At 41.5% G+C, this 144,179-nt stretch overlaps 1 protein-coding gene across 6 annotated transcripts; it reads left to right on the top strand.

Moving 5' to 3' along the window:
• Positions 1–46,857: 46,857 nt before the first annotated feature.
• Positions 46,858–138,417, top strand: RAI14 (retinoic acid induced 14). 6 transcript variants are annotated; one of them, XM_082074419.1, is made up of 19 exons: positions 46,858–46,977; positions 57,653–57,813; positions 58,724–58,815; positions 103,057–103,187; positions 118,372–118,460; positions 120,198–120,262; positions 123,209–123,266; positions 123,763–123,833; positions 125,258–125,364; positions 127,664–127,842; positions 128,514–128,542; positions 129,487–129,573; positions 130,209–130,295; positions 130,993–131,050; positions 131,407–131,525; positions 132,039–133,565; positions 134,343–134,492; positions 136,057–136,122; positions 136,384–138,417. In XM_082074419.1, exons 3-19 carry the CDS (start codon positions 58,780–58,782, stop codon positions 136,459–136,461), a joined length of 2,937 nt encoding a protein of 978 aa, XP_081930545.1. In that variant the 5' UTR covers positions 46,858–46,977; positions 57,653–57,813; positions 58,724–58,779; the 3' UTR covers positions 136,462–138,417. The 6 variants fall into 6 exon arrangements, with proteins under 6 accessions (XP_081930545.1, XP_081930543.1, XP_081930547.1 ...); XM_082074417.1 differs by having other exon boundaries at positions 130,990–131,050; XM_082074421.1 differs by lacking the exon at positions 129,487–129,573.
• Positions 138,418–144,179: the final 5,762 nt, after the last annotated feature.

Raw genomic sequence — 144,179 nt, 5'->3', positions numbered from 1 at the left:
ACTGCTGTTGGGGGAGCACAGCCACTTCAAAGTACACAGCTTAGCCCTGGCTTTCCACTCCTTCAGATCAAGGAAACACTGGAGTTTCTTTTTCCTTTTTCTTTTTCTTCTTCTTTTTATTTTCTTTTTCTTTATCTTTTTTTCCCTTTTTCTTTTTCTTTTTCTTTTTCTTTTTTCTTTTTCTTTTCTTTTTCTTTTTTCTTTTTCTTTTTTCTTTTTTCTTTTTCTTTTTCTTTTTTCTTTTTCTTTTTTCTTTTTTCTTTTTCTTTTTCTTTTTCTTTTTCTTTTTCTTTTTCTTTTTCTTTTTCTTTTCTTTTTCTTTTTCTTTTTCTTTTTCTTTTTCTTTTTCTTTTTCTTTTTCTTTTTCTTTTTCTTTTTCTTTTTCTTTTTCTTTTTCTTTTTCTTTTTCTTTTTCTTCTTCTTTTTCTTCTTCTTTTTCTTCTTCTTTTTCTTCTTCTTTTTCTTTTTCTTTTTCTTTTTCTTTTTCTTTTTCTTTTTCCTTTTCCTTTTTTCCTTTTTCCTTTCCCTTTTTCCTTTTTCTTTTTTCCTTTTTCCTTTTTCCTTTTCCCTTTTTTCTTTTCCCTTTTTCCATTTCCTTTTCCCTTCCCCTTTCCCTTTTCCTTTCTCTTTTCCTTGTTTCTTTTTTCTTTTTTTTTTCTTTCTAATTTTCTTTTTATTTTCCTTATTACTTTTATTTTTATTTATCTTCTTTTCCTCTGTCTGACGACCAAATCTGGCAATTCCATAGCTAATCATCTGTTTGGAAATATACTGGGGGCAGTGATCATGCTGTCTTGGGAAGGAGGAGGTGGGAGATGGCATGTAGAGCAACATCAGCTACTTGGCAGAGGGCTCCGGGACACTGAGGCGCCTGGTGCAGAGCTCCCACTCAGCAGGGAAGGACGGAGAGCGAGGTTGGCTGCCTGGAGCTGGAAGAAGGCAGGCTTGTCACGCCCCAGGCTTTCAAACAGTCTCTAAGAAAGCTGGGAGGTGGTTTTTTGTGTCCCTGGGAGGCAGTAATTTCTAATGAAGAGCAGTGTGGTTTGACAGCAGGAAGGATGCAACCAGCCACCTGGAGAGCTCACATGGCTGGACAGGGCAAATGGCCAAGCCCTGATGGAGGAGGAGGTTGTGAAAAGTTTTGTGGACCCAAAGGGGCACAAGTGATGCCCTCAGAGGACAGCAGAGGGCCTCTCTGGCCAGGACAAACAGCCCCACAGCTGAAGGAAGGTCACTCCCTTCTGCTGCCAGCGCATCTGGAGCATCCCCAGTCAGTGCAGCCCCTAGAGCAGCGCCGACTGTTTCCCAAACACTAGGACCCCTCTTCGTTCACTGCTGCCCCACTGCAGAAAGGGAATTTTTTGTCCAAGACTGTGGTGGCAATATGAGGAGAACTGCTTACATTTTGCAAACATCTTATATGCACATTCATAGCTGATATAATGCAAATGGTTTCTAATCATAAGTCCTTGCTTATAAACGTGCTTTCTGTCCACAGGTCTCAAATAATGTCATAAGCTATGGCAAGATGGCACTTCAGTCATCATTATTTGATGAGTGGATAAATCGAATAAAGAAAGGAGAATTGATTTACCCACGGGTAAAAACCAACACTATTACCTGGTCCCCAAGTGTCTCTCACTTCCAATCCTGAGACTAGCATTTCTTATTTTCTTTAGAACAAAGCTTGAAGGAAACACGAGAAAAATCTCAAACAGAATCTGTAGTGATTTTTATACATTAAATGGCATTACACCAGCAGTGACATAAATTTAGAAGTATAATGTACCAGAGAAAAATAACTGCTGAGAACAGCATGATAGCTGGATTTCATGCTGGTTGCTATAATCTTCTTGTATAATGTGGCATATATATTTCAGAATACAAACACTCCAACTTGCTTAGGTTTTGAATTAGTAATATAATCCACATGACAAAGACTAGGAAACAAATGTTTGAGAGATATAGATTCCTGTGTATCTGCATGTCTATCCTGAGGAAAGGCAGAAGGAAGAGGTAAATACAATGCAGAAATAAAGGAGACATGGAAAGTGGAATAAAGAGAACACAAAACTAACCTTTCCCAAAAGCCCTTATTTCATCAAATAGAAAAAAATCTGGGGCAAAATTTCCAATACCACTGTGTTTCTCTTGGAAGTATAATGTAAAAATATATTTCTGACATGACTGAAGTGAATTTACAAAGCTCTAGACAAATATATTAAGCATACGCTACAGAATCTCTGCTAGGAACCACTGGCAGTGAAACAAGTAGTTCAACACCTCAGCAAAAGATCCTGGTGGATGTGACAAAATTTAGTTTTTACCCAAGGGACGAACAGATGATCAGGGAGGTAATTTTGATCCTGTACATAGCCTTGATGGATTCAGCTTTGGGACTGGGCAAACTGTTCTGCTGGCAATGTTTTTTAAAATTTAAAAAAATTTGAAGAAGGTAAGACTAATTAAATCATCCTTCACCTCTTTATCAAAATGTAAACTGAGAAAGAATTTTAATATAGTGATTAAATAAATTAATGGGCAGAAACCCTAACCAAAAGAGAAACACATTGCTAGAACTTGTGACTAGAACCTAGACCTCGGTGTTTTCAAATCAGACGTTGGAAAAGCTGTGTAAGCAGTGCATTGCTCAGTCCTTGACACACTTGGCAGCCATCCTGCTGGAAGTTATGTTTGTTTATGCCTGATGGAGGAGAAACAGGTTGGTGTTGAATGGGCAAAGAAGCATGGCAGATCCAATTGAAAGTTATGCTTGGTCTGTCCAGTACAAGCCAGCAACAAGGCAGCTATTCTAGGTGAGGTGTGTAGGCTCCTTCTGTAGCCAGCAGAGACAGTAAATCAGTAGAATGAATCACACTATCTCAGATACCAGTCCCAAGAGGAGGCAAGCTGCCTCTTGGGAATGTCTGTCACTGTTGTTTGGACTGGGAGATGAGACAGCTTTTTCTAGACAATTTTCAGCCAAAGTTCTGAGAGGTGAGTCCCAGCTCTGCCTGATTGTCCCTTTCAATCTGACGTGACCAGGCAGGAGCGGCTGCAGGCACCTGCTGTACTTCCTCTGCCTTCACTCGGCTCCCAGACACCCATTGCTTTAACCCAAGGTCTAGGCTATCAGAGTGGTTGTTTCTGGCCATACTGATATAGACATTGCTCAGTAAGAACAGAGCTCTTTCTGCAAACCCTGCCTTTTTCTACTATTCAGCTATTCTCAGCTCCTTGTGTCCTCCCACACTGTCACTTCTGCTTGGTGGGACCTCTTGCTGCCTTTCCCTTACAGTGGTCCAAGCCCTCCACAGCCAACTCTTCTTTCTCATGTCCTCTAACACATTCAGTGTAGACCTCAATGGAGGCACTGCCTCTCAGTTTCTTCACAGACTGGGTGCTGCAGTGTTGGTGCAGGCTGCCATCACAGGGCTCCATGCCCCCGGTGACAACAGGGGCAGCCCCACGGGGTCCCGGCAGAAGGTGAGAGGACCCAGCGATTCCAGCGTATTCCACCATGTCATGTTTCCAGCAATAATCTCAAGCAGAAAAAAAAGGCACAGAAAATGGGCCATAAGGATCGTCTTCTGGGCAGTGCCACAAGACGGTGCTCTGTCTCCCTCTAGTGATGCCTGTGAGCGGAGAGGTGGGTGGCACAGCTGTGGTGTGATCGTGGCTGCGTTCGAGTTCAGGCCATGCCATACAGTCGAGCTCTGGGAGGGCTGCTCACCCCGCTGAGGACTTCTTGCCCCTCCACAGCTTCCCTCAGCAGCTTCTTACCCCTGGGTCCTCTCCTAAAGGGAAGGCCTCAGCCATTGAAGCCATGGGGTGGACAAGCAGATCCAATTGAATGTACAGGTCAGGATGAAGTGTAGCAGTTGCATCCTCAGGCCGTGTCACAGACATACCACACAAGGGGATACACCGTGACACACGAACCCAGTTCCTGTGTCCATGCCCAGACAGGCTGCTACCTCGCCCAGCACATGGTGGGAAGCTCAAATCCATACCTGACGGGTGGCTCCTGTCTGTCTGCAGGACAGATCTCTGGTTCAGGCTAAGTACATCATTCACTACTGTGGAAAGCCACCACAGTGAACAGCTGCAGTCCCTCAGGCAGTCCAATCTAGCAGAGGTCATGTTAGACCTCATGCCATCCTGCTGCTGCCAGACAGGAGTGGTCATTTATCTCTGGAGACAACCATTAATGTGGGCAGGTTGCAAAGCAAAAGAGCAGGGCCTTGCAAACTGGTCTTCTTGTGCCCCAGGGGAGTGTATCTGACCTTGATGTAGGCATTGGACCTGCTTCCTGCACTGCTTTGAAAACACCCAGGATCACCTATGTGAGCAAGAGACCTCCTGAACCTGCATGATGTGGCAATGTCTTTGGCCATGCGATGACAGGACGCCTTGCTCATATATCCTGGTGCAAGGGGTGGGTGTGAGTCTTCCTGGGCTCCTCTGAAGAGGCCGCACTGTGCTCTGGGACTCAGCTGGTTTCTGGCCACGGGGCTGGGCAATGCGATTGCAGCGAGAGCTCCGGCTGCAAACACTGGTGGGACAGAGCAGGGAGGAACAGAGAGTACAGAGGAGATGGGACAGGATCTAGCATACAGCAAATGCTGGAAAGGACACGGCAACAGCCATTTCCAGAAGGATGCTTCGAGGAGACACCGACCTCGCCTAAGCTTGCACTAAGAGCGGATCCCGCTAGATGGCAGTCACAGGTCTAGGACAGCCAAGATCACTGCAGAGCTCCCTCGGTTTAGCTTTCTGGGAAAGTGGGCAAAACATACTCTAGTGCCTATACTGTGCGCACACTGGTACTTGGTGCTCCTAGTATTTGCTATGAGCTACTTGGTGATAATTGTCCAATAAATACGAAGCTGCATCACTCTGTGACGCACGATGCTGTAATTGGAAGTGCTGTGCTTTTTATTTTTGAATGGTCTGCATCGTGGACGCTTCATGAGGGTGCTGTTGTATGCATCAGCTTGAGCTGAACAAACAGGACACTGTGGCTGAAAGGAAGGAGAAGGCTCCTTCTCTGCCACATCCCTCCTGCTCCAAATACTGTGGCCATCCTCCTTCTGCCAGAACTGACTTGCCCTGAGCCCGGGCCACCCCTCATAGCATTCAGCCAAGTTGGGGGTCAGGGTGGCCCCACAAAAGGCCCAACAGGCTCCAGAATAAACATAGGGGGAGGGCAAGTCATGTCTGGGAGCAGAAAGTGAGAGAGGGGGGCAGGGCTGTTCTTACTCTACTTGCTGGGAAAGGTTAGATGTTACCTGTAGCTTCACCTTTAAACACTTCTTCCTTACAAATCTGCCTTTTTTTTGAGAGAGAGAGAGAGTTTCAGCTGGTTACATTCATAGAATCATTTTAAATTATCATTTTGAGAGGGACAATAAGGTGGCGGTTGCCTAGTTAAACACCCTGCTCCAAGCAGGTGAGATCACCTTGCTCAGGCACTTTTCCGGCCCTGTGTTGAAGATGTTCAAGTATGGAGATTCCCTACATCTTTAGACCCTTCTTCAAGATTTGTCCATCCACACAATGAAAAAGTTTTCCTTTTGTCTAATGCTCCAGTTTGTGTCTGTTGTCTCTTGTCCTACCACTGTACACCTTTGAGGTGAGTAACCTGACTTGATCATACCCTCTCATTAGATAACTCCCTTCTCCTTCCAGAGAAGTATTACACCTACAGAATTTAGCTATCAAATATGACTGCATTTTTGTATTTTTCTAATGGAAGGCACTTTGCAAAGCATTGGACAGTTACACACATACATAAACCCAACCAATACATGGGTCCTGAAGCAAAATTTTTTAAGCTATTTCACAGAAATCAGTGCCCGTGTTTCCCCCATGTAATTCACTATACCCACTCAAGGGAGTACGGTCTGCAACACCCACATTTGCATTGTGTGTCTGATCACCAGAGACACACAAAAGCTTTAATGACATCAGCTGGGGTGACGGGTCTGACTCACTAATGGCCATTGACACGTCTGGGAGAGCTGACCTGACCAGCTGCCCCCTCTCTCTCTCACACTCTCTTCTGGAGGCTCCCACTCCAGCTGTAGGCATAGCTAAATGTCTCCTTTTACACTCCTGAACTGCCATAAACTATAAGCTGGCATGCTAAGGTAAACCAGCACCAATTTTGGTTCTCTTTCATGCGCCAAGGCTGTAATGTGTACTTTGTGAACTGCTTCTCCCATTCATTATCTGGAACTTGACGGACATGGAAAGCTTCATTTCCAAACTCAGGGAGCTATGATAATCAGAAAGCTGAATTGTACAGTCTGTATTGTGCTCACGGATGGTTTGAGCTACAAGGAAAATGAGAGGTTATCTCTGTTCTCACAGGCGATGAATCAACAAAAAGACATCATTAAAAGAACTAAAGCTGAGGGAGGAGAGCAACACAAATTCAAAGTCACATGAACTCACTGGCCATGTTCAAGCTAAACCACCTGGGAGGTGGGAAATTCTTCATTATTTTAAATTAACCTTGACAGCATAGTATTATTCAAAAAAGAGAGCACAAGAAGAAGAGCATAATCCTAAAAGTCACTGTTGTTGCCAAACATCACATTTAGTGACTGAAATATTCAAGTGTCTATATACATGTAGAGCAGATCTGCAGAAATGTCAGTCTAACTTTTAAACTCTTTATTCCTGATTAATGCAAAACTACCATTGAAATGTAAAGGTTTGACTGACTTAACATGTAGCTAAATATTTCTACAGCCAGTTTGCAGAATAAATATTCTCCAAATCAGGAAATGGACAGAAAAGTCTCCCTTGACTCCAGTGTTTTTCTGTAATTCATACGATGACATCACGATTCCAGGCACTAACTCTTGTACTTGCTATCACATGCTGGATGAATGCTACACCATCCCACCACCCCTTCCCAATCCCTTTGATCCAGGCAGACACCCCAGCTGCAGCAGCTGCTGACATATGTCTGGAGGAAGAAAATTCTGTTCTGTGGAAGATTTAAAGATTTTCCTGGTTGATTCATTTGAAGCTGGAACAAATTTACTTCATGAAGAGAAACCTTGTCTCAAGCCTGTGAAGATTGCATTGTGACAAAACCGGACTGCTAGTATTTTGTATTGTATTATATGATACATAGTTTTAAAATGTTTGAATATTCCAAAACACTGAAGTGAAAGAAGTTTAGTATACAAACTCAAAATATATGCTGAAACATATTCTTCCATCTTGTGAGTTGAAACCTCAGCAAATTTAATTCCATATCTCAGAACATCTAAAATTCCTCAGATCGGCACGTGCTAGCAGCCTTTTCCACTGCTGCTTGTTTCACCACTTCCACTGCCAGTACCTACACAGGTTTCAGAGCTGCTTTGCACCAATACTGGAGTTACAGTGTTTTTATACATGGGGCCAGACTTTTGGGGGGTTGTTTTGAGCACAGCTGTGCAAATCTGCTTGAAAAGGCAATCTAGCACAGGTCTGCTTGGGACGTGGGCCAGCTCTGCCTGGCATGCAGTGAAACACAGATGGAGGTTTTTCTCAGCTCTAATAATCACAGCCAGACCTGGCGCTGCTTAATTTAACAGTAAGGCTCAGAGGCCAAGATTTTCTGTTAGCAGAATCACATGGGAATTGTAAAAGGCTCAGAATGTCTGAAAATCAGACAGCTTATTCAGATGGCTGAACAGCAGACTTGGGGATACAACTTTGGGCAGACAGTTTCAAAAGTCTTGGCTGTGTTGACCGTAGGAAGGAAGGTGATGAGCACTGCTCATTTATATTGTGTAGAGATACAGATATTCAAATAACTGGGTCAAATTTCTAGGTTAAAAAATCTTATCTCTAATCTAGGGCATACTATATTGTTCCCCTTTCATTTGAGTATTCATAACTTTATTAAGCAAAAGTCAGTCTGTACTAGTGAGTGGAAAAGAGATCAGGTTTACCCTCATAATGGTCTTTTCTTTAGAAATGGGGAAAACATTTTCACTGCTATATTTTTGCCTAGAAGAGCTCGAAAGGATATCATGGAAATGTGCTGGCATGGGAGAACAGGTGTTGAGACAGACCAGGACAGAGTCTTAGCGGAGAAACAGGGAAGCGGCTGCTGACATAAGCAGCAGGAGTGCCCTACTTCAGCCACCGGAAAAGTTTGTCACCTGTCCAGGTCTCCCACCATCCTTCCCCAGGATCCATTTGAACTGTGCTAGCAGCCCACTTCTAGCCGCCACTGTTTCCCAGTCCCCCAGATATGCAACCTTGTGGCCACAAATCTGATCACCCATGAAGTTGTTTGTTAGACACTCAGTCCTGTGACCCAGACTGCATGTGACAGATGCACATCTAGCTGTCCAAGGGGACACACAACAGTCTCTGGTCATAGACAAGCTAGTCCTTCTCTGGAACACACCTGACGAGATGCAGCAGGAAAGAACATAGCACATGTTCCTCAAACACCTCCCACAAAGGCTGTGTGGCCCCTTGTAGCTCAGAGGCTGGCTGCTCTGTCTTCTGAATCCCACACTTTCATTTGATCCTCATTTGATTCAGCGAGGAAGTATTGGTGTCCAGGGAGCAACAAGCACAGAAAAGCTCATGTTCAATTATTGTCCCTTAAAAAAAAGTTGGCCACATCCTTGGCCTAGCAAAAAACTGTCCCTGGTTTGTGCTACCCACTGACCCTGCTATTGTCCTCCAAAGAGTGATATGTGAGCTCATGGTTAAATAGCAGCGAAAGGCTGTGTGAGCCTCTGCCCCTGGCCCTTGAAGTTGGTACAGCCAGATGTGTCTTCCATGCACCGTCCATGTGCACAAAGCCGTCTCCTGCTCTAAGCTGAGCAGCAAATTGGCGAGGGGCTGCTTGTGGAGGCCCTCCATACCCTTTGCCATGGTGTGAACAGTTAATCTTGGGTCACCATGAGCTGCTTTTACTCTACATTTCTTCTCTTTCCCTGCCAGGCACATTTTCCCTTGAGTGATATCTAGGCCTCCAGCTCAACAACACTCACCTGACACTTCACCAGATGGCAAATACCTGTTCAAGCACTAAAACAACAGTGTCCCTGCAGAGTTTTCATTTACCTGTTAGCAAATAGATTGAAATTACCAGTTACACCGCTACACAAAAGCCAAGGAGCTTTAACTCTTCGCCCACGGCTAGCGAAGGCTGACAGTAAGCTTGCCTCTTGCTTCTCAGCACTCTCTGCCCTCTGCCATATGAAATCACTCCAGTCTTTTGGGCTTGATAAGCGGTATTTCCAATTAATTACAGCACAATTATGAGCCCAGCAGGAACCTGCAGGCAGAAGGCAGCTACCGTGGGGATGGGGAAGGAAAGTGGTGTCAGGTCACTAGAGGCAGCAGGTCCAGGTCAGTGGAAAGACCTGACAGAGAACATGGGGTTTTGCTCTCTCCAAGTCACCCTCACATCCAAGTGTAGGTCCAAAGGCCTCTGACCCCTGTGCCAAGAATGGGTGCCTGGGGTTGTCTTCAACTTACACATCTAAGAGATTTTCCTTGATAAGAGAAATGCCATTACCACAAGGCATCCCAGCTGCCCTGTTAGAAGTGGACATTTCTCAAGCCCACAGCAAGACCCAGAGCTGCCCAAGGCACCAACATTATTTTCAGCAGAACAGTGTAATTTAATTTTCTCTGGAGGGAAAAGATAGCTTTTCACTGGCACAGAAGTTGAACCTTGAAACCCAGAAGCAGGAATTCAGGTGTTGCTAAACAGAAACTTATCAAACTGTGAATACCACCACCATCTATCATGATGAAGGGAGACAGTTATATTGCAGGAATCACCTCACAGGTGATACAGTTCAGCTGAGAAGCTTGAGTACAGAAAAGTACAGAGGTATAAAGAAACCCAGTTACACCTTTTCCCAGAAATTCAAATGCAATGTCTGAAATAAATAAATTTAGTGTATGAATTGAAGAGAAATTAAATAAATATAAATTATTTAAAACTCCCAAACAATTAAAAAACAAATAGACCTTCCCCCCTCCAAAATGCACGTAGTGAAAACACGTATTTTTCAATGGTAAAAGTTTATATTAAAAAATTCAATTAGCTTTATGAAATTATTTTGTTTAAAATAATACTAAGAACTAATACTAAGAACTGAAAACTGGCTAGGACAGCAGCACCACCCCCAGTAGACACATTCCCTATGGGGAGCAAAACAGTCTGTGGACTCTGGGTGATTCAGCTTTCTCAGCACAATCTAATTGATACTCTTGCACGTGAACCTTGCCAACAGCACTGCTCAGTGGTAAGGACATGACATAAACACTGGCTTCTCAGAGGAAGGAGTGACCTCTGACCATATAGGACCAGCTACCACAGACCCACTACTCCACGCACACCTGGTGCTTCAGGCACTGAACACTGGACGTGTCCATAGGGATGTGGTATTCAGTCCAGCTAAAAAAATATCAGTCCAGACAGGAGCACCTAAATGTCACTGTGATTTCCACTATCCAAATTAGTCTGCTACATAAGGTTTTCAAAGCTGTGGAAAGGGAAGGCCCCCTTGGTAATATGCTATTCATCCTATATGATGTATTCACAGTGTATTCACTTTCTTTTGGAGGAGGAATATGTTTGCTGGGAGCTCTGGCAGGCTACAATCCCGCCATGTCCCAGCAGTGCCATACTGACGCAAAAATGTTAATACACTACATTGACATGGAGTAAATAAGATGCAGAAAGTAATAATTCACCTCAAATTTGCACTAGTAAAGCTTTACCTGCAGAACCTGAGTCTATTTTAGGGAAGCATACTGGACCAGCTGGATCGATGAAAGGAGGTTGTAGCATGGAGGGTGTTGGTCTCTTCTCCCAAGGAGCAAGTGATAGGACAAGAGGAAATGGCCTCAGGTTGTGCCAGTGGATGTTTAGATTGGATATTAGGAAAAATTTCTTCCTGGGAAGTGTCGTCAGGCATTGGAACAGGCTGCCTAGGGAAGTGGTGGAGTCACCGTCCCTGGAGGTGTTTAAAAGGTGTTTAGACAAGGTTCTCAGGGACATGGTTTAATACTAGAGTTAGGTCATGGTTGGACTTGATGATCCTGAGGGTCTCTTCCAACTGAAATGATTCTATGATTCTATGATTCTCTATGATGGACCAAGGCCAAATGTATGAGGTTTAGCAAGGCAAAGTGCCAGGTCCTGCACTTGGGTCACAACAACCCCAGGCAGCACTACAGGCTCGGGGAAGAGTGGCTGGAAAGCTGCCTGGTGGAAAAGGATCTGTGGGTGTTGATTGACAGCAGCTGAACATGAGCCAGCAGTGTGCCCCGGTGGCCAAAAAGGCCAACAGCATCCTGGCTTGTGTCAGGAATAGTGTGGCCAGCAGGACAAGGGATTGTGCCACTGTACTCAGCACTGGCGAAGCCCCACCTCGAATCCTGTGTTTGGTTTTGGGCCCCTCACTACAGGAAAGAGATTGCGGTGCTGGAGAGAGTTCAGAGAAGGGCAATGAAGCTGGTGAGGGGTCTGGAGCACAAGTCTTATGAGGAGCAGCTGAGGGAACTGGGGCTGTTCAGCCTGGAGAAAAGGAGGCTGAGGGGAGACCTTATCGCTGTCTACAACTACCTGAAAGGAGGCTGTGGCATGGAGGGTGTTGGTCTCTTCTCCCAGGTAGCAAGTGATAGAATGAGAAGAAATGGCCTCAAGTTGTGCCAGGGGAGATTTAGATTGGATATTAGGAAATAATTCTTCCTGGAAAGGGCTGTCAGGCATTGGAACAGGCTGCCCAGGGAAGTGGTGGAGTCACCATCCCTGAAGGTGTTTAAAAGATGTGGAGATGAGGCTCTCGGGGACATGATTTAGTGCTAGAGTTAGGTTAATGGTTGGACCTGATGATCTGGAGGGTCTCTTCCAATTGAACTGATGCTGTGATTCTGTGAAATGTTCTTCATAACAGATGCATGCAAAGAAGAATAAAAATGACAATAAGAATGATCAGTTGTCTAGAAACCGTTATCTTTCCAGAAAAACTGAAGTAACGGTGGAGGTTGCCTTGGGAAGCTGAGAGGGTTTCTAAGAATAGGTTAGAGAATGTCTGTCGGAAATGGTTAAATTACACTTGATCTTATCTGGTAACAGGGGAAGGGACTAACTGGCCCTTCAACATCCCTTCCAGAGCTATTTTTATGTTTCCATGACAACTCTTTTGCAGATACACTTTTTCATTGTATCAAGGCACCAGGGTACTCTAAGGTGACTCATGGAAGCAAGGTTGGGGGGTTGACACTTAACACTCCCATGTGAATAGCTAATAACAGTTTTTCCCTAGATTGATACTTATATTAATTATTTGAGGACACTTTCATATAAATCTGTAATGAAACTATTTTCACCATATTTGCATCCTCCTATTTAAATTCAGCCAATGACGGGATGACAGCAGCAAGATCACATCCATTTTTGGTAGGACATAGAGGGAAGAATAACATTTCCTGTAGTCACTGCTAAAGGAAGTTCTTTAAAGCTGGAATTCACCCAGATACCCCAGACCTCACATCATTGCTCTTTTAAAATCAATATTAGAACAAACTGCTGGGGAGAATTTGAATTTACATCACCTGTCTGAGATGGGTCTGTGCAGCTGCAGTCCAGAGAAGGGATCTGAATGTGGGGCAGATATAGTGCAGAACCAGTAGAGAAGATGCTGCCAGTTTGGGCATACTGGAAAGGATGCCAAAGAAGAAATTGCAAACTGTGAGACCACAAATCAGACAGGACTGATAAAGAGATACGCAATAAGAAAATATTCTTGGCCAGGGAATGAGGTCTTATAAGAGGTTTCCACAACAGTACTACCACAGAAGATGAAAACAGCTACCAACTGACAGTGAACTGGTGGTACAAGAGCAGAAGGTAAAGTCAGCTATAACTAGTGAGAGGGGGCAAATTTACTTCACCTTTTAGAGACAAGCTTAAATTTTCCTCCCTAACTGGTATTCTACACCTCCTTATGTAACTGTAGGAAAATGTTGGTTGAACAGATTTGGGCTGCTACCCTGAGTGATCCCTTAACCAGCCTGGCGGGTGGCTTGGCAAGTGCCTGGGATTCAAAAACCCATATGGAAAATTCTGAAACAGAAGCTCTCGCCACGTAGCACATTGGCATCCTGCAGAAAAGCCCTTGGCCTGGGTCCAGGTACTTCTGACTAACAAAACAAATCCCTAGGACAAGCTGGCGTGGATGCTTTTTAATAGTAATTTACACACTGCTTACACAATTTTAGTCAGTGATAGAAATACAAGTGTAATAAGACCATTCAAGCACCTACACGGCAATTACAGAGTGATGTTACAAGCTTGTTAAAAAAGCAACCATTTGCCTCTCCCTCCAGACTGTTTTTCATTTTTTTTTCCTTTTGCTGCACACCCGACCTCAGTTTCACACAACGTTCCCACAGGGCCAATCCAGGCCACATGCCCACAGAGGGGATCTGCTCGTCCACCAACATAGATCCAATGCCACTTTGAAGACCTTCTTGCCCTGAGTCACAGCAAGCCATAGGGAAAGCTGGGCCACCTGGGCTAGGCTGGGTATCTCACCCCATGGCTGCTCTTACTGAACGAGGAGGCAACAGGAACATGAGGAGCTGGGTTAGATTTGCATCTCACTTGGACTAATACTTAAGTTGGGAATATTTTTGTGTGCAGATGCGGCGAGTGAGGTCGAAGTAAGCTCTTATACTCAAAAGGGAATACAGAGCAGAGGCAACTCTAGGTCAAAGTCATAGGAAAGGCATTGTGATGATTAATTGCATTTATAGTTACTCTATACATTATATCATACATTATGTTCTTCCTGCTCCTGCATTCAGCCAGCAGTCCATGACTAAGTTGCTGAGGAAATGGCCTTTAGTTCCGCCACCTGTCCCCTGTGTGGCTTGTGGGTGACTTCTCCATTGCTGTGGGAACAGGCAGGACAAGGGCTGGGACAGCTAAATTGCTGCACTCCATGAGGCTGTTTAACTGCTGAAAACTCTGCCATTCAAGAAGACACAGAAGGTGAGAATGCAATAGGTTAAAAGGAACCGCTGGGTCCTTCACAGCAGTGTGTAGGAAAGAGATGAAAATTCATCACTTCTATTTTTATTATCATGCAATCCTTTCACCACACATGACAACATCCAGGCAGCAGAAAGGGTTTTTCAGCTATGCTCACTAATAGCAAGAGTGGGTGATTCTAGCTGTAACCCTAGCTACTTCGGATTAGGTATCTCTGGTCTAAGAGATTTGTTTTGATTCCTTCTGTAGTTAACAGATAGAGAAAGGCAGCTGCAAAGGGGTGATTCACCCCACTCTAAAATAGATGGAATGAGTCATCCCCAGACAGGCTTATCTCCTTCCACTGATTATAGAGAGAGACCAGACAAATAGCTTAGGTGAGATGCCATGGGTTTTAGATGGCTAAAATTAAATGAGTGGTATCCCACCCTGTGATCACAAACATCTTTAGGTTTTCTGACCCAATGATTCTGCTAAGAGATTGAAGATTTTTCATCTTTCACTTGCAATAAAATTATATCAAGTGTTCTTGTGTATTTGGAAAAGTGTAGTTCAAACAGAGGTCTCATCTCTCAGCACAATTAGAAGTTCCAAAGGAGGATAAATAGGGCCCCAGGCAGCTGGACTCCGAAGTAAACCCAGATTAAGTTGTGTGTGCTCCATAGTAATTTAGCAGAATGGGTAATATTTATTGTAAGAACAATGCATTTTGTGCTCCCCCAGCACCACTTGCCATCATAGTTAAACAGACACACCATTAGACACTGAATGTCTGCAGACACTGAATGAGGACCCTCACTGAAATGCTGGAAAATGAGAAGATACCTAAAAGCAGGCATGCCTTCCTCTGCAGGCATTTAGTATAGAATCTGCAGCCTAGCCCTCCCCGCCCTGTAAACAGTGCATATGTCAAGAAATCTCTGATCTCCTGACAGTGAAAAGGAGCAAGGTTTGCCACAGGGGTGTAGAAACGTAGCCATGTACCTTCTTAAAGCTTCAACATGTTTTACAGAATAATAAATAATAGCCTGTTGCATAGTTGAGGGTAAAGCTGCTAAAAACAAGTGAAGTCATCTTTACTGGATAAGGTATGGAGCAGGACAGTTATGAGGGCAAAATGTCATGGCCCAGAAAAGACAGAGGCGGTGGGATGGAGGGAGAGAGCAGAGCTCCTGGGCCAAGGCAGAGAGCAGAACAACGCCTTTGCACTGCCAAGCACCTTCCCTGCAGCATCAGTATTTGCTTTGGTTGCGTTTTCCATGTGACATATGCCAAGGTGGCAATGCTGAGGAAGAGTAAAGCCTACAAACTGTGGCAGTTCCTCTGGAGCCTGTGATGGAAATTGAAACATCCCAACGTAAGCAAGAGTCCTGTGGTTAGTGCTGCTAGGAACACAATGTGGGTATAGACTTAGACCCCGAAAAACAAGGGTGAACTGCTGCTTGGGAGTGTCTGCAGCACAAACCAAAGCAAAGCTATTTCAGCACAGCTGTACTGAAACTGAGGAGATCATATAGCTAAAATCTCTAACAGCTGCCAGGGCTTGACCATTTTTGGAACAGCTGTGGTGATTTAAGTTGTTACCTCGTGTGATGAGGGAGGTCTCCATCACTTCTGAGAAAAGGAAGAGTTAAATAACAACATCCCACAGTTCTAGAGCTCCCTGACTTGGGAGGCTTAGACCACCTGGTAGGTAGCTACACGAGGGAGCAATCTACTGACCAGCTGCAGGAGTAAGGAGTTAAAATCTTTGCTTCCTCTTTCTTTAGACAAATAAATTATTTTGTGGTTGCCTTGAAGGAAAAGCAGGCTGTGGTATGTGGACCTCTGGGAGATATTTAAGCCACCCTTTGTGTTGGGGGAATAGACCAGTATGGTGAGGCTACTGCGGGCTACCTCCTGCCCCATGCTTCTTGCTTGCGTTCAGTGGTGTCTGTTCAGCTGCCTGCTCCCGTCACAGCTCTGGTGGGATGGAACGTCCCCCAGCAGCCCACATCTGAGTGAGATGGGCTTGTCCATGCCAGGTTATTCTGTGTTAAACTTCACATCCCTGGAGTGTGTGGCTTGCCGAGAAAATAGGTCACTGAAAAACCTCACGGGACAGGAATACAGGACCCATGAGAAAAACAGCAGAATAATGAAATGAGTGAGTTAATAGCTCTCAGAGCTCCTTTTCCAGCAGTGCTGGGTGTGCCTTCCTATCTATATTTTACAGTGTTTTTCTCACACCGCAAGGGCATGGGCAGTGGCACAGACTTTGCTGCTCGGCATGGAGGCACTGAGCAGCCCGGCAGAGTTGTACCCCATGGAGCTGCTCACAGGAGACTGCACTTTCAGTCGAGAAGTCACAGTCTGAACGGTCTCCCCTTATGTCTCCTACTGGGACTCCTGAAGCAAAGCAACAGAAAAACACTCTGTGCTAACACTTCCATGCAGAGAGTTGTTTTGGAAACTGTTGTCTCTGCCAAGTGTAAAAAAGGCATTTTACCTAAAGGAAATGACTTCTGCCAGACAATGAGCTATCAGATCCCTTCTAGATGGAATTTGTACTTTGAAGCAACACTGTGCCCTGAGGAACTGTGTTAGAGAGCAGGAGGCACTGACCTTGGAGGAAGTGGAAAGGTTTGCGTGGCTCCTGCATGGCTGCTGCAGAGCAGAGCTGAGAGTCCTTTTGGTGGACACATAAAATTATTGTAAACAATGGCAATACAACTATAGGTATGAAAAGAAGTAGGAAAGAAGGCACTGAAGGCCCCCATGCTCTTGGAGTTGATTTGGTTTCTCCTAAGATGAAATAGGGGTAGTTAAATAAGTTATGGGCATGGGCGGGAGTCCCAGATGAAGGAACAATGTATAACAGGGCAGTAATTGCAATTCCAAATGCAATGAAACCCAGGAATATCAAAGTGATGCTGATACCAGCTTTATGCACCATGCTGTGGAATTATATGGCCTGACACAGCCATTTTCTGCATCGTCTCATTGCACTGCTGCTGCCTCAGAGCTGCAGTCATGCCTGGCCACCATGGTCCCTGTTCTGGCAAGAGCTAGAGTGGAGCAGGGCTGTCTGCATGTTGTGGAGTTTCAGAGTGGGTTTATGCCTTGTTTTCGAGAGGGATGCAGGAAAAAAAAGCCATCTTAATGCTAAGCTGCACAGCGAAGTGATAGTCCTGGTGATATGCCTTCACTTCCTAGGTAAATCAAATCACAAGGGGAGTAGAAGACTCGTGACTGTCTGAGAGACACAGTTGCACAGCCAGCCCTGACCCTCACTGCCTCTTGTCCAAGACTGGTGGTATCAAGCTACAAAGTGAATCACAGTGCTGGTTTCCTCTGTTTTTATGAAAGATGCAAGTGGTATTGCCCATGGCTGTTACATGACCAGCTTTCTCTTTAAAATGTTCTTCCAAGAACAACATTCCTTCTCTATTATCTTCTCTCTTTTCTCTCCTCTCCCCTTCTCCCTAATCCCTTCTCTGCAGACTGGTCATTTGTCACTGTTTTCTCAGACTAAATTCCCCATCAAAACCTCCTCCACCAGAGGTGGAGAAAAGGGGCGTCACAATGCCTTGCACCGACCAGCTGTGGCTACCCTCTCCAAAACTTTCCGTAGTCCCTCCTGTCTCGAGATACATATCTTGGGGTATTAGGTGGGCAGTACAGTGACTTGTAAATACCATGAAATCTTAGTGTGGGTGCTTGAGGAGCAGTGAAGGATCTTGTTCTGCTCTTTTTGATCTTTTGCTTACTAAGGTTTGCCACATACTGATCAACCTGTAGCTGTTTATCAAAACAACCACCTCACAACCTCCCTTTGGTTTTAGTTGTATGGGACTGAAATTACCATCAGGATGCTGTGAATAAGCTCATGTAATTTTTATGGGATGGCAGGTATGTAGTCTACTAATTTTGACAAACTTCATTACACGCATTTAAGTCAAGCACTTTACTACAGGTTTTTGTATAGATGTTTTCACACAGCTGAAGGCAGGGGGACTGGGGGATTCTCATCCGCCTGAGCCTCAGAGAACGGCAGTTTTTCCAGGAGAAGTGAGCAGGGAGAGTAGGGAAACCAGACTGTACACAGTCTAGTCTTGCTGTGGTTTTGGTCTCTTAGGATTAATTAATTTCATTGAGAGCAGCCAGAGCAGCTCTAATGTACACTGAAGCTGCAAGCAGTATAGGGACAGAGTGAGGAACAAGGAGTTGCCACTGCTCCTTGGTAGTCACAAGCCTGAAACCAATTGCCATTGGTCATGGCTAATGTCTAGAGACTGCTTTCACTCATCTCCATCTGAACAGCCACTACCAGCCACTAAAATGTCCTCGGGCAGGGCATGGAGGAAAAAAGCCAACATCTCTTACTTAAACCGGTTCTGTGCTTGCATATGCTCAGAAGAGTCACCCCAACCATCCTGCACAAACCATAGAATAAAGTTTTAGACCCTCAGTACTGGATCCTGTTTCCTGAGAAGTCAGTGACTAATCCCCCAGGAATGGCTGTGGTGGGAGATTGCTGCTGCACCAGTCCTGCTGCCTCCCAGATCGCCCCGAGGGTGGGCTGAACAAGGCTCAGCGAGGAGCTCCACAACAAGCACGCTTCTTTGTGTTGCCCAGTAACTGTGCAAATGTCATTCTTTCTCAGACTGACCCTTCCCATCCACCCTCGCCAGTCTGAGCACCTCACCTCTGGCTGAACTGGTTAAGTATAATTGAGATGCTGGATGAAGAGTGGTCAGAGGGAAAACAGGGAAAAAGATGGGTCAGCTCTCCTGGCAATGAAATTTGTAATTTTCTTTCGAGGAGAATCCTAACTTTCTCTGTCTTGGGAAAGAAGTGGCCATTAGGAGCTGCACGCTTTCTGTGGTAGTGAGAGCTGAGACCCTGAACTGACCTGCTTTAATATATGAGAAGCAAGAGCAGAAAAGTGGGGAGACAAAATTTGCTTAACGTCATCTTTGATACCCTTCATATCTGAGCATCTGAATTCATCTAAAACTGGGGATCTAAAGCTCACTTTTCACCTCTTGTGGGAGAGTCATGCTAAAAGACTCACCCTCTTTAGCCTTCCTTCTGAGTCAGTGTTGGAAATCAGAGCCTGAGTGCTGGAAAGCCCCTTGTGCTCCAGCAGCAAGAGCAAAGGCTGGAAAGCATCTCCAGTCCTGGAAATCCCCCACTAGCTCCAGCAGCCCCAAACTGGGGAGGTGAGGCAGAAATGACCAGTGTTGCATCCCTGGAAAGTCCAACCAGGCTGCAGAGCTGGGCATGGGCTGCAGAGAATATCACAGACAGAGGGGCAGAGCAGCGTGTGCTGCAAAACAATGGGACCAGGACCTGCATGGTGGTGAAGAACAGTAGGAGAAAGTCGTGTAGAGGAGTCTGGGCTTTTCCAGCATGGAGTAATCCTGGAAAATGAGGATGACTGAGGGGAGTTTTCTTCCTCCCCCAGCTACCCATGAGGACAGGAGTTACGAGGGGTCAGCTAAGACTGGGGGGGTGACCAGCATCTAGTTCCTCTGTCTGTTCACTTTGTTTAAATACGTATATTACTGTCTGGAAGAAACGTCTTCTGCATTCCAGATGGGAATAATGAAATCCATTCAGGGCAGGAGGAATGGGTACGGTGGGTAAGGCAACACAGATGGCCCAAGCCAAGGCCTTGGCTGTGCACAGGCAACAGCCCAGCAGTTCCACACCATGGCCATACAGGAATCGGATTCCTTCAGCCTCATCCCCCTTCCTCCCACTGCCCCTTCCCTTCCCCTTCATCCTGCTCCCAAGGGAACCAAAGTGCACTTGGGAAGATGCAACGCATCCGCCTGGGGCATGCTCAGAAAATTCAAAATCCCTTTCTCATTAGGGTTTTTCACATCAAATTGGTTTGATAAACGTTTTGACCTCTGCATACCACTGATAAACTCTGAAGGCTGCTCCCCTCCTCCCTCTACCCTTACTGTAAATATCTTGCAGATGCTCTGCTCATTTTTCTTCTATTATAGCCAGCTGGCAACTTTGTTGGCACGCCAAAGAATTCCACTCCTCGTAGCAAGGCAACCTTTTAGTCTTTAACGCTGGATGTTTTCTCACCAATATGCCAATCAGCTGCTATTTTTAAGATTTCTATTTAATTTTACCATCAGACCGGTGGACAGGAAGTATAATCTAGAATAAGCATATTCAGAAAATGCTGTCCATCAGAATGAGAATATTAAACAGATGCAGCTGTGAAACATTATGGAAAGGGCCAAGTGAATTTCACAGAAGGTTAGTGCCTTCATACAAAATATTTGAACCAGTATGTAGCATTTTATATGGATAGAATTTTCTATTAAATTTTTTAGGTGGGACTAAAAGTTTGCCTGGAAGGATGTCATTCAGTATTGAATTTTCATTCGTTGGGTATATCCCAGACATTTCCAGCTTTGTTTCTATATAATAGTATTACTTTCATCCCTGTAAAATGCTAAACGTTTTTCCATAGAAGAAGTAGCAAAGCAGCTAGCAGGATCTGCTAGGTAGCACTGACGCAGGCATCAGCATGCACAAACTCTGTTAAGTCCATGCGGCTGACATCCAAGGAATGCACACAAAATCACGGGAAAAATGTGCTGGACACAGTTGATTTGGAGCCCCTGTGGTGCTGTGCGCTGTGCGAAGAAGAGAGCTGCAGAGAGAGGAATTCCGTTCTGTCCATGTTGGCAGTGAGAAGGACAAAGTGCAGTGGAGGGTGGTTTGAAGCTCGTTCAGTATAACCCATCTTTAACGGAGCTTGTTAGTTTGGACCCTGGGCCATGCAAACTAGTCACAAAACTTCCAGGCAGCCCCAAGTGCAGGCAAGGGAAGGCTATTCCACTCACCACACACCACACAGGCAGAAGCCCAGAGCAATCGCCTTGTCCTGCAGAAGGCAAGTTAAGCCTGCGGTTTTTGAGCGCTCCCAGCACTCGTTCCTCTCTGGTTGCCACCCCCATGTTATTCCCACACAGCAGCCAAGGCATGTTGAAGCAGAGTGCAATGTGCAATGTCTTTTTCTCCTTCTCCATGTATGCTTTTAGTATAGAGGAGTGTGTTGACCCGCACCAACATGTAATATCACATGTGGCACCAGAAACTCTCATTTTAGCATGAGTAACAGGGAGGCGTGAAGATGACACAACCAGGAGCGTGGGTAGGAACTGGTTAGGCAGGTGTATCTGTTGGGAAAAGCATCTGCAAAGTTTGGCTCAGAAATTGAGAGGCTGATTTGCTGCTAAGTGGGGGAAAGACAGAAGGGTTAATAATGTAAAGATCAACCCAACACGGTGGAGAGGACAAAGACAGGAACCCACAGAACAAGAGTGGAAAATCGGAAAATCAAGGAGGTCTAAGGAGTGTCAGGAGAGGATGGAGCAGTGAAATCAAGGGAGAAGAGCACTTTGAGGAGTGTGTCTGGTGAGTGAAGTGGAAGGAGCAGAAGCCAGATTGATGACATGTCAGACAGTTTTGGAAGAGAAAAATTTGAGAAGTTATGGATCCTGCTTCTGAGGCAGAAGTGATTGATTTGTCCATCATCATTACTTTTATCCAGCCTACCAAAAGAAAGGTTGTTTGCTGTCACAGCATGATTCAAGCATTTTCAAGGACTAGGTCTGCGAGACACAGTTAAATACATTGACTGTTTGTGCCTAACTCACTTGAATGGATACAGTGGTAAAAAAAGCCAACACTACCTCAAAATCTTCATGGATGCTCCAGTAAAAACTGCTTGCCCCCCTGCTCCCTGCACACACAAGATTTCCACCTTCTCCTTTCCCCTCCAAATCCTCTCTTTTCCTTTGACTTGCAGTTTGGATAAAGAGGAAATCACAGACAACCAAGAGACCAAGAGACAGAGAAAATCTGACTGACCAGCTGGTTCATGACTCATGGCAAGTGAGAAGGTTAAACAAAAGGATTCACAGGCCACGTGTGCAAAGTCAGACTGAAACACAGCTGAGTTACTTGCTTCCCCTAGCTCAGCACCACCTCTGAACCACAGCCCAATTAATCAGCTCCTGACAATCGAAGAACTATCTCTGAACTCTCCTGGGATTAATCTGAGCCCAGCTGCAGTGTCAGCATACACCACACTGCCTGTCCCCACTAGCATCAGCCCTAACCCTTTGCAGTCCCTTTGCAGACCCAGTGCTAACTGGGTATTGAACTCAACCAGTTTGAACCTGAGTCCTTTGCAGTGACCTCCTCACCTGTGACACAGGTGAGTCCTGAAGCTCACAGCAACTGGGACAGAGGCTGCTGAGTCAATGCGCACAGTGGCCTGACCTGCCCTGTGGGTGTGAGATCTCCAGTAACAAAACAAAACCATTAAACAAAACGGAAGTGTTTTACAGTGAATACATAGCCGAGCGTGAACATGGCAGCACCGAGAAGGACTTTTCTCATGTTATGTTATGCTGCCTGGAGAAGGAGAAGTCAGAGAAAAATGTACAGCAGTGGCCTTTCTAACCAGGAAGGACAGGCAGGACTGTAGTCAGGATCCCTAGGTTCCACTTAAATTTGAGAAGAAACTTCTTCTCAGTAAGGGTAACAGAGCACTGGAACAGGCTGCCCAGGGGGGTTGTGGAGTCTCCTACTCTGGAGACATTCAAAACCTGCCTGGACACATTCCTGTGTAACCTCATCTAGGTGTTCCTGCTCCAGCAGGGGGATTGGACTAGATGATCTCTTGAGGTCCCTTCCAATCCTGTGATTCTGTGATTCTGTGACTTGAATATCACTGTACTGATTCAGCCATAGAGCTTTTTCCACAGGTACAGAAGAACCAGTATAGCTAAGAGCTTTCTGTCACTGTGGTGACAGAAAGGAAACCTGAGTCTCATCAGATCATCTGGTTGCTGAGGGAGAGGACATCAGGCATGCATGCCCCAGCACCTGCAGTACAGAGCAGACCAGAGAAATTACAGGTAAGGGACAGACCAGTGAAGCAGTGAAGTAGATTTTCTGTTTCATTTTCTAATCATAACCTTGTTTCCAGCCTTGTAATTCAAATCCAGTTCCTGGTTCTTCCTGAGTAAACTGTTACTCTGGCTTTATCCTTACATTCCTCTGCAGTTGGAGGTGGTCCAAGTGGGACTCTCGGATTTGGTGGCTTTTTTTTTTTTTTCTTTGAGATAACTAATGCAAGTAAAGCTCTGTGTACCATCTCTGTCTTGGGTGTTTGCACTGTGACATCTGTTTAGCTTCATAAAATACAAGGACCCTTCCTTGACTCCTTCAAGTTGAGTGAGATGGGAAGTAGACGTCACAGCAAACAAGTTACAGAAAACTGTGACTGTATATATGCAGACATAGTCAGAGGCCTCATACATTGGGAACTGGTCCTTCTCAGCCACAGGCACACAACCAGGTAGTCTTCAAAGTGGCTAGGTCATAGACATGTAACTGCAATATGTGCAAAAGTTGTTTTGTTATTACATGGCTGTGTGAAATTGCACCTCTAGTTACTGAAAACTTGACTACTAAATGTGAGGTTCATTTTGACATAGATCCACAATATCTGTATTAAAAAGCCAACAACTTCACAACCTGTACGCATATGTAAATCAGGCTCTCAGACCATATATTTGAGTCTTTAATATAGGTTTTACTACAGACAACTTTAAACTGTTGGTCTCAACAGAGTTATTTCATTCCCAAAGGAAGGAGCTTTGTGTGGAGCAAAAGTGAGATGAAGTGCTTTGGTGAATAAGGGTTTGCATCTCTCTTCACTTCCTCTGTCTCTTACCCTACCCAGTCCTTAGAAGGAAAAGGTGGCTTTAACCTGTAATGGCCAGCAAGGATCCTCATAAAGACACTGAGATAGTTGTGGACTACTGATGCGGCTACCATCCACATGTACCTATTTCCCCCCGGGAAGGCAAAGTGCAATAGAAGTCCTCTGAAAGTTACTCTGATCTCACTTAGACAACATTCTTCAGAAAGAAATGTCTATCTCTTTTATATCCCTGCAACTTATGAAGGGAAAAAGAAAGCATAATGCAAACATATATTAAAATGACCTGGATATGGGCCTCACCAGAAAAATCTAAAATGCTTCTGTGGTCACAAGAACAATTTTCACTCCATGTTTCTGGACTTCGTAACACACCACCAAAACACTCGACATTGGGAAAGTAAGATCGCTTAATGGAAATATTATAGACTTGTAATTTGCTTAGGCAGCAGTTTCTGTAAAAAGATATCTTACTATTCTAAGGAAATGAAAAACGTATGTTTTGTGTTCATATAAAAAGCACAGCCATTAACAGAGAAAGGCCAGTGAACAGCAAGACTGTTACAGCTCAAGTCTTGGTGCTGTGCTATTTTAAGGACAGCTGGAAACAAGTATAGACTGTACTGCTGAAAGACTGTAACAGACTGTTATGGACAAGATGTTTAGCTTGAAATATAATGGACAGCATAATCAACATCAAGTAAACACTAACACTGGTTGAACTTTAGATGGATATCACTTAGATATCACAGAAATATCACAGAAATATCACAGAATGTTAGGGACTGGAAGGGACCTTGAAAGTTCATCTAGTCCAATTCCCCTGCCAGAGCAGCAACACCTAGATGAGGTTACACAGGAAAGCATCCAGGCTGGTTTTAAATGTCTCCAGAGAAGGAGACTCCACAACCTCCCTGGGCAGCCTGTTCCAGTGCTCCATCACCCCCACCGTGAAGAAGTTTCTTCTCTAATTTAAATGGAACCTCCTGTGATCCAATATATACCCGTTGCCCCTCGTCTTATCACTGGTTGTCATGGAGAAGAGCCTGGCTCCATCCTTGTGACACTCACCCTTTACATATTTATAAACATTAATAAGGTCACCCCTCAGTCTCCTCCAAGCTAAAGAGACCCAGTTCCCTCAGCCTTTCCTCATAAGGGAGATGCTCCACTCCCTTAATCATCTTAGTGGCTCTGTGCTGGACTCTCTCCAGCAGTTCCCTGTCCTTCTTGAACTGAGGGGCCCAGAACTGGACACAATATTCCAGATGTGGTCTCACCAGAGCAGAGTAGAGGGGGAGGAGAACCTCTATTGACCTACTAACCACCCCCCTTCTAATACACCCCAGGATACCATTGGCCCTCTTGGCCACAAGGGCACAGTGCTGGCTCATGGTCATCCTGCTGTCCACCAGGACCCCCAGGTCCCTTTCCCCTACGCTGCTCTGTAATAGGTCATTCCCCAACTTATACTGGAACCTGGGGTTGTTCCTACCCAGATGCAATACTCTACACTTGCCCTTGTTATATTTCATTAATTTTTTCCCTGCCCAACTCTCCAGCCTGTCCACGCCTCTCTGGATGGCAGCACAGCCTTCTGGCGTGTCAGCCACTCCTTCAGCTTGGTGTCATCAGCAAACTTGCTGACAGTGCACTCTATTCCCGCATCTAAGTCATTGATGAATATATTGAATAATACTGGCCCCAGTTCTGACCCTTGAGGCACTCCACTAGATACAGGCCTCCAACTAGACTCTGCCCCATTGACCACAACTCTCTGGCTTCTTTCCTTCAGCCAGTTCACAGTCCACCTCACTAGGCTATAATCCAGTCCATACTTCCTCAGTTTAGCAGCGAAGATGCTGGGGGAGACTGTGTCAAATGCTTTACTGAAATCAAGATAGACCACATCCACTGTTTTGCCATCATCTAGCCACCTGATTATGCCTATGAAGTTGGTCGAGCACGACATCCCCTTGATGAAGCCATGTTGACTGCCCCTAATGACCCTCTTATCCTTGATATGCCTTGAGATGGCACCAAGGATAAGTTGTTACATCACCTTTCCAAGTATGGGGGTGAGGCTGAGCAATCTATAGTTACCTAGTTCCTCCTTCCTGCCCTTTTTGAAGACTGGAGTGACTTTTGCTTTCCTCCAGTCCTCAGGCACCTCTTCCATTTCCCAAGACTTGGCAAAGATGATGGTGAGTGGTCTGGCAATGACCTCAGCCAGGTCCCTCAGCACCCGCTGGTTCAGTCCATCAGGACCTATGGATTTATGGGTGTCCAGATTGCTTAATTTCTCCCTAAGCCAGTCCTCATCAACCGAGGCAAACTCCTCCATTGTCCTGACTTCCTCTGGGGCCTCAGGGGTACAGGGCTCCTCAGGACAGCCTCTGGCAGAGTAGACAGAGACAAAGAAGGCATTCAGTAACACTGCCTTCTCTGAATCTTCTGTCACCAGAGCACACACCTCATTCATCAGTGGGCCTACATTGCCTCTGGTATTAGTTTTATCTGCCATGTATTTGAAGAAGCTCTTTCTGTTGTCACTGACCCCTCTCTCCAGGTTTGATTCTAAGGAGGCCTTAGCTTTCCTAGTTGCCTCCCTACATCCTCTGACAACAGCCTTATATTCTTCCCAAGTGGCCAGCCCCTCCTTCCATGATCTGTAAACTCTCCTCTTCCACTTGAGTTTGCCCAGCAGTTCCCTGTTTAACCACGCAGGTCTTCTAGCTCCCTTCCTTGACTTCCTACGCATCGGGATGCTCTGATCTTGAGCTTGGAAGAAGCAATCTCTGAATGTTAACCAACTATCTTGGGCCTCCTTACCTTCAAGCACCCTTGCCCATGGGATTTCCCCTAGCAGTTGCTTGAAAAGGCCACAGTTGGCCCTATTGAAGTCCAGGGTTGTGATCCTGCTTGGTATTCTGTTCCTGCCACATGAGATCCAGAACTCCACCATCTCATGGTCGCTGCAGCCAAGGCAGCCCTCAACCTTTACTGCTTGAACCAGACCCTTCTTGTTGGTGAGGATGAAATCCAGCAGCAAGCTTGAGTTCTGTTGCCATTTACACAAAGGTAACCTCCTTGTCATCAGAGTTATAATTCACAAGGTGTAAACTGGAACAAAATTTCTCTTAACACTTAATTGTTGTGATACCTTTAGACCAGGAATCTCTGCAGAAGGACATTACTTTCTCCTTACCTAGTTTGCCAGATGCTGTTGTGAGTTAAAGGAATATTCTACCTAAAATGGTAGATGGTTTGGTTTTTTTCCAGGACACCCTGCGGATTGCAAGCCAAAGGCTCAGGATATATACACTTGTGGTGCCAAGATGTGGGGACAGATACATGCTTATGAGATTTACTTTGTACATATTGAAGTGTAAAACCTCAATGGATATCTCTGAGTGAATGAGAGAGATTCTATTGCTAGCAAAATTGTAAAGCAGAATCATGAAGTTATACACACTGAATTAGATTTCCAAATACTTTGAAGTGTGCCAGATGAGTTGATACATACAGAATTGCCAGTTGTTTGTTATTAAATCTACTAGTTATCTGTGAAACAATGAATTCCAAGTAGGTCCAGGCCATCATTAAACAGTTGTATGGAGGAAAAAGAATTTAAACAGTGATAAGTTATTTGAGGTACAAATCTGGATGTTCAAAATGTTTCCGGGACCCACATTTAAACAATGAAGATCCTTAATTTCATTTTGAATCCAACACCCCAAAATGGAGTCACCCAGTCACTATTTTGTAATGATAAACTTGGTTTCAGATCTTTGCAAGGTCAGGCTATGTTGTTTAGACCCAAAACTGAATCCCTTTGCAGTTTCAGCATGTCCAGATCAAGGGTTTAGGTCTAGTCTTTTTTGTAGAAAGTGGCCCAGGTGAAACTCTTTGAAAATAATTGAAACATGCCCGAGGTCAGAGGGTTGGTGAGGATCCAGGTTTTTGATTCTGGCTACTCTCTAATTTAAACCCTCTGTTTGATGAATTTGCTCTGAATAACATAGGCTGAAGACTAAATGGGCCTGTGGTCATGCCTGGAAAGCAAAAGGAGGCTTTTTTGTTGTTTTGTTTTGTTTTGTTTTGTTTTTTTTTTAAATTATATTCATGATATAGGAATTTAGACTGACTTATGATTTTTAAGTACTGCGGTGTCAAGAAAATGGGACAAGCCAAGAATTGTGCTGTATCTCTAATAAAGGATGTTTGACAACTGAAAATCAGCTTAAGCAGGGATTATCTAACTGTAATGTTCTCAGTTAATAGTGAGTACATCTATATTAGATGGCTAACGTTTTTAAACAGCAATTCACTTGCACACCCACACAGCCCTATGCAGTGTTTTGGCACACTATCTGGCATGTCTGCAGTCCTGCTATGACAGCACTGATGACGAGCTTCTTGATTCGCAAACATATGGTGCCTGACTGAAGCAATGCAGGATGAGCTGACCTGCCGTGTGATCTTTTCAGGGTGGTTTCTGTGATGTCTGGACCCTGTAGAATGTTAAAGTTTCCTGTTTCACCGGTGTACCATGACTTGCATTTTGGGCAGAGAAATGTGTAAACATGATTAGGTGGCTGGCAGCTAAAATTCCCTTTGAAAATGCAGTCAAGCTCTGTGGCTTTCCTTTCTGTTTTATTTGGGATGGATTAATCTGATATTGCTCAAGACTAACTTGCCTATTGCCTTAAGAATTTGGGAATTTTCCAGCATACCGTTTATGGATGCGTGTGCCTGTCTGTCCAGAGTAAAGGTGAAGCAAAAATTGTACAACTTTCAAAAGTCGAGTACTCCTGATTGTAAGAAATCAGAAGATGCAGTGTGATCTAGCTTCTTTCTGATTCTTCTCCCAGGTACCCAGATATGCAGCTTTTAAATATCCACTAGCAGCTGAGTCCAGGCTTTCACAACTCAAAAAATGTGTCTTGCCCAGCTGAGGCCAATGGGCTGAAAACAGTCTCTATCAACACTGCTGTTGGCTGTGGCAAGGCTAAACTGAATCCATGCAAGGCAAATACATTATTGATCACTTTCTGGGAAGGTGTGACAAGATGTGGAGCTAAAGGGCTGTAGGAAAAGGAAAAAGGGACTGACAAAGGGCAAGGTCTGTAGATGAATGCCAGCAATTCCCTCCTGTAATTAGACAGACATACAAATACCTGATTTTGCTAGAAACTACAGACAGGGAACTCCCTTTTCACCTAGCTCCCCCATGGTGAGGTAGGAAGTGCAGTCTCTTGGTGTCACTGCCTTTTACGTTTGTGACAACATGAGGATACTACAACTTGTAAGGACTCCAAAAGCAGCTCCCCACAGCAGGTCTTGGAAACCACATCAGGATTTACTGTGCTGTCTGTGATGGGGGAGGAGTGTCACAGTCAGGCTGATTTCAGTGTGTCAGGAATTTCTGTCTGTGGAGCCTGTGACTGCACTGAATGGACAAAGAAGTTTTTCTAAATTGCTTTTCCAGAACATCAAGGAAGGACTTACAAAAACTAATATGTACAATTAGGATATACTAATGTATCTTCAGTCTCTTGCAAAGCATTCATGCATGAGCTGTAGAAGCCAGACTAACTGCCTTACAGCTGGTACCAGGGATGGGCACCAGCATCCATGAAACTCAGAAGAATGACCTTCCCTTATTTTTTTCTGCTTTTGTTGCATAATACTTTCCCTTTTAATGGCACCATTTTCAGTAGAAATGCCATGTTTACTGTTTTATTTAATCTTTTAAAGCCATTTTCTTTGTTTGTCAATTCTGCACACATACTATGTCTTCATCCTCTTTGTCTTAATGCCAACTATGTGTAATAGATAGCACCAGCTTGCTGGTTAATTTGGGAATTTCTAGAGTTACTGGCTATGGTCATGGTTACTTGCTCAATCAAATATTGAATACCAAGAAACACTTATTGTTAAAAAAGCACTAAATTTGTTTACCTCATTAAGTATACATTGCAAGAGTATGTTTAAGGAAAACAAACAAACAAACCAGCCCCAGTAACAACAACAAAACCAAGGCAGAAACTAGTTGCTGTAGAAAATCTGTGCTGAGCGAGGCTGCATCAGCTGCAGATTTCCAGCCAAAAGATGGACATGTCCCTTACAGTCTAACTTCTGGCAAGACCTCATGCACTCACTTTACATGCACACTGGATATAAGGATCAGCGAGTAAAACCAGCAATGGCCTTTAACCACACCTTGAAAATAGCTCCCTCTGGGCTCCTGCAGCATGGGGTATTTGCATTAGTAAACTAAACACGACCGAAGCACAGACCTGAACACTGGACTGAAATCTTTTGTTTTGCTTCAGTGTTTGGATGACTTCAGCCTGTGTTAATGAAGGTTGATGGCAGACCATGCTCACCCACCAGCTCCCAACAGGCAGCTTGGCCATGAGCTGTGTGGGGCACAGCTCTCTGACACACATGCCATAACTATAGGGTGTTCTGTAAAGTCACAGACTAACCTTTTTTCTGTAATTGTATTATTGTGTTAAGAAGAATACCTTTAGCAAGAGGAATAAGAGAAATCCAAGGACGAGAAGGAGAAAATTGAACAATACTTAAGAAAAATATACAAAAAAGAGACAAAGAGCCACAAAAGAAAGCCATGAAATGTGATTAGAGAGGAAAAAAAAAAAAAAAAAAAAAAAAAAGGAAAAATTTTGAAAGGGCCCATTTGGAAAGCAGAACAAAACCAACAACAATGAAGTAATAAACATTGAATCTGTGTTCAGTGCACACTTATGAACTGAGATGTCATTTAAATTTAAAAGAATATTATTTGTTCTTTCAAACCCAGGACACAATCTCCCACACCCACTTTATAATATATTCTCAATTTTAGCTGGATACAGTCATACTCCCAAAGAGGCTGCAATAAATTTCTGTTCATGTATGCACATCAAGGAAAAATATTTGCTGTAAATTTTCTGATTTTGTTGACCTGCGTAAATGTTGAGGTTGTTAAAAAATATTAACACAAACTACACATTTTCAACCTTCTCCCCTGCCCCCTTCTTTTGCCCCAGAAGTTCAGGTTGATTATGCTGTGTTCATAAACCAAACATACCCACAGCCCGAAACTACACACACGTCTCAATTTTGAGGGCAGAATTACACATCTTTCCTATTTTTCTTCGGCAGTTAGGCCAGCATAAAGAGTCCCCATTGCACGCTCCACCCCAGGATGTGAGCTCACAGCTCCCCCAGCTGAGCTGATACCATTGCTTGGAGGCCACACCATACACCTTTTTTGCAATATTTATGAAAATAATCTATGCAAAACTCTTCCTGGTTTTCGAAGACAGAATGCTTTGTCAGTCCAGTATGACCTTTGTGTTTTTATAACTGATCCAGATCAGGGTTATCATTAGCTTAAAGGTTTCCAAACATGCTCTCCCAACGCCTCCTCCTCCGAGGCCACTAGCAGTCTGCAGAAACTTCTAACAGCCACAAAGGGATATTTTATTTGAGGCTGTTCAGGAGGATTTTCTTCTGCAGCCCCTGGTTAATATTGTACCCATTCTGCTTATCTACCCAGGATGAAAACTTTAGGAAATCCCAGTCTAGACCTAAGTTCCTAAGGAACTTCTTTTTGTTGAGAGAAAAAGAAACCTCGTGTGAGTGGTGTCTTTATAGGAGTAAGAGAGGTTTCCCAGGGTTATCTGTTGTTACTCACGCATTTTTATTATTGCTTTTAAAAAGATCTATAGAGCATTCAGCCCATAATTGCATCAATATTCCTATCTCCCAGCCAGTTTCTTCTCGGAGGCAAAGGAGGCTGGGGTAGAAGGACTGAGGCAGATCTCAGCCCAATGAAAAGGACCAGGAGCTGTATCTCACAGAACTAAGTTAATCAGAGCACCTGAATAACAATTATTTTTATCAGTGACCTGGGTATGAACATGAATTTTTCGTTAAAAGTCTGCCTTGGAAACATCAGGGTTTATAAATACAAAATAAATCTATCATGCTCAGACTGATGGTCCCTCACAGAAGTTTTCCAAAAAACTTATTCATTATTTTCCACATGAATCCTCATCACAGGTAACAAGCAAACCAAGCAAAGAACATTACTGTATCTTTATTCTCCTACCATTGCAAAATTCTATATCTCTTGGAGGATTATGCAAACAAACGAGCAAACAAAAAAAAGATCTACAGAAAAAATATGTAAAGATGGATGGATTTTTATGGTTGTAAGTGACCACTGTGAGCATTCAAGCTCATCACAGGTGTAGCCTGTATCACAAAATTTCACACAGTTAATCTTTTACTCAGCTCAGTAACTTGAAACGACTAAAGCTCATCCCCTGGAAAAGGCATCCATCCACTCTTATTTCCATCCTGAATTTGTGCTGCATTTCAGGGGCCAGAAATCACTTTCCTCTAATGCCCGATTGCATCAGTCTGAGATATTAATGGAATTTACAGCTACTCAGAGGTCCCCTTTAATTGGCAGAGCAATGTAAAAAAGGTTTAAAATGAATGCAACCAAGTTCCAAATGCATAAATAACTAAAATTGCAAGTATACATGAGGTCAGCTGTAGCTACATGATGAGCTGGTGGCAAAGCCCAGTGGAAAACTGTATTGTGTTCAGTCCTGGAAATCATGCCCACTTTGGGCTGAGAGATACTGGGAATTTATCATCAGCCTTAAGGTTCATTTGAACTTCAGGACATGCTCAAGCTTTCTTTTTTCTGGTTATCTGCTCTACAGTACAATGATTCTCATTGTAGAGGTACTCAGGCATAGTACATGTAGACATATTAATTAAAACATCATATTTTAAAAGATCAGTCCATGATCAGCAGCCTTAGAAAAAATGAATCTCATCACTAATGCTGCCCTCTCTGATACAGTGCCTGGAAAGAAAGGATGGATGGAGGGAGAGAACGCAGGAGGAGAAAGACAGAGTGGTAAAACAAGAGTGGGAGAAACAGGCAAACAGAGGGGAAAAAAAACACACAGGGAAAAGAAAACAAAGGTCATGGAAGAGGTTAAAGGGATGAAGGGGAGGTGTAAAGGGAAAAATCCAGACAAAGAGAGTGCAAATGGCCTGGAAACTGAAAGACTAAGTGTGGGGGAGGGCAAAGGGAGAGAAGGAAATAGAGGAACCTATTTCATCAATTATTTTCATTACTTATGGAAACATTATAAAAAAACTGATGAATGCTGGGTCCTCTCAAAAATTTGCACATGTAGCATGGGAAGGTTTTGAATGTAGGGCATTTCTTAATATGTATGGCTATGAAACACAAATCGTCCTCTGATCAGTGAAGGGAACTGTCAGCATAAATGATGTTTAATGGGTGGTCTTGACACTAGTAAGGATTTCCAGCACACTTGATTTATAGACCCAAGGAAATAGTCTATGAAAGAATCTTACATCCTCAGTTTCCAGTTTAATAGACACTGCCCCAATATTCAATAGAAGTGTTTCATGTTCTTCATAGACTCTTTTTTAATGGATTTAATCTCATCTCAGAGCAATAAAATCTTAAGATAAGTTCCTATAGATAAAAATTTAAATTAAACAGAAATTGATCTTACTGATTAGTTGATCCGTAGAGTCTCAACCTGCCACTACCTGGAGATTTGATGAGAAGCACTCACACTCTTCTACAAATCTTCAGATCACTTCTGAGCAGGGAAGGGAAAAGCTTACATTGATACATTTTCACGAAATAAAATATTGAAGAATATGACTATGTGTTGGAATGCTTTCAACTAGACATAATACACATACAGCTACAGGGCCTAGCTATTTTTCTGACATATATGCATTTTGTCCCTTTCTTATATCTCTGATCTGTTTTATTTTAATAGAACTATTTGCGTGAGAAGCAGCTATCTGTGTAAGTAAATGTTTCCAGGATTGGCCCTAACTGCTTTTAGTATGGTTATCAACACTGGCCATCTGTGTTTTTTCATTTTCATTCTGTAAATGAATCCTTGCCCTTTGAGAATTTCAAGGACCAGATAAAGCTCTTCTGCAGCTCCAGACTGAATACTCCAACAATTACTAGTTGATGGGATATGCAGTAAAAAGTATTCTTTTTGACAGTACAATTTATAAGCATAGTTTCCTTTTGCTAACAAGTATTATAACATTTCTGTGCAAAGATATGGCTGGCTTTAGCTGTGTGCTTAACCAGTTTTGAGCTGGTCCTTTGTGATGCAATGTAACACAACGAGCAAGTACATAATCAGATAAGTAGCTCCGTGTTAATAGTACATCCTGATTTTGGATTAATAGGGTTTCTATTTAGTTTTATTTTGGTTTAGAGATTTTAAATTCCAAGCATGTATTTTGTAGTTAGCAAGTAAGGAGAATTAAAAACATGCAACCAATGAAAATAAGCAGTCCAATCTGCCATCTATACTGGTATGGCTGGAATGCTGGTAAAGGATGCAGTCAAGATCTTATGATTCAGTGCTTACTCAGCTTTTGTTAACTCTCCCATAATTAGTTTTAATAATGAGATAATACCTAAGGATCCAATTTCTATACTGGCTTAATGTTACTGGCAGCTGTAACCACGTAAATCGAAGCAGATCTGGCTCCAGGACCAGATACCTACTTGATATTAACTGAAGGAAATAACAGAGCATATGGATAGGTTCTTACCTACACGAAGGCAAGTAAAATAGTGAAAATATAATTGGATCACTTGAAAGGAACTTCACATGCAAAAAACAAACAACATATATTTTCTTTATAAATGTAAATGAGAAGACAATCCATTGTATTTAGATTAAATTGGCAATTTTTCACAAAGTTCTCAACTAATAAACATCCTCATAAAAAAAATAAGTTGTTGTTAATTCCCACATACAACATGAAGCCTCCAAAGCAGAACTCTGTGCTAGCGTTCTTACCCTGAGTCTGAGCACTAAATGGCATGAACTGAAAGGAAGAGACTGTTCTCTAACCACCCAGTAGAGGAAAAAATGTGTGTGTGCCAGGGGGAAGTTTAAAGACTGATAAGTTGCATCATTTTTCTTTCTGATTTCGGGGTTTTAATTACAACATAGTTAAGGATTTTTTAAAACAAATTATCCTGTTACCTCAATTACACCTTTTATAAGGAATATCACATTCTTTGCTAACCTGTACTAGTTAAGCATGAAATCATCCCTAATGGACCGATGCTTCTTCACATACCAGTTGTATAAGGCAATATATGCCACTTTGTAGATTAAGTTCTGCTAAGTAGTGATGGCAATCACACTCCATTCCGAATCGAACTTAGACTCAAAGGCCTACAGGCATGGCAGAGATTCAGTTTAATTTGATACATTGTTCATCCATGGATAAATATTATTCAGTCCAACCTCTTCACTGGCAGAGAGGGCATTGGGACTGGCAGTTGCTATTTTGTAGCCAGACACCAGGACTGTCCTGGTTCTAGTTCCTGAATCAAGTTAAAGAAAACAAATTTAAGACAAGTCAGGAAGCTTTGACTGTGTCTAGATTAGCATTTTGGTTTGGTGTGGTTGGGAGTGAATCTCACATTATGTTGGTCCGACTTTAATCACAGCCGCAAGCCTGACAGTGTTCAAGAAGAGACTGGACAACACCTGCAGACACATGGTGTGAACTGTGGGGTTGTCATATGCAGAAACAGGAGTTGGACTCAATGATCCTTGTGAGTCCCTTCCAAATCAGGACATTCTATGATTCTATGACTTGCAGAGCAACTTTTGTACATATTAATTAGATTCAGAAGAAGCTCCATCCCAGATACCCACGAAACATGATCCAGTTCTTTGGGAAGTGGGGGTATATATAGGTCTAAATCAGCGATTTGTTCTTTGGATGTCATTGAACTGCCTGTGTTGGGGACACTTTGCACAGGGAACAAGATGGAATATTGTCTGAAGGAAAAACTCCCAACTCCATGTAGTGTAAATATGGGGGCCTAAGCTCCAAATGGCTTGCTAAAACAGGCATAGACCATTATCCTGCTGGTTCGGAAGATGTCCCTCACTGAGCCATTCTGTTTACTTGTATAATATTAACTCCTCACTGAGGAAAAAAGGTCTGATTCAAAATATTCTGAAGGAGAGCAGGTGGGATGGTCTCCTTCCTGGAACTGACAGCAAAGTCTTGGGATGGAACGATGCTGATGAAGAGAGGTGAAGGGAAATTCAAAATCTTCACAAAAATTCTGTCAGAAATAAAAATTAAATTTAAATTCAAAGGCAACACTGCCATTCCCAAGGGAATTTCTCATTCCATTAATTACATTAATAAAGACTCTCAAAGTAAATGGACCAATTTGCTTTCTTCAGAGAATTCAGTTCTGCAAACAAATCTCTCAAAGCACAGAACATGTTGAAGGATGCAGCCAGTACCAGACTGTCTTATTCATCACTCAGCATCTCATTGCAAGCAGCTACCATCTCATTGCAACCTTTGATGAAAACACTTTCCTGATATGATCATTGTAAATGTCATTGCAATTTCATTCTGCATACTACTTAATAAACAAAATGGATTTACAACAGCCAGAAGAGGAGAGTAAAGTATACACAGGATTCCGGGATAAATACTAAGTCTGAATTTAAGACTGATTTAATGAAATTGTAAGTGATGCATTTTGAGCTGAATTGAAACTTGCTGGAGATTTGATGAGACAAAAAGAGGTGTATGAAACTTGTTCCAAAAGTCAGAAGCGCAGAAGCTAAGACTTTTGCCCAGCAGGAATTAAATCCTGGATAGAGAACAGATATGAGCACAACTAAAGACAGAAAATACAATATTTCCAAATGCAAAGGTTTTAGCATCTTCATTTAAAATGTTTACAGTTAATAACTTTACTATACAATTTAGTAATCTGGTTCAATTATGGGGCTATCCTCAGGGATAGTTTCATAGAGAATATTATGCTGTTGTAGAGTTTGGAAGGCAAAATTTGGCTCATTTGATGAAAGTTGGAAGGTGACCTGGTCCTTTTTGATAAAATGACAGAAAATTATGGTTTACAAGCCATTCTGTGGGCCCTTATGTGAACAAATGTTCTCTTCTTTGAATTTTCTAAACAAAAACCTCTTGTTTTCACAAATTGTTGCAGAAACAAATACTGTGAAAAGGCAACACAAATTATTTTAAGGTATTTGGTATTTACTTTGTTCCAACAAGCACCAACTTTATAATGTTCATAGAAAAAATGTTTGCTGTACCCATCTGTCTCCACACTTCAATATCCAATTGCAGCTATACTTTTGTTATTCAACTACTTAAAATGGAATCAACAACATCCTTACTGCTAATGAGTACACATTGCTTATTTACAAAACAATTTGTGTTTTAAAATTGCAACATAAAATAAAATGGCAAGCAAGTACCTAAGTAAACAATTCCATCTTAATTACTTACTGTGCTTTATAATTACTTTTTATTGTAAATGGTTCCATTCCCTCTTGTAATAATTTCAACCTGAGGCTATATTTTCTTGGCTTTTATATTTAAATGCGCTTAAAAGTTGATTAATAAAGTGTATCCAAATCTCTCAGTAGTTGTATTTTTCCTTCCAGGGCAACAAAAGGAAATAACTAGCAACTGACTAGAAACAAATGTTATATATACATATATATATATATATATATATATACACTTAAAAATATATATATATATATAACTATATAAATAAAAGTAGATATATGTGTATATAATGATGTTTATTCAACCTGAAAGCTAAAGGAAATGGAAACAGGACCAGGCTGTCAGGCAGGCTCTTGTTGTCATGGCCTGCAAGAACAGATTCCTGTGCCCAGGGCAAAAGCTAACACATTCCAAAATTGGGGTCCATATTTCCGCAGAGGTCAGTACCATCAGACCTCTTTGGCAAAGAATATGCTCTATTCTCATTTCCTGTACAGCACTTCAAACTCAAGAGATGTTTGAAACTGAAAGAACAGGTATGAGCAAATTGAAATCTGTACATTCTGTTTATTGAAAGACAACAGTAAGACACTTGCAGATGTTGCTGATCCCACATAGAAGTTCACAGAATCATAGAATGGTTTGGGTTGGAAGGGACCTGGAAGATCATCTAGTTCCAACCCCCCTGCCATGGGCAGGGACACCTTCCACTAGACCAGGTTGCTCAAAGCCCCATCCAACCTGGCTTTGAGCACTTTCAGGGATGGGGCATCCACAACTTTATCCCATGATACTGAATAAAACAGATCCCTGAAGAGACCAAAGTCTGTTCCCCTGAAGCCCAGGGTAGTGATCTTGCTGTGCACCTTCCTTGCTGTCTTAAGGATCTTGAACTCCACCATGACGGTCACTGCAGCCGAGGTTGCCCTTGATATTCACATTTCACACCACACCCTCCTTGTTGTTGAGAACATGGTCCAGTATTGCACCTTTCCTAGCTGGGTCCTCTATCACATGGAGAAGGAAGCTATCACAACCTTATTCCAGGAACCTCCTGAATTGCCTCTGCCCTGCTGTGTTGTCCCTCCAACAGAAACCGGGCTGTTTGAAGTCTCCCATGAAGGCCAGGACTTGTGAACGTGAGACTGCTCCTACCTATCTATAGAGGACCTCATCTGCTCAGTCTGGTTGGGTGGCCTGGAGCAGACCCCCACTACAATGCCACCTGTCCCTGCCCTTCCCTTAGTCCTGGCCCATAAACATTCAACAGGCCCCTCATCCATCCCCAGGCAGAGCTCCATGCACTACAGCTGGTCACTGACAAAGAGGGTGACACCACCTCCTTGCCCCCTGTGCCTATCCTTCCTAAAGAGTCTGTATCCTTCCATGCCAACACTCCAATCACAGAAGCCACCCCACCATGTCTTCGTTGATGTCAATAAGACCATAACACTGTAGGCATGTGCACATCTCTAAGACTTCTTGTTTATTATTATGCTATGTACATTTGCATAGAGACATTTAAATTGGGCCCCCAATGAAGCTGAATTAGTGGCTGGAGTGATTTGAATTCCTTTGTGCAACTCTTCAAGCACTCTCCCACTGACCTGTGACCCTACTCCAGGCCCTGGGTATCAGTTGCTGGCACTGCCATCAAACTGGTAGGAGTGGGGTGGATTGAAGTTCCTTTCCCCCAGCAACTTTATTTTAAAGCCCTCTTCACTAGCTTGGCAAGCCTATGGCTGAAGATGTTCTTCTCCTTCTCTGGCAGCTGGATCCCATCAGTCTTCAGTAGACCAGACTCCTCAAAGGGAGTCTCATAGTCTAAACAGCAGAACCCCTGCCTGTGGCACCACTCCTGTAACTATTTGTTGATTCACCAGGTTCGACTGGCCCTTTCAGATCCTTTCCCTTTGACCAGGAGGATTGAAGAAAAAACTACCTGCACTCAAGAGTCCCTTACCACTGCTTCCACAGCTCTGTAATCCATCTTGATGCTCCTCAGACTGCTCCTGGCTGTATCACAGTTGCATATGTGAAACAACACCAGTGGATAAGAGTGGACTGTACAAAGCTGGGTTGTCTCTCGGTGACATCCTGATACAAGCCCCCATTAAACAGCACACCTCTCTAGAGAGCGTGTCAGGTTCGCAAATCCATGTCTCTGGACCTCTCAGAAGAGAGTCACCTACTACTGTCTCCCATTGTCTTTTCTTAGCTGTGCTGGTTTTTATATGAGGAGTAGATCGGGCTGCCTTACTCAGGTCCAGCCGCTATCCTGATTTGACAGGTCTTTCCTCTTCAGTCTGCAGAGTGGTGAAGTGGTTCTGCAAGGGCACCTCAGGTTTGGGGGAAGTCTCTTCCTCCTGCTGGTTCTTGCCTTTGCAAGCTTCCATTCCTCTGCACTACTAGACTCCCTCCCTCTGTGTGTGCTGTTAGGGTAGTTTTTGCCTGTTTGTCCATGGGGTGCAGGTCCACTGCAGACTGTGCTTGGAACTAGCTATCTAACTCCTTCTCAGGCTCCCTGATGTTACACAGCCCTCTCACCGCCTCCTGCAGCTGGAGATAAGAGTCTTACTTCTAGGAACTTTGCATACCATCAGTTTTATCAGTGCATGGTGTTTACACTAATGTGCACACAGAGTGCATTGCTGGGTATCCCTTATATTCCACTATCCATTTAGCTGGCTAATGCACTCTGGAAAGGCTCCAAGCTTGTAGTGGATTTCTGGTCCCCTCCTACAGTCATTATCATTCATTTTGTTGAGTTCTTTCACATTCTTTCAGCTCCCAAATTCTCACCAACTGTGAAGAAAAGGGTTAATGCTTGAGTATCTTTGCTCTCAGGTCCCAGCTCTCTAAGCAAGAGAACAAAAGTGGTCTACATACCAAGTCTTGGGAGACAAAACCCGCCCCTCCTCCTTACCAGACAGAATCCTTTTGGATGGACAGTGTTGGTGATAGCCAGACCTATATGTGTGCCCCAGCTCTTCACCTAGAAGGGAAGAAGAGGCAGAGGAGTGAATCCTAATGATTCCTAGAAAAGAAAGACTCACTTGGCATAATTGGAAAGCAGCAGATGGATTTGTGGTGAGAGCATTTTGAGACTTCTGTTGCATGTGTTTCTCTGAATGGGAGAGAAGGGTGAAATTTGGCCTACACTCAGTCACAGACACATGAAGGATTGGTCATGAAGGATCATGAGTGTGTGGGAAGGAGAACTGGGGATCACCCGGCTGGTGACCACTGGCCTTTTGACACAGCTCTCACACAGGATCATGTGATCCTGTGAGTTGTTTCATGGCAGCAGAATTATTTCTTCCCCTCAAGGCCAGAGGGGCCTGACAAACAGATGGATTGAGGCTACTTTGGCAGTAGACAACAAAGTGTCTGAGACTGAACATTCAAGCGAAAGAGCAAGTGCACAGTGAGAATGGAAGGCATTACAACCATGGAATTGCACATATACACAATATTCCATGTGGGAAAAATTCTTCTAGACAGAAGAAATTACTTTAAAGAAGTCACTTCAGAAACATATGAATTATTTCTATTGAGTGGTGTGGTTCACCCCTCTGGAGGATGTGGCTTTGGTTTTTTTTAACCTGGATAATACCAAAGCCAGATCTCATCTCTTCATGAAAATCCACCCTTGGATCCATATTTATAATCTTCTCTGTACAACTACATTCCTCTGTGATGTTCTGGTTTGTCACAATTTCTAAGAACTGGTACAGCATATCAAAGATTTACTCTCACTCCTTTGTTTGCTACATATTTGGTGGTAATTAAGTACCTCATTTGTAGAAGCCCTTATGCAAAGCCTCTCTGCTGGAGCAGGATTACATAAGGTTTATAGCTATCCTTGTGCAAAGTGCAGAAATCTCCAAGGTCTCCACACTAAATCACAGAGTCTTAGCCTTGGATCCCATCCCACTTTCCAACCCTTTGATATTTTTCTCTTGTGATCCAGGATAAATGCTGTAGTCATCTCTGAGAAGTAAAAAGGAAGGTCATTTACACGAACCCCAACAGAGGCAGGGTGTTTTGCATGCAAATACGAATGAGATTCAAACAAATTGTTAGTTCAATTATATTGACACAGGGGAAAGAAACCTTGGATTTTACCTTTTTTTTTTTTTTTTTAAATTTCGATTTATATATAAAAAAGAGAGATCCTGTAGCCTCAAAATAAATGAAGACTGATAGAAGAAAACAATGTGATCTGAGAGTCTCTTCATCAGAGGAAGCATTTTAAAAAACAAACCAGATGACTGACATAGTGAGATTTGGTTCTTCTGGAGATGTAAGCAAGCTTCTTTTTCAAAAGCTGGAAGAGTTACAACAGAGATGGGATGCATATGGGCTTTTGCACCTCCACAACAAAATCATCATCAGAAATTGTGCCATGGGAATACAGCGTGGGACAGAAGTGAAGTTTCAGCTTGCAGATGCCAAGTACATTAAGAAATCTTGTAAGGAACAAAGACAAAAAAAAAAAAAAGGCAGTTTGAAATGCCATTTGCAAGGTGCTTGGTTTCTCTGTAATGCAAATAGTCATATAAAATATGCAGGAATGTGGATTTCTTTGGTTTGAATGGGAAGAGGAAATTGATTTACAAATCCTGAATGGAATAGAAACCTTAAAGCAAAAGCAGACACAAAGCAACTCCCTGTACGATGTGGAGTAAATATGGCATGTAAATGCCTCTTCTTGTGGGAACTGTTTTGACTTTTCTGCTATTACAACATAATCAAGGTGCTCTCACATGTTATGGAATACTAGAGATTTTACTCTTTAGTGATCCTCAGATTAGTAAAATCATCTTCTTCCTGGTTGTTCTTGGGCAACTGGCCTTTCAGGACTTTCAGCAGTATGCCTTCAAAGAGCTCTTTACATTTGTGGAGCTCTCTGCAAGGTGTGTTCTGCGTGGCCTCTGGTAGTCTGGTGGGTGGCTTCACGCAGATGTTCCCATCAGGCTTTTGAGAGGTCTCAACCCTCAAGCTTGTGAGGAAGCCTCTAGTTTGTGCAGGAGCTGGGAAGCAAGGGATTTTCTCATGAGTGGTCTTGGTCCCCAGATGTATCTGTGGGGCCAAGCAGAGAGCAAATATTCCTCTCACTCATGGAAGAATGGAGAAAAGTGGAGCAACACAAGAGGCATAGAATTCCCATGGCCCCATGTAAGAGCAGCTATGCAGATGAGAACGAAGCACTCTTGTTAGAAATAACAAAGCTGAGGATGCTACACAAAAAAAAACCCAGTTAATTCATGGTGCAGAGACCTGAAACATGCCTTGTTGATTCTGAGATAGGCTTTTAACAAAGCTTTGTTCTTTACTTCTTCCTCTTGTTACCTGTTTGGACAGTTGCCTTTCTGGTTCCTGAGCTTTTCTATAAGAAGAAATGAAGCACTTTTTCCTTTTTTAATTATTCACATAGATGCACTGTCATTTCAGTCACAATCTCTTTGTGTAAGGAGTGCGTAATCCTCTTCTGTTGTTTCCATGGACTCGTGCTTTTAAAATAATTTAAGAATTAAATATGTTATGGAATAATTCTGAGAATGAGTCTCCATGGGAAAGCTGCATTAGGTCATCAAGACCACTGCCTTGCAGCTCCAAGCTGTGGTCCCCGCAGGGGAGATACATAAGATAAATCTATTTTACACTGGATGCTAGTGAAAAGGCCAAGAAATTATTTGTCTCCTAGTTAAACCTACTGAAAGCACATTCATATCAAAGACACTAACACGAAAGCACACATTTCCATAATAATGTGAGAAAGTGAAAGGAAAAAATAAGAGGATTTTTACTCTTTGTAGTTAAGAAGGATTGCATTAATTCCTTTTGTATATCCCAGTGGCTACAAACTAAAATGAAAAATACATCCAGAGGCAAATAGTGTCCTTCCCCTTGTAGAGAGAGAAGAGTAAGCTACATTCCTGGAGGACTGTTCTTCTTCCTAACTGGAACTGATCCATTCAGTCACACCCAGGTAAGGCTGCTTTTTAAGGTAGGCTGAGGTCCAGCCGAACTCTTCTGTGAAACCCTTGAAGGACTTAGCAACAGTGACACAGACAGCCTGGCCTCCTCCTTTGGCTCCCAATTTCTGCTTCTATGGAAGAGAAGGAATATTCAGATTCACAGGGCTCAGCTGAGGGCAGACCAGCCTCACGGTGGCTCTTGTGGCCATGGCAAAGCAGGGCCTTGTGGCACAGAAAGAATCTCAAGGGCAAAACAATTGAATTTCTCTGGAGCTTTTCTACAAATGCAACCTGGGACTGTGAAGAGGACAAACAAGTGTCATAGGTTGATGCTCCATGCAGAAAGTTGTGAAGACGAGAGCATAGATGTAAAAAACACAAGGAAGAAGGAAGGTGGGTGAAAGCAGAGGAAATATCTAACTAGCAAGTGCATGTTTAAATATTCTGGACAATTCCCTGCAACTATTTCTGGATTTTTCCTTCAGCCTTTGAAAGATCACTTCAAAGGAAAAGAAGTCCTTAGGCAGGCTTTCCTCTGTCTGAAGATTTTGTGTCAGTTCAGAGTGCTGTGTTAGCCACTCTACTTGTGACTTTCTCCAGTCTTTAGTATTTTCCTGTGTTGACTCCATCAGGCCCATTTCTGGTGCTATGCAAACAGCACAGAAACAGCAAAAGAGAAAAATTCCCAACCAAGTTTTCTGAAACATACCATATTGTGAAGAGGCATCAAGTACCTCCTTTCTGTGCTAACAAGTTATTAAAAAAAGAAAGTGCTCTGGTGGGAGAAGATATAAACAACACTTTTTAACTCTCTTGCTAGTTACCACAGAGATTCTTGCATTTATGGGGGATATCTGTCGCAGAGGGTGAAAAAAAAATTACTGTACGCAAAAAACAGCCCAGTAGCAAAATCATGTCTCAAACTCTAAAAGCAAACTTTCTTTAAATTGCCCTTCAGTGAAAAATAACTGTGTGGATTAACAAAACAAACTATATTCAGATAGGAAATAATCAGACCAGAACAGGTTCAGTGAGGGAAGAGAAAATGTGGTAGTCACTGCTCGTAGAACAGGTTTAAGCTACCTGAAGAATAGCAGGGAAGCATCAGCCAGCTGAGGAGTGTGATTTCCTTGGCAAACGATTTCTAGGTGGAGATGTGACCAGTGCTTTGTGTTGTGCAGAAGGCAGTAGCCAGAAGCAGAAAAAAAAAAAAAAAATTAACAATGCCAAGTAAGCTAATTAGCAGATGCTATCCAGACATTGCAACAGAGTGATAAAGCGTGATTTAAGACATCTTTAAGCCACTTTCAGACCTGTCCCTTCTGGAGAAGTAGCTAGGAATGCATCAGGTGAGCAGCTGCTCAAAGTCAAAACTGGCTAAACATCCCAGCTTTTGCAGGAGACTGAGCAGAAGAGGATATCCTCTGCATCTCCCATCCTTGCCTTACGTATGTTGCACAAAGGAACAGCAGGGCAAGGGAAGGGAGTCACACTGCCGAGGAACTAATACTCAGATTTTTAAAGAAGCTGCCTGTGTAGAATGTACTCCAGTTTATGCCTCTTGCAAATTTGATTCTCTCCGTCTTACCAACAACATCTATTAGCTCACGCTGAGCATTTAATAAAACTCTCAAAGAGTTGTTCTCATCTTGTTGGTAGACCATAGAAGCACAGGTGGACAAATACAACTATCGCTGGCACCTTCTGACTCCCAGCCTTGTGCTTAGGCCACAGTGGCTTCAGCCACAAAATTACATAAGGGTATTTTGAATGAAAGGCAATGCCCTTGCCTTGGAGAGATACCCAAAAGGGGGCTCAGAAGAGATCAAAGTACAGTCTTCCATGCAATGAGACTAACTCAGAGGGCAGTCAGGTTCTGTCAGATCAGTTTGGTTTAATGTATTTAAGCTAGCTGCCTCTACAAAGCCCGAAACCTTTATCCTGGCCCACGGTTTATGAGACAGTGACCAATGTTTCTCTGGCAACTGGTGAATTTGGTATTTCCCAGTTCTCAGGAACTGAATATTTTATAATAACATAGCCCAAATGCATTATTTATTATTCATGTGTCATTATATGTGAGCATCCCATGAAAACATGCCCAAACTGCATCTTTATGATATGCTAGCGTTGAGAAATGAAATAAAAATCCTACAAGGCCAAACTATTCAAAACACAAGAAATAGTACCTGCATATTAAATCATTTTCATGTAGTTACACATGATTATGTAGAATTTTGCTGATGTTGGAAGAAGTAGGCAGGAGACTTTCTAACCATACTGTACACATGTATTTGGCTTTAAAAAATAACTGGAATGAAAAATAATTGCATAATAACTGCAACATGCTTTGTAGCTGCCGAGCTAGCATTGCAGGGAAAGTTTAATTTTCCTGTGTAATTCTCAGCATTAACTATATTAGATTAACATTGGTGTGTATCTTTCATATAAGAAAAAAGAGAGGAAACAGTGCTGGCACAACGACGACTGTTCTTGAAAGTAAAACACATGCAAAACAAATTGGCCAAGGTAAGGGCTGCAGATTAGCAGAGGAAAGTATGCTTCTGGTGATAATCAAGTGTATTTGTTTAATAACAATACTTGCCACTATTACAATAATGACCTAAAGTTTTGAAGTGCTCATTTCCTCCCCGTACTGTTTGCCACTTCAGAAGGTGTGGATATGGTTGAGAACAGAGAAGATAAGAGCGATCACAGAGATTAAAGGAGACCTTCTCAAGCAGAGAACGGGATTGTGGTGAGTGGGACCAGCCCATGGACGTGACATGATGGCAAGATGGATAAGGACTCTGGCAGGGCTGTTGTGGTGCAGTGGCAGGCAGAGGCTCACCAGCTCAATTTGTAGATGAGGTGTCCAGAGTTCCTCGCGCAGGTGAAGGCAGCTGTGATCTTTCTGGTGAGATGTTGGGGTGGTTTGCCATCAGCTTGCCGGACGACTCAAGAAAGGACTCTCTGGAGGTTCGACTTCGAGAAAAGGAGTTGGGCCTACACAGAAAGGAGACTTCTGGAGCACATCCAGTGAAGCAGCACCTTGGCACAGGCATAAAGCCCACTGGTGATTCTCCAGCCTCTAAACTCCTGCATAACCAAGCACTACACCGCTCGTTAATTTGGGTGCTAAACAAGAAGCGCCCCACTTGTCTTTCTTCTGAAGCAGTCCTTTCTCCGTAGAGGTCTGAGGAAGGTGAAGCTTAGGAGGGAACTGAAGCACAGGGCATCTCTCCTGTGCTGAAGCACTTGCACTCCTTGGGGAGCTCGGTATCTTCTTTTCCCCTCAGCTTTCTCCTGAGGTGGCCAGAAGAGATCCCGAGGCAGAAGGGACGCGACACCCACTTCCCCGCACGCTCTTCCCACACACACCCGGCCCTGGGAGGGCAGGGTGGGCTCCCGGCAGCGTCTCCCACCGGCCCGCTGCAGGTGACACCTCCCCCCTTGTCACCCCTTCCCCTCAGACCCCGCTCCCCAGCGCGGGAACCCCGTGCGCCGCCACGTGACCCTCCCCCGCGGGGAAAGGGGAGGGGGCGGTGGGGAGGCGAAGCTTTCCCCGCGGGGGGGCGGACGGGGGACGGAGCCCCTGTGGTCACGTGGCCGCGGAGTGATGTCACGCCCACCCCCTCCCGCCCTATCCGCGCGGAACCGCCGAGTGTCCCGGGGCGCGCGGCGGCTCCGCTCCGCCCTTCAGCAGCGGCGCCGCTCGGAGCGCGGCTCCCGCCGGCGGACGCGATCGTAGCGGGACGCGGTTCCTCCATGAGGTGAGCGCGGCTCGGCGGGAGGCGGCGGGGGGAATTTGCGTGCACGCGCGCACGGCGGCGGGCGTCGTGAATAGGGGCTTTGTCTGCGGCGCCCACCTGCCCCCGCCTCCGCAGCCGGCCGCGGGGACTGCTGCCGCCGGCGCTTCCCCGGCGATGCCTGAGAGGAGCCCTCCGCGCGGCGCAACAGGAGGAAACTTCTCTCTTCCTCCGGCGCTGCCGGGAGAGCCCGGTTTCCCCGGTGTGGGGGAGTGGGGAGCACCGGTTGGGGGGTGCGGGGCGCCGTACATGAGTCGTTGCCGCTTGACTGTTTATTGACGTTATTTATAGTTTTATAATTTTTTTTCCTCTCCTGTCGGTGCGTGCGAGGGTGACAGCTGCCCGCGGGGGTGAGCGGTAGCACCTCCGTACAGTCCGGCCGGCGCCGGTTCAGCCCCCCACGCCCCTACCCGCCGGTGAGCGGGTCTCCGTGGGTCTCTCAGGGGCGGCATCGCACGGCGCCTCACACCGCGGGTCCGGCCGAGCCCCGGGGGCAGCGCTGCCGCCTCGTCACCCGCTCTCCGGTGGGCCCTGACAGGAGTTAAACTCACCCCCGGGAGGACCCTCCGGTTGCCTCGCTTCGGTAGGAAAAGGTGGCGACGGCGTTGTTTCGGTGCCCGTGTGGGGCGGTTTCTCTCCGAGGTCCTCACTGGGAGCTCGGGGAAGGGAGAGCTGACTAACGGGCTCCCCGGGGGACCGGCGGTTGGCCGGGCCTGGCCGGGGTCTCACCGCCAGCCGCGGCTCCTGCCCCGCGGGCACCAACGGGTCTGCGGCTTCCCTGGCAGCGGGGACTTAAAACAGATTTATTTTCTGCAGCTGTTTAAAAAAAAAAAAAACAAAAACAAACCCGAAAAACAACAACACAAAAACTCTGCTTTCGGAATCGTGTCAATTGTTAACCAGGAACCTGTGCTTCCTCAAACTTCCAACAGAGCAGGCGAAAGATTTTGCTTTCTCTGGCACAGTGTTTGGCAGCACAAGCCTTCCGCAGTTTGCCGTTGCCACTTGTGACATTCTTAAGTTTCTGTGAGAAGACTAGTTAAATTCTGCTTTATCAGCATTTCAGGATCTTAACAAACTCTCCCGTTTGTTTTTGTAGTGAGTATGAGCATGGTTATTACAGAACTGATACAGACCACTTGTAGTCTAGTGGAGTAAGTGCTACTTTGGTAGAAGCTGTAGTATCTTTTATTTTTTTCTTTGTCTCAGCAGGTTGCAGATTAGTGTGTGTTATTTAAAAAAAGAAATAAATGCCAAAAACTACACATATATCCTTTTAGAAAGGCCTTCTAATGTCCTAGATTAACTAGGAGTAAATGAATTTAGTAAATATCTGTCAGTGGCCTCTTGGCTCTTGTCTTGGGACACTGGTGGAAAGCTGTCAATGAGATTTTATTTACTAACAGAAGAATTGCATAACACCCATACGAACCAGACTAAAAGAGCATTTGACTAGAACAAGACTTTATATGAGCTCAGGGTTCTCTTGAGTTGATGCCAAGCTCAGTGCCAATAAGTGACCATGCAGTCTCTAAAAATATTTGCCCTGTGCTATTCTCTTCCTTCTTCCAAGAGTGCATCTGCTATCAAAGCAATAAAATCCTATCTCCACCCTTCTTGTTCTCTGAATCAAGAGATGGATAACTTCAAATGGAGAAGAAACTAGGTGGGAGGCTGCTGGTGATACAAGCATTTCACAAGAGGGCTTACTTTCCTCATCTTTTCTTTTTTCTTTCTTTTTTTTTTCTTTTTTTTTTTTTTTTTTTTTTTTTTAATGTTTCCCGCTGTGTTACTTTTCTTCTCACCCTCTCTGATAATGTCTCTGATAGTGTCTCTTTTGATGGAGAAGCACTGTCTGGAGAAACATGAAAGCGAAGTTCTTGTGTGAAATGTTGGCAGTTTCTAAAGCCTACTGCAACATTACCCTAATCACATTCCTTTTGAGAACTGATTGTGGGCTGGTTCTTTTTGCGTAGGGATAATGCTTGAAATAACTATAGAGAAAAAAAAAACAAGCAAAACTAGAACAAATCAGTTCAAAGCTTCAGTGGCAGAGACAGTAAAGTACTGAAAATCCAAAGGTGGGAGGAGTAGAAATCCATAACATCTTCTGGGGTTAGAGGTTTGAGTAACTGGCTCTACTGCTGTGCACATATTTCCTTCAGGACTGAGAAGCCTCTTCACATGCTTTCATTCATTGAAATTGCTGTCTGGGTGCCTGCAGATGCACACAAGTGATAGCTCTGCATTTGAGGTAGCTTGGGGCTTGTTTTCAGAGTTGTCAGTCCTTGCTGCTCCTTATGTTTTGAGGGCCGTCTAATGCAGTTTTAGGATATAGAGGAAGTACTGTAAATAGCTGTAATACAGGCAATACTTTAGAGCAGAGCTTATCACTACCAAACTGCCAGAGACAAATGCGAGTCTGGTGAAGTGTGGAAGCAACTAAAGATCTCTACTGACACTTAGGACTAGCTGCCAATCTAGATACTTGCTAAGGACTGCTGGAGTGGAAGTACTCAGCAGTGAAAGAAAGCATCCTTCCTGTGTGTTGGGATCCAGAACAGGATGACCAGTAATACCTGGAGGTGATGGTGGTAGTCTGTGTGCTGAACTTGAGACCACCTCTGGAGGAGAGAGCCTCTGGATGAATGGTTTGTGCATGTGCCTGGGAAGTGTTAGATCTTGACTCAAGTTCTTTGTCTGCAGGCGGATCTTGCATTTTAGGTAAATGCTGTAATAACTTACATGTGTTTTCTAACACTGCCATAATCTCCTTTTGGTTTTGTGCTGGAAAGCCATTGCTGTTATTCAAATTATTGTAAAACAAGATGTGCAGGTTTGTTTTTTTTTTTTTTCTTCACCTGAGTCTGTAGTTTTTCACCTGATGGGTGGAGAGCCAAGGTTGTTCAGTCATTACAAGAGAAAAAAATATTGTATGTTGGTCTGTCTATGACTCTGTAACTTCAGTAGCTGAGAGGCAAGGACCTACCATTCGTTATTGCAGATATCTGGATTCCAAAAGGCACTGGGACAGCCTGAAATGCTTCTGGGGAGTTTGACACTTGTGTGCTTTCTGATGAGCTTAGAATCATAGGATCATTTCAGTTGGAAGAGATCCTTAAGATCACAAAGTCCAAACATAACGTAACTCTAGTACTAAACCATGTCCCTAAGAACCTTGTCTAAATGCCTTTTAAACCCCTCCAGGGATGGTGACTCCACCACTTCCCTGGGCAGCCTGTTCCAGTGCCTGACAACTCTTTCCAGGAAGAAATTTTTCCTAATATCCAATCTAAACCTCCACTGGTGCAACTTGAGGCCATTTCCTCTTGTCCTATCACTTGCTACTTGGGAGAACACACCAACACACTCCATGCATTTCAGGTTGTTGTAGAAAGCCTCATGCAATTGGTCTCAGCCTATTGATCCAGCTGGTCCAGATGCCTCTGTATGACCTTCCTACCCTCCAGCAGATCAACACTCCTACCTGGTGTCATCTGCAAACTTACTGAGGGTGCAACTCAATCCCCTCATCCAGATCATTGATAAAGATATTAAACGGAGCTGCCCTCAATACTGAGCCCCAGGGAACACCACTCGTGACTGGCTGCCAACTGGATTTGGCTCCGTTCACCACAACTCTTTGGGCCCAGCCCTCCAGCCAGTTCTTTACCCAGTGAAGAGTACACCCATCCAGACCATGAGCTGCCAGCTTCTCCAGGAGAATTCTGTGGGAAGTCATGTCAAAGGCTTCACTGAAGTCTGAGTACACAATATCCACATCCTTTACCTCATCTACTAAGTGGGTCACCTTGTTGTAGAAGGAGATCGGGTTGGTCAAGCAGGACCTGCCTTTCGTAAACCCATGCTGACTGGGCCTGATGGCTTGGTTTTGTGTATACTGTGTGATGGCACTCAAGATGTTGGTCAGATTGACAGGCCTGTAGTTCCCTGGATCCTCTTTCCAACCCTTCTTGTAGATGGGCATCACATTCACCAACTTCTAGTCAAGTGGGACTTCCCTGGTTAGCCAGGGCTGCTGATAAATAATTGAAGGTGGCTTGGTGAGCATCTCTGCCAGCTCCCTGAGTACCCCTGGATAGATCCTATCTGACCCCGTAGACCTGTGTGTGTCGAAGTGGTGCAGCAGGTTACCAACCATTTACCCTGGGTTATTGTTGCTTCATTCTGCTCCCCATTCCTGTCTTCTGGCTCAGGGGGTTTGGTACCTGGAGCACAACTGTTCTGACTATTAAGGACTGACGCAAAGAAGGCATTTAGTACCTCAACCTCTCCCTCATCTTCTGTCAGGTTGTTTCCCCCTGCATCTACTAGAGGGTGGGGATTCTCCTTAGTCCTCCTTTTGTTGCCAATGTATTTATAGAATAATTTTTTATTCCCTTTAACAGCAGTAGCCAGGCTCAGCTCTAGTTGAGCTTTGGCCCTTCTAATTTTCTCCCTGCGTAACTTCACAGCATCCTTGTATTCCTCCTGAGTAGCCTGCCCCTTCTTCCAAAGGTTATACATTTTACTTTTATTCCTGAGTTCTAGCCAAAGCTCTCTATTGAGACAGGCTGGTCTTCTTCCTCATTGGCTCATTTTTTGGCACATGGGGATAGCCTGCTCCTGTGCCTCTAAGATTTCCTTATCAAAGAGTGACCAGCCTTCCTGGACTCCTTTGCCCTTCAGGTCTGTCTCCCAAGGGACTGCCAACCAGCCTCTTAAACAGATCAAAGTCTGCCCTTCAAAAGTCCAAAGTAGCGATTCTGCTGACCACCCTCGTTACATCTCCAAGAACAGAAAACACAATCATTTCATGATTGCTATGCCCAAGGCAACCTCCAACTGACGTGTTACCCATAAGTCCTTCTCTATTCATAAACAACAGGTCCAGTGGGGCACCCTCCCTTGTTTACAGGTACTTGCCTGAGACACCAGCATGATAATTCTAAGGGAAATTTAGAGATTCAGATGTTTCTGAAGGCTGGAAGAAGTATGTTAAACACTCAATTTTCTTCAAGATTTGTATGGCACCTCGTGCTGCTGCTATTGAATACGAGTTTCGACAGCCTGAATAAAATCAGATAAAAATCAGTTGATTGTCAGTAATTTGTAGGTGTTGATCTTGCTGATGTTCTGCTAGTTTGTTGATAGTCTTCCACAAGACAAAAAGTATCTGAATTCCTGCTACTTTTTTTTTGAGGGGTGGAAACACACCCAACGCTCCTTCTATTTTGGGGTAATGTTTAAAAAGGTGCTGCATTTTCACCAGCTAAAATATTTTCCCTATCCAAAATATTTTCCCCACCCAAGAATTTGGAAGCTGCATAGGAGAACGGAAGATATTTCTGGACAACAGAACTTTTCAGTAGGGTACCCTTCTAAGACCTTTCAAAAGTATAAGTGCAGAGTTTATGGGAGTGGGGCTTGTCTTAGGTAAATTAAATTGATGTTTCTGTCTTCTGAACCCCAATAGGTGGCTATTCTGCCTTTGGCTATCTCAGAATATTGATCCATAGAGTCAGGGATATGTCTTTTCTTAGTTTTAACATTGTATCGTGTTTGCTGATTCTGTAGAGCACCTAGTTGAATGGTTGATACAAAATACTAGGAAGAGAGTAAGTATGAACAAATTATTACCCATGTGGATTTCTTGTTTAAGAACTAGCATTTCACAAGTGGGACTATGCATAATTTTTATCTATTTCTAGTCATAGCTGGATGCTTCAATTCCAATCTAGCCATGTTGGACTAAGCATTGAACAAGGAAAACTCTCCAGGACTGCAACATATCTTATGAATGATCAAAACAGAGAATATAGTCTCAAAAATGAGGGGCACGTAAGAGGGAGGGTCTTTTTCTTTCAGAGAGAGGGAAATTGAAAGCAGAGAAAGACAGGGGTATGTCTGAGTTCATGCGGCAAGCCTTGTCTCTTTTACTGTACTCTTCAGTGAGCGGGATGTGTGTTGACGGACTCTTCCAGACAAAAGAACTGGAGTAAGAACATAGTAAAGTTGTATGTAATGAGTGAATGATAAATTTGCCTGGACTTTGCTTGAGCTAGGATTTTTTGCCTGGAGTGCTGTCTAATATGCTAAGTAGACAAATCAGGGCAGTGTCACATTTTGATTTTTCCCTGAACTTCTCCTGTAATTCACTGTATCTAAGGTCTTGTTGATGCAAGCTGTCTAGAACTGATTTTGAAAACAGTGTTTAACAAACTACACAGAACCCCACATCGACAGACTTGCCTGGGTTTGTATTGGTTGTACAACATCCACAGAGATCGATAGTGCTCAAGCTGAATCTGTTAAAAATTAAGTTTAACATTTGCAAATTTTGAATATCAAAGGAAGTGTAAGAGTAGAGAGTTGCTGCAAAACATTCTGGAGAGAGGGGTGATAGCTGTAGGTTTATTGGTGATGCAATATCTATGTAGCTCTAACTTTAGGGCTAGAATGCTTAAATTTTTACAGTTCAGCACATCCTTGCAGTGATTTGTGAACAGATAGGGGGATTGTACTAAGTTACTCAAGGCCTTTGCCATCTCTGATGTCTGATTCTCTTTACAGTGGGATTAACTGTATATAAATCGCTCCCACTCTGGAGTAGTACTTGGGCTTCTCAGTGCATTTTTCAGTGCACTTTCATTAGTAAGTAATAGTAGATCAACCTAGTCAAATGTCACCATAGGTGACATTAAGTTAAAAAAAAATTTGTTCCGTTTGACTTTTCCTGTGATAGGAGGATGGGTTACTCAAGATGGAAAAATTGAGCTGTGCTGATAAAGAGTGGGGAAATGTTCCCGTTGTTTTTGGTCACATCCTACATGCTTCTCTGCTTCAGCCTGAGAAAGAGAGAATACGCTCAGCTGGATGGAAGTGAGAAGGTAGTCAGACATGAAGTGCAGGATGTTGTTTGTTTTTTTTTTTTTTTTGTGGGACAGCATGGGCTTACTGCATTTGTGTGCAAACAACAAAAGAGGCTAGGCAATGGCTAATGCTTCCAGGTGGTCCTGTGGCTTTGGCAATGCAAAGGAGAAGCTTGGGTTTGGGCATGTTTGTGGTGCTGGATAGGAGGTCAGGGGAGCTCAGGCATGTGAAGTGTTTGAGGAGTACTGAAGGTGGACAGCAGAGAAGGTGCTAGTACTGTGCTTAGCTGCTTTTTAGTGCTGGCTGCCACAAAGGCTTGTGCCTGAGTCAGGGCAGGGCTTGTGATTTAGAAAGCAATCATACAGAGAATAAATGATGGTGTTTTTCTTTGGGAAAAGACACTTCTGGGGTGTGACTGTAGGGCTATTCACACAAAGGAGATGTAAGTGTATGGCAGCAATTGTATTCTTCCAGATCCTTGTGATACTGCTGTGTGTGGGGTTGTGTGTGTGTGTGTGTGTGTGTGTGTGTGTGTGTGTGTGTGTGTGTGTGTGTGTTGTTTGTGGGTTTTTTTGTTTGTTTGGTTTGGTTTGGTTTTTTTAATGTTGCCAGATCTTGCATAAAGTCTCTAGTTCTTTTCTGTAACCTCACAAGGTAAAAAAAAAAAACAATCGGAGTGCTTTTAGGAGGGAAAGGGGAAATGAGTTGATTATGTGAATGAAGCTTTGCTGCAGAGGAGCACTGTCTGAGATGGAGACATCTCAGGGTGTTCTGAAAGAGGTATGAGATTTTTGACACCTAAGTTAATTGAACTCAGCACTTACCAATGAAGGGTAACTGTCATTGGCATGAACAGTGTGCATAGTGTACAGTTTTACTGTAAACTCATAGTTTTACTTGATAAAACTAAGACTGTTTTACTGTTGCATCACTGGATCTTGGGCCATTCAAGGACTTACTTGTAACATTGTTTGAAAGACCTAGCTCTGATTTTAATGCAATTCAATGAAAGGAAAAAAAGTCAGTATTTTTATTTACTGTGGTTTGCATGAATCTCAGTGTAAATCAGTGGGGTAGATTACCCTAATATCTTTCATATATTTAAACCTAAAGATTGTATTGTGTATTAAAACACAGTTAAATGAAATTATTAAGGTCAAAGATTACTGCCATTTCGATGTCTCTTATTTTAAATAGCTAGGTTTACCACCAGCCTAAAGGTGTTTTCTGTGGCTTGTATTCCTGAAAGCTATTTCATAACATTAAGCTGAAGGAAGATAACATAGAGGACTAGATATTTAATTTTGGAGTTAATGGTTAAAAGCATGGGATCAGCATTAGCTGTTGTGAATCCCTGGAGTTAAGCACTGCTCTGCTGCTAACTTGCTGCAGCTACAAAATGACAGCGCTCAGTATTTATTATCACGTTTGTTCTAAAAGAGGAGAAATGCCACTATTAGTAGAGATTGCTTCTTCTTAATACCTGTGATTCATTGCAGAAATATTGTTTTGAAGTGTCTTGATACTCCCTAGTGAATTTCTAGTAGTTGTTTCCTATCTTGTAAAACAGGAGTGTATTAATGGTGCTTCCTTTATTCTCCCTCTGGCAAATGCACAGTTGTCATAAAGCTCTGCTGAATCAGGATCCTGGCCTCTTTTTGCATCAATTGCAATAATTACACCCTTTGAGAGGTGACTTCCTCCTATAGACAGTGCCAAGACAAGGCAGCCCTAACTGCCTCACCGGTTTTTATCTTTACAGCTGAAGGATTATGGCCATTATGATGCACAAGCTGTAATCTTGGTGTTTGTGTTTAACTGTCTCTTATGGAAAAAATACAGATGTGACACACATTAAACTTGGGAATGCTGGTTTTGTGTACTTGTGCATGCTTTTTTAATTATGCTGAGGACTGAGTTTCACATTCAATGTATTAAATGCACTTACGCAAGAGGTGAAGTATCCTGTGGGAAAAATAAGTTGGCTTCTGTTAAAAACACAGCTCACCTCTCTTCTTCCTTCCTCAAAATGGGGAAAAGTAGCATATTAGGAGTGCTAGCGAAGCTTGTTAATTAGACTGCATTACAGGTTCGTCCTAGAAGAGAGTCCAGCTTTGCAGCTGTTCTGTGCATATACTTACACGGAGTTGTCATCTCCCCCATAGCCCTGTAGTTGGGTACTTTATTTTCCATGGGAGCTATAACAAATCTTTTGTACATGGGAGCCAAAAATACTGAGTGGGTGGGAAAGGGAAGGACAGCCTACAGCATACAATTCTTTGGCAATCTATATGTGAGGAAAGATTTCTCATTTTAAATTCCCCATGCACAAGACTTCTTTATATTTTATTAACCGGTCTAATTAAAGTGTTTACTTTTTTAGTTGAATATGTTTAAGTTTTGAAATAAATAGTCCTGTGAAGTTTTGGATTTTGGAAGATATTGTATGATGTTGCTCAGCTTCTAAAGTTCCTTTAAATTGTGGTTTGGTTTTGTTTTTCCCAAAAGTTTTAAAAACTGTTTTGGTTTTTGTCCTCCATTTTCTTTCTCTCTTTTTTCCCTTTTTTTTTTAATTTATTTATTTTTTTTTTTCTTGCCTTCCTGGTGTGGTATGTAAAGAAGGCCAGATCAATGTAATGGTATTTATCTTGTCTGTACCCTGGCATTTCTGGTATTCACAATGCTCATCATCCTTGTTATAACTAGAGAATGAATTAGGAGATTATTGGCCTCTTGCTGAGGTTCAGGCTTCTTTTCAGTGCAGGTTGTAACAGCTGCTGTGCAATTTAAACTCTTCAAAGTTTGAGTAGGTGTAGCAGATATAAAGTGGTATACTTCTCTCAGAGCAACCTAAAATAATTCCTTCTTTTTGGTTGCTCAAAACTAGCCCTCTTCTGCCACTTTTCCCCCCCACCCCCCCCCTTTTTTTTTTTTTGTTACTGTTTTACAAATATTCCATTCAACCCATGAAAAAGCTAAGAAATTGTCACTTAAGCCAGGTAATGAAAAGCTTCTGATTTTTTTTTTTTCCTTTTACATGCTGAAAAATTAAAACAAAATGCCACAAGCCCATTCTCCCTGATATAAAAAGCAAGAACTTCGAATGAGACCCCCTCACTCATATACCTGAAAGCGTCAGGAATCTGATATGACTTTGAAGTGACTGTTTAATTAGATTTAGAGTAATTTAATGAGATTTAATGATGTTTTAACAACCTACAGAATTACCCCATCCAGATCACCTACTAGAGGTGTGTGTTCTGTGGGAAATATATTTGTGTGTATATAGTGTATGGAATTTTTTGTTTGTTTGTTCAGGTTGTGGGTTTTGTTTTTGTTTGTTTGTTTTTTTTTTTCCCCAGAAATATACTTGTGTTTGTCTTAAATGGCTATCAGGTAAGTATGGGGTTGAACTAAATGACATATTTACTTAGCATTAATTGCTACCCTTGAGTGGTACTTAATGTTGTATTTTGTAGAAGCATTCATGTATATTCTACCAAGAGTATACCATGTAGCTGCCTTTTAAAACTCATAGTAGAGTGATCATGTAGAACATAGCAAATTGCTTCATCATAATGAGACTTTATTTTATGGAACAATTGAATCTCACTTCACTTATCTAACTGTAATCTCCTGTTTCTGAATAGTGATGTGAAGAGTTAGTGACCCTGCACGACTTACGTGAATTTGTGCTCCGGTCCTCATTTCAGTTATTTATTTATCTGGCCTGACTTGTAATATTTCTTCTCCTTTTTTTTTCTAGGGTGGAGGGAGGAAGTTTATACAGATGAACATCCTTTCCTTTAAACTGTTCCTTCAGAAGGAATTTGTATAGCAGCTAAAACTTGTAGATGAGAGTGGCTGGCTATTCCAGTGAGCATACAGTGAAACAAGAAATTTGGAACATTCTTGCACAGACCAGATGTATGTTCCTCTTTCATTAAGTTTTTCTTTTGTGTTCTTGAAAAAAGCACATTGCCATGCTACTTTAACATGCTGTTTGCTGCTACATTTGTCTTGAATTGATAATACGTGGTATATTGAAGCTTTCTGTGGAAAGTTTGCTCTAGGGTCCCCATTCCCTGTGAGAGCTTGCAGCTTGTTTGTAGTGTTAGTTGTATGTATTTGTGAAACTGCTGCTTTTCTTCGCTTAAAGGGGAGGAAGGGGAACCATGACTGTGATAGTGCACTGCCAAATTAAAACCACCTGTGACTCCAAGAATACACATACAGTTTCTCACAGGGAAAAGTATAAAACAATTGTTCTGGTGATAATCTCTGCTCTTGCTCAGATGGTTCTATCTGCTATGTTGTGTTAAGCTGTTTAGTATGTATCATGCATGGTTTAATTTTGAAATTGGATAGTGGTTAGACTTCTACATACAGTATTGGTGACACTTCTGCTACCCAGTGCAGACCCACAGTTGTAGGATACTGAAGTTCTAATGCATGACTTTTCATACTTTTTTTTTTTTTTTGCTTTTCCCACTTTATAAATGGCTGATGATAGTGTTTAAATAGGCAGTGGGCAGAGAAAGCTGCTACATGTTTGAATGTGTCAGTGATCTGATTATATTGAGAAGCAGCTAGTATAACATGATACACACTTGAGTTTTTAGTAAAGATTTGCTCTATTCTTTTGTGGTCAGATTTAGGATTGCTTTTAAGTTTGTAGTAACAGAAAGTTTCCCTTAGCTGGCTGTTAATCTTTTTTAGAGCTTGAGGGCTAAACCCTCAAAGGGTGATATAGGTATGCAAATTCAATTCAGACTAGGCTGCCAGTGAACTGAATGGTATCAAGTTGAAATCTTATTTTTCTTTCTTTTTTGTTTAGATACTGAAGAAGGATAAAAAGCTTCTGAAAGGTTTGGAAGGTTGAATGTGATCAGCATGAAGAGCTTAAAAGCAAAGTTCAGGAAGAGTGACGTAAGTATTTCTGCTCAGTTTGACTGCTGGTTTGCATGCTGGAAACAAAATCTTCACTCCCACCTTGATAAGGTTGTAGGTTAATGAATTACAGAGAAGAAAACGTTTTTCCGAACACAAAGGCAGGAGCTGAGTACAGTACAGAGTAGGCTGTTTCTATTCAGAGTGCAATTCTCTGTTATGCAAACTAATAGTATTTCACCACTTTGTTCCTTATTACTAAATCATGCACATATGTGTGGGATCTGCAGAACTTCTGTTAGATTGTGCTGGTGCCCAGATTGAAATTTGTTGCAGATATAGGATTAAGCCTAGTAAGGACTTTCCTACCCAGTCGTCTTTCTGTCTAAACAATACCATTCTTATCAGTATGGTGTTTGAGCACTAAACAAAATGTCTCCTTAGTCTATAGTAGAAGTTCTTTGTCAGCAAGAATACAGGAACCAGCTGTGTAATTAGGGCAGCTGTGGCTTATCAGTTCTAGTGTGACAGAGCAGGTGGATATGAGGCTTGAGCAGTGAGGATGACAGGCATAAATATGAAGGTCCTGCAGGAAACTCTTCAGAACTGTGTTTAGAGAGACACTAGGCCACACAATGTATATTGTTTCTGGTTAGTAGTACTAGTAGTATCAGTGGACACCCAGGCTTCAACTTGTATAGTAAGCATTCTTACTTTGGAGCAGCAGAACTCCTGCAATCCATTCCTGGTCTTTTCCTACCACTACTCATTCCTGCTTCTTGTCCTGCCCTAAAGTTAATGCTTATTTGATACTGCAGTTAGCAGTCCGTGGAACAGCTGACTTTGTTTTTAATCAACATTGGAGATTTGTGTGGAATTTGTAACAAGTATCCACAATCTGTGAAGAATGTAGCATTCAAACCTTCCTTCATGAATTTGTGTGCTACTTTGAAAGAAGTGATGTATTGCTGCTTTGCCATGGCCAGGTTTGCAAGGGGTTCTAAAGCAGCCATGTTGAAGATCTATTAGGTTTGAAAATGGAACTTCTTCAGAAGTTTTGGTGTGAGGAATAAAATTGCACACTGCACTTGGGAGTAGTACAGGCTGTGATTTGATGTAAAGATTGTCACATGGAACACCATTAGAGTGGTGTCTTTAGCCAGCTTGTAATGCAATTCAGTAGCTGTGAAGAAGGTAGAGATGCTGTTGTGGTGTTATCTGCAGATTTGCTGGTTTCTGCTTAGAAAGTCCTTTGAGCTATGGGTTTGCATTTGGTGCAGCTGCTGTATTGGCTTCCTAGCAGCAGCACTGGTGGATGCTCTACTCCTTCAGTTTAGCAGGAGCTCTTTATATGAAGACTACCATGTGCTAAATATGTCAACCAACCTTTGGGAGCAGAGGGAAGCACTTTTAGTTACTTAAGCAGTGTTTGGCTTTTGCTAATCAATCAGTAGACTGAATCAGCCAGGGCACAGTGTCTCATGCTACTTCACAACAAATAAAAATAAGTTCCAAGACTCTGGTGTCTTGTCTGAATGAATATGCCATTCACTTTAGAACTGCTAGAATTTTGTGATCAGACATTGTTATACCTGTTGCAACGAGTGGCAGCAATTGCTATTTTGAGTTCAGCTATACCAGTAAAACTTCTTATAGGCATCTGCCTGAGTAATGAGAACAGTCCCTTGACTAATCTATGAACATACTTGGTATTATGGAAGTTAGGTGTGTCTGTGTGTTAGGATGACTTCATTCACACTTGTGGCTGGGCTGCTGCTCTAGAGCAAAGGCTAAGTGACATGCGTGATGCAATTAGATCTTGCTGTAACTAGTCCACCCACTGTTATAAATTGCACTGGTTCACTTATTCCTTACTTATCTACCCTTAATAATTTGCACACACCTCTCTGCAAAACCAAGTGGAGTCTGAAAGTAATTGCTGTTTTGGTACTACTGCTATCTGCTGGCTGGAGACAAAGTTGACCACAAAGGATTTTTCAGGTACCTAAAATTTAGATATGCAGCTCTAAAAGCACAGTAGTCTAAATCTGTGACAGTCTGGTTGCCTCTGTTTAAAAGCCAAACCTTAAAGGGCATGATTCCAAACAGTCATCAGGAGCTGTTCCATATTTTGTGCAAGATAAGCAAGGAAAATCATCTTTCTCTTTAGTTTTCAGAAGCTAACCTTAGCTATAATTTGTAAGGAGGGAGAAGAAGAGTTGATTTTAACTGGAATAAGTCTTATTTGTGTATAAATTTGTGAGATGTGGTAACTGCTTTTGGATTGGGGAGAAGGGTATAATTGGCAGGGATCCTCCCTTGCATTTCTTTCTAGAGGAAATATTTAATGTCTTATTTTGTGGAACTTAAGATGTCTTGGGGGAAGGAATGGGTACCCTTCTCTTTAGCCTCACTGTTAGCATAAAAACATAGGAAGAGGAGGAGTAGGAATAAGTCTTCAAGCTGTGTGTGAGAAACAGGAATTACACTAACACTTCTCCAGCAGTAAGGCTGATAACATAAAACTGTTCTGGAGTGGCTGAATTGAAAATTCTGGCATAACTGCTGATATTCACATGTATGCCTCTGTGTCCCTGCTGTGGGGCTTTGCTTTGGTGCTGTAACTACGCCAGTCTTGCAGCTTGCAAAAGAGATGTCCCTGCTGCCTCTTCTTTTACCTCTGCCTTTCTGGTTTTGAGGGTATCTGACCCTGCACTGAGCCAGCTCAAGGACAAAAGGGAATGGAAAATTAGTTTGTGGCATGAGTGAGTTTTAGCTAGTTAATTCCCTCCTCTGTCTCACTGTAGGGTCAGCTCTGAGAGGAATGGTGAAAGCAGGAGGAGCAGCAGAACATCTCTTTCTGCAGCTGTTGCTTGGTTCAGCTGCATTATCAAATCACACCCTCAGATTATTGGCCTAAAAAATACAGGAGCGGGCATGTGGGCAAAAGAGTTGTAGGAACACATAAGCAAATAAGGCTACTAATTTTAATATTTAGCAGAATTGACATAGTCCACAGCTGTGAGGTGGAACCATGACTCTTCTTAGACGGGCAAGTGACTCCTCACTTCATGTTTTTACTGCTCAGCTCCCCCATACCTCACCACGTTCACTTTCTGTGTGCACTGGCAGCTCCATTAACTGCAGAATCTCTTTTCCTTGACATAGTTAATAACTGAAATCTTTCCTGGGGGTGACTGTTGCCATGTGAACATGTGTATTTGGAGTGGAGGAATGAGATTAATTGCTCTGTCACAAATGAGTATTGTCAAAAGTGTGATATGTGGTTACAGGGGGATGCTTGTGGACTAGAAATCTGTGAACAGGATGCCTAGGTGGGAGCAAATGCTGAAGGCTGGAAGCTAAGCAATGTATGTGCACACTTCAAGAGCCTGGAGACAAAACAATGGAAATTGCACTTACATCTTGACAAAGCAAGTAGTCTCTTCTGCCCAAGAAGTTGTATTTTTTCCATTCTTTTCTCACCTCTTGCTCCTCATTATCATACTCAAAACATGCTATTAGTAACAAGTAAAATCTGGCAACCTAAAGGGGTGACCATTTTAGTTGTTGCAAGAGATTGTTACATGTAACACTTGAAAAATTTGGTGGGGTAGTACTGGGAAATACCACTTCAGAGCTTGAATTTGTTTATAGACTGTTGTTTATTCACACAATAGAGTATGGAGACCTCAACCTAGTAAGACTGTTTCTGCTTGGAAAAGCAGAGTTTGAAATAATCCAATTAAAACAAAAACAGTGCTGCTGATGTCTTATTAAGCCTCTTACTAACATTTGAGATAGCAGTGTTTTCTGTAATAACTAGTCAGCTTGTGGCCTGACTTCAAAAGCATGTAGAGTCTTAAACAAGCAGATGAGGACTGAGTGGATTTTCAAACGTGCAAAGATATTAAGCCTGTATAAACATGTTTTGTCTGCTTCTTAAATATGACAAGATGCTCATCAGCATTTTTAGGCACCTACAGTAATTTGAATATCTAGCTCTTTGATAATAAGATGTTGTAGGAACCTAGGTGATCTGTTTCAGAAGACTTGTTTTTAACTTGTTCTGATTATTCTAGAAAAGGTATGTTGTGTGTAGGATGTGATGGGTGGGATTGTTTTCACACTCTGACATGTCTGTAGGCAAAACCTGAGAAGTTTTAGGACCATTTTCTGCAAGTGTTGAAGATCAGCTGAAAACCATGTCTTGCAATTTGACAATGGACTGATTTTCTTTTAATTGCTGGCCTGTTGGCTGGACAAGACAAAGATTAGAATTTGGATTTGTTTCCAAGTATTTTCAATACTGAATAATTAAAATAGTAGAGCGTCTTTTAAAATTGAAAACTGACTGTACACTTCAGTGGAAAAAGTAGTCATTGTCAGAAGCAGAGCCAAGAGAGGCTGGGATTTCCCAATGCTAATTGCCAGCTCTAATTTCTGGTATTTCTGGAAATGCCTATTTGTTGTACTATCACGTGGGGGTTGAAAAGTTGGCAGTTCTTACAAAAATTTCAGCTTTTTGGCTCATAGTGTAGCCATTGTTCCATAAATTTCAAAATGAAGAGGCTGTTAGGTATGTTGTAGTATGAAATCTCAGTCTTAATCTAGACACTATACTAATTAAGGCTTGGCACTTCTTTTTAATGCCCAATGTTATAAGTAGTAGGCTCCCATTCAACAGTTCTTAAAGTATAAAGAGCTATGTGGAGATCTGAAACAGAAAGATTGCTGGGATACATTCCATTGAAATTGCTGTGTTCCCATGTGCTCTAGACTGAATGTGTGGGAGAACAAAACTTGGGTGGAGCAACTTTAGAAATAATAAAACAGGATCTCCTTTAAACAGCACTTAAATTCTTTTATCCACTGAAAGCTACAATTAATCTAAAAAAGAACATGGGATTGTTGAAAATTGCACTACGCATTCTGTGTCCATGTACTGCTTTCTTTCAGGGTAATTGTGACCAAAAAAACCCCACCCCCCCAAAAAACCCACCACTTACAGAGTTCACTATAGCTACAAAGTGAAATATCAATGTTGTCTGACCATTTTACCCAGTTATTTAGAAAATGAACAAATGAAACTTGCTTTTCTTCTTTAGGTGTTCTCCTTTCATTGAATTTTGAATTAAATCAGTCTGAAATACATCCTCGTGATCGTAGCTTTCCCTCAGTTTACAGTGTTCTTCAGTAATGATTTCTGATTTCACTGTACAGTGTGTAGGGGAAGACGATCTCTGGAATGTATAGCTTGTCCTCAACCACCTCTTCTTGGAAAAAGGAGAATCTAGCCTTCTCTCCCTCTTGAAACAACTGCTGTGGCTCCTGCTTTTCCTTCCCTTTGTCAGGAGTCAAGGGTTCTACCTTCCACCCCATTTTCCGCTCTGGAGCAATTTGGCTTCATGCCTCCAGTTCTGGACAGCATAAGGCTCTGCTCTGATCAGGTTGCTCTCCCAACCAAAACTTATATGTCTTGTGGAGAGAAGAAATCAAACGTCTTCTGAGTCCTACAGTATGTAGAGTAAGGCCTGTTGCAATCAGTTCGACGTGAAACTCTTGCCATCACGTACTGTCTTTTCTTCATTATTGACAACAGGAATGTGCTCAGAGTACTTATAAAATTATATTATTCAGGTGAACTATAATTTTGGTGCATTTGAGCCCTCTGTGAGGGGACTAATGTCAGCCCTTAAGGTATGTAGCAACTCTTTTAATGGTGGAAGGAAAATGTAACAGAGAAAGCAAGTAAAGACCTATAGGTAATGGTAGGAGAAAACAGAAGGAAAAAATAAAATATGTGAAATGGGGGGAAAGGAGGGACAATTAAATCTATAGAGTCAGAGTTACTGTTTTGATAACTGTTCTGTGAGAAAGAATAACTGGGCTCTTGTGGGATGCTTGCTGATCAGCTGTCTCTGGGTGGGAAAGTACATAGCTTTGGCAGACCGTTTGAGGCTTGGTAACTTGCAAATATTCTAGCAGCAACCTGCAGCATCTCCAAATGGTTGGGACAGAAAAGAAAGAGAAATGTTACTTGAGAACTGTGCTGTGGTGTTTGGAATTATAGTAGAGGAACCTGCATTGGAGTTGGCTTACTTTGAATAAACACATAGTTATTTCCTAAAACAGGATTATAGTCTGGAGTATAGCAGAGAGCTGACCTCACTCACCCACTTGCAGTTTCTCTGTCCTGTTGGTTGCACATTGTGCTACTCTGGGCACTGCTTTCCACATTTGTGTTTGTCCCAGAACCACTGCCCTAAGGAAATGACATGCAGCTCCTGCACTGCTTTCCTTTTGACTTCCACCTCCACCCATGCTGTGCCCTAAATTATGTGAGGAGTAATATTCCCCATTATTATTGGCCCTAGAGTCATATTCTCACCAACACAGAATGACATGAGGCTAATGGTTCCTCTGTAAATATAAGTTGGGGAAAGGTGGCTCCCTTTCCCAGGTGCTGCCTGCCCAGGCCTGTCAGCTTCGTTATCCCAGACTTCTTGCTTGCTCACTCATCTAGAGCTGGAGGAAGGGTTGGAGGCTGTGTGAAAGGAAACATTGGTTAGTCACTGGTTGGCCACAAACACCAGTCTGCCCTGCCAGCCTGAGCAGTGCCTGGCAAGCCGAACACTTTGCATCTGTGTTCAGATCACGCCAAGATGGCTAGTTTGGCCATCCTTATGTGATCTCTCGTTAAAAGGAATGTATGTAAAACATTTGCAAAGATGAAGAGAAACCCTCCTATTACAAAATTGTTTTAAATAGAGTTACACCCTGTAGTGTTATGGGCAGTGATATATAAGATTGTAGTAGGTAAGTGCAGAAGGACCACAATGTGAAGCTAGCTGGTTTGTTGACAGCTCATTACTAAATCAAATACCAAAACTAAGCAGCATGAAGTGCAGGTTGGTAGGAAGAAGAAAGGCAAATTGGCATATACAAACAGGAAAAAGTTAGTATTTTAGAATATGGTGGTAACAAGAAAGGAATCTTTGTGTAGAAACATGTCTTTTGTGTGCCTTTAAAGAGAGCACAGAAGTTCAAAGGCCTGAGTTTGGAAGGGCTGGGAAAAAAAATAATAATTTTTTCATTTGTTTGTCTATCTTCAGTAAGATTTAAAAGTAAAGTAAAAGTTTAAAAAAGATAAATGAGGAGTCTGTATGTTCTTACTGTGGTACACTATATCCTCTCTCTTCCTTTTTGGCACTGTTTTGCCTAAACTGATTAAAAAAAAAAAATTCTGTCCAGCTGTCAAAGTTGTCAGTTAAAACTCCAGTAAAGAAGCGCATTTACTGAATGGTCTAGAATTTGTGTTTGAAGACTGTTGTCTTGTCTTTACTAAGGACAAGTAACAATTTGCTCTGAATAGATGTTGTACTATTATCTAAAGAATAAATCACCCATACATTTTATTTTGCGATTTGAGCCTTTTCATCCTATGCTTATATTTTGGGAGGCTATGAATGATATGAGCAGATAAAAAATGTTAAGGACTAAATCAAACTGAAACAGACATACTATTTGCTTTATTCCAGCAATATTTTCTAGTCCTATTCTTCAAGAAGTTGTTCTAATTGTGTGTAGTCCAGGCAAATCCCCAGCACTAGGGACATGTCAAGCCCTTTTCTGCTCCCTTGCTTGCCACACTTGCGTCTCCTTAAGGCTCATGCTGTGCATGTTCCGAAGGTCTGTGAGGCTTAAGTGTAGAAGAGAATGAGGGTGTCAGTGACCGTTCTTCCTAGGAAATACGATGTGGTGTTCAGGGATAATCATAGAATGGGTTTGATAGAAAGGGATGTTAAAGATCATCTAGTTCCAACCCCCCTGCTATTGGCAGGGACACCTTCCATTAGATCAGGTTGCTTAAACCGCATCTAGCCTGGCCTTGAACTTTTCCAGGCATGGGGCATCCACAACTTCTCTGGGCAACTTGTTACAGTGTCTCACCACTCTCATAGTGAAGAAAGTTACAGCTGAACTTTCAGCACTTTGCTGAAGGTACCGTTTCTTTTTTTATGGTCAAGTTACTGAAGCACTGTGTGGGGCAGGTAGGTAGGAGGAATGAGGATGAAGAGGTCTGTATTGTAGTCGTATAAGAGAATTGCTCAATTCTTTTCAACACAGCTGTGAGGAGGTGCTTTCTATTGGTTGAAGACAAGTTTAGTGGGCAAGGTGAGATTGATGGATGATGGCTTGACCACTTTGTGTTAGCTACAATCACAGAATGACTGGGGTTGGAAGGGACCTCTGGAGATCCTCTAGTCCCACCCACCTGCTAAAGCAGGTTCACCCAGATTAGATGGCACATTAATGTGTCCAGGTGGGTTTTGAATGTCTCCAGAGAAGGAGACACCACAGCCTCTGTGGCCAGCCTGTTCCAGTGCTCTGGCACCCTCAAGGTAAAGAAGTTTCTCGTGTTCAGATGAAACCTCCTGTGCTTCAGTCTGGAGGCTGTGTGCCTGATGATTAAGGGAGTGTTTAGAAACTGCAGATGTCTGTAGAGAAAAATACAAAGCTGGGATGAATAGAAGACTGAAAGCTAATTAATTTTTTTTGCTAGTGAGAGAAAGCTATTATATAATAACACAGTTTCTCTCTTACTGTTAGGACTGTTTGTGTGCTATAGTTCAGTGATACTAGTGTTCTATGAACTGCTCAAGTTCTGTTAACAGATTATTTTACTCTAATGAAATTTTGAAATATTACAGACTTTTAAATGTATCACTTTATTGGAAATTGATGCAAGGCTAATAATTTATAGTCATTCATACTTGGGTGTAATTTGGTTCTGTAAATAGTCAAAATCTGCCTGGCAAGGCTCTGAGCAACCTGCTATAGTTGACCCACCTTTGAGCAGGGAAGATAGACTAGGCTATCTTCCAAATATCATCACTCTATGATTCTGTATAAAGATTAATTTCTTGAAATATATCACGTAGGAAATTTGCAGTCTTGTTGAAAGATACAAAGTGCTCTTAAAAAATTATGGGTATCTTATAATAGGCCTTTAGCTGCCTGAAAAACCTTAAGGCTTAGCCCCAACAAAAGCTACGGTGTTCTTGGCCATATGTGAGTAGTATAGCTGCCTGAACTTGTGTAGCTATTCTGATGTATGAAAAGCTATTTATGAGCTATTTTTCCTACTTTTGGACCTGAACTATCTAGAAGTAGCTGCAGCCTTAAGCTTTGAAAAATACTGTTAACTTTGTGCTGGTGAAAGCCATCGTGGTTTAATGTCTTTTAACTATAGCTGCAGGAGGTCTTCACCTCTGAGGCCTGCAGCTGGTATTCACATGTATTCTTAACAAAGGTACTCTTTTCTTCCTGTGTTTTGCTTGTTATGTGGACTTCATACTTCACTTTTAAGTATTTTGAGGTAGGAACTTCTGTCAGTGCTATTCTGGTGTAACACCTAACACAAGTACTACTTTGTACTATTTGGACTTTGAGAGGTGACATAATACAACTAGCAAAACCTAAGCTGGAACTCAAGCTAAATTTACTGCTCTACAGCTGTCTGAAGAGTCTCATTCCCCAGATACGCTGCATGTGCATATCTCAGATGACATATAAAGTTAACTGTCCAGCACACTTGCATTGACTTGATGGTGATAGAAGCAAAGGTGTTTTAATAACTTTGCAAATAATGTGGCTACTAGTGCATATATATGTGTCTGATGTACCTATTCTGCTCTGTTCACAGGTGCATACCTCTTTTCTTTCATCTTTCCTTCTTTGCTGTGTGTGGTGGTAACCTCTTAGGAATCTTGTAAACTTGGGTAACCTGTCTGCTTATCCAGAGACTGAAACAGTGCCCTTTGAAGTCAGAAGAAAGACTTCAGCTTGCTTGACTGAGCTTTGAATCAAGAACTAAAACCAAAATTCTGACTCCATGGAAGCGTAAGGCAGGGCCTCCAGCGAGGCGTTGATTTCCCCTGAATCTAGCATAGAAATACATGTGGCTATTGATGAAGCTCAGATTGTCAGGTTATCCAACAGTGGCTGCTTCTTATGGTCTAGAGTGTGTTGTGTTTTTGTTGTGGTTTGTTTGTTGTAGCTGTTGGGTTTTTTACCCCTTTTTTGCTCTGAGGGGTGATTGCTTTATGATACGATGTTTTTCTGCTCAGTAGGAACAATGGCAACCCCTCAGTGACCTTACACTTTTGATGTGTATTTCAGATGTATAATTAATAGATTTATAGGAAGACTAAATGAAATCCATCACTTGAGATGTGAGTGAACTTAGGGATCTTCCAGAAAGTATGCAACAGTGTGAGCTTGTGGAGTGCTAGTCAGTGCACTACTTCTGAGTAATTTTATTGTACAAACTAGTTTGCTGCATTGTGCATCATGCACAAGCACTTTATTAATTGTTAAAAAAACTGTGATAGGTCACTGAGGAGAAGCTAGTGCATTGTCAGATTCATGTCTCAGTTGTTTTGCCTTCATTCCTTCTTTTCAGCATGCACAAAATGGGAAAAGACATTGTGTAGTAATGCAATCAAATTTGAAATTATTAATCTGTATACAGCCTTTTTCATGGGAGATGAGGGGATTTGGTAGATGCCAGTGATTTGTGATGTACAGGTATGGAAGCTGTTTAATCTGTGTGTATGTACTTGATTTGGAGGTTGATTCTTAAAGGTCTTTGTAATAGCATAGAGTCTTAGAACGGTTTGCGTTGAAGGGACCTTTAAAGGTCTTCTAGTCCAACCCCCCTGCAATGAGCAGGAACATCTTCAACCAGATCAGGTTGCTCAGAGCCCCGTCCAGCCTGGCCTTTAATATCTCCGGGGTTGGGGCATCTACCACCTCTCTGGGCAACCTGGACCAGTGTTTCACCATCCTCACTGTAAAAAAATTTTTTCCTTATATCTCATTTGAATCACCCTACTTCTAGTTTAAAACCCCAACTCTCTCAGCCTGTCCTCACAGCAGAGCTGTTCTGTCCCTCTGATCATTTCTGTGGCTCCTCTGGCCCCTCTCCAACAGGTCCATGTCTTTCCTGTGCTGAGGCCTTCAGAGCTGGACACAGGACTCCAGGTGGGGTCTCACCAGAGTGGAGCAAGAGGGACAGAATCACTTCCCTCAACTTGTTGACCATGCTCCTTTTGATGCAGCCCAATATATAATTGGGCTTCTGGGCTGCAAGTACATATTGCTGGCTCATGTCCAGCTTTTCTTCCACCAGCACTCCGAAGTCCTTCTCCACAGGGCTGCTCTCAATCCCTTCATCCCCCAGCCTGTATTGATACTGGGGGTTGCCCTGACCCAGGTGCAGGACCTTGCACTTGGCCTTTTTGAACCTCATGAGGTTCACATGAACCCACTTCTTGAGATTGTCCAGGTCCCTCTGGATGGCATCCTGTCCCTGTGTCAGTTGCACCAGTCAGCTTGGTGTCATCTGCAGACTTGCTGAGGGTACGCTTGATCCCAATGTCTATGTTGTTGATGAAAAGGTTAAACAGTACTGGTCCCAGTACAGACACCTGTGGGACACCACTTGTTGCTGATCTCCATCTGGACATTAAGCCATTGACCACTACTGTCTGGGTGTGACCAGACAGCCAATTCCTTATCCACCACATAGTCCATCAAATCCATACCTCTCCAGTTTAGAGAAAAAGATGTTGGCGGAGGTCGGGGCTGTGTTGGTCATGTTATTTCTACGTGTTCATCAGGGAGGAAGCTGGACACTTTTCTTGAATTCTTCTGACTGCAACTAAGGGAACCTGAACATCAGATCATGTGCTTATGCTTTATGTAGTCATTCAAGAAGAACTGCAAGTTTCATTTATCTTGGAGCATGTTAACTGGATTTACTGGCAACAGTAATAGCATACTTAAGGGTGAGATTCTTATAGATTTCTTTTTGCCTACTCAATTATATCCCTATTCTACTTCTTTTGGTAGAAACAGCGTGTTGCTCTCTGCTTTTGCTGGATTTGTCTCACTGCTGTCTCCCATCGTATGTCAGAGTGTGATAAGTACAAAAACCAGTGGGTGTGCATCCTTGTAATTATGCTTGAATAGGTGTTGCAAACAGGGCTGTATGGCAAGAAACTGCCCTAGGCTTTGTGTTGGGCAGCAATTTTTTTCCACTAGTGAATACCACTTCTTAATGTTGTTTGCTTGTAAACTTGAAGTTGCTCAGGGTGTTTTGGTTTTGTTATTTGTAGTGTAGGTTCCCTGTTTGCAAGCCAGGTTTCGCGTCAGCTGAATTGCTCTGCTGATTATTTAGCATGTTGTGCTCTGAAGGGGAAGGTTGTGTTATCCATATCTTAGTGAGGACCATCAACTCAATGTTACAGCAAAAAATTCTTGAAGATTTCCTATTGTAGGACATTTCAGATATCTCCGTTTGCTCAGATCATGGTAAGATGCCTGAGGTCAGATGAAGGCTGGATTTTTTAAATGTTTGTGAGTAGTGTTGTTTTCCTTAGGGGATCACTTGAGAAAATGTTTTATATTTGTCTTGCTTGCTAAACTGTTGCATAGCAAATAGGACATGGCAAACATGAGCAGTATGTGGGAAAATTGTGACAGGTAAGTTTCTTCAAGCCTGTTGAATGGTGACCATCAGTTTCTGTTATATTGACTAGGAGTTTGGGATAACTTAATTTTTTTTTTTCCTCATTTTTTAATGTGGATGCTTGCTCAGTCATTACACATTCAGTGGCGAACACCAAACTTCCTTTATAATTTTTTTTTTTTTTTTTAATTTTGATTTAGACTTGCTGGGGAACATGGGACTATCTTCTGGCTACAAAAGCTTGTTTCCAGGCTCTTTTCATTCACCCACTCATTGCACAGTTCTGGGCAACTAAGCAACTGTGGCTGCTGTTTCAGTCTGTAAAAGACATAGTGTCTACTTTGTGTAGCTATGCAGTGTTGTTGAAGGGAAGGTACAAAGTCCAGACTGAGATTTTCTGATATGAAATGGAAGAACACTAAGTGTTCTTCAGGAACAAGGAACGTGAGTTTAATACATTAACAAGTAGCTGAAACTTACTTGGCATTTTTTAGTGTTTTTCTTCTAGTAGCATAAGAATAGAATTGTTCTGCCATGGTGTATTTTTCCCAATCCCTACAAGGGTGTTTCCATGCCTGGAATTTATATTTATAATCAACTTAATCAGCCTTTCCCCCCACCGCCAATGTGTCCTGATTCTTTTAGATTAAGGTCAAGTTACTTTATAATTTATTCTTGAAAAGCAAATCACCTGTTTCCTGCAATGCCAGGTTGTGTCTGTCCATAAGCTAACAGGAAAAAACTCTGCTATCTTGAAATTATATAAAAAATGTTACTTAATGACAGATTTCTTCCTGCTCTTCTGCAATAGCAATTCTTGCACTCATTCCCCTCTCCCATCTCCTGGATAATTTTCGTATGTTTAATGACTGTGTTCAAGGCAGCATTTTAATTTCCTTAGATTTATGTTTCTGTTCCTAACACTAATAGCTTTACTGTTTTGTTTTTGGTTTTGTTTTTTTTTCATTCATCTGTGAATTACCTATATAATGCTTAGTAGCTTCAGTTTTCTGAATGTAAGATTGTTTTGGCTCTCCGCACATACAGCAAACACAAATAAGAGATTACATTCTTTGACATAAGAAGAACAAATTAACCATTTTTAAGTAGCTTGTACATGCACTGAAGGTGGCTGTAAACAAATTTAATACAGTCTCATTTAGAGGGAGGGGAATGGATATTGTAAATGTTGCCATCAGAACTGACTTGAGCTCCTAGTTGAACAGCATGAGAACTGCCAAGCTAGTGCAGTAAAGGAAGGAGAAGATAAAGACTGGAAGAAGGGCTTGACTCCTCCATCTTTCAACGCAAGTTTCTGTAATCTTGTGCAAGGGTTTGTTGTTGACTTTCACATCTTTAAAATAAGAGAGAGGTGTGTAATAATATTTATATGGGGTAATTGTGGTGGATAGAAAAGTAATTCTGCAGTGCTCAAATACTCTGGATACGTGGAGGCTGTGTAATTTCTCCTAAGGACAGGCAACCAAATTCCACCATGCCCAGCTTAAATTCTTCCTCAGCTCTACATAGCTGGGGACTCCTCAGACTGTTCTGACCTTGGTATGTCTGCTGGCGGTTGTTGTAATTTTCTGTCTCTTGAGTTTCCTGCTGTTTACAATCTGTGGGGACTTAGCTGAGGTGCTGCTATTGCACACTGCTGGAGTTCTTACCCTCCTTGCAGGGCACTCGAGTTTGTCCCAAATGCCTGGAATAGGACTGTGTGAGGTTTGCATGAATGTTTCCATCAGAAGGATTCAGAGGAGTGATTTTAAATACGGAAGCTATAAGCAGCCCTGATGGTAGTCTCCTTTAATGATCTTTTCTGAAAAATAGAGGCCTATATACCTGGTGACAAGGTGCTCAGTACCTTGAAGGACTACATTGTTTACATTTTAATAGCTCAATTGTTTTCAGTAGGATTACTCCCAGTTTTCTTCAATGCATGACAGTCTGACCTAGAACATGCCTCCTTCTCCTCAGTGTTCAGTGTGTGTGTGGGATTTTGGCTGAATTGTCAGTTTTCACACACAGCTGAAATACATCTTCTTTTTAAGTATGTTTGAGTAATCCATAGTGATTAAGCAAAGCAAGTAGGAAAGAATGTGATCTCGCTATATGCCATGATTGTAATGACCCCCCTCTTTGAAATAAATCAGTTGTTTGTCAGAAGACTCATGTCTGCATAAGCACACAGCATTGCTGCAGACAGGAAGTGCCCTAGTCTGTTGACCTCGTCTCCCAGAGAAAATCAAAGCTCTCATTAAATTTTTAAGGGAGGGGAGTGGGGGGGAGAGACAAGGAAAAAAAAAAAGGAAAAAAGGAAAAAAAAAAAATAAACCAGCTTGTCTTAGTGGAAAACAAAGGCAATAATATGTATCACTTTTTTTTTCTTTTTCAGTTCATGAATATGCAGTCTGATATTTAAATTGCATTTAAACTTTTTTTAATGCAGCTGAAAAGAGTGAGATCAGATGTATTTTCTTAGGGCTATATTACACTCCTCAAGGGTGAACAGGAAATGGTTTAAAGGAATGCCAAGAAGCCCCTATTCCCTAACCATTTCCCTTGTCTTCTTTTAACCAGCTTTATTTCGCACTGCATGCTTCAGCTGCTGTGAGCATTTCTGGTTTGAGAACAGGGGAATGTTTCAGTGTGTTCTTAAGTTACATCATCCAAGTGCCTTTGCCTGTAATTTAAAAAAGAAAACTGACTGGATTTTAAATACAACTATATACAGACCAGGTGTGGAGAAACTGAGATGTTGCTGTACACATCTTCGATCTATTAGAAGTGGTGAGCATGCTACGTAGTTAATACTAGAAATGGTGATAGTTTAATGTTACAAGAATATTCATCTCTGTTTCCAATTATAATCACTGTTTCAAGGAATTTGCAATTTGAATTTATGCAGTACAATCCTCATTTCTTTCCTTTATTCAATGAATTATAATTTTTCTTTTTTCTAGCTAGGCTTTCTTTTTTTCAATGCAGCTTTTTTTTTTATTCAAGTCTTCAGCTGCCAAAGGAAGTAAGTTCAGAAAAACTTAAATATTGACAAATCCATGCTCTTACAAACTATTAAAAACAAATAAAAATGGACAAAAAACCCAACTCCAAATTTCTTTGAAGTGTTTCTGTACAGTACACTCACTGAAATATTTATAATTGTGTTTATATCTCCTTGCTGGTTTTGCTTGTCACCTTGAATATCCAGTTAAGAAACATGAAGGAATATCTCCATGTAGAAAAGAGAAGCTGGATATAGGTAATCCGAAGAGCTGGAGGGAGAATCACTTGCTTTCTGAAGGTGCAGTGACCTGTACACAACATGATCTTGGACTTCCTGGTATTCATTGGTGAGGCAAGTCCCTTCCTCTGTGGGGAAGGTTACTTCATAGAGCAAGTCACCTCTTTCTGAGGCTTTGAACAGGTGTAATGAACGTTATTTATTTAAATACCTGGCTTCTCATAAATTTTTCCATACCTAATGTGGCTGTTACTAGTGGTGTATGTGATAGTTGCACCTATTGGCTGGTTAATGGGGCAAATCTTGCAAATACTTGCTATGTTTGCCAGACTGCTGCCACACTGAACAGGCAAGGCTAAACCAGAAATGTACTGAATTGCTTATAGAGTATGTGTGATGTGAATTTTTTGTAGTCTTGTCTCTTGTCATTTCAAACACATACACATAAGTGGAAGTTCCAAAACTAACCTACTGCTTATCTTAAAATATCCTTAAATAGTCACATTAGACATTATCCTGTGCTCTTTCAAACTTGGATATCAACCTGAGAAGTCTAAAGTATGACAAACTAGATAAGCTGACTAGTAGTGTTGGTACACATTCTGGAGTTTAGACTTAGTAATGTTTGGCTCCTGTCTTATTCAGAAGACATAGCTGTAACTCCTGTAGCTTCAGAACACAATTATTTGGCTCTCCAGAGTCCAGCAGCTTTGACTGCATGGCTTAGATGATCCCTTATAACAGTGTTTACAAACGTCAGAAATATTTTCACAACAGTAGTTATTAAAGAGGTCTAGGAGTTCTGGTTATGAAATCTAGCACCTATAACAATAATTAACAGTGAATGGTTGGATGGAAGGTATGTAATATGTTAAGAATATACAAGTAGAACTGACTGCCTGCTACATGATATCAAAACCTTGATTGTTGAATGCTATAAATTATTAAGCATGTGGGCAAGACCTTCTAATGAAATTAGAGGGTCTTCTGCAGTCTTTCTGACACTGGTAATTCTAGCCTTAATCAGTTTTCCATGCAATTAGTCATTATCAAGTGTGTGATTTGTTGCAACTTTGGGATGTATGGGGAGACGTAAAATTATAGAACTTCTGGTGTTACGATTCTCCTTCCCCTGTTCAGTTTTCTGTTTGTTCCTGGGCTGTTTTGGTAGGAAAAGATATCAAAAGAGAAGACAGCCTACCATTTTTATTTCTACTTTGAGACTACTCTGACAGAGTCTGCTTGATGCCTTAGCTGGGTCTTTAGCACTGCTTGCCTCCTGCAGAGTTGGGGAGGTCACTTCAGTCTCTGTTTGTGGGAAAACGGCTGGAAGATTTGAGATTGTCTGCCACTGCAGAGCCCTGGAGAAGAGTTCTTGGTTGGAAGCAAAACAAACAGAAAAACCAAAGGAAAGGAAAATATGGCTATTGACATGAAGCATAAGTTTTATTTGAAATAGAAAAATAGGAGCTTGCACTGCCATGAATCATCATCCATGTTCTGTTCCTTGTTTTCTCCTTAGCTGATAGAGGGTGGAGTTCTGAAGTATTTCAAGCTAAACTAACTTCAGAAGACACTAACTTGGTAGAGAGTTACCATTAGCCTGGGCCTCCATTGTCCTACTGCAGCTTTGAGGATGTTTTTGGCATTTCTTCATGTGGCTTTTTCACGCTGCCCTTGAGGCATTATGCTTACCAATACATCTTAGTTGTTGTTACTGCTATAATGAAAAGCATCATTGCGAAGCTGTGCCTTCTTCCCTCTTTCCATAACCCTTTGCTCTTTCCCGCAAGCTTATTATGTATCTGTATCACAGACAGCTATTACTAGCCCATGATCTTGCTATGCTTAGTGCTGTTATTTTTATTCCCTCTTCTTGGCCTTGCAGTTTGGAGCATTCTCCTATTATAAAGTTTCATTCTAAAATGAAAGCCACATTTCTGTCTTATTAGATACCAAATACAGTTGATCATACCTGAAAGAGACACTGTGCTTGTTTGTGGAGAAGCAGGTAAACATAATTTGTGCTATGCAGACTTGCTGAACATTAATAAATTCCAGTCATCCAAGTTGATGAAAGACACGTATTATCTGTTTCTGGCAAGAATTATATTGCATCTAATTAGACCCAACTTTAGAACATAACATTTCATGAGCAAAGTTAATTACTATGTTCTTTGTTACAAGAAAGCCTAGCGGTGGGGAAAATCAGCAATTGACGTTAATGTGTGTTTTCTTACTTAATGCTTAACTGTCTGAGTCTTTTCATATGTAAGCTTGCCAGAGCTGCCATGCACCGCAGTTGCTGGGGAGAACATAATTTCAGCTGATGAGAATGACAGGGAGAGAATCTTATTTCCAGTAGTGGAAAGCAATGTGGTTAACTCTGTAGTGTTCATGCAGTTCTCTGTATTCAGTGACTCAATAGAGAGAGTGTTTTTAAGGGAGTTAATCAACTGAATTTTATATGCAACATAATGAGGTGAAGTTGCTGCTGTTGGGTAAGTCCAAAACATGTTCCTTTTGAGATCTCCCTTACCTTCCTCCTGGATCCCCCCATTTAAACCTCCTTTCTTATTAGAAAGTCTACCTGACTTATGTTGTAAAGATGACTACATATTCTGCAAAAGTTTCAAGAAAATAAAGTGACCTTTTTAAGAAACATCATATGAGCATTTTGCAATGTTTCTGGAGGCTGGGCAGAATTAGTCTTAGATTTCTTAGATTTTCCAAGGTCCTTTGTGAGCAGTGGAACTAATGAAGCCTGTCCTCTCTCCATGGTTGTTCTGTATTCCTTCTCCACCTCATCACAGTACCTGGCCTTCCACATCTGCCCTTTCTGCTCTTTCTCTGACACACCCATAAAGCCAGCTCTCTTCCATGTCTCCGTGTGCAGGCTGGGGATCAAGCAGTGTCTGCTGGGGCTGTTCCAAACTGCTAAAGCAGGTAGTGCAGTTAGCTGTTTGGCATCTGACAGATCAAACAAAACAGCTAAGCTCATGCTGTAGCCTTTAGTGGAGGTACCGTGTTATTCTTGTTGACATAATGACTGTTTTTCATGACACTTGCATGAGCTTATTTATCTTGGAGACTTCTTTCTAGTTTTCCCTAATCTTGGAGCAGGCGTACTGGTATAGAATGATTGCATAAATCTCCTGGCAGAAGGAGGAATTGACAACAAATTAAAAGTTTTTTCCAAAGAAATAACTCCAACAAGAACAGGATCCTCAAACCTGTATTACTGAGTTTGCTAAAACTAGCCTTTCCAAGGGCTAAAGGTTTCTCTGACACTTGGTCACAAATACCAGCAGTGCTAACAGAAGGCTACCAGCTGGGACCAGTTTTTAAAGCTGACAATTTATATTCAAGAATATGGATGTGGTTTCTGTCTATGACAAATAAACTTATTAGGAGATCCGATTCCACTCTGTAAAATAGATGGAACTCTGCAAGCAATGTCACATTGGATTTGTTTAGTAAAGCTACTTAACATGGCTGTTCTGGAGACTCTATTTTTGCAACATCTGGCTACACTTGCCATTTGAGAATAATCAAAGGTAGATTGTTTTCTCTAGTGCTTTGTGCAATGGCATTTTGAACCATGACAGGGGCCCTGAAATGTTAGGGTAATTTGAACTCTCACATGCACCTAACTGCACAGTTTCTTGCAAAGTAAATAAATCTCGAGCTTTTGCTACATTGCAATAGTATCTTATTTCTACCTGCCATTGTGCATGTTATGTTGATGGGTGTAACCTCTGCCCAAAGGGTACAGTCATATAGAGTCGTAGAATCATTTTGATTGGAAGAGATCCTCAATTGCTTTGAGAACTTAAAAAATACCATACTTAAATGGTATGCCTTGCATCCTATTTCTGTCTCCTTCTACACTGTTGACGCACACAAGAAATGAAAGAGTTAGTGTGTTTTGTCGTTATCATAAACCTGCTTCGTTGTATGATGTAAATTTTCATGCTTCACCCTTCAGAGATGGAGCTTATTGACTTACATCTGAAAATGCAAGTGTCTCACAAATGCATCAGTGGGTGGCTTTCAGGAATACTGTTTGCCTGATGTCTACCCTGTCTGGGTTGCTGCCTCCTCCAACCTGTCAGAGCAGCAAAGGTTTTAGAGGAGAAATACATTGATGTGCCTTGTCTCTGGATACTTTCCCTAAAACCAGGCAGTGATGAGATAGCTTACAGGCAAAACATGCCTGTCTGTATGGGAGATACTGTATAGCATTCTTGTTGGGTTCCTCAGGAGCTTTTCCCATGAGCCTGTTACCTGAACATGATGCTGTAACCTAGTGAACAATCAAGATGTGCTACTCTATTAATAAGTCTATCAGACAGATTCCAGCGTCTTAGACAAGCACAAGTGAGTGATGGACAAATTCTGCAACACAAATTCTGTTGAAGAGTTTGGGAGATGCTCTTTCTGTGAGAATTAGCTTCCTTCTCATCCCTTGGCTACCCATCCATCTTCTGAGAAGACCAGCAAGCAAGATGCTTCACTACAGAGTATTTACATTGGTATTGTACAGATGTAGTGACTTTCATATTCTTTGTCTCTTAAGCATGCACATGAATCAAAGTGCAAAAAGGGGTTGTTTAGGGTAGATGAACCAAAACAATTGTGGGACTAGGTGCAAAGAGATTTTGCATTCATCTGTGGGGAGATGTTGGGACTTGTAGCAAAATGCATCAAACCACAGTCCGCATAGCTTTGAGGAATAGAGTACATAATTGTGATACCATCTCATTTGATCTGTACTATTTCTGCTTGTGGTGTTTCAATAGTGCAGTTGTTTTGTGAGCCTGGGACGCTCTCTGGAATGATAGAGAGCATGTGATTGCCCATTGAGTCATCCATAGCAGTGCAAAGGCTGGAGCAGGAAAGTATATTCTGAAGCATATGTTGAAAACTTGCATTCAGTGGTAAAAACAGGACTTTGCAATGCTGCTGTTTGTAAAACATAAGCACTCAGTGACCTCTTTGTTAGTATACTTAAATTCCTGATGCAGGACACTACCAAGACTTTACTGCCTTCATTACTGGAAAGCTGAGTTGGGTTTGCAATAAAAAGCCCTGGTTCCTATTTTCATCTGAAATATGAACTCTGCTTTACATTCCTGACCCGTAACAGAGCTGTTCCAAAAACATGCTTTTTCTCCACCAAAGCAACATGTGTTGAATTATAATGGTCCATCCTGCAATGCAGACATTTTAATTTCCAACAGGCATGAACTTCTGCAAGGGGGTGAAAGTTCGGGGGTTGGGAGGAGACTAACTCAGAAAATATGGACAGAAATATGCTCCCTTCCCAGCCCTCTGTTCTTCAGAGCATTCTCACTAAAAGAAATTAAAACCAGAAAGAATTTAAAACATTTTTTATCTTGAGAAAAACTTGATGCCTGTTTGAGATTTTGGAATGTAGGTCACGAATTAAAAGCCACCTTATGTTTGTGTTCAACTTCACAGTATTTAGATGAGGGAAACATACAACTTTGAGGGCTAAAAATAGGTCTGTAATTATGGGTAATAGACAAAGATGAGTCTTAGCCTTGGCATTTTGGTTTAGAAGAAGAAGAGCCTTCTGCTATCAGTGCTCTCCGTTGAAAACACTGAAATTCCTCCCGGCTTGTAAAGCATGTTGTGTGCGTGTTGTTGAGCTGGTTAATTTCAGCTCCTGCTTTATCTGTTGCTCACTATTTTCTGACTCGGTCCCAAGCAGAAGCTGAGCCCTTTGCCTAATGGGATACAAAGTTTTTTCAGGTGCCTTCTGGTTGCAGGTTTCTGTAGCTCAGGGTGTGAGCATCCTAAGAGGCAGCTGTGCTAGTACTAAAGGTACAAATTGTGCTGTAATTCTGAAAAAAAACTCACAATGGAGAGTTCGAGGGGGAAGTCGGATGCAACTAGCTAGAGACCTTAAATTGTGGTGATGGACTGGCTATTCTAGAGTGCTAGAAACCTCTACTTGACTTTCCTGAGGAAGAGGAGCATCTCTCTTTTTTTTTTTTTTTTTTTTTTTTTTTTTGGCAAAAGCATATCCAGCTATCTCATCGCTGCCTGGTTTTAGGGAAAGTCTCCAGAGACAAGGCACATCAATGTATTTCTCCTCTAAAACCTTTGCTGCTCTGACAGGTTGGAGGAGGCAGCAACCCAGACAGGGTAGACATCAGGCAAACAGTATTCCTGAAAGCCACCCACTGATGCATTTGTGAGACACTTGCATTTTCAGATGTAAGTCAATAAGCTCCATCTCTGAAGGGTGAAGCATGAAAATTTACATCATACAATAGTGCTATGTGTCATTTGAGCAGTAGAGATGGCATATGTCACTTCTTGTACATTCTCAGGCAGTTGTATGAGACAGAAGTGTTATGTATCCTAACATAATAAGGATCACACCTCTGACAGGATCTAGAAGTCTGGTTTGATAGTACTGTGTAGAGAATTGAAGTGAGGCAGTGGAGCTCTTTCCCTAGAGCCCAATATATGCAAGAATTCACTTCTGACAGAATTTGGTGATAAAGATTACTTTACTTAAAAGAAAAGAAAAAAGTGTAAGTATCTCATGTGTTTTGATCTGTGAGTAGGTGAGCTGCACAGATCCAGTAAGAAAAGGCAGAAACTTAAATTTGGATCAGTGTTTCTGTCTGTTCAGCAGAAATGCTGAAATAGAAGGAAATTGTGAAATCAATGCAATAAATTCTGGACAAATGATGCTTTTCTTGTCCTGATGAGCCTATGGCTTCTGTTGACCTTGTTACTCTGGCTTATTGATCCTCCCTGAGATATACAGGGGTGTATGTATCTTAACACTATGTGAAATTTGTGCTCAGGCTCCCTGCAGCAGTTTCAAAACACATATGTGGAAGTGTGTTCTTTTTCTTTTTAATTGAGTGGTTATAAATTTTCCCTGTCACTTGGTTTCATAGAGTGACTGTGCAGTGAATGTTTTGGAAAAGTTAATCTTTTTACCTATTTGAAGGCTATGTGTGGCTGACCTAGCTGTTTGGAATGCAGGTAAACAGAGATAAGACAGTTAAGTCTAGCTGATTGTATCATGTCGCCATGATAAAAAGCTCCATCCTCCCACATAAACAGTTAAGGAAACTGGAATGCTTTAACCATGCAAATCAGATATAATTGTACTCTTTCAATGGATTCTTTGCCTTTTTTTTTTTTTTTCAGCTCTTGGTGCAAGAACTGCCCTTTTGTGCTGTCTTCAGAAACAGAACAAAAGTATTCTTGGACACTGTGCATCATCATAGATGTGTTGAACTCCTTTTTCCATAGCCCTTTCTAATTGTCATGTGACTGTGTTCATTGCAGGGCTCCACAGTGTATTTCCCAGATCCAGATGATTTCAGGCTCAGTTTAGAAGGAGCAATTTCAAGATGAGTCTGCTGTGTTATTTTTTAAAAAAATAAACATGAGTATTTGTTCAAGCATGTGTCCCTAAATACCAGCTTTCTCTGTCCCAGAGACGGTATTGAACTAATGAAGTAATAGGTACATTTTCTACATTTGGTCCAGAGAAAACCTACTTAGATGAATGTTTTCAGTATGATAGATACTTGTTATTTGTACAGTCCCTAACAAAAGCAAACAAACAAAAAAGTGCCTTTTTGTGCAACAAGCTCCTATTGCACTGTAGTCTTAATACTACCATATATACTAGGATCTGGACAGAATTATTTTCTCCTCTATGTTGAAATTCTAACTATGCTGGGAGGGTAGTTTAAGTACTATTTTTATGGTTGTTTTCTTCTGTGTCCTTATGTTCTGCTCAAGCACATAGAAACTGACTGACTGTATCAACTGAGGTACATTTTGGTAAAATAAATCTGAGTTCTGCCAGAGCTGTCTGGAAATGGTCTCCAAGGTAACCAGGCTTTTCCTGGCATAACTCAATAACTCTGTCTAAAATAAGTGCTGGTAGTGGCTGCCTTGGTGCAGTAGCAAGAAATGCATAATTTTTGTTAGACACAGTAACGGGCTCTCTGCTTATGGACCACTGTCTAATTTAGAGAACACTCAGGTGAGACAAGCTCTGTCATCTCTCTGAAATGGTTCAGATTTCAGTCCCAGGCTTCCAGGGTCAGAAGAGACCATGTGTGTATTGGGTTTGCATGGCAAGGTTTTGGTAGCAGGGGGGTAGCAGGGATGGCTTCTGTGTGAAGCTGCTAGAAACTTCCCCTGTGTCTGATAGAGCCCATGCCAGATGGCTACAAGATGGACCCACCACTGGCCAAGGTTGAGCTCATCAGTGATTATGGTAGTACCTCTGGGGTAACATAGGTAAGAAGCAGGGGGGAAAAAAACCTGTGCAATTGCAGCCGGGGGAGAGGAGTGAGAATATGCGAGACAAACAACCCCATAGACAGAAAGGTCAGTGAGGAAGGAGGACGTGGGGTTCCTCCAGGTACCGGAGCAGAGATTCCCCTGCAGCCTGTGGTGCAGACCGTGGTGAGGCTGGTTGTCCCCCTGTAGCCCAGGGAGGTCTGTGGTGGAGCCCAAATCCACCTGCAGCTCAAGAAGGACCCCACACCAGAGCAGGGGGATGGCCAAGGAGCTGTGACCCCATGGGAAGCCCACACCAGAGCAGGCGGATGGCCAAAGGAGCTGTGACCCCATGGGAAGCCCACACCAGAGCAGGCGGATGGCCAAAGGAGCTGTGGCCCCATGGGAAGCCCACACCAGAGCAGGGGGATGGCCAAAGGAGCTGTGACTCTGTGGGAAGCCCACACCAGAGCAGGGGGATGGCCAAAGGAGCTGTGACTCCGTGGGAAGCCCATGCTGGAGCAGCTCCTGGCAGGACCTGTGGCCCCATGGAGAGAGGAGCCCAGGCTGGAGCAGTTTTGCTGGCAGGACTTGTGTGACCCCTTGGGGGACCCAGGCTGGAGCAGTCTGTGCCTGAAGGGCTGCACCCCATGGAAGGACCCATGCTGGAGCAGTTTGTGAAGAACCCATATTACAGAAGTTCACAGAGGACTGTCTGCTGTGGCAGGGACCCTGTGCTGGATCAGAGGAAGAGAGTGAGGAGGAATGAGTGGCAGAGACATATGATGAATTGGCCAGAACCCCCATTCCCCTCCCCTGACACTGCTTCAGGGGAGGAGGTAGAGAAATCAGGAGTGAAGTTGAACCTGGGAAGAGGAAGGGGTGTGGAAAGGTATTTTAAGATTTGTTTTTACTTCTCATTACCCTACTCTGATCTGAGTGGCAATAAATTAAACTAATATCCCTGAGTCAAGTCTGCTTTGCCTGTGAGGGTAGTTGTTGAGTGATGTCCCTGTCCTTATCTCAACCCAAGAGCTTTTTGTTACGCGTTCTCTCCCCTGTTCAAATGAGGTGGGGAGTGATAGAGCAGCTTGGTGGGCACCTGGCATCCAGCTGAGGTCAACCCACTGCAACCTATTGAAGCATGCTTAACTTCTGAGGTTGAGAATAAATCTTTTTGTGCTCATCTCCACAGAGATTTCTCCTTTAGCCAACTAAAACCAGTATTGTTGTGCTCTGTTGGGTGGTACATGTGCAGCTGGAAAAATACGTAATGAAACATTAAGTCTTACATGCTATGTGTTGTCAGACTAAATAGTTCTTAAACATAACCATTTTTGATGGCTTAAAATTATTAAAATGTTACACTACAACACCTGATTTTTCCAGGCCTACTGACTTGCATGGATGTTTTTTATTGCCTTTCTATTGTGTGCTGCTGTCCCATGCAAGCAACATATGCATCATAAACAACACAGTAAGTTATTTTGAACTTTATACTGAAATTCTATCATTTCTGTTTGCAAAATATGACATCTCTTATAATAGCAGTGGCATGACTGGTTCTATCGCTTGCACTAATTCAGAGCTTGTATAGTGTGTCAGGATGTATGGAGTGTGTTGATAAAGCTCAGTTAGACTGGCTGTCATCCACTTTCCACCTCAGTTTTCCTGTTTGACATTAAATGTTTGGAAAACTTTTTGCATAGGGAGAGAAGTAAAAGAATGACGCACTCTAAAATAAAACAAAGCTGAGGAAGTGGCTAGCTACCCATGAAGCTCAATTTTAATCTAAAACTTCTAATTTATTTGAAAATATTGTAATATTCTCATACTTTTCTTCATTTGCCAAAATGTGTGTTGCCTTCAGGAAAAAAATAAAACCAAACAACAACGAAAACCACAAACAAACAAAATACCACAAACTAACAAGCAAAAATGAACAACAAACACCAAACAAGCCCCTGAAACAAAACTGAACTGAAATGGTGGAATTCTCCTTCCCCTCATCTAAAACTGATGTTGATTCTTTGTTTTAAATTCCAGCAGTTACGCTAAAAGAAAGTGGAACTGGAGATGGCCATCTTGTAGTGAGTGTAACAGCCCAGTTTTACTAAGGGAAGCATAGTAAAACCAGTTCAGTGCCTGGGCAGGCGTTCAGCAAGCAGCCTGAGGCAACGTGTTGTGTCAGGGACTAAGTACAAAGCCTTGGACAGCTGCAGCACAGAGGTTTAATTTATAGTGATGTTGCAGACTGTGTGCCAAAACTTTCCTCATTCGTAAGGAAACACTTTCTAGTGCATAATTGTTCAGCCTTGTAGAGTTCTTTGGAGATGCTGAGAGCACATTGTGTTGTTTTTTTTTTTCTCAAGCAGATAGCAATGTTCTCTGGTGAGATTATGGAGGACTTGTCTGTTCACACTTCACTGTAATTTCTGTAGTCACTACGGTAATACAATTCCCATATTTTGTGAATAGCAGTATTTTCACTGTAACCTTTGCTGGAAAAGTAACAAGAGGTTGTTTTCACTGTCTTAGCTTTGTCAGTCTCTTTCCATTCAAACAGCATACCAGGCCAAAATCTTTAAAGTTTGATTTATCAGAAGTAATTACAGGGCTGTTGAGAAATACTATTTGGAGTTTTCAAAATACAATTTCTCTTTTTTTTTTTTTTTTTTTTTTTTTGAGTGCAGTGAAGTTTTTGAAGGATAAACCAAAACTGTTATGTAGTAATTATTGCTTCAACAGTTTAATTTTATTTTTTCTGCTAACATGCAGACAAAGTTCTTGACAGCTTCCTTTTCAAAACCATATTTAGGTGCATAAACAATGTTTAACTTTAAAAATAGCTGGTTCAACAAATACTTCAATATTTCTACAGTAGGATGTTCATGGCATAAAATATACTTGTTGTAAGAGATGATAGATTGCTGAATTTGTACCCTTTCCTAGTAAAGATGTGTCCTCAGCCTCTGTCAGAATGACTGTTTTATCCATCCTTAGATTTTTATTCAAATACCGATTTAAAGTGTGGCTGTAGCCTTTTCACAGTTTAGACTTGAACCTTTGACTCAAGTTATCATTAAAAGCTCTTGTCAGAAGATTATAGGAATTGATGGCTAGAGTACGAGACCACGCAATCAAAAGCATTCCAGCCTTCTGCCTGAGTGATTGGCAGCATGGCCAAATTTGGTGGCTTTAAACCACTTTTGTTCTGCAGTCATCTAAAAAATGTTGGACTGGTGATACAGAGAGGGCCTGCTGAATTCAGCATTACTGCTTTGCTTTTCTTAATTATCTTTAGATACTTGAGAAGGAGCTGGGAGATCACTAGGGACCTATATCATACAAGTTGCTTGAGCACAGGCATTGCTTTCTTAGGAATATGCTTGTTGGTAAGGTGAAGCCCAAATGTGGGGCCGTATTTTCTTTCTACTTTCCGTCTCATTGCTGAAGAAAAGCAGTGTCATCATGTGTGGTTAGCTGCTTCTTTATGGCAGTGTTTCTGGTGCCAATCAGGCTGTACAGACACCAGTATATTATTGACTTTTGTTCTGCAGATCAGGAGAGGGAACAGGCAGGAGCTTTGGTGCAAAAACCAGCGGGGCTGAACAGATTTCTGTTAAGAACACAACAGCTATTACTGGTTCACGTTGAGGCTCCTTAGTCTTTTGTTTCCAGTAGTGCCTGTCAGTGCATATCTAGGGAAGAGCAAGCACTGAGCAAGTGTATGTGACACTTCCCCACGATACTTTTCTAGCTGCTGAGTATTTTCAGATCAGGCAGTTTCCTGAGCATGGAAATTAATTCCTTGTTATTCGCATGAATCTCTCTTCCAAATCTGTGGTGAATCTTTCTACCTAATATTTGTTCAGTCTGTCCTTGAACCCACAAACTTATTGCATCTGCAACATCCTTTGAAAGGAAGTTCACAAGTCTACCATTGATGTTCTTTTGCTTGGGTTTGACCTGGTTCCACTTCCATGTGATGGTCCTTCACTGTGCTGGAAAATACACTGAACAGTTGATGATCCCCATCAACCTTCCCCATATTTTTGTTTTCTGCTGTGTAATTTTGCCCTTTAACTTGCCTCTCTTTGGGGGCTGAAGCCACCATAGCCTATTTGTTCTTCATTGGATCATCTCTGCACTTCTGAAACTTTCCATCTCTAATGCCATTTTAGAGAAAGAGACCTATACTACACATTGGTGAACAGCTTGAATGTAGAGTTGGTGTACAGTCCATAGTGATTCTGTTTCCTCCTTTATGCCTTACCTGATGATTCCTAACACTTTGATTTGGTAGGGGTTAGACTGAGAGTGAGGAAATCCAGATGCGTTTCCTGGCTTACTTGTGTAGTCACTTGATTTCTTGGTTTCTGCTGCTTTTTTTAACTTTTGTGTTGATATATTTAAGTGTGCACACTCTTATGGAAAAAGATACCCAGTGTATGCTGGGTTTGGTGGCTGCAAGGGCCATGTGTCTTTTGCAGAGCAAGGTATTATTGTGTGTGAGGGAATTATAACATGAGGGTTTTAGAAAGGCTTTAGAATAATTATATCTCAGTCAGTCCCCAGTAATTTTCTTTTGCTAGTTTTTTTGTTTTTTTAATAACTGAGGTATTTATGGCTTCTGTTGTGCATATTTGTGTAATTAATGGAAATTATTTTTCCTGTCACAGATGATGGTTCTGATTTCCTTCTCAGCAGGTTTTTTTTTTTTTTCATTCAACCATTACATACACAAAAAATATTATTTGCCAGTCTATCTATATTCTTAATTTATATGTATTATTTTCTCTTTGCTAGACACTTTTAAAAGTGGAGCTTCTTTTATTTTGTAAATAGTCCTTTAAACTCTCTTTTTCTGCAGTTTTCATGTTAATTAAGTGTGAAGTAGTAATAAACCACAGATTGCTTTCAAAGTTTATAAAGTCAAACTTCTTTAAAGCTGCATAGGTGCAGAAAGGTGTAACTATTGAGTAGTTTATTACACCTATTTAGCTGAGCAGTGTTTGTAACAATAATGGTTGATGCATTAATGTAAGATTTTAAGACCAATACCCATTTCTTTTCCAAGAGAAGGCTTAAGAATATTTATCTTGGAGACTTCTAAAAATCCCTACTTATTTGTGTAATACCTTTTTTAAAATAGCTAGCCAGATGGATCCAGGGAATGCTTGTACATGTCACATATGTCTAACGCCTTTCCTTCTCCTGGGACCAAACTACATTACATCATATTTTATGATTACAAGACAGAATTTTAGTGGAACTTGGCCATATGGTTGAGTCATCTGTTCTCTTCAGTTTTGCAAGGATTATACTAACATCTTCAAAAGACTCTTAAATTTATTGGCTTTTTTAACCCATAGAATTTGGAAACTTTCTGCTGTCTCTGGCAACATAAATTATCCCATTTTCAGTTTATTATTTATATAATACTTCGCAGTTATTAACTGAATCTATTGGAGATGCTGTTACAGGATGCCAGAAAAAGATTCTTGATTGTTATTTTGGGTTTCCTATCTCATGGGATGGAAGGGAAGCCCAAAAGTATGCGATGTGGATTCTTAAAAGAAACCAAAAAAACCCCAACTAACCCACATTCTTTACATTTTTTTCATGACTCATAAAGCTCTTAGGTGTTATCTCTTCTTCCTTGAAGACTTAAAACCTGTTACAAATCCTTGCTCTCCCTCTTTCACTCCACCCTTTCTCATAAATTATTGAAAAGCCTGCTTCAAAAAGGATAAAAATTACCTCACTGCTGACTGGCCATTTGCTCCTGGGAACAGTCTAAATTCAGCAGTTATTCATTCATAGTTGTTGCATTAGATGCACTCCTCAGAATCCAGCATAGCTCTGGTGTGCAGTCTCAGTCTTTGTAATATAGGTAGGAAACAGAACGTGATGAGGAGTGTGACTGTTATATCTAGGAATATTTCTCTGGTCGCTCTACTTGTAAGCATCAAAGAGGTAGGATGGCTTTAGGGAAGCATTTTATAAGATTTTTGTTATTACTGACATTTCTCTGTCATGTCAGCCCCTCCATGGACCCTGACAAAGAGATTATGGCTGTAACAGGGATTTTTTTTATGATGGGGCCTACTAGGCACAGCGGACCTACTGACTTTGCATGGGATTGTGCGCTCTGTCTCCAAAGAGACTGAACACTGTACAGCCCTTTAAGATTTTATGCTTTATGTATCTTTTCATTGTAGATTTCTAATTTGCTTTGTACTGGTAAGGTGAAAATCTCTAGGTTTTGAGCTGCTGAGCTCTCTCATTATAGCAAATGTGTGTGGTCCTTGTGAAAAAATCCAAATATAAGCTAGGCAACCTAAAGTAGGTTTTCTCAATGTAGCAGCAGCAGTATTCCTTGCAGAGGGGTATCAGGACTACAACAGACAAACCGATGGCTGCACTTATCTCTGATAAGAATATCTTGATGATGGTGACATGCAAATATAATCTAGCCTAGAAGTAATTAATAGGAGCCAAGGTTTTTTTTAAAATTAGAGATGTCTGTTTGTGACTTCTGTCATCTTGAGTGAATAATCCTAACACGTCTGGTGAGGTGCAGGGTATCCAAATTAGCAAGAGCGCTGTAGCAATAGCCCTTAGTGCTCTAGTAAATCACACATGGATAAGAATATTCAGATGAGAATGGGAGGGTTATTTATGGGTAGACTGGTCGGTTAATACTGAGCTGGACTGGTTGCACCAGGCAGCAGACAGCTCAGTCACTGTTCAAACAGGCAAGACTTAAACTGCATCAAAACTAAATTTCCACAGGCTGCCTGGAAGATGGTGTGCCAGCTGTGGCCCCATCAGATGAAAGGTGAGCCTTCCTAGCCTGCTGAACACATATTCTGCTTGAGGGCTGTTCATCCCTTTAGACAAACAGAGCTCCTCCTGCAGGTGAGGCCTGAGGGGAGGAACCAGGGTTAATCCTGCTTGCTCTTTCTTTCCTTTTACTTACAAGGCCTGCCATGTGTGGGCAGTTCATGTTCCACATATAGAAAGTCTGAGACATGAAAGACTGGTCTGATTCACAGTGCATGTAGTGTGGAGAATAAACTATGTGGGAAGATGTGGTGGTGAAATCTCACATGCTCTTCTCTAGCTGCCGAAGTGGATTTTATTTTCCTGCAAAACAATTGCTTGCTTCCCCAGTTTCTTAAGTCTGACTGGCAATATATCTTCAGTATAACTTTCCTATGATTCTTGGGTTATCCTTCATTGCCCCCATGGAGGTAAAAGCAGCTAAGCTTAGCTTGTTACTTTAATATTTGATTTTGGACTCTAACAAATATTAGTTCCAGAGGTTAATCCATGACACAAACATCTATCAGTGGTCTCATGAAGATCAGACAGATAGTGAAACTTTTTTGCCTGATTTTGTAGTCATGAAGTACTTTTGGAGACTGAGTTGAGCCCTAGAAGACTCCAAACAAAATAATTTATTGGAATAGAGATTTGTCTCTATGTATGCGCTGTGTTTTGTTTGGCTTTGTCATGGGTTTCAGAATAGAAGGCTATAACCCAGTAACAGTGGATATGCCCTTTACAAGAATGACAAATTCAACTATAAATAGACTGTTTTTCTACTGTGAATGGTTTTGAGATGTTAATATCTATTTTGTGATGAATTTTGAAGTTGTATTGCTTCCTACAATGGTGTTCTAGCAGGTATTAAAATAATGTGATTATATGATTAAAAATAATGTGAAGTGGTTTTAAAAACAACCATCTATAATGTTTTCTGATGCTTGGGGAGAATACTACGATGGTGGGGCTCTGTCAAGTAATCTACTTTAGTCTCACAGACCATTGTGTCTGACACAGTATTAAGGAATGCAAGAAAGTCAACAGAATAGCGATATAAACAAACTTCGCTTGCATAGTTGGCGTTGTCCCTATATCTTACAGCCTGCTTACCACTGAATATACTTACCAGATGAAAGGTGAGATTAGATTGTTCAAACAATTTCACTTAAAATCTCATTATTTCTCTTTTCCTAACTGACCATGAAGCAGTCGTGCAGCAGCAATTGTGAAAACTTGAAAGACTTTGAGTTGCAATTTGTCCTTGATATGTAGCTAAAGTCTGCTGATTCAGGAGTTCTTCAGTCTTAAAACTTTGTTAGAAAGCAATCTGTTCCAAGAACCTCATGCTGATGATCAGTTTCTTGTTTATATATTTTTATTTTTAAGTATAAGGAAAACCTGAGGATTCTTGGTGGTCCTTGGATAATTTCAAGATGACAAGAACATAACCTGAGGTCATTGTAGCCCAGGTCTTAAGAAGTATGAGAAAAGGCAGAACAATGAAATATGGTCACTTCAAACAGGATTGATTTGACTTTTCTATTTTTAAGAAGTCCCTTGTGTTTTTTTTTTTTTTTCCTCTGTTAAGATAAACATTGTTTCATTTATACAAATACACACAATTTATTCTTGGCTTTACTTTCTTCTGTCTTATTGAGACTGAATGATTGCATGTGGTGTGGTTACTGCTACATCCTTTGCTATCTGAAAGTAAAGATAAATCTTCAGTTGCTGTATTGGTGCTGTGTGAGGTGATAAACAATGGGCAGTAGCTGGTCTTACTGCCAATGCTCTGGCTGTATGTTACTGATTATTTAGATGTAGGTTTTCTTGTCCTGTTCTAATGCCTCACGTGTTGTGAGCTTTTTGCTCATCACTTTTCCTTTGTCTCCACTGGAATGAAATTGTTTACTTGAAAAGATCCAGAGTTGCTTAGAAGAAAACAGAAGCCCTGATATAGCTACATGTGATGTTAACAGGAAATCTCACTGTTCCTCAAATGCAAAGATTGGTTTCTTTTACCCTGTTAGAGGGCTTAAAAGTAGTATCTGGAGGTAAAATACATTGTGGCCTTTACTAGGAAGTGAAATGAGCAGCATGTGTGAGCTGTGTGCCTCCCAACCCAGGCAGAACTTCACCATGTACCAGCTGTGTTCCTGGATCTGGATGGACTGTGTCATGCTCTCTTGACTTCCCTTGCAGATTTCCTGGGCTCATCCTGTTCACTTTCTTGCTCTGACAGAGGTGCAATTATACAGTTGAGTAACAAAATGTTTGCTTATCTCTGCTTTATTGACTGTGTAGGATCCCTATGCTGACCTTATGGCTACTCTGCATTTAAAGCATGACTGAAATGGTGAAATCAAACACAGGTTTGTAAAAACAAAACAAAACAAAAAAAAACACCCAACAAAACAAAAACAAACAAAAAAACCCCACCAAACCAAAACAACCCCAAGAAACTTACTAACAAGAAGCACAAGTATCTCAGCAAAACAGTGAACTCTTGAATGCGTTTCTTTCCATTTTAATTTCCCTCTAGAGTGTTCTTGGAGCACAGCTCACAGCCTGCTGCAAATTCCAGTCATTACTTAAGCAAAGACCACACTAACTTTTGTTTACAACTTCCCCTCCCTCCCAAACTTACAGTCTCAGAGGACCGTTTCAGTCAGGTCATCTTTCCCCTTCTCTACTGGTGAAAGACCCTTTCATTCCACAGCTTGTAGTCCCCTTTTGCCAGGAAAGTTTCTGGGCAGCCTCACTGGCTGAGAGAAGCGCCCTGCTGAGTGACTTGCTGTTCAGTTGCATTATTCTGGTGTTGGGCATGAAAAAAATGGCTTGCTTGGATAATAATAACTTCTTTATCTACAGAAGCTACCCAATGAATGGGTAATTATCAAGGTTTACTGACAATCTACCGTTAGTCTTTTGTTACCATTCCTTGTTCATTCACTCCAACTGCTTCCTGCCTTCCCCATGGTGTTTTTTATCTCTGGTTCAAATGGAATTCAGGGTCTGACACAAATACAAGCCCCAGTGTCAAACAGACCTCATGTATAATACTTTGCATGGACAGTTGCCCCAACAAGGCACAGTAGCTCAAGAAGCAAGAGGAGGACAATGGATTAACACTTCTGGTTGTAGAAGGTCCACGGGTTACTTACATTGCTGCTGCTGTTTCCACCTTTAAAGAAATGCATGTGTAAGTTCTGTAAGCTGCATATGTTATGTCTTATGTTAATATAATTATATTATTAGCCATCAGTCACCTGGAACAGGGAACATGGATGGCCAAGTGAAGCTGAAAAAGACTTTCTGTTGTAGCAATTAGTGGCATTTAGATAATATCACTATGAATTACTTTCAAAGCCATTGTCACACTTTGCTTTTTGACAACTTAATTAGAGGTCAAGACCTTACTTGTGGTAAAGTTAATGAACATAGCGTCTTTTGGCATGGCCTCTGGGGTGCTGCCTTAGTGGAGTGCAGTGCAACAGAGGTCAGTTTGTAATGCCACTGGTCCTGTGTATGTACCATGGGCAGACTTGGAAAGGTACAAGGGAGAGCAGGAGCCACATCAGTTGAAAGTGGCCTGGGAGGCAGCAGCTTCTGGCACCTGCTAAGCTCTGAATGTCCTGGGAACTGCTGCCACAGATTGGGATAAGCTGCTGCTAAATTCAACAGCATCCTGCCCCTCTGCGAGGGAGATTTCCACTCCCACCACACAAGTTTGCTACTGATGAACACAATCTCTAAATTGGGGATGAAGGACAGGGAGAGGTGTAGGCTACTTATGCACATATTGATGACTCCTAGGTTATTGTGTTTTCAGGTAAGCCATTCTTTTGAGAAAAGCCATCATCTATTGTTTTATCTTTGAGGGATGTTTTGTCTAGGGAATGCATTCCCTACAATAGGATTGTTCTTGTTTTTAAGGCTCTCTTGGGAAATCCAGCACATGCAGGCTTTCATGGATGACCTTGTGATACAGTGGTGTTCAGTGTCTTTGCCATGTGATTGTTTGTGACGCCAGTCTTTAAGTATTCCTTTCCTTTTCAGACAGTGAGTTGCTGAGTTTGAAATTATCAGGAATTTCAATTTGCTACTCAGCTTTCCTGCAGTTCTGATTTCAGAGGAGATAACATAACTCTGTCTCCAGTAGGCTTGCAACAATGCAAGGTCACTTAAATCATCTCCTGTAGGCTGCATGCCAAAGATAAAGAAACAGAGTTGTTGTCCAGTTAATGTTTGCTCAGGTCTTTGCACATGGAAAACACTGTGTACAAGCGCTAAATAGAACTGTCACCTCTTGTTACATGTTGTTATTTCTTGCATGACATTTACTGGTAATCTCCAAGGCAACTGAAGCTTAATATCCTGATGTGGTGGTGATGAAAAAAAGAACAGGTACCTTTTTAAAACATATTTTAATTCTTGAGCTTCTGTTCTGGAATGAAAAAAGTTCACTTTGTGACAGAAAAAAACAACATGTAAAACAGGTAGTGCAAGCTTTAACTATAAAAAAAATAGATTTTGATGTTAAGGTTCCTCTTTGGACTCAACACAGTCTGTCAACTCGTCAACAAACTGTGTGAGATTCCAATGACGAAGGATTTTTGGTGGGCAGTTTCAGCCCCAAGAGTATGGTATCTACTTTATTAGTATCTTGTAACCATAGAATTATCTTTAGGTTTGTGGAGGAAATAACCTGTGCATAGAGGAAGCTTAGAGAAGAGACACAGTCCACAGCTGTCAGTAACTGCTGTCAAAGCAGGTCTGTGGATGATGGAGCTGGAGCTTTGAGAGTTCAGCCGGTCTTAATGGTGATCGTTGAAGGTATTGTGAGCACTTAACTTTTGGTTTGACTGTCATGGCCTTTTAATCACTAGTCAAAAACTGAAGGTGTAAATCAAGTGAATCAGTTCTCTCTTGCCCTATACCTCGCTCCTTTATTTTTGACCAGACAGTGACCTGTGCAGGAGTGGCTTTCCATCCTAAGCATGGCTAGCACCTCCCTACCAACTTATTTTTGAGTTACTGAATGTTCAAATATGGGGAAACACTCAACTGTGACCAGAGAGACTCTTCTGACTCGGACCATACAGCACAGTTTCCTATCTGAAAAACTAAAATTGATACTGAAGAGTGATGTTAAATTTCAGTCAGGAATTTCAACACAGCTCTGCTTAGCCACTGGATGTTTGGATTTTGGCTTACCATCCATACAGCTGTCATGGTATTGTATTTATGTCCTTGCTTCAGCATGAGAAGCGATCGTAGCAGTTAGGGTTTATTAGGTAGGGATAGTGGGTTATCTGATCCCTGCATAATTATACTACTGTCAATAGGAAAATATTGACTATTTTTAGCCATGATTGAAAACTTCTTATCCAAATACTTGCACTTCTTGAGCTTTGATAAGTTTTACTTTGTCTCTTCATATGTAGTGCCCATTATCACTACCTAAACCAAACAGTATACAAATATGGTGGTGTTTTTTTTAAGAAAACACACACAAAACCAGCACACAAAAACCACACATAGAGGAAAAAAAACCCAACCAACCAACCAACCAAAACAAAACACAAAAACACACACACAAAACCAAAACAACAAAAGCACAAAGAAAAAAAATAACCCCAAACCTGAAGAAGTACTGAGCGGAGTACTGATTCTGTTATACAAAGCTGAAGTGTGTGTTTCATCGGCTGAGTTTTGCATGTGTTCACAAACCATTGTTGTTGAAGAATGTTAATTGTTCAAAGGAAGATTGTTGGTAAATGTTTGGCATGTGGCCTACAGAAGAGGGGGGGTTGTAGTAAAAGAAACCCTATGTGTGAAATCTTTTCCAGGATGAGATTGTTCCAAATTCATTACATGCATTTGTTTACCTTTACACACAGCTGCTCCAGTTCTTTATTTTCTTGCTCCATGTGTGTATAGCATGATATGTCATGCTGTACTGCTCTTTTGGCTAACTTGCATATTTGTAACACTCATTACACAAAAGAAGCAAAAAACTAAAAACTTTAGCTTTATTGCTGATGAAAAGAACCTGCTTAGCTGCTCAAGTCTGGTTTTATTGCTCTGGTGCTATACTAAAGAGATTTTTCCTGAAGATTCTACTGCTGCTCTGTGTTAACCTGCAGTTTGATGTGCCCTACATATGTTTGCTCAGAATGATAGATATCTAGGCATCTCTGACATAAAATGAGACATTCATTTTTTCTATTTGAAAGAGTTGTAGTAACAGGACTGAAACTTCCCAAGGACTGTTTGGTGGATGATGCTGTGCTGCTTGGATGAAATATGGAAATTGAGTTGGTGGGTGTAGATAAAAGCAAGGGGAGAGTACTGCGGAGGCTTGTGATAGAGGGGGCAGGATGTGGCACTGGGACAGCTGAAGAAGGGGCCTTACAGAAATGTTTTTGCAGCCTGGATAAGGGGGATGTGGTGGTTTGTGGGGTTGTGGTGGAGGAAGCCTGATGCAGCGGGTTTATGAAGTGAAGGTGTCCGGTTATGCTGGCTAGCTCAGTTCTCCCAGTACTCTCAGCAGAAGAGGGCATCTCTCCTGCTTGTTTTCCAGGAGAAACAAATGCTGGTGCTGCCTGATAAATAGCAGTTTCAGGTGGCTTTTACACTTAACAATATTCATTATATCTAGGAGTACCCATGTTTGGATCATCCCAGCAGAAGTTACCTCCCAAGTCTTCAGTGCATATTTGCTGATAAGTGTGACTTGTGGAGTCAAAAACAGGCTACTATCACAAGAGATCCTGCTCCAGCAGGGGGATTGGACTGGATGATCTTTTGAGGTCCCTTCCAATCCCTAACATTCTGTGATTCTGTAATTGTGTGTAATGCAACAGTCTCTGCCTCTGTTCAGAGATCTACACTTTCTGATCAGCTCTGGGCAGCAGCCGCTGTGCAATTTTTTATTACAGAAGGCACTGTGAGAGCACTTTTGACTTAAATGCCTCCTACTTGCTTGCCAAGTCCTGGGTATGGTGGTGTTCCGAATGTCATATGTACTCTCTTTCCTTCTAGATTTTTTTTTTTTTTTTTTTAATCTGGAGAGGCTGAATAGTAGGGCTACAATTCATTATTGGAATGGATGTTTTTGAGAGTCCATTGCAGGCCATTTATTTTATTACCTGTACCTTTAACTTCTGGAATGCATTGTACAATGCTGCTGTTTTGAACACAATGGGGAAGAAAACATGAGTTCAATCCTATCAGAGGAACACTTGAACAACAGCTGATGCCAGCATAGTTGTTTTTTCTGTGTGGACAGATTTATCCCTAATTTCATCTTGAAAATAAAATGAGGTCTGTCAATAGATTTCTAAAACTTGCATTACACTTAAATATATTTAATTTTGAGAGCGCTTGAATATGAAATGCTCTTTTTATCTACAATAACGACATATTTATTGATTCCCTAGAATGGAATCTTTATTGCTTTAATGAAAAGATGTGTAACTTTCGTATGAGCAATACAACATGATGGCTTTTAAGCATCTTAAGTAGAACACAGCTATTTTAATTTATAAATTAGCATAACTGCTGCACAATGATGAATGGACACTGCATGTATCCTTTGTTTTCCAGGAGCAAAGCAAAATTGCTGGTACAGTAGTGTTAAAAATGTTATAGCATCAGTAATGAAATCTGAAAACACGCAATTGGAAGAACTAGTGTAAGCAAATTAGGTATGTGGCAGTCTCCAAAATTATTTGTTCCTTTAACAACTCTGAGTCACAGTGCTGAAAAGAAGAGACAGTAATTAGGTATAGAACTGAAAACAGGAGCCTAAAACTACTCCAAATACAGATATTCCTGTCCTAGCTTTCAGCTTCCACCACTTTCCTCTAAGTAGGAGAAAGAATTAGCAGCTTTGTGTGAAAAATAAGGAAATGCACACTGATAACCTTTCCTTGACACCGAGATGAATCTGATAGAATTGAGTGTTTTCAGGGTCCCTGTGAGACACTGTTACTTAATGGTTTGTCAAAGTTCAGTTCTGTGTAATATGAGGGAATCTGTTCAGCTGGACAGACAAGTAGGAAGCATTTCTTAAATGAGGCATCCTTAAATCTTTAATTGTGTTTGTGTGTGAGTGTGGTGTGTTTTTCTTACAAAAACAGGTGTGGTTGAAAAATACAGCAAAGATCAATTAAAATCTCTGTTCTTGTAAGAGGTTAATATAATATATCATAAAATGTTTTACTGTTAGTATGAACATGGCATGATTCTACAATATCAGAATCACTTTAACAGCACTCCAGGCCTGGTTCAATATCTGTATTTCTCCGAGGTGCAGCTTTCATGCTAGATAAATACTGAGGGGTAATTTGGGACCCAGCTGTGTTAGTTTCCCTTGGGTCTGGGAAGTTAATGATGGTGTAATTATGGACAGGAATACAGTTATCACAGCAGCTTCTCCAAGGATAACTTGATCTCAGTTCTTTCTTAAATTTGGTGGTTGGCATTAGTGTGCTTGTTTGCTTATAACAGAATACTGGATGTTGGATTGTATATCAATAAAGTTTCAGTTTAATAGCTGAATATTGAAGGAATATTCAGGAAACTGTTTCTTGAAGACACAGGCAATTTTGTGACAAAAAGCTGAATGCTCTTTTGAAAATTTTTCTTCCAAGGATTTTCAGCAGTCCTTAATCTTAACATCTTCCTGTAGTTCATTCTGTTTTATGTTTTGGAAGTACCCTATTAATTAGAGGTAATGAGAAAAACCTTAAATTAGGTTTATATTTCTTTTTCTGAGTATGGGCTAGTATTGGGTTAGACATGTGGATGTGTGTGGGTTGTGTGTAGATTATCATGCTACCTGACATCTCTTCCTCTTTCTTCCAAGATTTAAAACAAACAAACAAAAAGCGCAGGAGATAGGTGGTACGAATGTTTTACAGCCATCTTGGTGATTTGTGGGTAAGGGTGATTCATCAAATATAGGATATTTAAATATCTCATATGACTGAATAATAAAAAAAACCCACAGAAACAGTACAAACTCCAAAACAAAGGGCATAATATACTGTCAAACAGTGTTAACTTTAAAGGATTTTATTTACAAGTAAGATAATTTCTTTAACATCTGCTTTTAATATTAGGCTCCCTTTAAAAGCATGAAAATCCCCCAATGAAGAACATGCAATAAGTTTTGTTTTAGGTGGAGCCTGCTCCTTGGCTGGCCACTCATTTTTATGGAGTCTAAATATTGCTAGGGGAAACAAGTTTTTTTCCTGATGTAGTTAGTGCTCTGGAGTCTACAGAGCTTTACTCCAGTGCAATAACAAATATGACCTCGTTAATCTCCATTTACCCACCGATCACACCACTGCCATAACAGGCTGCAATTCCCCTTTGCCTTCTGCATGCCACCTCCTTTGACAAAGCTGTCACTTGTACCCTTGGTTCCAGGTGCTGTCCTTTCAACTCCTCCTGTTCTCCTGCTCAAACTGCATGCTCCCTAATGTAGTGGGGGTTTTTGTTTGTTTTTTCAATAACTAGTTACCTGGAATAATTTCCTCCTGCTCTGGTTTCCAGGGTGTGCACAGCCTGTGGAGTTAGTTAATATCAGCACATACCTTGTACACTTTTATCAAATATTTTGTTCAGCAAGGGGCAAAAAAGTCCATGTTAAGCATCAGGACAAAGTGGTTTTTTAAGCTGAGTATTTTTCAAGGAGTGTATTCCTATGAATTTATTTATTGCCAAAGTTGTGCAGAAATCAAATGCAAATGAATAGGCAGTCATGCTGGAGATGAGCTGACTGATGTCCAAGCGAGAGCCATAGTGTGTTGAAGATAACTCTTCTGACACTATTCCAAATGCAGCTTTCCATTGCACCAGATTGCTCCTCGTGAAGATGGAACCCTGTTGTTGGTCCAGACTAGAGGCAAAGATGCAACTTTTGCTCCTCTTCCAGAGCTTATTTTACTGTTATCACATGGTATACAGAAGGTTAATTGTTTTCTGTTTTCTTAGTGTCTTGCTAGATCCAGCTTGGAGGTCTGGTATTGCAAATATGCCATGTCCAGAGAGTTCAGAAGGACTTGTCGCATGAGGAAGTTGTGTCACAGTATCACAGTATCACAGTATGTTTGGGATTGGAAGGGATCTCAAAAGATCATCTAGTCCAATCCCCCTGCTGGAGCAGGAACGCCTAGGTGAGGTCGCACAGGAACATGTCAAGGCGGGTTCTGAATGTCTCCAGCAAAGGAGACTCCACAACCCCCATGGGCAGCCTGTCCCAGTGTCTGTCATCCTCACTGAGAAGTTTTTTCTCAAATTTAAGTGGAACCTCTTGTGTTCCAGCTTGATCCCATTACCCCTTGTCCTATCATTGTTTGCCACCGAGAAGAGCCTGGCTCCATCCTCGTGGCACTCATCCTTTATATATTTATAAACATTAATAAGGTCACCCCTCAGTCTCCTCTTCTCCAAACTAAAGAGACCCAGCTCCCTCAGCCTTTCTTCATAAGGGAGGTGCTCCACTCCCTTAATCATCTTTGTTCCCCTACGCTGGACCCTCTCCAGCAGTTCCCTGTTCTTCTTGAACTGAGGGGCCCAGAACTGGATACAATATTCTAGATGTGGTCTCACCAGGGCGGAGTAGAGGGGAAGGAGGACCTCTCTCGATCTACTAACCACACCCCCCTTCTAATACACCCCAGGATGCCATTGGCCTTCCTGGCCACAAGGGCACAGTGCTGGCTCATGGTCATCCTGCTGTCCACCAGGACCCCCAGGTCCCTTTCCCCTACACTGCTCTCTAATAAGTAATTTTCCAACCTATACTGGAACCTGGAGTTGTTCCTGCCCAGATGCAGGACTCTACACTTTCCCTTGTTAAATTTCGTTAGGTTATTCCCCGCCCAACTCTCCAGCCTGTCCAGGTCCCGCCGGATGGCAGCACAGCCTTCTGGCGTGTCAGCCACTCCTCCCAGCTTGGTGTCATCAGCAGACTTGCTGATAGTACACTCTATTCCCCCGTCCAAGTTGTTAATGAATATATTGAATAATATCGGCCCCAGTACTGACCCCTGAGGCACTCCACTAGATACTGGCCTCCAACTAGACTCCGCACCATTGACTACCACTCTCTAGCTTCTCTCCTTAAGCCAGTTTGCAACCCACCTCACTACTCTATTGTCTAGACCACACCTCCTCAACTTAGCTGTGAGGATGCTGTGGGAGACTGTGTCAAAGGCTTTACTGAAGTCAAGGTAGACCACATCCACCGCTCTGCCATCATCCATCCACCTTGTTACATTCTCATAAAAGGCTATGAGGTTGGTCAAGCATGACTTAGCCATGGTAAAGCCATGCTGACTGCCCCTAATAACCCTCTCATCCTTGATATGCCTGGAGATGGCACCAAGGACAAGCTGTTCCATTACTTTCCCAGGGACGGAGGTGAGGCTGACCAGTCTATAATTACCCGGGTCCTCCTTCTTGCCCTTTTTGAAGACTGGAGTGACATTTGCTTTCCTCCAGTCCTCGGGCACCTCTCTCCTTTCTCAAGACTTGGCAAAGATGATGGAGAGCGGTCTAGCAATGACTTCAGCCAGCTCCCTCAGCACCCGCGGATGCATCCCATCTGGACCCATGGATTTATGGATGTCCAGACTATTTAATTGCTCCCTAACCCAGTCCTCATCAACCGAGGCAAACTCCTCCACTGACCTGGCTTCATCTGGGGTCTCAGGGGTACAGGGCTCCCCAGGACAGCCTCCAGCAGAGTAGACAGAGACAAAGAAGGCATTCAGTAATTCTGCCTTCTCTGTATCTTCTGCCACCAGGGCACCCACCCCATTCATCAGTGGGCCTACATTGCCTCTGGTATTAGTTTTATCTGCTATGTATTTGAAAAAGTTCTTTTTGTTGTCCTTGACCCCTCTCCAGCTGTAATTCTAAGGAGGCCTTGGCTATCCCAGCTGCCTTCCTACATCCTCTAACAGCAGCCTTATATTCCTCCCAAGTGGCCAGCCCCTGCTTCCATGACCTGTAAATTCTCCTCTTCTGCTTGAGCATACCCAACAAACCCCTATTCAACCACACAGGCCTCCTGGCTCCCTTCCTTGACTTCCTACGTGTGGGGATGCTCTGATCCTGAGCGTGGAAGAAGCAATCTCTGAATGCAATCCAGCTATCTTGGGCCCCTTTTCCTTCAAGCAGTCTTGCCCATGGGATTTCCCCCAGCAATTGCTTGAAAAGGCCGAAATTAGCCCTACTAAAGTCCAGGGTTGCAATTCTACTTGCTATTCTGTTCCTGCCACACAAGATGCTGAACTCCACCATCTCCTGGTCACTGCAACCCCGGCAGCCCTCAACCTTTACTGCTTCGACCAGACCCTCCTTGTTAGTGAGGATGAGATCCAGCAGTGCACCTCCCCTAGTCGGCTCCTCCACCATCTGCATGAGGAAGTTCTCATCAATGCACTGGAGGAACCTCCTGGACTGTGGCTGGCTGGCTGAATGGTCCTTCCAGCAAACATCAGGGAAGTTAAAGTCCCCCACAACAACCAGGGCCTGAGACTGTGAGGCCACTCTCAGCTGCACATAGAAGGCCTCATCAACTTCCTCAGCCTGATCTGGTGGCCTGTAATAGACACCTACAACAATATCACCCAGTGTCCTTTTACTGATTCAGCTGATGAGAAGGAGCAAAAAGAGTTAGTGCATTAAGTCTGGAAATATGTAAATGTTTATTGGTCATCTTGTCTTTCAGCAATACTAGGGATGTGCCATCTATCTGAGTGGTTGATTTGTTTATTTTAAAGACAAACATGGGATAAAAAGCTCAATAAAGCAAGTTGCAGTCTACTAAGGGCAGTCTCTTAACCTATTGCTCTACAAAGTATGAGCTGGGAAAAGCCTTAAGTATGGAAAGTTTTGGCTGGCTTGTGCTGTTAGGGTGGGGTGTGAATCAGCTGAGGCACCTCATTGCTTATCCACATGAGGTATGTGATGAAGGTCCGATGGGGCCAGTGCAGTTCCAAAATAGAAACCAGGACTAGACAAATGAAGGAGAACTTTTTTTTTTCTTTTTTAATGCGGTAAGAACAAATGGATTTTTTTCCTGCACTACTCTTCTACAGAGTTTCCACATTAGAGGTCATCTCTGGTGATTGCTTGGGCCCTGGCTTGAGCCATTGAGTCCTAGTGAACCTATGCTGCACAGCTTGCAAATTCCTTTTATGCAGCTTTCACTGTGCCATTTCTTTGGGTTGGGCTTTTGTTTCAGTTTTCAATGGTGATAAATGTTTGCAGGACCATTCAGGGGAGCCTGTGCACAGTACTTGTACTATTATAATAATATTTTTCTATTTTTCTTTTACTGCAGACCAACGAGTGGAATAAGAATGATGATCGGCTGCTGCAGGCAGTGGAAAATGGGGATCCTGAGAAAGTGGCTTCATTGCTGGGTAAAAAGGGAGCCAGTGCCACCAAACAAGACAGTGAGGGCAAAACTGCGTAAGTGCAACTTAAACTTCTGATTTAAGCATGAGAGAGGGGAAAAAACAGTCTTGGGTGTGTATGCCACTTAGGTGAGTTAAGAACCAGAGACCATCCTGAAAATGAAGTTTTCTTTTTTATCTGAAGCATGAGACATTCTGGGAAGCTTCTTTCTGGTAGTCTATATTTGTAATTCTACATTTAAAATGCCATTTCAGAATCACAAATCCATTGAGGAAAATTGAAGCTGGATTGCTGGGTAGATTTGGGCCATTTTAGGACAGGGTATTTTGAGACACGGGAATTTCAATGGCACACTGCAGATTGCATAGTCCAAAAGGCATTAATCTTTGGGGCTATTTTTTCCCATGGGCATTAGTTTAATGACACAGAAATGAAGATAAATTTTCTTTCTAACGGGTTAGTTTGAACTGAAACTATGATGATTGAGTTTTAAAACCTTGCAGATGCTAATGATTCGTGCAACTGTTCCTTGTTTTGATTGAAGCTTGGCACTGAAAGTTGTGTGTTAACAAGATTCCTCTTGCAGTCTCAGTGTACTTCATATACAGGATTTTCTTCTTATATTCTTTCTTTTGTTTTCTTGTGAATTGTGAAAGATAAAAGAATCCAGTAAGAAAATCACAGCCAAGAGATAACTATCCTTAAACTTTCTTTTGTATGGCAGAGAAAGATTATTAAATGGATAAATGAGAAATAGGCATCCTGTGACAGAACCAAAGCCTTCATAAAATTCTGGATAGATACGAAGAAAGGAGAACAGTTTCTAGTCTTGGGGGAGGCAGCACAAGGCAGTTTATACCAAATAAGTTCTAATGAATTACTTCTGGGTTACATTTTTTGAGTCGAGCTCTGCTTCTTGGTCTGTTTTAGTTTCCTTCATCTGCTCTATTTCTGTTGTGCATCTGAGGAAACCGAATGATGGCAGTGACTCATAATGACCTGCAACTTCTTCCAGTGGAAGTTCAAGTCCTCTAATTATTTCAAGTGTGCTTTCTCTATATTTTAATATGTTTTTAATTTTAAAAAGTTACATACACGCATTTTTTTCTTTTGAACATAATCGAAGCATGGTTTCCATTCAATCTTCTGAATTACAGCTATGTTTAGCATCTCATGTTTTCACAGTCAACATAATGTCAGTCAGATTTTAAGCTGCACTGTATTCAGAGTAACACCTAGCTTGCAGGTTTCATACATAGTTTGATACTATGAATTTTTCTAGGAAACCAGCCAAGACTGGTGTGCACAAGCCTCTCAACTCTAAGAGATTGGATTGTTGTAAGTGTAGGGGTCTAATGCAACAATTTTCAGCTTTACAGGGATACACAACAAAATTCCCCCCTTTTCTTCTTTATTTGCAACTACAAAGTTGATGACCATATATTTGAACTAAGGATGTTGTTACTAATAATGCAGGTACAAGCACTTTTTTTTAATTGTTTGGAACAAATGTGAATTAATTCTATGGAGATCTTTACTTTTACTTGTTCCATATGCTCATTTAATTGTTGTTTACCTTTTTATTTATTTCTGTGTAGTGGTTTAAAAGCAACCTTGAGAGAGAACAAAGAAAAATAGTATTGCTGTGATACAGAACTACAGGATGTCAACTCTTATTTGTTTTCCAATGCTTTTAGAAACTTAGCAAACCTGCTCAGGTTATTTCTGTCTCAGTTTTGAACGATAGAGACTGACAGGTGTGGAACCAATTGACGTTGATCTGGAGAGACATAGCTACCAAAGAGTCTTTTGACCCAGAAATGTTCTCCTGTATGGCTTACTAATAATAGGCAGTGCCTTGTTTGCATTTTTCCCACTTCGGAGTCTTTTTTTTAGTGTGTGGAAAATCAAGTAGAGCCATTATTTCTGTTTAGGTAGGCCGGTTTCTCCTGTGTTTGCAGTGTGATGCCAGGGCTTCATACCTTATGGTCATTCTGGGTGCCTGACACAGCTGTTTTCCCCTGTCTCAGAAGTTCTGCTCAGAGGCACAGACCCTCCCGCAGTCCTGCACTGAGGTCTGCTGGTGTCCCACAGAAGCGTTGTCCTGGTCTGTCAGCCACCTCATCTGGAACACGGGAGACTCTCATGCTGGGAAAGAGCTATCTGGAGAGGTCTTCTGGGGACAACTGGCCAGTGTCATGCTCAGATTTCACTGGCTGCATTTTAGAAAGTGGTCTGCAGTGCCACGTGAAAAAGGAGCTCTTCGGATGAGTGGTCTATTGATCCCTGTGGGTATATATTGATGCATTTGTTTACATAATTAGGCTGAAGGTGACTGACTAGAAGAACATGATGGATTCAGTTATGTAACAACTTGTATAATGTAATTAAGGACTTTGGATTGTGCTTGAAACCAAAAAAGGAGAAAGAATAACATGTTGCAGTATAGGTTTGTTAGGCCTGTCCTTGTCTGTTCCATTAAGATGTGACATTTATCTTTTTCATTCTTTTTGTTAATAACGCTTCAAACAAACTCTTGATACTGCCCATATCTTTATGTGAAGCATAGTAATGTAGTACGTTATTTTAAACAGAAGGTGGAGAGGACTCTAATTTTTCATGCTTAAAGGGGTACTTCAAAGTTTTTGTTTTATAACCAAATAGCTTCTTAATACAAAATCCTTAAATTGAAAGGAACAGAGACCAGAAGCCAGGATTTTCTGTGTTTGTCCTATTGAGTACTGTATGCATCATTCCACTGAGTCCTGCTATAATGTGCTCCAGCTCTGGCCTCATTTTGAGCAAAACCACTTAAATATCACCCATGTCCTCTGTCCTGTTGGCCCCTTTCTTTGTAGCTTGCCAAGGTGCGATAAAATAGAGATACTTAAATTAATGAGGCCTTAGGTACCAGTAAATTTCTTAGAGGTAATACTTAGAGATTTTCATCAGGGGACTTAATTTTCTCTTTAAAAAATATTTAAAGAACATGGTCAAAGTAATGAAATCAGTTTTTTAAGACTTCCTTGACCTACCACACCACCACCCTGCCTCTGACTCAGTCCTTTCTATAAACAGTAAATCAATTTTAAGGCCATGGAGCAAATCCACAGGCCCATTGTTGCTCCCACTTGCACAGCACAGACTATTGCCAGGCGCACTTGTAATAGAACCTATCTGGAAATCTGACTCTGCCATTGTAGTCTTATTCTGCCAGATAGTTTTCTTTGTCCAGCTTCCTTAAACAACAAAGCAGTGCTTTCCAGTTTGGAATTTGATAATTTAAATCCCACTTAAACTAACAAAAAAGGCTTTTCAAAGAGGGCCTTTTTAGGAGGGGATAGGATTCATTCATGTACTGTATTTTCCACAAGAGCAAGTGTTCAAATGAGCTGTTATTTAAAGAAGCTGCTGCTGTTATTGAAGGACGGGGCCCCGAATTTTGGAAAGGATTCACAGTGTATAAATGGCAGCACTTTCTTGTCCTAAAGTTATTTTGTCTGTGTGCCAGTCCATCACTTCCATGTTTCCATGTTTCTGCGAGGTACTGAACTGGAATTAAATGCTTACAGCTATTAAATGAAACAATAGGTCTCTGTAAATTTTTTTGACTGCAATTGAATCAGCTGTTGTTTAATCAAATGAGTATGACAATGGTATGGAAAAAGCTTTAGAAACCTCTACAAATGCACTTTTTAGGGACACTCTGATGAAATTACTGTCAATAGCAGTTAGTAGAAATTATATATTTTCATTTGAACCAGAATGTTCATGCCTTGGAGGCGGAACTTAAAATTAATTTTGGAGCACATTCCAACCCCAAATCTTTTATATTTATCAGGTATGTAGCATTAGTTTTCTTTCTTTTAGATCTTATTGTATTAGGAGGTGGGACAAGAGGCATGAAGGACATCACTGTTCAAAAAGTAAAACAGGTTTTAGTTACCTTTTAAGAGGGTCTTGCCTTGCACATAATAATTATCTCAAAGGAAGCTATTGGAAGAATACAGATCCACTACAGTTGTTTTACTGTTCTAGTTGAGAAAGAAAAACGTAGAAAATGGTTTAAACACAGATCTTCAAAACTGGAGAAGCCAAGTCGTCCCAATGACTATGAAATGGAAGAACTGTATCATCCTCCCTTGCTTGATTCCAAATTTCTGTTACATAAATTCTCTAGGAGACCTTTGAAATTCAAGCAGTCTCTATATTATTCTCTAGTGCATTTATGGGGGTCCTCAGTCTAACACCATGCTCTAGAACATCTGAATGATCTCTTAAAATTGCCTAAACAATCAAGTAGAAAAGTATACAGGCATACAGTGCTTTGAAAAGTGTAGCAGGGTAGGAGCTGCAAGAATGGTCTAGTGCCTGAGAATTGTCACCTCTTCAGGAATGGAGTTCATTATTGTTCCAGTGACCTGATATGATACCTGGCAGAAAATATGTTTTTATTTACTTTTTTCACAGTATTTAATTTATCATGGTCCAGATAGCCACAACAGTGTCTAGGTTTCAGAGCAGGGACAAAATAAGAAAGAACACAGTCATCTCCACCTGTGTTTTATCTCTAGCCAACAGATGGCTGAAATCTGGTTCTTGTTCCAAAATTTCTTGTAAAGTTTATTTCCATGGGAGATGTGAATGTAAAAGATTTCGGCTCTGCAAAGCTTTCCTGAAGTTCTTTATGGATTTAAATCCTGATTGTTCCTTTTTGTTCCCCCTCTCCCCTGCAGCATTGTTATGACTATAATTCAATTAAGATGTTGATATTAAGTTTCCTGAAAAATTGCTTTCTACTTTAGACCAACACTTAGAAATGTTAATGAAACATCTGGGCATGGTTAGGTGTATCCATCCTTTGCCAGGATAGTAAATGAGGCTAATTAACTTTCAGTTATGTTCAGTATGAGACAATTGTTAACATATAGTGAGGTGAAATGCTTTTATATTATAGAGGAGCAACAAATAACTTTGTTTTTATAATTTGCCAATACATTAAAAAATCTACATTCCATACATGCATTACTGTATTGACTATCAAGCAGGCTTTTAAATGAGATCCGTGGACTTGAATTCACATTAGTGGTTTGTTCGTGGCTCTTGACTGAACTTCAGTGTAGCCTGTTTCTGGTGGGTTTGTGTACATGACCCCTCACTAAGACTTGGAGATGCACCATGATCTAATTCTTACTTCTTGGCTACATTTTTGAGAGGACTTGAAATCAACAGCACTCAAGTTTAAGTATGCATTTTTGAAGTAATTTTGTGTAAGACATTTTAGTATTTCTATACCTTCATGTTATGGAAGAAAAAGTGGAAAAGTCATCTTCTGAAGAGACAGAATTTAATGCTCTTCAGCTGGATTTCAGTTACAAAGATCTCAAACTTCAGTTCTGAAAAACTCAAGTATTTTACTTTCTCTCTTTAATGAATTCCTGTGTTGTAAAGCAAACAGATTTCACTTATTTAAAGAACAAACTCTCTATTTCACAGAAAGTTCTTTAAGCATTGAGAAACAACATCCTATGGATTTTGCGTCTTACAAGCACAGGACTTCCTGCATGGGACAGCTAGAGTTGAAAGGGGAAACAATCAGTCTCTATTTCTTCTAGCATCCAGCTTGTGTTTTCTGTTTTATACATACTTTTTCACACAGGATTACAGGATGGCTATTCTTAATTAACTACTGCATTTCATTATCCATTAATAGGGCTGTCATCTCAGAAGAAAGCCTGAAGGGCTCCTGTACTGTGTTCAGATGGCCCGTGAGCCTCCTGTTCCACTCCTGCTCCAGGGTAGGATCAGCTAAACCTGTACCATCAGCAGTACGGGCAGACACTGGAATACCCTGTAGAGCAGCTCCATCCACAGAGGTGCCAAACACCCAGATTTTACTAGGACTGGCCAGGTTTCAAGAAGTTTGTCAGTTGCTTGGATGAGAGCATAGCCGAAGTGGTTAGAAAGTTTTTGTGTGCCTGGCTGGAAACAGCTGCAGGTCAGCTCAGGTGGAGCGGAACCCAGCACTGTGGCTGCTTCTCGCGCTCCTCTTGTCCAGGCTGGCAGGGGAGCAGGAGGGAAGCATGCCTCTTGTGGGTCAAGCCAGAACCAGGCTTGCTAAGGCTGCATTTGCTTTTTTTCCCCTCAGATTTATATCTATGTAATGGGCTGCAGTTGTTTTACCTGTTTTTCAAAGACTTATGCAACCAAATGAGCTCTATGTGTAGATCTTAATTACACCAACTGGCTGCAACTGGCTTAAAAATGTGCTCTGATCTAGGGAACAGACAGCCAAAACAGAGTGATGTGCAAATGTTGGATTTGTTATCTTTTTATTTCCTTAGCTTTAAGATGAAGTCTCGGGCAGTAGACTATGCTAGTGGCTGCTTATTTATTTGGCTTATATATCACTCTATATTTTCTGCTACCTGCTTTACAGGTGCTTTTTGTGTTAGGAAGATACTAACTGGAAAATGTAGGAAGGTTCTGAAGTTGCCTTTACCTGCACATGCCTATGTTGCAGTCCATACTCCTCTTCAGAAATGTGAAATCTAAAAAGCTTTAGTAGTATAGTTATTCTGAAATGCAAAAAAAAAAAAAACTATTGCCATAATCATTTAAAGAGTTTATGAAAACAGATGTTAGGAGGTCATCTTAAACATTAGTCTCTGAAGAACATGTTACTGTAAGAGTATATTAATTATTGTAAGTACATATTATTGCATTTGGTTTGCAATTCCTCTTTGAAGCAAGAGAAGTTAACTTCATACAGTTCAATGGAAAAAGAATTCAAGTAGTTCTGTTGCTTCAAATCTGAAAAGGTCTCAAGTAATATAAGTGTAAAAGGTACAGAAACTTCAAATGCAGCACATAACGCTGAGCTATCCTTTGTCAACATCCTTCATGATGCATAAGGATAGGGTTCTTGGAGCACTATATGCAGTTCTTAAGCCTCGCTGGATTTTCATGCCACAAAAATATTTTTTTTAGATTAAGTTTTATTCAGTTGTTCTCAGTCTTTCCAGCCTTTTCCTGGCCTCTTGTTATGCTAACATGGTTTGGGATTTCCTTGCTCTCATTTCATAACTTTTCATGTACTAAGGTGGTTGTTAGAATTTGCTGGCCCATAGGCAAACATACCAAGCGGATTGTGTTGAATGATGAAGGTCAAGGGAGATGTTAGTCATTGCTTTCATTGTTGGGTTTAATTTTAACTTTGAACTCTATTCTGGCCTTGCAAGAAGGCACAGCAGATAGCTAGCTGGTTTTACCAAATTCAGGGAGGAAGTTATGTTGATCTGGGCACATCCATGGCACCCTCAGGGATTTCAGACTATGCTAAACTGATGTTTTGCCAGAAGGCTTATGTATAAAGCCCTTTGGGCTTTAGAAGTGGGATACATTTTTAAAGAAACTGTCAGAAGGGCTCTTCCCTACTCCTTTGCCTTCCTCCATCCCTCTGAACTTGGATTTAAAGGCATGGGCAACACTGCTCTCATAGCTAGGCTCTTTAAGCTTTTTGAGACTTAATGGTTTGTTGTACTTTGTTTTCCTACTCTACAACAGGAAAAAAAAAAGTAGTATTTCAAAACTTCAGACTTTCTGACAATGCTTAGGAGTGCCCTGAAGCTTGCTTTTGGCAGAATCTCTGTTGCAATTTGCTGACATTAGTTACTGAGGGACTTTAAAATGGACACTCTGCAGGAAACTTCATATGATAAATCTAAATTGTGAGCACTTATGTTTACAGTTAATGGTACATGGAGGAAAAGTCTATATGTTTCAGACTAGAAGTGGGAGTTTGTGGAAGTGGAGTTTGTGGTAATAGACTTTGCCAAAGAAAACTGTTTGAAAATGGAACGGCTGGAGCACAACCTAAGAATGAGAAACATAAAGCTTTTGAGGATCCCAGAAATCTCTCTGAAGAGCAGCTGGGTGGATATTTTTGCTGAGTTTGAAGACTAAAATCAGGAGTCTGTGGCTTGCCAACTCCTGTGTTGCATGATGCAATTGCTTCTTTCCTATTAAGAAAACAGCCATTCAGCAGGCTTGCCTTTTATTAATGTCCTATACCTCAAGGTGTGTTTGATTGAAACAAGACTTTTTATCCTATGAGGCAAAACTGGAGACTTTGGATGAAAACTCAGGTTTTTTTTATGCAGAAGTGGCATGTAGGGTTTTTGCCTGAGGGTTTTGTGTGCATTGGGGAGGGCAGATGCCATCTCATGTGTAAGTAGGAGGTATGAGAACACAGGCTGTGTGCATTGCTTTGCTTTGCTGGTGCTAAAGGGAGAGAGGGGAAAAATCTCCCACAGCTGCTACCTGCCTATGTCAGCTTCTTAAAACTTTAACCTGCCTGCACTCCAGAAGATGTTAGCAGCAACTCATTGATTGAATGTCTTAAAACTCCAAATACTTAATTTTCTCAGTTTGTACTGGTGCCAGCTCTGGCTTGAAAACAAAATGTATTTCTTGTAACTGTTTTTCCTAAGCTAATTTTTGCACTTTTGTGGCTGCATGCCTGTATGTGACAGGGTCATGAGGTGGACAGCTAGCATTTAATGAAAAGCCGCATTTATGACATTTCTTCTCAAGAGGAGGTGAAATGGGTGTAGTGTGAAGCTGTGGCTTTTATTTGCTTAAAAAACCCCAACCAAACAACAACAAAAACTAAAGAACTAGTAAGTATTGATAGTAGTATCTATAAATGTCTGATTTTCCATTCGGGCACTCTGGTTTGCCAAACATCTGGATGGTTCCATCGTGGTCTTTTGTCTGTCTCTGAAGTTGTAATGTCGAAATGGCTGTAGTAACTGAAATGTATCTTCATGAGGATTTATCTGGTGATGTCCAGGAGTAGTCTGCCTTTCTCAGTGCTGATGCAGTTTCCACCATGCAGCTGGTTCTGCTGTGCTCTTTCACTAAAGGACTGCAAATGTAAGGAACTCATGTACCCAGATCTTTATATACCGAAGAAATCAGTTTCCTGACACACATTGAAGCAGGAGGACAATGCAGCAAGAGGACACAAGAGCAGCAGCGGTGTGGGAATAAACTGAACTGGTCCTTCTGCTGCCGTTTACCACTGCTGTTTTCATGCTCAGGTAATAAAGATGAGGAGGAACTTGGTTAATAAAGAGGCAAGTCTACTTTTATTCTCAAGTTGAGAATTGGTAACATGCCTCAAGATGATCGTTATAGATAGGTTTGCCAATACTGAATGGTAGCCAGATTTCCTCTGTAATTAAATGACTGGCTGTTTCTATGACATATCTTTTCAAATGAGTGGCTGTCTTTTGATAAGGCGGTCAGGGAAAGATAAAGATACGGTGGTTTTCACAGGGAAATGTTCACAGTTTCATCCTTGGTTTTAGGTTTAAGGTGAAATTCTAGTTCCTGTTCCTTCATTGCAGTGACAGGGTGCATTCTGCTGTGACTGTGTGATGAAATAGTGGAAGGCAGTTTTGGTTTTATTCGCTGTATCTGCTCACCAGCCACACAGGTACCTACCTATCTGTGCTGGTGCAAGGAAGAGGCAGAACCGGACAGGCGCTGGTCATAGAGGCATAATCCGTACATTGCTTTTATGATTATACAATCCCAAACCTTTCACAGAAAAGTAAACTGTAATATTATCTAATTACTGGTCCTCGTGTTACAGGTGAGGGAGATCACACTGGGCTTCCTTCTGAGTGGCTGGAGGTGCTTCCTTCATGCACAGAATGTGCTGCTCTGGTGGTACCCACAGCCCTTTCTCCTCCAGGCCGGGTGTCTGGCAAGCCTAACACTTTTGCCACTCCGCCTGTGGTAAAAAAACCATCAAAAGACAGATATAATCTTATATATTTAGTTTTGCTATTGTTACTGGAGTGGGAATCAGGGTTTTGAGGGATAATGTTGTCTGTGGAAATCACTATAGACACTGTAAGCTATGTGCTGCCTCTAAAGTGTGTAAACATCCAAGTCAGTACAGAAATTCAGCCACGTTACCAGAGGGTCTCTTCCCAACTGGCATAGCTGGCAAATCACTTGTCTGTCTGATCTGGTAGCAGCAAAGCTTAAACACTTTCCTTTTTTTTTTTTTCTTTATTTTCTTTTTTTTTTTTTTTTAACAGCCTTACAAAAACTCCAAGCTGCTCTGTATCTTTATTTATCAATCTTGCTTATTTGTGTGAAGTATTGCTCAGTCAGGAAACTGTAAATCATCAAACTGTAGGCAGACAAGTCGAACTTTTTCAAAGTCCTCAAAGAGTTGACATGTATTAGAAAATGAAGAAGAATGATCTGCTTTGGGGAGGGATGTTTTTACTCAAAATAAACCTTGACAATGAGTGCATGTGAGTTCATAGTGTATTTCAAACATTCTTGCACTTAAAATATTTTTCAGAGCACTCAGATTAAAATGGCAGAGAACAATAGTATTATATGCTTGCATATAAGTTGGACTTTGTTCCATCTCTGTCATAATAGAAAATAGCAAATACAGAATTCACTTAGAATCCATAATTCAACTGTGTTCTTTATTTGCTTTGGATTTTGGTAAATAATGTGTCAGACTACTTTCAGGCCCTGGAGAAAATCTGTGTTACAGAGAATGTTCATTCTGCCCCCAAAAACACTCTGGAGTGTGACCTTGCCAAACAGAAAGGGAGTCCTCTGATTGGATGTAATTTTTCTGCCTCCCCCCCCCCCTTTTTTTTTTCCACAGATGAAAATGTCCTAGTTAGAAGGTTACTGTCTTAAATTAAGACTTCAGGTTTATTTTTTCTTATTTTATCATGTTCCATTCTAGTTTTGTGGTATTTTCCCTAGATATATGGACCACCCTGTTGTTTTAAGCCAGCTGTCAAAATAACATCCCGTACGGGGATTGTGCTCAGTTTTACAGGATGTAGCTGTGGAAATGGTCAAGCAGAGGACCTGGATATGGCAGACCCACATCTTATTGCGAACACCAATGTGGCAAGCTCACTTAGCTCCGTTTTCACAAGTCTAACCTTTAAATGTGGATTAAGTCTGTTTTCTACCAGTGATGAAATGATTTATAAAGAAATGTTGTATGTGAGCTAAGTAAAAATTACAGGCCTTTTCTGTTTGAATTAGACTGTCTGGCATTTAAATACTTTCTGGAAACACTCATTCTCAGCCTTTTAGCAGAGACCAGCTTTATGTGAACTGTTGTGCTCTGTCTGTCAGATAGTGATTGCAGAATTCTCCATTCCTTGCTAGCTGGACTTTAAAACCGAAACGTGGAAATGGTCCTTTGCTCTGAATGACGGATGGGCTTGTTTAGGACAGTTGTGCTTCACCAGTTGACATCTCTTATCTATAATAAATCTGCTATTTACAACTAGCTCAGGAGTGACATACACAGCTGTCTACTCTCTTCAGCCACCAAGTACGCATAAAAAAGCATCTATCAGCATGTTTGAAAATGTTGAGTAGCATTTCTGGTCAGGAAAATATTCACCTAGGAGGACTTTGAGTACCTTTCTTATGAGGAGAGAATGAGAGAGCTGGGCCTGTTCAGCCTGGAGAAGAGAAGGCTGAGAGGCCACCTCATCAATGTTTATAAATATCTCAAGGTTGGGTGTTAAGGGGATGGGACCAGGGGCAGTGGACTGAGTGGTTATGAGACCTTCATGTTCCCAGTAGGAAAAAGCTGTTTGAACCAACTGATCTTTATCAGCTGCTGCAGAGATGGGCCTCAAATGCTGACTTGCTTTATGTCTGGATCCAATGAGAAAACCACTGGGAAGGGTAGCTGCTCCTCTGCTGTGCTGAAAGGTCTGAAGACAATAATAAAACACCATCCCACCCCTCAGGAAGAATAGAAATGTTTTACTGCCTTAAAAGAAATCTATCTCAAACCAGTTCAGGCTGGGGTATCAAGATGTGGCTGTAAGTGGTAATATCAGGTTTATCTATTGTGCAGGGAGAATGAACTATGTTGTAATGGGATTTTAGGCTGACTGAGAATCTAAACCTCAGCGTGGCCCTTGCTCCAAATCAAGCCTACAAGTTTGTTTTTGTTTGCCTAAGTCATTGCACAACCAGGAAGTGGGAGGAAAAGTTGTTTGCTTTCATATCAAGGGTAGTTTATTTGTGAAAGATGCAAGTAAAATGCACCACTGCTTAAGGCTTCCAGATGGTGAGAACTCCAGTGTTTGGAAACTTGCAGCTTTTGCCTCAAATATTAGGAAAATTTATGTAGCTTGTAAAGAATTATTTTGTATTGAAATGAATGTCTACATTATTTGTTTCACAAAACCCTTTTGCTACACAGGAGCCATCAATATCTATTACAGAAGCTTCTTTTTTTTTTTTTCTTTTCTTTTTTTTTTTTTAAGTGGGGGCTGTTAACTTTAAAATCAGTTAGAATTACTCCTCAAGGGCAGGTTTTTGCCCAGCACTCTGTAAATACTCTGATTTAAATATAACTGTAATAGGTTTATCTCAGTCTGGAGCCATTCTTCTCTTGAGCAGGGCTGATTTCCTGGTGAGCCAGTTCATTTTATTAAACCAGCAGCTAACTAGCCATGTCCCCCATTCACCTCCCAATTGCTTTTTGATTTTTAAGAAAAAGAAACATCTCACTGCAGTGTTCTGTGAGAGATGGTAGCAGTACAAGGGTGTAGGCAGGTGACACACCAAGCAACTGCAAGAGAGCTGTAGCAGCCCAATGCTATCTGCCTTAGGTCACTGTATAAATGACTGAGAGTTAAACCTTTTCATCCTCTCTTTTCACTGGACTCTCCAAATAGCTTCTATACTTTCGTTTTCATTAGATCTTTACATCCTTTTTAGATGTTTTCTCATCTTTCATACCACCAGTACAACTTACAGATGATGTTTCTTTCATCCCATCAGTTGGAGAGAAGCAATATTTTTAATCAGGCTTTTCTTACTTGAAAGCATTTTAGGCTGCACAAAACAAAGCATCTGCATGTGAGGTGCCTCGTTGAGAACTGCCATGGGAATTGTTTGCATTGGTGGCACTGCTCTGTTCATAGGTGTGTAGCCTGAAAGGGGTTAAGTTTTTCTTCTCTCATTGATGCTTTCTTTGCAGTCTGATTTTACCTAAATAAAACTTGTTTTGCACTTACATATTCATGTTGCATTTGTCACCATCCTACACAGTCTGTCCATAAAGCCTCAGTGTCTCAGATTTAGCCAAGTTATTATTAATTGGATATTTATTATTCTTATTAATATTGTCAAATGTAAGTGAGCCAAGTGCGTGCTTCACAGCCTTCCTAATACTTAAGTGACTTCAACTGTATTGTGTATCTACACAAATGTATCTGAATGTGTTTTGGTGTTTGCTGGTATGTTGCTGGCTGAATTAGAGGTGTTGGAATTTGTCAGAGTCCTTTTGCATCCCTCTCCCAGACATTTTCCCAGAGCCTGAGAAACCTCTTCTTCTAAAGAAGAATGTTTACACAACTTTGCATTGGCCACCAAGTACATGAAAGTTTGATTTTTGAATGACTAGAGAACAGCCAGCAGCAGTGCTTTTTATGCTCTTGGAAGTGTTAACTCTTCAGTTTGTTTATGGCAATAGTAAGCATGGGGATGAGCGCACAGGATATTTTTATATTTGCAGAGCATGGTTCAAAAGTTAAGTGCTGCCCGTCTGCCGTTTGCAATCAGCAAAGTGTGGAAGGACTCCTCGTGGGAAGTGGGGTAGTTGCTGCGCTTCATACAGGGCTCTGTTCCAGCAGATCTCCTGGTTTGATTAATTCTCCACCCTTTGCCAGATTATGTCTGTAGGTCTTTTTCTCTGCTGTTTTCAAGAAGGCTGCAAAGTAGGCTACAGCTTAGAGAAACACAGCGTTGCAGTTCACATGCTATCTGCCAGAATTATCTGTTTCATTCCTGCCTGTTATTTCCAGTTTTCCTGGTTAGCAGGCTGAACTTTCAGTGTTAGTTTTAACATTTTAAAGGAAGCAGTTGTTCAAAATGTGAATTCTTAAATACAGAAGTTGGTGAGGCTACATGATTCATGGTGTTCCCTTTAGATTCCAGGGGAAAAATCCCCATTAACACAGGAGTGCATGATGTTAAAAATGGAAGTCTCCTTTAAGAGATATTAGAAAATATGCTGGGAATACTGACTTTTTCAGTTTGGGGCATGTTGATGAAGGCCCCAGCTTGTCACACACAATTTAATAGTAACTGGAAGTGTTTTGTTTTGAATTTGTGGTTTGTTGTTGTTGTTTTTTCACATTAGTCGCGCTGGAAAACAGATCTGTATATCCATCTGATATTAGTAGGACACATGGGGAAGCAGTATGCCTGCCTGTACTGTGACCATATCTTGAGACTCAATGGTGGCACGATATGCATGAGAAGGATATAAATTTCTCTGTTTTCAGAAGTTTTTTTCCTTTGTTTTTGCTTCCCAGCAAAATTAAGTTAGCAGCGCATGTATAAAACTGATTCTGTGAATCCTGAGGTACCAAAGTTGTCAAACATGAACCTTCAGCTGTGAAAAGGCTTTAATTCATTTTCACTTCTTTGATTTGTTCTGTAATTATATCTTGGGTAATTGATGCTGTTAAGTGCGTCCTGTGATGGTGTGGTTGGTAACCTCCGCAATTTCCCACTGTTCAAACAAGCAGGTGCTTTAAGTGAAAAGCAAAACCAAAAGTTGAAAAAATAAATCTAACATAGTCTCACAAGTATCCAGTAGCTTTGGTTTCTTCAGGTGGCATTCATGAACACTGAAAGTTTATTTTTTCCCCTCTCTACATAGAAGGATGGGCTCTGTAAAGAACAGTGCCAAAGCACAACTTGATTTAGTTTAATTTAAGAGCTGAATCACCTTTTAGAGGAACTAAATTCTGTCCACAGAAATGGGGGGAAATCAGGATTGACTAGAATAACTAGAGCAAAGTCAGTCATTGTGAATGTTTTCTTTATTAATTCCCTAAGCCCAGACATTCTTTGGGGACATATTCTCACCAGGGACATTAGTTTAAAAACTGGGTGCGACTAGATGCACAAAATATATATGGCATGGGTTAATGAGACAGCAGCATATGTGAAAGTATGACTACAAAGGCTTTGTGATATGCCTTCTCACTTTCAGAGCTGTTGTCTTCTTGGGAGGCAGTGGAGAGATGCCAAAAGATCGAGGGGTGTGGAGGGGAGAACTTGCCAATACTTGGTTTGTGAATGAAAGAGAAAGGAGGTCTTAATAAAAGAAAAGTGACATGTAAATCGTCTCTTCCAGCTTTCACCTGGCAGCCACGAAGGGGCATGCAGAGTGCCTCAGGATCATGGTGACACATGGTGCAGATGTGACAGCCCAAGATGGTGCAGGTAAGCTTCTGTGAACCTACTCATGTAGCATAATACACTTAATTTGCCTATATAGCTCTTAGTGCAACTATGGATTTGACAACACTGCTTTTCCCCACGCACTGTGCAGTAAAATCAGTTGCAAATCTTGCAGGTTCAGGCATACTTGCTTTTCTGTGTATAGAATTTAGATTCTAAAGCCATAAAAAACTTATGCCCTAATATACTATAAATGACAGCATTTATAGTGGACTGTAGATGCAAAACAGTCGCTCTTTTTTAAAAAAAATATTTTTAAATGAAAAAAAAAAATAACCTCCCCCAACTCTTTTTGTTAACTTTATTTGAAGCTTTTTGTAGGTTCAGTCAAGATCTTTGGTGTTGCTTTTATGTGTAGCCAAGCTGTTAATGCCATTAACTGTACAGGAGTTGCAGCAAGACATTTGCTCAGGATTGTGACACAGTGAAAAGGGCTGAACAAGCCAAAACAAAGCTGAGAGCTATTAAGTATGCTGTTTCAGCCCTCAAAAGTCTCATGCCTTAATTACTAATCTACTAGGAGAATGATGGGACCTGAATTTGAAACTGACAAACCCTTCTTAATGGATTTCAGTTGACATGTCTGTGGAATCTGTGCCCAGCATTTTCTCTGGCTAGCCAAGTGACCTGAATGAACTGTCAGCATTCTGTCTCTCCAATAATGATCTGTAAATGTTGGGCTCACGAGTTCTGTTTTGGCCACTGATTGCAGCCTGAAGGAATTTCTGTCACACATGAGAATGATTTGCCTCTATAAGGAAGTGTCTGTGATGCTGGAAGCGGCATTTAGATTACACGTAATGATAGGGGAATATATGTACTTGATACACATTATTATTCAGAATTCGTACCTCGTCTTGCTTCAGGATTTAGAATTTATTAGTGTTTTGGATAATAAGAGGTTGCCTGCTCTCACCTCAGAGTGTCAACCCAGTATTCATTAAGGAAAGCCTTGTCTGTAATATTAACATTATTTACAGTGAGATTCTACTGTCACAAGTGGCTCTGTCTGTACTGAGTACTAAGTCTTGGCTCCTTCTTAATTACATGGATAATTTATTGTTTTGCTATCTTGGCCTTTTTATTTTTTTCAGATGTTCTGTAAATTAAACTAGAGGAGAGACTGCAGTCTTTCTTCATAAATCCATAGTCAGTAAATCACTATATTGCATAGCTAAATATGAGCTTACAGATCCTAAATAAATTAACAGAAAAGGGAGTATGTGAGATACAAACCACAGTAGTCCTGTGTTCTGAGTCCTCTTCTACATGCACTCCATGGAGGACACAAATTTGCTGTAGTGGTAGCTGGTGAGTTTTGCTCTTGGTGCTGGGTTCCTTTTTCATTGCCAAATGGCAGAAATTGTGAAGACACTTGACAGACATCTCTCTGCAAGGGAGGCTGAGTAATATAGGAAAATCAGGTTTTAAGAAACAAAACATAACTGCAGAATCTTAGACTTGCTTCTGCTAAGGTGTAGTCTGACTCAATGTTTGTGTCATTCCTATATATGAAGCTAGACCTGCCTGAACAGCAATCTGTCATAAAGACATGCTGCTTGATGTAGGTTTTTATTTTATTTTCTCTACCCTTGCTTTTCATGTACCACGAAAGACATAACATGGGTAATTCAAAATTTCGCCTTTGTCATGGAAGAGTTTATTCCTGTGTTTCAGTGTGATTAAATACTTAATTTGCTTTGCTTTTTATTCATTTAGGACACAGTGCTTTACATCTTGCAGCAAAGAACAGCCACCCTGATTGCATTAAGAGGTTGCTTCAGGTAAAGTGAAAATCAAATTAGAAGTTTTCCTTTTGTTCCTCTAGATTGGTTCCACTAGATATTCACATGGCCTACAGCTTCCTCACAAGGGGAGGAGGAATGGCATGTGCTGGTCTCTTTTCTCTGGTGACCAATGACAGAACCCAAGGGAATGTCAGGATGATGTGCCAGGGGAGGCTTAGGTTGGACATTAGGAAAAGGTTCTTCCCCCAGAGGGTGGTGGAGCACTGGATCAGGCTCCCCAGGGAGGTGTCACAGCCCCAAGCCTGACAGTGTTCAAGAAGCAATTGTACGATGCCCTCAGACGCATGGTGTGAACTGTGGGCTTGTCCTGTGCAGGAACAGAAGTTGGACCTGATGATCCTTGTGGGTCCCTTCCAACTCAGGACATTCTATAATTCTACACACATTTCCTGCTAACAATCTGTATCATACTCCTATACTGTTGTCCTGTCTCCTTGCAATCAAGTGAGGTGCTTGAATTTTATGACATTTTAAGCACTGCGAATGGATAATAGAAAACAGTGTGGTGGCATCTTCCAGGGGTGGTCCACTTACACAGCTTTCCCTGTGCAGCTGATCTGATACAGCAAGGTTGGGTTTCAAGCAGATTGGAGCTTCTGTCTAATTTCCTGTGTTTTGTCTATGTGTTTGGATGGCTTGGAAGTAGATGGATCAAGAGGCATAGGGGAAAATGATTTTTCAATTCTGGTGAGATTCTGATACTGTTCCACTGGAATGCTTTCTGTCTGTTGTTGACTGTAGAAATGTCTGTCAAGTTTAAAGTCAAAAGGAGAAGAAACCGAAGTAGTTTTGAAGCTAAAATACAGAAACACTTGAATCCTCAGTGAAAAGAGGCAAAGGACAGTGAGTGCTCAGGGAGTAGAAAGAATGGGGAAAGAAAATGAGAGAAATAGAAGTGAAGATGAAGAAAAGATTCTTGTGGTGTTGAGGCTGAAGATGTGCATTAGTAAGCAAGGAGAGACATTGTCGGTCTCTGGTACCTTACAGAAAGCCAGGTGAGTTTGATGGAGGTGATGAGAGGAATGGAGCAGATTTTTAGGAGTTTGGAGTTAATAGTAAGACTGTGGCTCAGACTACTGATGAAATAATGAATAATAATCCCTCAGGGTGCAGTGGTACAGATTGGATCTCATACCCCAACTTCTAAATTGCTTTTCCCTGGTCACTTCATGGCTTTCCAATTGTCCTGTGACTGACCCCTGTTAAAGTCTCTGATGGTATTGGGTCCAGTTTCACCGATTCCTGCCTCCATACCCGTTGCAAGCTGACTGCCCTGTTCCTGCACACCTGGAAAGGGTTATCATTAACCACTGAGGCTCTCTGGGATTTCATAGTGAATATCCACTACTGCAAAGACAAATGCATTTACAGCATAAACAGTGACATCAAGCTGCCACTGATGGTATCACATGCAGCAGCCTGATCAACTCAGAAATTAGATGTGTGTTTAAAAGCAAATATCTGGTGCCCGTTTGTTTACGAGCTACAACCACAGAGTAATTTTTTTGATATCAATATTTTGCTAATTTTATTACAATATACAGATTTCCAAGCAAGTTCATAAGTGCAAACCCATTGGTAATATTCTCCAATAATTCGTGCTCTTTGGATTGCTTCCTTGCTTCTGTGGACCAGCCTGATGTTATAAACTCTACGTGTGAGTAATGTCTAATCTTGACATGCAAGAGACAGTTTAAAACAGGCTAAATAATTATTTTACACAGACAGAATCTTGACATTTTTGTTACAGAATGTGGTAATCTATGTTAACCTGTTTTCCTAGAAAACCACAGAAGTGTTGGAGGCAGCACTACATTTGAAAGTCAGAAACTAATGTTTGTTTTTTAGAAGCCTATTATTTCAGGTTCATATCTTCTTGTTGTGTTCAAATAAGAGCAACAAAGCTGGTGAGGGTTCTGGAGCACAAGTCTGAGGAGGAGTGGCTGATGGAATTGGGGCTGTTCAGCCTGGAGAAAAGGAGGCAGAGAGGAGACCTTATCACTGTCTACAACTACCTGGAAGGAGGTTGTAGCATGGAGGGTGTTGGTCTTTTCTCCCGAGTAGCAAGCGATAGTACAAGAGGAAATGACCTGAAGTTGCACCAGGGGAGATTTAGATTGGATATTAGGAAGAATTTCTTCCCAGAAAGGGTTGTCAAGCATTGGAACAGGCTGCCTAGGGAAGTGGTGGAGTCACCATGCCTGGAGGCATTTATAAGATGCGTAGATGAGGCTCTTAGGGACGTGGTTTAGTGGTAGACTTGGTAGTGTTAGTTTTATGGTGGGACTTGATGACCCTGAAGGTCTTTTCTATCCTAAGTGATTCTATTATTCTCTTCTACTGTAACTGAAAGGAAGATCTTCTGTACCAAAACAAATCTTGATAAAGACTTGAAATGTTATTCTGTTTTAAAATTTATTTATTACTTTAAAGTCTGGTTTGATCAGTAGCAGCTAGTGGCTTATAATACCACAAAATATAACTGTACTGTTGATGCTTTAGTTTTTTACAAATGCAAATGAAACCTTATTGCCTTGACAGAAATATTTCAAGACGGATTGCTTTAGGTTGTGGTTGCTTTAGCTCTTACTGTAATTAAAAAAAAAAGGGCTTTTCTGAGGCAAAGGAGTTTCCTTTTTTTATTTCCTGGTCTAAAACTGTAACATTTTTTAGGGGTATCTCTCTCACCATGAATACTTCTTACAGCTTCAGTATAAGCTGGTACCAAGAAAGGAGAGACCAGACTGGTAGAGAGGAAGGCTGTGCATTTTTTCAGTATTATTTCTGGAGTAGCTCATAAAACCTTTTTTTTAAAGGTTTAAAGGTGTTCAGCGTAAAGGTGTTCAGTGTCAAGCATATGTTTTACTTTCTTGGTGTCTCTCTAACTGCTTTTTTTCCCTCTGTCCTTATTGAATTGTGCAGAGTAAATGTCCAGCAGACAGCACAGACAATTCTGGGAAAACAGCTTTACATTATGCAGGTAACTCCTTTGTTGAAAGTTAGTACTATCCATTTTGTTGTTCTTGATATTCCTAGCTCTTCAGCCTGATGGAGCTTTTTAGGTTCTGATTACATAAATCTAGTGACTCCACCTGATGGTTTACAAATGTCAGGTATTTTTTTAGATGAATACTGTTAATACCAAATTTCAGTAATTACAGCTAACAAGCTTGACTTGTACACTTGCAAGTGCAGAGCCATTGGAATACTTTAGATTAGGTTGATATTGATTTCAGTCTTTAAAGATTGTATTTTCTCATACTAATTTGGACATGAATATTGGTTATGTTTCTGCATACAACTTGCTATTCATCTTTTTAGTCATTCTCTCCTTCCTTTTTAGAATAAAGAAATACAATCTAATTTCTTTTCATTGAACCCGGTTGTAATGCTGCAGCATTGCAAGAAGAAGCCTGGAACATGAATTTTGAAAATGCGGTTAAATGGACTTTCCTGCTTCTTTGTTTGTTTTTTAGCTGCATGTGGTTGTCTTCAGGCAGTTCAACTTCTGTGTGAACACAAATGTCTAATTAACGTCAAAGATTTGGTACGTACCTCTTGTCCTGTTATATACTTCAGATACTTTAGTGCTTTTACCACCCTCCACTCCAGTCAATCTCAGGTGCAGCGGTTAAAAGCAACATTATGCTTATATTTCTTCTTGGCTTTCTCCAGTGGAGGAAATTCCTTTTGCAGCTTGCCGTAGCAGAGGTGGGGAAGTACTTCACAATCCAGTGCAGTAGTGGCAGGATTTGCTGTTTTTAAATTGAGGCATTGGTACAAGTAGCTGGAATCAATTCTGATATATCCAAAATGTGTTTAAAAGTCTTTCCGTTGACTCCGGTACATTTCAAAAAGACCTGCTATGTGGCCAAGTGCTGTGAAATGCTCACAAAGCCCAGCCACAGTATGATAAGCCTGAGGAGAAAAAATACACTTGGTGCAGTCTAAAGGCTCAGGGACACCACATTCACTTATATGAAATGTCTACAAGCAACCAGGTCTGTTTTTGGGAATGATGCAACTGCCTGACAGAAAACCCTGTGATGAAGGGAGAGGACCTGGCACAAATGAGGCACAAATTTAAAAAAAAAATAAAAAAGGCATGCAAATATTTAAAATTGTTTGTTTGGTTTTAACTTGGATCTATTTCCTCTTTATGTGATCTTTTTAATAAAAAAAAAAAATCTGTCACAGAGATTAGACCTAACATTTCAGCAAGTGCATTTTAAATTTGGAGAAGATTTGGTCAGTCTTGAGAAAAAAAGGCTGCGGGAGTATCTTAATGTCCTCAACTACATCATAATTGATCATAGGGAAGAGAGAGGTAGACCAGCTTCAGAGGTGCATGACAAAATGATAACAAGCAGCAGCCTGAGTGCACCTAATTGGGAAATTCCAGTTAGGTACTAGGAAAACCATAATCTCACTATGAGGGTAGTTAAACATGGAAGTGGTACCCAGAGATGTCATGGTGTCTCTGCCTTTGGAAATACTTAAAACTTGACTGGACAAGTCTCTGAACAATGTACCATAACTTGAAGGTTCCCTAGCTTCAGGTTGAGAGTAAAGGGTTAGAAACCCCAGATGACCTCTGAAGGTGTCTTTCAACTAAGTTATTCTGTGATTAAATGAAATGTTGAATTTTTTCCTTGTACTTAGTTGAAAATACCTTTTTTTTGTTGTGAAGCTGTTTAAAGGTATTGTGTAGTTCTAAAATAATCATGTTATAGCAGTAGACAAACAGCCAAGGGAATACAAACAGCAAAATGCTTCTCTGCTCCTACTGCTTTGTATCCCCAGTGGTCAATAAAAGAATTAAAGTAAACCCAGCTACATCTATGGTACACAATAAAGATTGTGCTTGTCTATGCTGTATAGAGGTAAAGTTCATAGCTGACCTTTTCATCTCAGAGTGATATTTGTAAGTGGATGGATTATTATGCATTGTTTCTCAAAATATATTCCTAGGATGGGAACATACCTCTGTTGCTTGCAGTACAAAGTGGTCATACGGAAGTCTGCAAATACCTTCTGGATCATGGAGCAGACATCAACACCAGAGATAAAAACGGAAGGTACAGCAGGTTAACATGCGAATTCTTCCCCAAGACTGACTGTCAAATGAAGCTTTCTTCTCAAATCCTTCCCAAAATTGTTGTTAAGTGAAATAATGCCTTCTGTACTAGACAGCATATCCTGATTGTTGAGAAGATTTACAGAATTTTGCCTAAAGGGCAAAGTTGAAACAAACTATGCAACTACAAGACTAGATGTGCCTGTAAGACTTCCCTTGGGCTACCAGAGCAGTAAATCACATTTTCAAATAATTCCTCCAATAATCTGATTGGTAGGACTTTACCCACACATACATCACTTTGTACGTGTCCCAGTTTTAGATGCTGCTCTCTTCTTGGCATGAGTGAGTTTCTCCAACTTAAATCCACAGACTGTTACTTGGGGCTGGCATCAATGGAAGTTTCTTTTTTCCTACCATAATGCAGCCACAGCAGCAAGAGAAAAACACAGTAGACCTATATAGTGGAGATGCTGTCGTCTTAGAAGGTGCTATTTAGAGATTTGTTCCATTAATGTATAGTGCATGTGTCAGAAAACTGGTTTCAAAAAGCAACATCCTAGTAGTGAAAAATGCACTTGTTTTGATGATACTGATGAAGATCAGGAGTCTTTGAAAATTATGGACTGTTTTATAAACAGTTGGGTTTTATAAACAGCTTTATAAACTGTTAAGGTAAAGCAGGATGCTGAGAAGACTTTGCACTTATACCTGATAGCAATCTTGATTATTGTATGTGATACAATGCTCATATTGTTCTTCAGCAGCACCTGGAAGGATAAGACTGGGCCATAACTTGGTTTTGTCAGTCCAAAGTCTATTAGCATACTTTGTTTTAAGTTGTCTAAAAAAAAACCAAAACCAAACTTTTGTTATCTTACTTGGTTTGAATGGCCTCATTGGTGCTTTGAACCTGAGGTGCTGCCTAATTGAGGAGCTCTGCATTCCCCTCACTCTCTTACTGTCTAAACAACTGATAGTGTTTCTAGTTTAACTAGATAAAGTTGTTTCTGTCATGGATAGAGTAGACTTGCTTTTTTAAATTTTATTTTCTAAGAAAGTACTCTGCGTAGAAGGAAAAAAATTATAAAACATGCAATATACCATTTTACTTCTCGCTTTCCTTCTGGTAAGGAGAGTGAATACTCTCGCACCTTGTATTCACAAAACTGACTACGTTTTTATTGAAAAAAGGAAATGCTTTCTTACTGGTAGACAAAGAGGATAACCTTCAAAAATGGCATCTCCAATTTCCTATCTTGTCCAGACTGAGTTATTTTGTTAATCTAAAACCATCCCTGGGACTCTGGATGTGTTATCCCAGTTGCCACTAAGCACTACTTTTTAGCACATCACTGCGACAGCCATCATTTCTCCAGGGCTCACCTGTTACAGGGAGTACATTTAATTCATCAGTGGAATGATTGTATTAATGTCTAGCAAATAGTGGAGATAAGGAGCTACTGCAGTAACGTTTCAGTTTCATATCTGCTCTGAGGATTGTGTTTGCCAGTGAACTTGGCCACACTATTATGCATGTTTTCATGTTGTGAAGGGAGAAATATGCACAAGCAGGAAAACAATATTAGAGCATGATTGAAAGATGGAGTTTTGTTTGTTTGTTTGTAACAAACGTCTTACAACCCCTCCAAGTAATTGAGAAAAAGACACAACCTGTTAGGAACTCTCCTTTTATAGGCTACTCTTACACTAGGATCTGGCACTGTCTAGCTGCCCTGAGCTGGAGAGGGAGTTAATTGTGCTCTAATGCACTTTTTTTGTTTTGTTGGTTTTAAACTGGGAGTAGATCAGGATTTGAGGTCAAACTCATATCTCAGTCTCACTGAAGAGCTTTGAGATTTCTTTGGATTTTTAGTTGTCTATTTTGTCTTAAAAGCAACATGGGAAGGAGAACAGCAATGAAATAAATGCTTTCATGTTGTACCACCACTTGCAGATCTGTAATTGGAGTGTGGCAGTAAGATTTGGTAGTCTTGCTTTATCCTGCTGCTATTTCTATCTGTGACTCTACTCTAAGCCTCAGGAGTCCATTTTTAGAAATGTTTGGAGAACTTTGCAAAGAATGTCAGGTCTTTGCGGAAGGTTGGGGAGTATGGGGAAGACAAGGAGAGGCAGTCAGGTGTTTGTAAGAAACAACAGTTACATTTATGTGTCAATACACATGTTAATAAAATCTTGGACTTCTTGCACAAAAACTGTCACGCTTTTCTTCCTGAAAAAAATGACCTGCTGCTTAAAGAGTACACTCTTGACCCTTACTCTGTGTGTGTTTTGTCCAGAACTGCTTTGATGATGGCTTGTGAAGCTGGTAGCGTTAACATGGTGGAAGCCTTCCTTAGGAAAGGTGCAGATGTCAGTTTAGTAGATGTCTTTGGACAGAATGCCCTGCATTACTCCAAGCTCTCCGAGAATACAGGGATTCAGGATCTCCTGTCGTCAAAGATATCTCATGATGTGGGTATGTAAGAGATGCCGATCTGCAGTATGTCGCTTCTTGAACTGGCTACATGTATGTTTAGCAATGAACAAATTTACCTTATAAGGTAGCCTGAAAAGTTTCAAGAGTTGCTTTCGAGCCTCAGGCTGAGGCTTCCCAAAAGCAGGAAAACATGGTCTTTGCTATAGATGGTAATACTTAGCATGGGAAAAAGCACTGAACGTGGCAAAAAGAGGTGTTTTGAAGAAAGAAAAGGTAAGCTGATGTAGCGATGTCATGAAGTCTTGCATACAATTTGGAACAGATCCTTTTTTATTATGTCAAAGTGGAACATATAGCTTCTCAGAAAAGGGGTTAGAGAAAGAAATAACGCAGGTAGCGGGTTTTATGGTCAAACTAAGATTTCTAAAGCAGGAAGCTAATGTGCAAGAATGGTGTGAGACTATAGTAGAATAAGAGTTGTCACAATCCTTCAAATTTTATCTTGATAAGAAACCCAAAAAGCAGCAGAGAAAGGATGTGGTTCAAACTGGATTTGGAAATTAAAGTATATTTCTCAAATTTCAGATAGGAATTCAAAAAAACAAAGAAAGTATTTATGGTGTTTGAAGTACAGATGACAGATGGGTTAGGAATGGCAAATAACATTCTTCGACAGCAGTTCTTAATACCATGTCTTTTGTGTTTCACAGATACGAAGTCACCGACGAAAGCAAAGCAGGTATTTGTCCTTTTGGTTTAAGAAAACCGCAGGCTATATAGACTTGTAACTTAAGAATAAACAGTAATCAACATGAGTAGAAGCACTAGGAGCATCACTGTGAGATTCATTACTCTCTAACGTGAAAGATTTTTTTATTTACTTATATAAGAAAAGTGTTTCAAAGACATTGCTTTTAGACTTAGCTTCTCTCTGTAACAGCAGCCAGCACCCTCAGTGAGCATGTGTGCCAGGAAGACAACGTCACTTTTCTCATGTGTAGTGCAGGATCTTGGCTTTTGGACTCCATACCTCTTTAAACTGCAGAGAAGATGAGCTAGAAAAATTCCCTGTTTCCAAAACATGCAATTGAAGGTTATCCTTGGTTACACCTTACTGGAGATCCCCACCTTTGAGAATCCCAGCAGATTTAGGCCCTTAAATTAGTTTTTTACATTTTTAAAACTTATTATCATATCTTGAAGTGTAAGTAGACCTTGTAGATCTGCTGGTGGCTGGAAAGTGGGTGAGGGTGCAATGTATTGCTTCATTCCTTCTCTGAGCAGAGGTGTGGGTTTTTCAGGGAGCTCAGGCAGAAGTTGGGGGAGAGGAAAGGTAGCAGCTGCTAAGTGTGTCATGGCTAGACTATGTATGAATGGGGGTATTTCAGATCACCAGTGCTAAACTTATTGTCAGCTTCTGCTTTTTCACTAAAGCTTGTTTGTTTTCACTGAAGCATGGATTACAAAGGGGAGATTCTTATTGTCAGGCATGTTTCATATCTTTGAATTAGTAGATGTGTAGTCTTTAGATAGAAAAAAAAAAAATTAGGCACTGCATGAGCTGCTAAAGTTGATATTAATGTGGGATTTTTTTTTTTTTTTTTCTTTTTTTATAAAACAACTTGCTCGGACTTTACTAACCAAACTAACAAACCTACCTTTTCTGGCTGGTGAAACTTTCAGCATGATCAAGGCTCTAAATTAAGTTCAGAAAGAAGTGGAACTCCAAAAAAACGCAAAGCCCCACCTCCTCCTATCAGTCCTATTCAGGTAAAGAAAAGACCAATTTTGAGATGCTTTTAGGGGTTGAAAAGCGTTTTGAACATTATGTGAATGATGTGGGCTGGATTTGCCCTGTCACTGTTATTTTATATGCCTGTCTTACCATGAGTGCTTTTCCTGACATTACAATAACACCATGAAAGCACAGGCTGGTTAGGTTAACTGAGCAGAATTGCTGGAAATACAGCATAGTCTAAAATAAAAGTGTACAAATTTTATCGTACAATTTCTTCTTCCATCTATAGGTGAAGGTCTCCTGGTTTTAATGGCTTCCATAAGTAAATAATTCTCCATATTTTAATGACACACATATATGTACATGTTATTATATGCATAAATACATGTGAAGGTAAAATACTTAAATAGATTTATATACCATCAAAATTCAGTTAAGTTAAACTGAAATGTTACCTGTATAGCAGCTGCACTGTATATGTAGTAATGACTCAGAAGAGTACTGAATAATTAGGTCTGCTCTTTGAAACTAACAGAAGGGTTGTGGCTTTAGTTAGTGCAGGAAGAAGTACTCTTTAATGTGTGTGTATACATATGGGCAGGTGTTAGAGAGGTAGTTATATGTACACGTATGTATACATACCTATTTATATAAAAATCTTTTACAGCTTAGTGATTTGTCCTCTCCACTCTCTTCAACTTCAACTCCCATGACTGGAAAAGGACAGGCTTTCTTTGCTGATCAAGTGTGCAAGGTATCCGTTTTCTGTTCTTATGAAGTTTAGGGAAGGAAAGTATAGTATCTCAATAATTGTTTTGCTGACTGTGAGTCTCCTGTGAATTAATTAGCTGAGTTTCAGGAACAAAAAGGGATCCAAATCTATTCCAATGTAATTTTTAAGGTATTCATGAATTACTTTAATGTTTACTGAATATGCAAATAGAATTAGTAATAAATTAGGTAATATTTCAAAATGTGGTTATGAAAGTCAGTATTAATGCTGTGAGAGCTCATTACCTAAATATAGTAACAGCGAAGGACATGACATTGTGCGATTCAAAAAGCAGAGACCCTTTCACCAAAAGACATCAGGGAAATGGTTGGGTGTGTTCTGTCTGACCTTTACCTTATTGTATTGAAGAGTTTTTTTTTAATACATGACAATATATTGCTATTATTTATCACAGAGGCTTCAGCCTTCTGAACTATCTATGAGATAGTTGCCCATATTTCATTAATACTTAATAAGAATTGGGCAATGGAACTTGAATGGCTTTAGAAGATTTTGAAAGGCTATCTACATGCTGCAGTTAAACAAGACACAGAAATAAAAGAAACCCACTTTGACAGGCTTTATTCAGCAGGATCTATACTGTCTATACTTCTCTCTGACAAATTGTTCAGCTTTACATCTGCTTCTGTGAAAGCATTTTCTTTTGGTGTCTCAGCAGGAAGAATTCAGCTCCTTGCATCGAGATAATAAAGACAGACTGAGTGACAGCACAACAGGTATACAATAACACTTAGTGGTTATTTTCATATTTGGTTAGGTGTTTTGGGTGGTGTGAAATTTTGAAACCTGGTCAGAAATCCTCTGTGCCTTTCCGCTTGGAATGTGAGACATAATAAGTATTGGGAGTAATGTCTCGTAATTTCAATAGCAGCTCCCCACCAAAACTGTTTGCTTCTATTGGGTGATATAACACATTTTTGAGGAAAGACTGTAGGAACTGTAGTTTGCTTGCTCAGTATGTTTAGGGGTCATTAGAACAAACTGTTTAATTTGAAAGGTTAGAATAACTACTAGCTAGCAATTCAGCTTTCTGAAAGCTTTTGGTTTTGTTTTTGTTTTTTTTTCTGAAAAGGTGCTGATAGTTTACTGGATGTGAGTTCTGAAGCTGACCAGCAAGATCTACTACTGTTGATGCAAGCAAAAATTGCTTCTTTGACCTTGCACAATAAGGAGCTTCAGGACAAATTACAGGTAGCATATTTTTGTGCTGTTCTAGTGCTCTCTTAATCTGCTAGCAGAACTAAGAGTTGCTTACCCTTTCAAAAAGATGTACCATGAAGATAATTTAATGAGCTTGGTGGTGGTAAGATCGTGGAAACACTGTGCCTCAAAGGATTAAATCATTGTTTTGATCTTCTCAATTTTCCCATCAATTACTGAATAACTTAGTTTATTATGATAACCACATTCTAAAAGATGTCGGTAACAGTTGTGTTAGCAGAATTTTAATTTGCATAGCTTTGATTATTAGCTTATGGAGATCAGCCCAGACTTTGAAATGAGCTTGGCACTTACTGCCTTCTCTCACTGTAGATGACTAAATGGGAGCAGCTGGGTTTTGAATTTTTCTAAAACTTTCTTACATGATGCTTTAATTATCTGTCTCTGTAGAATGTGGCAAGATTTCATTGCTCACTCTGTTCTAAAAAATATAATAATGTACTTGTTTTTATTGTGCAATTGTTCGGGTTTCTTTTTGCACAGGAAAGAACACCTAAAGAAGTGGATTCAGCCATAGAATCTTACCATTCAACACAAATAGAGTTTGAGCAAACAGCAGATAGACAAAATGAGTTCTTGGCTCAGGAGCTGAAGTCTACATTAAATGCCACAGAAATTCAAGAGAAGCTGACAAGCCCCAGTGAAGTAAAAATTAAGTACCTCCAGGAAGACTTAAAGGATGTACAGAGGAAATCAGAGAATTCTGAAGCAAAAAGAAAGAACACAGAAGTTCAGGTCCAGTCTAGAGTGCCAGAAACAGGTCTTTTAAATAGCACAGATATTTCAGAAAATGGTTCTGATCTTAATCTGAGGTTCCAAGAAGCTCAAAGCAGGTATGAGGAATCTGGGAAAGAGGTTTTGGATGTACAAAGACAAATGAAGCCGCGTCTTGTTTCCTCTGAAAGTGAAGAAACCAGTTCTGATCTGAGTACATTGAAGGTTACATGTGAAGAAGTTGAAATGCTTAAGCAAGAATTGAAGAGAGCGTTGGAGGAAAGTGAAAGACAAAAAGAGAAAGTGAGAGAGCTACAGAAAAAGTTTGAAGAAAGAGAGCAGAATGTGTCAAGCAAGTTGTCTGTGGATGAGTGTGAGGAAATGAAGAATTCGTATTGTTCAGTTATTGACAACATTAATCAAGAGAAAGCTTTGTTGATTGAGAGATACAAAGAAGGGCAAGAGGAAATCAAAAGGCTGCAGGAAAAGCTGACAAATCAGACACAGTTGGAATCTAGGTCTGAAGCTGGAGAAATGAAAGATACAATGCAGAGTATGATAGACGAGCTCAACAGACAACTTAGTGAGTTGTCTCAGTTGTACAAAGAAGCACAAACAGAGCTTGAGGACTATAGGAAGAGAAAAACTGTAGATGATGTAGATTTGGGCTACATTCCTAGGGATGAACATGAGAAACTGATGCAGGTAACAAATTCTTTGAAATACAAAGCAGAGAATGAGTTATTGGAAATCAAATCCCAGTACACAAAAATATTAGATGAAGCAGAAGAACTAAAGCAACTGTTAGATGCTCAGAAACAAAACTCTTTGCCAATTACTGAACACCTTCAGGTGATGAGTGCACTCAGAAATACTGTAAAGGAAATGGAGGAAGAAATAAAGGAGCTCAAAGCACTGCTTACCAGAAAGGAAAGTGAAGTAAGAAACTTACAGAAGGAATTACTGGAAGAAAAAGCTGCAATTAATGAAGCGATGGTACCCAAGGCTACATATGAAAAGCTCCAGTCGTCACTAGAGGGCGAAGTTAGTGTTTTGTCATCTAAACTGAAGGATGTAATGCAAGAGAAGGAAAACATGTCCTTAGATGCCATGCAACTGAGAAATGAAGTTTTGCACTTGAAAGAAGAGAAAGAAGGTATGCATACTTTGCTTGAAGCAAAGGAACGGGAGGTGAATGGTCTTCACCAAAAGTACCATCAAGCTCAAGAAGATCTTCTTGAAATGAAAAGATGTTCTGAAAGCTCATCGAAACTGGAAGAGGATAAAGATAAAAAGGTTGGTGATTCACTACAGTGGAGGAGTAGTAAATGAGTACAGACTGCAAAACATGTTGGATGATGCATGGGTGACCTAACAGACAATGTTGTGTCAAGTGTTGCAGAGTGGAGTAACTTTGAGTATGTTTGCCCCTCTCAAAATCCAGATATCAAAGTTAAAGAAGTTTTCAGAATGTTTAACTTTACAGTTGGTGTCCTTTGCCTGGGGGGAGATATGCATGATCTTTCCATTTACCTCTTTTAAGTTCTGCTTAGGTTGTATTCACACTTTTCAGGCAACTGAAGTCAAAGGAGTGGGATTTACAGCAGAAGAGATGGCAAAGGAGACAAGTAAACAAAAGGAACAAAAATTTACTATTCTTATTTTACTATATCATCTCAACCTTAGCAAGACTTGACTGTTTTTCCTCTGCAGCTACCATATCTGTCACTACAAATTACTTTATAAAAAGCTATATATTTTGCTAGTTGTAAATAGATGGCCTACATTTGGTGTGTGTGTCTCGTATTCAGCAGCAGTATTTGTAAAGATGTTATTGCAATCCTTGTTTGTAAATATTGCTGGCTTTCAGAACAAGGAATGCATTTTGAATTGACTGGGCTAGGAGGGGGATAGGGAACCATTGTAACCCTTTACTTACATGACATCTCTACCAAGTGTTTATTTACATCTTGTTTTTCCCCGCTTCTTAAATTTAAGTCACAAATAACCCCAAGATGAGACCCACGCTATGCATTGTAGCTTTTCATGAAAACCTATTTTTTGCCTCCCTAGATCAATGAAATGTCCAAGGAAGTTAGCAAATTAAAAGAAGCATTGAACAGCCTTTCTCAGCTTTCCTACTCGACCAATGCCCCCAAAAGACAAAGCCAGCAGCTGGAGGCATTACAACAGCAAGTGAAGCAGTTGCAAAACCAACTGGCTGTAAGTGAGATAATTTGTAAACCAACCCATTATTCCCAGTTCTCTGAAGATATACATGCCATTCTTCAATCTGCTTTATTTAAAATGGAGCACAGTCAATTAGTACAAGGAAAGGAATTTTTATCCAGAAATTCTATAGTTTCTCTGTTTCTCTGAAACATTTAGGATTTTGCAAGTCACAAGTTTTTCTTTAGAAACAGTCTAACTGAAGAAAGCTGTTTCCACCAATAAATTTCCTCAGATAATAGTAGAGCAAATTTCCTGTACTTGTAGTGGAATGTAGTGACCAGACCTCCTACTGAGATCCTGATTTCTCAGTGGATTTTTGTTTTTTCAAGAACATTGTCACCTGAAGTCTCTTTGGTTTTTTAAGCTAAAATAAGTTTGACTTTCTGGAATACAGTAGTCACTGAGGGCATGAAGTTTCAAATCAAGCAAATCCATCTGTTTATAGGGAGCACAGTACGTTCTCTGAAATTCTGAACTGCTTAAAGCCTTCTTACTTTTTATTATATTTATTTGTGCATGAAAGGTCCAGTCTTCCAAGCTGAGTCATAATTACTATTTCCAAAAGCTTGCCTGTCCAAAGGGGCACTTTAATTCACTGCTGGGCTTGAAAAGAAGGTACTGCCCATGAGAGACCTTGAGAGCTCTGGAGTAACTCTGAAAGGAAAATTCCCAGTCTGACATGCTAAGTGGCTTACCTGGTGTCTGCTCTCCTGCCTTCTACAGCAGACAGAAAGAAGAATCAATGTACATATGGGCCAGAAGAATTCCCTTGCAGTGAGGAGAAATAAGCAGGCAGACACTTAAAAGCTGCATCCTCTCAGTGTAACGGCCCAGATTGTTTCCTATCCCAGCCCAACAAGCCTGAAAGGACCCTTCAATCTCCCACTGCTTAAGGACCAGCAAAGTAGCATAAGGTGCAAAGAAATGCAGCACATTGGGAAAGTGGGCAGGATTTAAAACAGGACAGAAGTGTTCTTTCCTTCCTGCAGGCTAGCTTTCCCAACAGCTTCATGATTATTTGGAAAGGTGGCTCTGGGATGTGTCAGTCTGTGATAATGAAAAAGGAGGCTGGGTTTCCTTGTTTGAATGTGTAGTAATTAACTGAGGATTACATGTGTTAAGACCTTTGTAAGCACCTCCTCTTCTCTGGGAAGGCATTAGCTGACAGATGGGTCACGGATTTCAGGGCAGAGATCAGTTGCAGTTGAGAGCTGATTTGTCAGAATATTGTTGGTTTTACTCAGTTCTGGTCGCTGATAAGCTCAACAGTAGAGTATATGGTCATTCCACATCTTCACAGCTCAGTGCTTCTTACAACTTGTGTCCTCTCATCAGCTTTTTTACCAGGGTGGGTAGAATTACAGTGTTTCCGTGGACCAGGCTTCTGAGCAAATTATGCCTTGTATGGCTAGTGGCACAGTACTGTCTGAGCTAGTTTTCCATGCATGCATAAGACTATGGTTTGTAATTCCCCAGAACTCTCCAAATCTAGTTGGGGAGTTCCGAAATCAAGAGTTTTGAATGCTCTGTGACTTTCTGCTTAACTGTTTTCTAGGAAACAAAGAAGCAACATCAGGAAATTGTCTCAGTTTACAGGATGCATCTTCTCTATGCTGTGCAGGTAGGGTTCCGTATTATCAGTTACACAGTGTTGATATTTTAATGAAAGAAGTTTCTTCTGTAGATCTAGTAAGAACTTGCATGTTTTATCTAAGATGTCCTACCCAAAAGATGTGACTGTTTAAGCACAAATTTAACACTGCTTCCTTTTAGGAAATCGATCTCATTTCTCACTATACCTCAAAAACAGTTTATAAATCTTCTTAAAGAGTGTAGAGATGCTTGAATTCAACCATATGTTCTTTTTTCTTATGTTGTCTAGGGTCAAATGGATGAAGATGTCCAGAAAGTGCTGAAACAAATCTTATCAATGTGTAAAAGCCAATCACAGAAAAAGTAAACAAAAAAGCCAAGGAAAACTCCCCATTTTTATTAATCCTGTTATGGGTGTTTATCTAGATTTGCCTTAACATAAGATTTAAAATCGGCAATTTGCTGCTTTTGTGTTATTGTGCTGTTTGTGAGGTGGATTTGTCTGTCTGTCTCTACCCATGTGCATTTGCTTGTGCAGTAACTAAACACATGCCTGCTTTTCATATCCAAAATGCAAGTATGTTCTTCAGACTTTTTACTTAGGCCACTCCATGTCATGTTTACCCTGGAAGTACTTTCTAGTTTCCTCCAATAGAGGGAGGTTAATCTAGAGGAAAGCACTTGTGTTGAATGGGTAAAGGTGAAATTCTCTGTAAGGTCTTCTATACTGTTTATATGCTGCATCTTGTTATTGGGGATAAACTTACTTGCTTGATGATGTAGCACTCAAATTTCTGCTGTTTTGCCATATGCAGTCTTTGGCAGAGCAGAAGTGAGCCTTGGAGCAGTGAACAGAAGTAGGTATTTATGCTAAGCCAGAACATGAAACAGCTACACTTCATAGTGTAGTATTATTAAAGATTAACACACCGCAAGGTAGCTGTCCCAACCCATCCAATGCACTGAGTACACAAAAATCATACTATGCTTCATAGTTTCCTTGAACTGCCTGGTGGTGGAATGAAACTATTTCAAAAGGTAAAATCATTAGTTTATTGAAATTCTGTACAAAGCAGTAGAGAGACATCTGTATGAACAACCCTTTATGATAGGTTTAGCTATCTATGCAAGTGTTGGCCATGAAGCTCAGGAACAAAACCAGAACATATACTTTAGACAAGGGATTCTAGTGAACACAGGATGTTTACAGCAAATGTCAATGCCTCATACTTCCTAACCTCACTTTTGTAAAGATCTTCTCTTCAGTATATTTTTATTGGCCCTCTAATGAATTTTTTTTGAACTAAACCATTTTTCTACATAATGTTTGCATTAAGCTTATTAACAAATATTTTTAGCTAATCGTGTTTTAGAGAGTTTCTTTTTATACCCCCAAGTATTCAGTAATAGCGAAGCATAGTGAAGTGTTTTCAGTTTGTAAAAGGTCGTACAGAATAATAGACTTGTCTGTCAGTGTGGTCCAGAGCAGTGATATGTCAAAATGAAATTCAGCCTGCTTTTTCAAAAAATGTAGAAATCATAGGAAGAAAACTGCAACAGGTGTAAAAAAATTCTACATGCCATTTCTAGAGGCTAGGGGCATCAGTAAAGCCTTTATCAGCACTTTTAAACTGAAAGTCAAATAAAAATGCCTGATGCGGTATAGTATCAAACTATGGAAAAATGTTTCTATGCACACACTGCTCTTAAGGGTACAATCACTCTAACTAGCTTACAGCTTCACTATGATATTTGTTTTATTCCTGTTAGTGCATATGTCTCTAATAGGGAAATCTTCCAGAGCTATATAATGTATGAATTTATATAGTCATAATATGACAAGAGTCAGCACTGACTGCCACAGGCTGACTGGACTCATAGTGCACTTACATCAGATAATTCCTAACCCTGGCAAAACTAAAATGGATTTTAAAAGTTAAAAGAAAAATCACACCTTTGCATCAGTTAGACTTTGTTACTTTCATTGGATTGTTTAACTAATGCCTGCTAGTTTCGAACAGTATTTTATAGCTAGATGGTTTTGAAAATGCTCCAAAGAAATGTGAAAAGAATTTTGCTGCAGCACTTCAAAATGAACAACAAGATTTTAAACATGATAATGCTGCCAAGTATAAAACTTGATGAACCATTTTGTTAGGTTGCCTGATGGATTTAGTCTTCTACTTTGTTTTGGTTTGTATATTTATTACAATTATCTTTGTGGAATATTGAAAATTATATGCTACAGCATAGTAAGTTTCTTTATATGTAATTTACAAGAAGTTTCCTTATGCAGCAAATAAACTATTTCCAATTTTTTTCATTTTTGTTCTTTTTGTGCCTTCATTTACTTTTTGTATTGCGTAAAATCTCAATGCACTGTTAATAGTGCAAGTACGTTCTATATCTCATGTTTAGATAGCTATCAGAGGTACTGGGTTTTCCTCCCTGATATCACAACTTGACTATTAACTTTCTGTCAGGCAGAATAGAATCCACTTCAAACCCCATGCAACCAGTTTTGAAGATTGTGTCTTCTATCTGATTATGAAGTTAAGAGCCATTTCTCATGTGGACATCCTGCTAGAGGGTAATACAAGCTTCCCATTCACCTCTGGGAGCATTCCAACTAAGTTTAGAAGTACCTTATACCAGTAACACAGATTGGTGAGGTCCCACAGTTTTTCAAAACTGCGATTCTCTATCACTTAGCACTTCACTCCATGCACAGAACTACACTTAAAGTATATGCACAAAGTAATGTGTATATGCTTATGGATGTATTGATATGTATGCTTCTCTTTAAACTTAGCAATAGTTACACAGTCAGCCCCATTGTCTTTTATCATATCTCCCTCTCCTGAGTTTTATTTAGGAAACTAGTTTTTCAGTAACTTACTTGCTAATACCTTCCTGTTTGAGGGCAGAACACCCAATTGGCAGGAACTGCCCCTCTTTTGGTTACATCGTAGGGGTCATGTAGCTCTTTATCCTCTTGTAGAAAATTTCTGTAAGCTACTCAGTACTGCATTTTCGCTGAAGAAGTCTGCTGACAAACAGGTATGAGAATCTGTTCATGGCGAGATTTCCTGTCAGGGAAGCTCTGCTTTTATGGCATTTATACTTTCACAAGCAATGGGCCTGCTGCCTTGTATCTCCTATCTGAATTGCCACTTTTTGCTTGTGGATCACCAGATGCCAGCTCTGTTGCTTAACAGGCCTGTTTGGTGTTTGTTTTTTTTAGGGACAGACCTATTGCAGTCCTTCATTTTGCCTTCCAAGAGGGCTGTTGCCACATTTGAGTAGAAGTGCTTCACCAGCACCCCCAGTCTGGTGGTTATTTCTAGCCTGCTGCATAGGCAGTCACAGCAGCATGAGTCTTCTCCTGAGCAGCATTTTTACAGCTGATTTCTTTCCCCTTCCCCACCAAGTGTATGAATACTGTGGATGAACTCTGATCAAACGTATAGAGTGCGGCTCGCAAATCACAGAGATATTTTGGTCAGACTGCTCAGCTTGAGCATACTGGCTCTTCCATCCCATTCCTGTTCTCGGGTGCCTTATGCAGACAAAGAAAAGAGGTCATTTGTCCCCCTCTAGCTGTTTTTGGTATGTTTGGGGTTTCTTCTGCACAGTCCTACTTCTGGAGAACTGAGAGCACCATAGGTGTCATTCCCTTGATGCTGGCTTTTCAGAGGAACAGGAGATTGAAAGTGAAAGGAACAGTTACTGGATGGTTTATTCAGGTACCTCATGGATTGAGGCATGGGGTAAAAGGCTGGTATTTCTCCATGCTGGCTGAGCAGAGGGCTCAGTGATGGCAGAAAGCCCTGCTGGTTTTCCTTCCACTGCTCCTCAGGTCAACTAAATGACGATGTGCTGCGTGTCAGCACAAGACCGCAGAAGCCAGGGGAAGGCCATGCTGCTGCAGCTGCAGATCAGCGCAGCACGGTGCCCTAGAAGACACAATCAAGAGCGAGCCAGTGGAAGAGCTGGCTGGAGGTCACTTGGCAGATGACACACCACTATGTGGAGCTGCGATTTAGTTTTTAAGCCCACTTCGCATCATGTGAGTTTTCCTGAGCAATGTCTGTCTGGGGGAAGGAGGGAGGTGGTGTGTGATTTCACTGCTCTGAATGTTTCAGAGCTAAATAAATTACTGTCGCTATACCTGTTACACTGGGTTTGTGAACAAGGTTTTGGTAGCAGGGGAAAGCTACAGGGGTGGTTTCCTTGAGAAGCTGCCAGAAGTTTCTCCCATGTCTGACAGAGCCAATGCCAGACGGATCTAAGACAGACCCACTGCTGGCCAAGGCTGAGCCCATCAGTGATGGTGGTAGTGCCTCTGGGATAACATATGTAAGAAAGGAGGAAAAAAAACAAACCAAAACAAAAAAACACCGTTGTCTGGGGGAGGGGTGTGAGAATATGTGAGAGAAACAACCCTGCAGACAGCAAGGTCAGTGAAGAAGGAGGATGAGGTGCTCTAGACACTGGAGCAGAGATTCCTTTGCAGCCTGTGGTGCAGACCATGGTGAGGCCGGCTGTTCCTCTGGAAGTCTGTGGTGGAGCAGTTCTTCACTGGCAACCTGAGGAGGACCCCACCCTGGAGCAGGGGGATGGCCAAAGGAGCTGTGACCCCATGGGAAGCCCACACCAGAGCAGGGGGATGGCCAGAGGAGCTGTGACCCCATGGGAAGCCCACCCTGGAGCAGGGGGATGGCCGAAGGAGCTGTGACCCCGTGGGAAGCCCATGCTGGAGCAGCTCCTGGCAGGACCTGTGGCCCCATGGAGAGAGGAGCCCAGGCTGGAGCAGTTTTGCTGGCAGGACTTGTGACCCCTTGGGGGACCCAGGCTGGAGCAGTCTGTGCCTGAAGGGCTGCACCCCATGGAAGGACCCATGTTGGAGCAGCTTGTGAAGAACTGCAGCCTGTGGGGAGGGCCCACATTGGAGTTCAGGGAGGACTGGCTGCCGTGGGGGGGACCCTGTGCTGGAGCAGGGGAAAAGGGTGAGGAGGAAGAGCAGCAGAGACAACGTATGATTAACTGACCATAAACCCACATTCCCCTCTCCCTGTGCTGCTTGAGGGGAGGAGGTAGAGAAACTGGGAATGAAGTTGAACGAGGAAGATGGGAGTGGTGGGCGGAAGGTGTTTTAAGATTTAGTTTTATTTCTCATTACCCTACTCTGATTTGATCGGCAATAAATTAAATTAATTTCCCCAAGCTGAGTCTGTTTGGCCTGTGACAGTAGTTCCTGAGTGATGTCCCTGTCCTTATCTTGACCCATGAGCTTTTTGTTAGGTTTTCTCTCCCATGTCCAGCTGAGGAGGGGAGTGATAGAACATCTTGGTGGGTGCCTGGCATTGTGTTTAGACCATGAAAGCTGCTCTCTGGGGGCTGTGGCAGCATGGGGTATCCGCCTGGAGTGGGCAGGAGGGAGGAGGATAAGCAAGGCGGGCTGGAGGTCCATGTGAGAGAGCTGTTGTCAGAGCAGTGGAGCAGGGGTGTCCACATGAGCCTCTGCCTGTCTGACCTGCCCCCAAGGAGGCTCTGGCTTGAGTCAGGCCAACCAGAGTGTCCTAAGGCTTTCTCCAACCCGGTTGTCAGCCCTCATCTGAGCCAACAGCAGACACATAAGGCTGACACAATCTGCCCTCAAACATGGCACGTACCATGGGCAAAATCACTGGCTCAAGCAGTGTGGTCAGGCCTCCCAGAAAGGGACAGATCCTGAAGCTGAAGCAGCCTGGGTGGCTCTGGCCATCTGCAGGACCAGCACCCCAGCCCGCTGCCATGGGAGATCTCAGATCCAGGCTGCAAAGCAGCTGCATGGTGGGTCACAGTGCTGCGTGTTGACGAAACTCACAGAAAAGCTCCTGGAGGAGTTTGCCGTTGAGGTTTCAGAGTAGCAGCATAAGCAGACATGACGTAACCCAGAACACACTGTGCAGACACAAGCATAACCTGCAATTTTTTTCAAACAAACAGGAACTGGATGCAAGGCTTTTAGGGGAGATCACTGGTTTAAATCCTCTGTTCTGTGGTTTCTATCTACCACAGGGAGCACTAAAAGTGCTATGAATTTAATGTCAAGTCACGGTTTAAGAGTTTGTTTGAGTACCTTGAAATCTTCATTGGTAGCAACACTGTGGTTGTCCAAAAGCAGGTCACTGGAGGTGCTCATAGGTGCACGTCAACTCTTAGCAGACACTCACAGAAGTGAAGGTTCCAAATGGTTTTCTTTGTCCCTTCCTCCTCCACTCTTTGGATCCCTCACTGACCTTTTTTTAAGATACTAAGTACAGAATAGAACCATATTTTATTTTTATTTTATGTCTGTGTTCTCAGGGTGGTAACAAATTAATTTTCATGTTAACAGTCATTTCTATAAACCCTAGAATTACGTGCGGTGGTAAACTGCAGCTGAAGTGAATTAAAACCTGTGATTTACTAAGTTTCTACTCATTTGAGGAGGTGTGAGACACAAAGATTTGTTAGCTACAGAAAACTGCTACCAGGGGATCCTGCTGCTGGCAAGAAAGCTGCATCCTTTGCTGGCCACCTGCAAGTGTGGGGCTCCCCACACTATGATACTGTGTGACAAAATATCTTCTAGGGGAAATGGCAGCTGCTGCCTTGTTGGACCCAGTGATGGGATCCTGGGGTGCTTTGTCATCAACATCTGACCGTCAGTTTTGCCCCTTTGCACAAGCTGTAGAAGTTTGTGCTTTTAGTCCTGCAGATGCCAGTCCCCAGTCCCACTGGTGGCCTCAGAAGGGTCTATTTTGTGATACAGCTCCTGAACCATTTTATGGCAACACCTCTGTCACTGTTTACAAACCTTTGGCTGCCCTGACAGACTCTTATTTGATGAATTTAACACAGGTGTTTACAGGATCATCAGGTTTTCAGTCTGATATTTTAAAAGCTTGCTTGCATGCTGATCTGTCCAGATTCAGCATTGGCCCTCCGGATACATTTTCCAACAGCCTGAAATGCTCAGACGGTTGGTCATGGGGCCTCCTACCCGCAGCTGGAGATTGGAAACAGGCACATCTCGGTGACATCATCCAGCTCAGTGCTGGAGCCCATTGTCTCCCCTGTCCCTGTCCTGCCCGCCCATGGTGTGCTGTTAACCCTGCCCGGGAGCAATGCTGCAGGTGGCACCCTGTGCTCAGCAGCTCAGGAGGCAAGCATTGCCTGCGTCAAAGCACAAATGTGCTCGTATGGGAAGCCGTGACTCCGGTGTGGTCACTCTCCCCTTCAGGATTAGCCAAAACACTCCCTGGTGATGGCTGAGCTAGGACCTGCAGTGCTCTTCTTGCATCCCCTGCCCTACAGCTGCAACAGTCCTGCACCCTGCTGTGTGCTTGGAAGCCCCGTCCAAAAGTGTCTGGAGGCGATTGCTCCTCTGTAGACACTTTGCTGCACACCAGGAGGCATCCCTGAAAGAACAGGCTGTGGAGCAAGGGAGTAGCTGGATTAAGCTGCATTTTCCAGACAAAGAAAGAGAAAAAAGAGTAGAGGAGGGACAGAGAGCTAAACCTGGTATTCCTTCCCCTCTGAGTCTCCCCTGCAGCTGGAAAACAGTGTGGGGAGTGAAGACACAAAGCATGAAGGTCTGCACTGCCCTGTTCCTAGAAGTAGCTCCCCTGGGCTCCTGCTACTCAAAGTGTGGCTCCCAAAAAAGCAGCACTGCATTCAGCAGCTGGTGGGGCCGCAGCTGAATGTGAGCACAGGTGGCCAGATGTTGCGGATCCAGGTGCAGCCGTGCCTGTGCAGAAGTTGCAGAGCCAGACGTGTGCTGGACGGTGGTGGGGAAGCAGGTAGTGGGATCTCTGTGCCCGTGGGAGAGCAGTCTGCTCCCCAGTCCTGCTTCTTCTGCCTCACCTCCCCAGCAGAGGGTTTGGGTGCAGGTGGTAGGATCAGGACCGCCACAAAGCCCTGCACTGCCTGAGGGTGGCTGTGTGGTGTGCACAATGCTTCTAAAGTTCCTGCCTTTGCTGCCACATCAAGAAATCACGTCACCATCTGACAACTGGTGAAGGGCAGCCTGGCAGTTTCCTCTGCTTTGGCTGATGG

The sequence above is a fragment of the Streptopelia decaocto genome (assembly GCF_964273445.1).
Source record: "Streptopelia decaocto genome assembly, chromosome: Z".
Taxonomy (NCBI): Eukaryota; Metazoa; Chordata; class Aves; order Columbiformes; family Columbidae; genus Streptopelia; species Streptopelia decaocto.
This window is presented reverse-complemented; position numbering and strand designations above follow the sequence as displayed.

Bases quoted from the DNA above. Each gene is read 5' to 3' on its own strand.
- RAI14 (XM_082074417.1), top strand. From the start codon at position 58,780: ATGAAGAGCTTAAAAGCAAAGTTCAGGAAGAGTGAC. The intron at 123,267-123,762 runs GTAACTCCTTTG...TTTGTTTTTTAG, and splicing joins AACAGCTTTACATTATGCAG to CTGCATGTGGTTGTCTTCAG. The intron at 131,526-132,038 runs GTAGCATATTTT...CTTTTTGCACAG, and splicing joins AGCTTCAGGACAAATTACAG to GAAAGAACACCTAAAGAAGT.